Source organism: Balaenoptera musculus, chromosome 14 (genome assembly GCF_009873245.2).
Source record: "Balaenoptera musculus isolate JJ_BM4_2016_0621 chromosome 14, mBalMus1.pri.v3, whole genome shotgun sequence".
Lineage (NCBI taxonomy): Eukaryota > Metazoa > Chordata > Mammalia > Artiodactyla > Balaenopteridae > Balaenoptera > Balaenoptera musculus.
The window spans coordinates 26,966,898-27,094,121 of record NC_045798.1 but is presented as its reverse complement, the minus strand read 5'-3'; the positions used below and the strand labels follow the sequence as shown (position 1 = coordinate 27,094,121).

At 54.0% G+C, this 127,224-nt stretch overlaps 7 protein-coding genes, 1 non-coding gene and 1 pseudogene across 12 annotated transcripts; 4 read left to right on the top strand and 5 right to left on the bottom strand.

Moving 5' to 3' along the window:
* Positions 1–1,760: 1,760 nt before the first annotated feature.
* On the bottom strand, positions 1,761–1,833 carry TRNAG-CCC. The gene has a single exon. It is a non-coding gene; the product is annotated as a tRNA-Gly (tRNA).
* A 9,626-nt stretch (positions 1,834–11,459) lies between these two features.
* SLC7A4 (solute carrier family 7 member 4) lies at positions 11,460–15,084 on the top strand. Its single transcript, XM_036823266.1, has 4 exons — positions 11,460–12,559; positions 12,972–13,612; positions 13,865–13,973; positions 14,077–15,084. The coding sequence occupies exons 1-4, from the start codon at positions 11,578–11,580 to the stop codon at positions 14,247–14,249; spliced, it is 1,905 nt and encodes a 634-aa protein (XP_036679161.1). The 5' UTR covers positions 11,460–11,577; the 3' UTR covers positions 14,250–15,084.
* A 97-nt stretch (positions 15,085–15,181) lies between these two features.
* On the bottom strand, positions 15,182–36,501 carry P2RX6 (purinergic receptor P2X 6). Of its 2 annotated transcripts, XM_036823262.1 has the most exons (14): positions 35,989–36,501; positions 35,668–35,826; positions 30,509–30,647; positions 24,266–24,416; positions 22,503–22,574; positions 19,545–19,620; positions 19,261–19,354; positions 19,092–19,172; positions 18,873–19,014; positions 18,675–18,784; positions 17,217–17,310; positions 17,083–17,148; positions 16,837–16,914; positions 15,182–16,748 (listed from the first exon to the last, which is right to left on the bottom strand). In XM_036823262.1, the coding sequence occupies exons 3-14, from the start codon at positions 30,568–30,570 to the stop codon at positions 16,665–16,667; spliced, it is 1,110 nt and encodes a 369-aa protein (XP_036679157.1). In that variant the 5' UTR covers positions 30,571–30,647; positions 35,668–35,826; positions 35,989–36,501; the 3' UTR covers positions 15,182–16,664. The 2 variants fall into 2 exon arrangements, with proteins under 2 accessions (XP_036679157.1, XP_036679158.1); XM_036823263.1 differs by lacking the exons at positions 30,509–30,647; positions 35,668–35,826; positions 35,989–36,501 and adding an exon at positions 25,083–25,343.
* Positions 25,348–36,660, top strand: LRRC74B (leucine rich repeat containing 74B). Its single transcript, XM_036823264.1, is given in 9 exon segments — positions 25,348–26,238; positions 26,830–26,979; positions 27,390–27,517; positions 28,346–28,557; positions 31,807–31,916; positions 32,909–33,024; positions 34,064–34,135; positions 35,686–35,782; positions 36,500–36,660. Coding segments are annotated over 9 exon segments (1,230 nt in total). The 5' UTR covers positions 25,348–26,031; the 3' UTR covers positions 36,638–36,660.
* Positions 36,661–40,962: 4,302 nt separating this feature from the next.
* On the top strand, positions 40,963–46,335 carry LOC118879966 (annotated as a pseudogene).
* Positions 46,336–46,623: 288 nt separating this feature from the next.
* On the top strand, positions 46,624–48,949 carry THAP7 (THAP domain containing 7). The gene is made up of 5 exons (XM_036823265.1): positions 46,624–46,720; positions 46,893–46,972; positions 47,290–47,445; positions 47,924–48,064; positions 48,263–48,949. The coding sequence occupies exons 2-5, from the start codon at positions 46,893–46,895 to the stop codon at positions 48,825–48,827; spliced, it is 942 nt and encodes a 313-aa protein (XP_036679160.1). The 5' UTR covers positions 46,624–46,720; the 3' UTR covers positions 48,828–48,949.
* A 1,468-nt stretch (positions 48,950–50,417) lies between these two features.
* Positions 50,418–64,338, bottom strand: LZTR1 (leucine zipper like transcription regulator 1). Its single transcript, XM_036823256.1, has 21 exons — positions 63,905–64,338; positions 63,420–63,482; positions 60,374–60,430; positions 58,950–59,029; positions 58,474–58,582; positions 57,844–57,927; positions 56,987–57,044; positions 56,440–56,579; positions 55,780–55,981; positions 55,228–55,383; positions 54,737–54,847; positions 54,374–54,466; positions 54,191–54,286; positions 53,954–54,119; positions 53,606–53,775; positions 53,352–53,508; positions 52,578–52,704; positions 52,350–52,499; positions 51,678–51,783; positions 51,517–51,597; positions 50,418–51,261 (listed from the first exon to the last, which is right to left on the bottom strand). The coding sequence occupies exons 1-21, from the start codon at positions 64,102–64,104 to the stop codon at positions 51,145–51,147; spliced, it is 2,523 nt and encodes an 840-aa protein (XP_036679151.1). The 5' UTR covers positions 64,105–64,338; the 3' UTR covers positions 50,418–51,144.
* Positions 64,339–65,043: 705 nt separating this feature from the next.
* AIFM3 (apoptosis inducing factor mitochondria associated 3) lies at positions 65,044–76,520 on the bottom strand. Of its 4 annotated transcripts, none has more exons than XM_036823257.1 (21): positions 76,463–76,520; positions 75,820–76,030; positions 72,194–72,407; positions 71,917–72,026; positions 71,586–71,695; positions 71,451–71,495; positions 71,105–71,201; positions 70,918–71,030; positions 70,489–70,575; positions 70,033–70,160; positions 69,819–69,949; positions 69,618–69,733; positions 69,455–69,526; positions 69,314–69,377; positions 68,663–68,739; positions 68,441–68,558; positions 67,125–67,223; positions 66,794–66,869; positions 66,245–66,349; positions 65,617–65,637; positions 65,044–65,408 (listed from the first exon to the last, which is right to left on the bottom strand). In XM_036823257.1, the coding sequence occupies exons 2-21, from the start codon at positions 75,848–75,850 to the stop codon at positions 65,369–65,371; spliced, it is 1,854 nt and encodes a 617-aa protein (XP_036679152.1). In that variant the 5' UTR covers positions 75,851–76,030; positions 76,463–76,520; the 3' UTR covers positions 65,044–65,368. The 4 variants fall into 4 exon arrangements, with proteins under 4 accessions (XP_036679152.1, XP_036679154.1, XP_036679153.1 ...); XM_036823259.1 differs by having other exon boundaries at positions 70,033–70,124; XM_036823258.1 differs by lacking the exon at positions 65,617–65,637.
* A 7,072-nt stretch (positions 76,521–83,592) lies between these two features.
* Positions 83,593–115,057, bottom strand: CRKL (CRK like proto-oncogene, adaptor protein). The gene is made up of 3 exons (XM_036874924.1): positions 114,285–115,057; positions 103,421–103,886; positions 83,593–87,056 (listed from the first exon to the last, which is right to left on the bottom strand). Exons 1-3 carry the CDS (start codon positions 114,593–114,595, stop codon positions 86,922–86,924), a joined length of 912 nt encoding a protein of 303 aa, XP_036730819.1. The 5' UTR covers positions 114,596–115,057; the 3' UTR covers positions 83,593–86,921.
* Between the last annotated feature and the right edge of the window lie 12,167 nt (positions 115,058–127,224).

Genomic DNA, 127,224 nt, shown 5'->3' with positions numbered 1-127,224 from the left:
AGGTCCGAAAATTGCAGTGAAGAAGGTGGCTGACCGCAGCCAGACCGGGGGGCCTGGCTTTTGTGGAGTGGGGAGCCAGCTGGCAGCAGAGGCGGGTTGGCTTGGCCATTTTTAGGGGGAGGATGGGGCAGGAGACTCCACAGGTGGTTATTGCAGGAGGTCAGAGAACTACCCACCCACAGACCTTGGCGAAAGGACACAGAAGTTCCCAGGTTCCCGGAAGGGGGACTGATATCCTCAGTTCACCACCTTCCCAAGATCCCCCCACTCCTGCTTCTGGTCCATGGGAGAATCTGTGTTTACACCACATAGAAGAGCCCCTTCTTGGCTCTTCTAAGCACAACCTGAATGAGCTGGAATCTTCGTGGAGAAGGGAGGACCAAAAAGGGGTTAAATAAAGAGAATATAAATAAATACAAATTATTTATAATAATTTATAGACATACATTATATACTAATTTAAAGTAAACAAATTTAAAAACGTAGATGCAAAATGCAGGTTTCTTACCCTGCCTACCACTGCTAGGTCAACAGAGGCCTGGGGTAATGTTCATAGTAGCAGATCAAACGGTCTGGGTTTGAGCAACACACACCACCACCATGGATTCAGTGGGACTAACTTCAGCTCCACTCCTCCCTTGCTCTGGCAGATTTCAGAGAGTGCTATCTGGGGGTTAGAAGGGTTGGGCAGCTAGCTAGGGAAAAACCAGAAGCCCTCCTCTTCCCAGGGGGGTCCAACAGGATCGGTGCAAGGAACCAGGGCCAGCCTTGGGCAGAGGGGCTGACAGGAAATGGGGGAGAGAATGCACCCCTGGTAAGGACTGGAACAGGTGGGGACAGGCATGACTGCCATTGCCAGGGACAGGGGACATAAAGAAGGAAGAGAGACCACCACCTGGTGGTCCAGTGACTAGGACTCCATGCTTCCATTGCAGGGGACATGGGTTCTATCCCTGGTCTGGGAACTAAGATCCGCAAGCTGAGAGGCTCAGCCAAAAAGAAAAAAAAAAAGAAGAAGGAAGAGCTGGGAAACCAGTTCATGGTGAGGAGTAATGGGGGTCATTTTGGAAAGGTAATATGCGACAACATGCTGGTGCACTTTGAACGGTGGAATTTGGGCTAAATTTGGCCCTGGGGAGAATAGCAGACTGGGGGAGGGGGCTGCCAGCATGTAGACAAGAGAGGACAAAAGCTGCAGGAGACAGACAAAAGTGGAGGAAAAGATAGCGATGACATGGGAAAAATGTAAGATTTCTTTTGCCCCAACCCCTTCTCTGCCAAAAAGCTCCTGGAAGCTGGGGAGGGCCTGGATACCTGAGATAAAGGAGCTATTTGAGCCACATCACTCGGATGCTAACAGAAAGGGGAGCTCCAGGAGGCAAAAGGACGTAGGGACATCTGGGTCACATGTGGTACGTAGTCTCAGTGACTAAGAGTAGGTGGGAGAGTAATGCCTTTACCTAAATCAAGCAATGCAGAAGGGGCCAGTTTAGGGGAAAACAATGGTCTCCCAACTTCTTAGTCTGTTCCTCTGTGTACCAACCAGAGCAACCAGAGGCTTCATCTCTCTCTGGCCACTCAGCCCTTCCTGTCCCTGGAATTCTTTCTTGCAAACAGTTTGGTGCTTTATCTTTTATTTATTTAGTTTTAAAATATTTATTTTTTTAATTTATTTATTTGGCTGCACCAGGTCTTGGTTGTGGCACACGGGATCTTCACTGCGGCACGCAGGATCCTTAGTTGCGGCATGCGGGATCTAGCTCCCTGACCAGGGATCGAACCTGGGCCCCCTGCATTGGGAGTGCAGAGTCTTAACCACTGGACCACCAGGGAAGTCCCTTAATCTTTTATTTTTATGACAACTTGATTCACATACCATAATACTCACCAGCTTAAAATGTACAGTTCTGTGTTTTTTTTTGTATCCACGTAATTGTGCAACCATCACCACTGTCTAATTTCAGAACATTTAATCACCCCAGAAAGAAACCCTGTACCTGTTAGCAGTCACTTCCCATCCCCCAACCCCCAACCCTCTGGAAACCATTAATCTACTCTTTGTCTCTATAGATTTGCCTATTCATACAAATAAAATCAGACAACATGTGGTCTTTTGTAACTGGCTTTCACTTAGCATAATGTTTTCAAGATTTATCTGTATGGTATCACCACTTTATTCTTTTTTTTTTTTTTTTTTTGCACTGTGGGACACGTGGGATCCTACCCCGACCCGTGCCCCCTGCATTGGAAACGCGGAGCCTTAACCACTGGCCAGTGGTTTTCCAAAGCAGCTGCACCAACTTACCATTCCCACCAGCAGTGTACGAGGGTTCCAATTATTCCATATTGTCTTCAACACTTATTATTATCTGACTTTTTGACAACAGCCATCCTAGGGAGTGCATCGCACTGTGGTTTTGGTTTGCATTTCCCTAAAGACTACTGATGTTAAGAATCTTTCCATGTGCTTATTGGACATTTGTATGTCTTCTTTGAAGAAATGTCTATTCAGATCCTTCGTGCATTTTTAAATTGGGCTATTTATCATTTTGTTGTTGAGTTGTGAGAGTTCTTTATATATTCTAGATACAATCCCCTTATCAGATATATGATTTGCAAAGTTTTTCCTGTTCTGTGGATTTTAATCTTTTCCTTTTTTTTTTTTTTTTTTTGGCTGAGCCACGCAGCTTGCAGGATCTTAGTTCCCTGACCAGGGACTGAACCCTGGCCACAGCAGTAAAAGCGCCGAGTCCTAACCACTGGACCACCAGGGAATTCCCTCTTTTAACTTTCTTGGTGGTATCCATTGAACACAAAAGTTTTTAATTTTGTTTTTATTTATTTATTTTTTTGGCCACACCGTGCAGCATGCAGGATCTTAGTTCCCCAACCAGGGATCAAACCTGTGCCCCCTGCAGTGGAAGCGCTGAGTCTCAGCTGGACCGCCAGAGAAGTCCCCAGTTTTTAATTTTGATGAATTCCAATTCATCTATATTTTTCTTAGGTTGCTTGAACTTTTGGTGTCATGTTTGTGAAACCGTTACCCGAAAACTGCATTTCCCCCTTGGTGGGTATCTAACAAAAGACAACACCAAGTCAAAGAGCTGGAGAAGGAAGGATTTATTACTTGCAGCAAGTAAGGAGAACACCAGGGTTACTTCCCAAAGCAGAGTCTCTCTGACCAGCAAAATTGAGGATGACTTAAGCTGAGGGTGCATACATGTTCATGAAGGGGCTTGAGCAGAGGAGAATTCAGCCTAGAATTGTGGCAAAGGTTGACAGAGTCCAGGCTCTAGCTGATTGGATCATGAGGGTCAGAAAAAGTCAACACCGTCATTCCTTAGGTTCCAGTTAATCTGGTTATGTCAAGAAATTATGTCTGGTTCTCTTCTTCAGGGACCTCCTACCCTATCTGCCTACAAAACCATTGCCTAATCCACTGTCATAAAGAGTTACTCCTATGTTTTCTTGTAAGAGTTTGTTTAGAGTTTAGCTAAACTACTAGATAACATTGTCTCGGGACCCATTTTGTGTGGCCAGGCAGCCTGCGGGGGTCTTGAACTGATAATAACCCCTCCCAAGAGTGCATGCCCTAGATAACAGCCTACAGACTCACAGGTAAATAATGTAAGTTCCTGATATGAATTCCTCAACTGTCCTCCTGATAAGCATTCTCTCCCACCTCCCAGGAATGGCCCCTTGTGTGATCCTCAGATAAGCTTGCCAGAACCCCACTCTTTTTGCTTTGAACTGACCAATCCAAACTCAGCCGGAAACCCCAAAGCACTCTACCTGCAGACCCTAATAAAAGCCTGTCCCCCAGGTCCTGCCATGCTTTCTGCCTGCACTATGCCTTAGCCTCCTGGTGTGGCCCCTCACAGTGTGTGGTGTACTTCTTCCAGAACCTGTAACAAATTTCTCTCTCAGTTCCTTCCTGGTCTTTTGTGGATCAGAGATTCCTCACCCAACACCCTCAGGGCTCCACTTAACAAATGTTAATTTAACAAAGTCACAACAGCATTTTTATAGTTTCAGCTCTTATATTTAGGTCTTCGGTCAATTTTGAGTTAATTTTTGTATGTCATGTGAGGTAGGGGTCCAACTTCATTCATTTATTTGCATGAGGATACCCTGTTGTTCCAGACTATTCTTTGCCCCACTGAGTCGTTTTGGCACTCTTGTCAAAAATCGACTGGCCATCAGGAGAATAAGAAGACAAGCCACAGACTAGGAGAAAATATCTGCAAAAGACATATCTGATAAACGACTGTTACCCAAAATATACAAAGAACACTTAAAACTCAACAATAAGAAAACCAGGGCTTCCTTGGTGGCACAGTGGTTAAGAATCCTCCTGCCAATGCAGGGGACACGGGTTCAAGCCCTGGTCCGGGAAGATCCCACATGACACGGAGCAACTAAGCCTGTGCACCAAAACTACTGAGCCTGCACTCTAGAGCCCGTGTGCCACAACTACTGAAGCCCCCGTGCCTAGAGCCTGTGCTCCGCAACAAGAGAAGCCACCGCAATGAGAAGACTGTACACCACAACGAAGAGTAGCCCCCGTTCACCGCAACCAGAGAAAAGCCCGTGCGCAGCAACGAAGACCCAACATAGCCAAAAATAAAATAAATAAGTTAAAAAAAAAGAAAAGAAAACCAACAGCCCAATTAAAAATGGGCAAAAGAAAAAAAAAAAATGGGCAAAAGATCTGAACAGACACCTCACCAAAGAAGATATACAAATGGCAAATAAGAATATCAAAAGATGTTCAACATCATATGTCCTTAGAGAATTGCAAATTAAAACAACAGTGAGAGGGCTTCCCTGGTGGCGCAGTGGTTGAGAATCTGCCTGCCAATGCAGGGGACACGGGTTCGAGCCCTGGTCTGGGAAGATCCCACATGCCGCGGAGCAACTAGGCCCGTGAGCCACAACTACTGAGCCTGCGTGTCTGGAGCCTGTGCTCTGCAACAAAAGAGGCCGCGATAGTGCGAGGCCCGTGCACCGCGATGAAGAGTGACCCCCACTCGCCACAACTAGAGAAAGCCCTTGCACAGAAACGAAGACCCAACACAGCCAAAAGTAAATTAATTAATTAATTAATTTAAAAAAACCAAAAAAAACAAAACAACAGTGAGATACCACAACACACCTATTAGAATGGCCAAAATCCAATACATTGACAACAACAAATGCTGGTGAGGATGTGGAGCAACAGGAACTCTCAGTCAGTGCTGGTGGGAACACAGAACATTCTGGTGGGCTACCTTGGAAGACAGTTTGGTGATTTTTCACAAAACTAAACATATTCTTATCATATGATTCAGTAATCACACTCCTTGGTATTCACCCAAAAGAGTTGAAAACTTACTTCTGCACAAAAACCTGCACATGGATGTTTATAGCAGATTTATTCATACTTACCAAACTTGGAAGCAACCAAAATGTCCTTCAGGGGAATTCCCTGGTGGTCCAGTGGTTAGGACTCCACACTCTCACTGCCGAGGGCCTCAGTTCAACCCCTGGTTGGGGAACTAAAATCCCACAAGCCGCTCAGCACGGCCAAAAAAAAAAAAATGTCCTTCAGTAGGTGAATGGGTAAATAAACTGTTGTACATCCAGACAAGAAATATTAACACTAAAAAGAAATGAGCTATCAAGCCATGAAAAGACATATGACCAAAAAAAAAAAAAAAAAAAGGACATAAGACAACCTTAAACTCATACACTCGTATCTGAAAAGGTTACATACTGTATGATTCCAACTGCATGACATTCTGGAAAAGGCAAAACTGTGGAGCCAATAAAAAGATCAGTGGTTGCCAGAGGTTAGTGGGGAAGGAGGGATGAATAGGTGATGCACAGAGGATTTTTACAGTGCTGAAACAATTCTGCATGATACTGTAATGGTGTATATGTGTCATTATACATTCTTCAAAACCCATAGCATGTACGTGACCGAGAGTGAACCCTGATGTAAACTGTGGACTGGAGGTGATAATAATGTGTCAATGTAGGTTCATCGATTACACCCAGTGTACCAATCTGGCAGAGGATGTTGATAGTGGAGGAGGCTGTGCATGTGTAGGGGCGGGGGTATGTGGGAACTCCACCTTTTGTTTAATTTTCCTGCAAACGTAAAACTGCTCTAAAAAATAAAGTCTATTTTTTTAAATCAAAAGGCCATAAACTGGCCATAAATTTAAATTGGCTATAAATTTGTAAAAGTTAACTGGACGGGGCTTCCGTGGTGGCTCAGTGGTTAAGAATCCACCTGCCAATGCAGGGGACACGGGTTCGAGCCCTGGTCCGGGAAGATCCCACATGCCGCAGAGCAACTAAGCCTGTGTGCCACAACTACTGAGCCTGTGCTCTAGAGCCCACAAGCCACAACTACTGAGCCTGGGTGCCACAACTACTGAAGCCTGCGTGCCTAGAGCCTGTGCTCTGCAATGAGAAGCCCGCGCACCGCAATAAAGACCCAATGCAGCCAAAAGTAAATAAAATAAATAAATTTATTTAAAAAAAAGTTAACTGGACATATTTTTGGACTCTCAATCCTATTTCACTGATCTATATGTCTATCCTTATTTCAATAACACACTTTTTTTGTTTTAATATTTATTTATTTGGCTGCACCGGGTCTTAGTTGCAACACATGGGATCTCCATTGCTGCGTGCAGGATCTTCGTTGTGGCATGCGGGATCTTTTGGTCCCGGCGTGCAGAATCTTTAGTTGCGGCATGTGGGATCTAGTTCCGTGACCAGGGATCGAACCCAGGCCCCCTGCATTGGGAGTGTGGAGTCTTAGCCACTGGGCCACCAGGGAAGTCCCTGTAACACACTGTCTTGATTACTGTAGCTTTGTAGTCAGTTTAGAAATAAGGAAGTGTGAGTCCTCCAACTTTGTTCATTTTCAAAATTGTTTTGGCTATTCTGGGTCCCTTGCATCTCCATATGATCTTTAGGATCAGCTTGATAATTTCTGCAAAATAGGCAGTTGGGATCTTGATAGGGATTGCACTGAATATGCAGACCAATCTGGGGAATATACTGCCATCTTGACCATATGAAGTCTTCTAGTCCATGAACATGGGTTGTGTTTCCGCTTGTTTAGGTCTTCTTTAATTTTTTTCAATGATGTTTAGCACATTTTCATGTACAAGTCTTGCATTTCTTTTGTTAAATTTATTCTAAGTATGTTTAAAAATAAATTTATTATTTTTGATGCTATGTAAGCAGAATTGTTTTCTTAATTTCATTTCTGAATAGTTCATTGCTAGTGTATAGAAATGTAATTGATTTTTATTTATTTATTTATTTATTTATTTATTTATTTATTTATGGTTGTGTTGAGTCTTTGCTGCTGTACGCGGGCTTTCTCTGGTTGCGGTGAGCGGGGGCTACTCTTCGTTGCAGTGTGCGGCTTCTCATTGCGGTGGCTTCTCTCATTGAGGAGCATGGGCTCTAGGCACGCAGGCTTCAGTAGTTGTGGCACACAGGCTCAGTAGTTGTGGCTCGCGGGCTCTAGAGCACAGGCTCAGTAGTTGTGGCACACGGGCTTAGTTGCTCTGTGGCATGCGGGATCTTCCCAGACCAGGGATCGAACCCGTGTCTCCTGCATTGGCAGGCAGATTTTTTTTTTTTTTTTTAATGGCACATCCATCAACGGAGTCTTCCCAGGCTATTATTATTATTTATTTATTTATTTATGACTGTGTTGAGTCTTCGTTTCTGTGCGAGGGCTTTCTCCAGTTGCAGCAAGTGGGGACCACTCTTCATCGCGGTGCGCGGGCCTCTCACTATCGCGGCCTCTCTTGTTGCGGAGCAGAGGCTCCAGACGCACAGGCTCAGTAATTGTGGCTCACAGGCCCAGTTGCTCCGTGGCATGTGGGATCCTCCCAGACCAGGGCTCCAACCCGTGTCCCCTGCATTGGCAGGCAGATCCCCAACCACTGCGCCACCAGGGAAGCCTCTGGCAGGCAGATTCTTAACCACTGTGCCACCAGGGAAGTCCCTGTAATTGATTTTTTATATCAATCTTCAATCCTGTACCTTTGCTAAACTTGCTTATTAGTTGTAGTATTTGTGTGTGTGTGAATACTTTAGGATTTTCTATACACAGGGTCATGTCATCTGTGACTAGAGACAGTTTTCCTTCTTCCTATCTGGATTCCTTTTATTTCATTTTCTCACCAAATTGCCATGGCTAGAACCTCCAGTAAAATGTTGAATACAAGTGGTATTCAACATTCAATACAAGTGAGAGCGTACATCCTTATATTCCTGATGGGAAGGGGACGCTTTCAGTCTTTCACCATTAAGTATAGCAGCCGAAGGTTTTTCATAGATGGTCTTTATCAGGTTGAGGACAGTCCTTCGATTCCTAGTTTGTTGAATATTTTTTCTGTCTGTTGCGATGATCATGTGGTTTTCGTCCTTTATTAGTATGGTGTATTACATTGATTGATTTTATTTTATTTATTTATTTATTTGGTTGCACCAGATCTTAGTTGAGGCTCCCGGGCTCCCTAGTTGTGGCATGCGAACTCTTAGTTGCGGCATGCATGTGGGATCTAGTTCCCTGACCAGGGATTGAACCCAGGCTCCCTGCCTTGGGAGCACGGAGTCTTGTCCACTGTGCCACCAGGGAAGTCCCTACATTGATTGATTTTCATATGTTAAATCAATTTTGCATTCCTGGGATAAATCTCACTTGCTCCTTTTTTATACTTTCCTGAATTCGATTTGCTAGTATTTTGTTGATAAATTCTGTGTCTATATTCTCTCTCTCTCTCTCTCTCTGTTTTTTGACCGAGCCCGCAGCATGCGAAACCTTAGTTCCCCTACCAGGGATCGAACCCATGCCCCCTGCAGGAAGCACAGAGTCCTAACCACTGGATGGCCAGGGAATTCCCATCTATATTCTTTTTAATAAGTTTATTTATTTATTTTTATTTTTGGCTGTGTTGGGTCTTCGTTGCTGCTCACGGGCTTTCTCTAGTTGAGGCAAGCGGGGGCTACTCTTCGTGCAGTGTGCGGGCTTCTCATTGTCATAGCTTCTCTTGTTGCAGAGCATCGGCTCTAGAGCACACGCTCAGTAGTTATGGCACACGGGCTTATCTGCTCCGCGGCATGTGGGATCTTCCTGGGCCAGGGATCAAACCCATGTCCCCTGCATTGGCAGGCGGATTCTTAACCATCGTGCCACCAGGGAAGCCCCCCATCTATATTCTTAAGGGATATTGAGCTGTACTTTTCTTGTGATGTCTTTGTTGGGTTTGGTGTCAGGATAGTCCTGGCCTTGTAGAACGAGTTGGGAAGTGTTCCTTCCTTCTTCTTCCTTTATTTTTTGGTGCTTTATTTTCACTGTATTCTCCTGGTGCTCCTCTGTGTAACTGCCTTGCTCACAGGGGTCCCAGCCATACCCTTGGAAGTTTACAGTTCACTGCGTCAATTGCGCTTGGCGTCAAATATCCATTGGGTGTTAGTGCCTATGGTAAGAGTGTTTCTCTGGGTAGATACAAAGTCAGTTCCATGAAGCACTGCACACCACCTCTCAAGGGGTCATCGGTAAGGCCTCTCGGGACCTCCTGTTACAAAACTGCCCAACCCTCTTGGTTTGAAATGCATTTTTCTGGATTTTTGTGGAGGCATTTCAGAACAAGGAACACCTGCTCAGTTCTGTTGAGGCCACATGGGAGAAAAGCGAGGGGGACATCTTCCCTGCAGGAAGTGGGACCCCATCTGAAAAGCTCAAGACATTATCAGCCAAATAACAGAAGGAAGCAAGGGGGCTGGCTAAGGCAGAGTGCTCCAAGTGGCACCATCTTACCAGGGAGTCCACCATCCTGTCACGAGCCCACTGAACCAGATAGGTGGCAGGTGCCCTTAAAATCCTATTCCACAAACCACATATAAACCTGAAAACACGTACAAAGTTCTGGGAGAAAAGGCTATCCATTTTGGTTTTGGTTTGCTTGGATGGATTGTCATCATTCTGCTGTGAACAAGTAAACACCCTGTCACACCCACCTTTTCATTTTCAAAGAAGTGGCAAGAGCAGGACAAAGACCCCTCAGTCCCAGGAATAAACATGCCTTGTCATGTGATGGGACGCGGGGACTGTCCATGATGTAGGGCCAGGCATGGTGTAGGTGCTCAGTACACCGTGCCTCTCACTGACATCCATGAGTGGGGGGCTGCTGTGGGGTCCCCCAGGGTCCTCCTGGCCTGATGCAGGTGCTCCTTGGCTAGGAGGGGCCCGAGGGGCATCCTGGGCTAGAGGGCTGTGCGTTGTCTCCAGGAGACTGCTTCCTCTTTTGGAGACATTGTCTGGAACAAGAAGCTCAGAACAGCCAGCGTGCATTCTGCCAATTCACAGGACATTCCTAAGCCAAGCACTCTTTCGTCAATGTGTGAGGTGGCTCCCTGCCATCCCACTGTGCGGGGGAGGTCTGGACTGTCCAGGGCCACTCAGCCAGACCTCTACCCTCAGCTTACCAGGGCCTGCCTGACTCCTGCGCCCCCACACCCCCAGAGTTGGGGGTGGCTGGATGGTGCCCAGTGGGGTGGAGTGCACATGTGGGGAGGAGGGATCAAGGAGGGTGTCTGCCCCAGTGGAACGCGGGTGGGCTCCAGACCCCCACCCCCAGACCTGGACCTTAACCTGCACCTGGCTTCGAGGCCACTCTGGTGGCCTGGGCTTCCTTATCTGTGAAGCAGACACAGTGATAGGGCATCCCTAGGACCTGGTGAGTTAAGAGGGGGTGGGCTACAGGGTGTTTGTGACAGCGAGGTGGGGCCTGGTGCTGGGTCTGGCGCCCTGGGGGTTGGGGCGGGCTCTGTGCGCAGACCTCACCCGCAGGCGGGGCAGGCTCAGCACGCAGAGCGGCAGCGACAGCGACGGCAGTGGCAGTGGCGACAGTAGGTGGGTTGCAGAGTCCTGCGGAAACAGATTCAGGCCCAGGAGGAGGCGAAGGTTCAGGTACCTGGGGACAGGGTGAGGCGAAACTGGCTCCAGGGGCGGCGGCGGCATGTTGGGGCCGGCAGTGCAGCGCCAAGCCCGGGGATCCGGCGCCACACCCAGGGCGCCCCGGCTCGCATCAGGTGCGCTGTTCCTCCAGTCCGGCGGGGCGGGGAAGGGGGGAACCGCAATGTCTGGGGCCAGGTGGCCGCCTGGGCTACGCCCAGGGCTGCAGCTCCGCTCCTGTTCCGCGTCCTGGAGGCCTGGCCCAGCTCCCGGAAAGCCTCGGGTTTCCACCTCGCTCTGGGATCCCAGATCACAGAGGCTTGGCTCCCAGCCATGCTCCCTGGGGCTGCCCCCTCCTCACCCTCAGGGTCCACCCCCACCCCCACCAACAGGCCCAGATTCGGCTCCACCATGGAGCCCCTGAGGCAGAGAGGGCCTCCCACCCACCCGTCCCAGCCCTGCCCTCCAGCAAGCCAGTGTTAAGCACGCTCACTACCCCTGGGTGGGATCAGAGGGAGGACGGAAGGCTGGGCAGCCTGTCACTCCCCTCTGGCCCTGGTAGGTGCCAGCAGCCGGCTTGGTGCTCCTCTCAGCTGCCTGCAATGGCTTCAGGACTGCCCAGCACTGCCGGCCTGGCGCGCTTCTGCCAGAAGCTGAAACGGCTGAAGCCGCTGGAGGAGGCCACCATGGAGACATCGCTGCAGCGCTGCCTGTCTGCACTGGACCTAACCCTGCTGGGAGTGGGGGCCATGGTGGGCTCAGGCCTCTATGTGCTCACCGGCACCGTGGCCAAGGAAATAACCGGCCCGGCCGTGATTGTGTCCTTCACTGTGGCCGCCGTGGCCTCCCTGCTGGCGGCCCTGTGTTACGCGGAGTTTGGGGCACGCGTGCCCCGCACAGGCTCTGCCTACCTGTTCACCTACGTGTCCATGGGCGAGCTGTGGGCCTTCCTCATCGGCTGGAACCTGGTGCTCGAGTACGTCATAGCTGGTGCTGCTGTGGCCCGCGCCTGGAGCGGCTACCTGGACGCCATGTTCGACCACCACATCCGCAACTTCACCGAGGCCCATGTGGGCATCTGGCAGGTGCCCCTCCTGGCCAGATATCCTGACTTCCTGGCTGCCGGCATCCTACTTTTGGCCTCCACCTTCGTCTCCTGCGGAGCCCGTGTCTCCTCCTGGCTCAACCACACCTTATCTGCCATCAGCATGGTCGTCATCCTCTTCATCATCATCCTGGGGTTCGTCCTCGCCCGCTCACACAACTGGGGCAAGGAGGAGGGTGGCTTTGCGCCCTTCGGCTTCTCCGGTATCATGTCTGGCACCGCGACCTGCTTCTACGCCTTCGTGGGCTTTGACGTCATTGCCGCCTCTAGTGAGGAGGCCCGGAACCCGAAGCGAGCTGTGCCCCTGGCCATTGCCATCTCGCTTGGCCTCGCGGCCAGCGCCTACATCCTGGTCTCCACTGTGCTCACCCTCATGGTGCCCTGGCACAGCCTGGACCCTAATTCAGCACTCGCTGATGCCTTCTACCAGCGGGGCTACAGCTGGGCTGGCTACCTCGTGGCGACTGGCTCCATCTGCGGTAAGTGGGGTCCTGCCCTGGCCTCCTGGGGAACACATCTCCAGCTGGGCCTCAGTTTTACCAGTTGTATAATGGACGTGGGAAAGGGCTAATTATTAGACTCCACCCAGGCTTGTTAGCAGAGACCTACTCACCCTGCTCCCCATTTTACATGGTATGTCGGTCTGGGCGTTTGCTTCTGTGTCCTTTCTTGGACAGAGGTACTCAGCCTTCACCAGATTCCCCAATGGCCTGTGACCTAAACTGAGGTGTCCCACTCCTGGGTTGGGGGAGTGACAATCCTGCACCCCACAGGCACTCAGGCTCACTCTGAGAACCCAGACAGACTCATGCGCATGCTCCCGAGGTGCCCCAGCCATGGCCCCTGGGGTGCCTATGTGCCGTGCTGACCAGCCCCCGCCCTCTGCTGCAGCCATGACCACTGTCCTGCTCAACGGTCTCTTCTGCCTTCCCCGCATCATCTACGCCATGGCCGCCGATGGGCTCTTCTTCCAGGCATTTGCCTACGTGCACCCCCGGACACAGGTGCCTCTGGTAGGCATCCTGGTGTTCGGGGTTCTCACGGCTTTGGTGGCGCTGCTGCTGGACCTCGAGGCATTGGTCCAGTTCCTGTCCATCGGCACACTGCTGGCCTACAGCTTCGTGGCCATCAGCATTATCGTGCTGCGATTCCAGAAGGTCCCTCTGTCCAGTTCCCCAAGCCCAGCCAGCCCCCGCCCTGCGGCCAAGGAGTACAACTCCTTCTCAGACCACATAGAGCTGGTGGGCACCGAGCAGGTTCCAGCCCCCGAGCCTGGGCAGCTGCGGCCAGCCCTGAGGCCCTACTTGGGCTTCCTGGATAGGTGCAGCCCTGGAGTGGCCGTGGCTTCAGCGATCTGCGTCCTGGTGGCCTCAGCCATCACCCTGGGCTGCGTGCTGATCTTCGGGGACTCAGCCCTGCACCTCCCTCGCTGGGGCTACATCCTGCTGCTTCTGCTCTGCGGCATCATGTTTCTGCTCAGTCTCCTTGTCCTGGGGGCCCACCAGCAGCAACGCCAGCAAGACACCTTCCAGGTACCTCCCTCCACTCCCAACACCCACTTGCTGTCAGCCCACCAGCTCCCTTCTCCCCCGCATCCTCCGCTGCAGCGAGATGACCACGGCTCACAGGCTGGGGAGGTAGCATGCACATCCACCTGTGTCCGCGAGCGTGCCCTGGTCTCCAGAATCTCCAGAGGCAGAGAAAGGCTCTGAGGCCTCTAGAGCAGTTGGGCCCTGGGCCAGCAGCCTCCCCTGCAGCCCAGCCCACTACCCTTGCCCCTTCAGATCCCCATGGTGCCCCTGATTCCAGCCCTGAGCATTCTCCTCAACATCTGCCTCATGCTGAAGCTGAGCTACCTGACCTGGGTGCGCTTCTCCATCTGGCTGCTGATCGGTGAGTGGGGAGCCAGGCTGGTGTCCTGGGCCGGCTGCAGAAGGAGGGTGAGGAGGGCGAGCAGGGCTGGGACCTGCCGTTCATGCTCGCACCACCCCTGCAGGACTCTTGGTATATTTCGGCTACGGCATCTGGCACAGCAAGGAGAACCAGCGGGAGCTGCCGGGGGTGACCATCACACGCTATGTGGTTTTCCCTAGCGGCAGCCTGGAGGAGACAGTGCAGGTCGTGCAGCCCCCCAGCCAGACGCCAGCCCAGGAGCCCAGCAGTCCATGAGAGCTGCCTGCCCTCCATCCAAGGCAGCTCCGGTTTGCGGGCCTGCCCATGCTAGGGGGTCCTTTGGACTGTAGTTCAGGGGCCGAGCTTCGAGTCTTTGGAGCCGGTGTGGCCAGCGCTGGTGTGGTGGACTCTTTGCGCAGTGCCTTCCAGTTTATGACCAACTCCAGGAACCTGGGCAGGTGGGGTAGGACGGGTGGGGAAGAAGCCCCAGCCTCAGGGATCCATGATAATAACTGCTTAGCCAGCCATGTGGCCTGTGTTGTGTCCATTGTTCTTTGTGGCACTGAGTCCTCACCTGTCCCCAGGAACCACGTGATTGTCCCCAGTGCAAAGCAAAGGTGCAGAAGTTCTGCAAGGGGGAGATGCCAGCCCTGGGACAGCCCTGAGTCGAGGACACTCAGGCCAGTGCCCTCTGCCCTGCTCAGAAGACGCTATACATACACCCATATGCACCAGGTACAGAGGGGCAGTGTCAGGTTCCCCTCCTCTGGAGGATGGGTACAGACAGAAGTGCCCGGGCCCCAAGGAGGCCACCTAGAAAGGGCAGCAGAGTTCGGGGTCCCCGTGGTTTCTCCAGAGCATGGCATGTGCCTGAGGCCTGCCTGGGGAGGCAGAGGCACACCCACACAGGCACACACACAGCTTCAAGCACATATCCACATGCCTGCGTGGCTACGCTGGGGTGCGCACTGTGTGCAGACTGAGGCAGCAGCTGTTTCCAAGCTCAGACCCTGGTGCTGCTCTCCAGCTGCCCCAGGGGATGGGTGCGCAAGAGCCTGAACCTGCCCCAAGTGCCTTCCAGCCCCCCTGGTCCTTGGGGTGGGGTCCCCAGGCCCACCCTGCACTGCCCACTGGTCTCCCAGGTGGTGCTGCGCCCACCACAGGCACCACTAGCTCCTGTCTCTGCCTGTAAGAAGCACGCAGGAAGCTGCTGTTGACAGGCTTTACTCCCGGACCCTGAAGCCATACATCAGCTTTCTTTGGGCCCCGTACATGGGACCCCGCCCCGGTAAAGACCTCAGGGCCATGTTCTCTCACCCTGACCTTTGTGGCCTGCCTCCCCAGGGACACTGCTCTGGGGATTGAGAGGCAGCAGGGACCCCAAGGCTTTGCTGAGGCTCCAGATGCCAGATGGTTCCAGATGCTAGCCCAGCCTGAACCCCAACCCTGCCCTCCCCAGCTGGCCCATGTCACTGCCCTGGCAAGCGGCCAGCATGCCTGGTCACCGGGCCCCGTGAGAAAGCAGCCCCTCGCCTCCCAGGTGGGCCCTCCCAAACCCCTGCCGCTGCCCTGGAGCCAAGACAGGGTCAGACCCCTGCAGCCAGTACCTCCCTCCCAGCTGTAGGCTCCCTGCCGCATGGGGAGTTCTCCAGCGGGCAGGACTCAGACCCTGTGAGGATGTCACAGCCAGATCCAGGCCAGCCTGCCGGGGCCTCTGGAATTTGTTTGGGGCATTCCTTCTGGCCACTGGGCTCCACTCGAAGGGAAGGACAGGGCCTCATTCGAGCAGTTGCCTCGGGCTGGTTCTTAGGTGTGTGACCTTGGGTAGCAGTGAATTCCAGATATACATTCTCCCCACCCCCACAAGTTCCAGGAGGTTGGGCTGGGTGTCACCAAGGAGCACACAGATGGTCCCAAAGGACCCAGTGACCACTGGCTCAGCTTCTCCATCCTCTTCTCCCAATCCCAGCCCTCCACAGTCTGAGGGCCACCACCGGGAAGGGCTGGTGCATGCGCCATTGCCGGGTCCTAGTGGGTTGGGTCATCTGCCTGCCCCAATATGAATTCCATGGATGACTCCCCAGACTGGGTGGGGACGAGCCCCAGGCACCCAGCACCAGAGCAGCAGAGACAGCCCTCTTGTCAGACCTCTTTCTACCCTGCTCTAGACTATGGCAGCACAGACCCTGGAACAGCGCTGAGAGGGTGGGGGCTCTACCTACAATGGGGGTGCTGCCGGGGGAGAGGGCTGGAGTCTGCACGGCCAGTGGAGGGTCTGTGCTGACCACTGGTGAGTGGCCGCTGCTGGAAGCCCTGGTGACAGAGCTGGGAGAGAGTTCTCCAGACACAGCTGGAGCCCTTGTGACCAGCGCCCTGGGACATGTTCCGCTGCAGGTCTCTGTGCAATAGCGGCTTTTGCTGCTCCCTGGGCAGCACCCTGCCGAGGCCAGAGTCAGGGTAGGGACAGTGTGCCTGGGAGTTTAAGGATGGAATTCTCCCACTCCCTGCCCTGGTCCTGCTGGGGCTCCATCCATGAGGTTCCCAAGGCGAGGCCCCTCCCTTCCCAGCCCCGACCCCCGACAGCAGGGAACAGGCCTCAGGAATGGGCCAGCAAGCGGGGGCCAGGGCCAAGGCTTTGGTGTCCAGCTCCTGGTAGCAGCCCTGGCCGTTGGTACAGGCGCTGGGCCCCCTCTAAGGAGCCTGGGCAGCCAGGTACAGGGGTGCAGATGCCGGTTTTGTCTGCTCAGGGCTGGCAGTCACCTTTGGAGCTTTTGCCTGCAGATGAGGACAGCAGGTCAGGGCTCAGGCCGACGTTCCCCAGAAGTGTAGCAGAGCCCAGGGGCCAGGCAGGCCGGCAGCTTACCTCCTCATACTTGGTCCTCCAGTAGAAATGAGCTTCTCCATCCACGTACAACAGCAGCAGGTCACAGAGGAAGGTGATCTGGGAGAGACAGGACTGACCTGTGTCCCGGCCCCCAACCCGCCCTCCCGCCACCTCCCCAGACCTCCCCGCAACTAGACCTAACATCATGGGGCTCGGCTGTGCCATTGGATGGGCCTGGGCCCATGTTCACTGAAGCCAGAGGGAGCCCACTTTAGCCAGACTCACCACGCCCAGCCAAGCTGCTCCTGTGCCCAGAGTGATGAATGTGGGGATGAGCCCGAACTTCCCTGCCTGAGAGACCTGGGTGAGCCTCTAAGCCGTGCCTGTCACCCCCCACCCACCCTCCCCTGCCCACCTACCCGCCCAGTGACGAGGATGTCAAAACGGATCCCGTAGAGCTTTAGCAGACTCCGGGCCTCCACACCCGAGGCCTCCCACCAGTGAGTGGCCGTCCTGGGGGCAGGAGAGAGTCTGGTGGCCTGTTCTGCCTGCTTCCCGGCCAGGCTGGCCCTCCCAGGCCTCCATCTTACTCACCCACTGACTCCACAAACCCCCAGCCCTAACCTGAGTCCTGGGTTGTTTGCTGAGGATACAGGGAAAGAGCAAGCAGGACCCGCCTCTCAGGAGCTCCCTGCCTGCTGAGGGGATGGGGCAGAGAGGTCTCTAAATAGACACCTGCAGTTGGGGCGGGGGGAGCTGGGGGGCAGGCCCAGGGCTGTGAGGGTCCAGAGGGGGGAGCTCACTCTCCCCTGAGAACCAGGGAAGGCTTTCTGCAGTGGGGGACACGCAGGTTGGTTTTCCAGGGATCAAGAAGGAGTTCTAGACAAAGCAGCACCAGCGAGAGCACAGAGCTAAGGGGAGCACAGCATGGGTGGGGGCCAGCTCCACATAGCTGCAAAGGGCAGGGGAGGTCAGTGAAACCAGTCCAGGCAAGGTCCGCTCGTGTGTGTCTGTGCGCAAGCGCACACGCGCGTGTGCTCGCGTGTGTGTGCATGCAAGTGACGAGGGGACATGAGGTGGCAGAAAGATAGGATCCCACTGGGCAGCAGCAGGGGAAGGTCTGCTTGGGAGACTCAAAGGCATGAGAATAAATGCAATGCAAGTTCCTTGAGTACACCCTGGATTGGAAAATAAAAAGATTTCGGACTATTATTGGCACAATTGGGGAAATTTAAATATTAGATTCATTCTGCCAATGTTAAATTTCTTGAATGTGACAACAGGACAGCGGTCACTTGGGAAAGGTCCTTATTCTCAGGACACCCTGGGGAGTGGTGAGTGTCTGCCAGACATCTGCTTGTTACTTTCAAATGGTTTGGTTAGAAATCTATCTAAATATATCCAGCTCAGTCTAGAGAGGAGAGAGAAAGCAAACGTGTCAAAATGGTAAAAACAAAACAAAACAAAAAACCCTGGTGAACCCAGATGACAGCTATATGGGTGTTCACGGTACTAATCTTTGAACTTTTCTATAGATTTTTGTAAATTTTTTGATAAAACCTTAAGGGAAAAGTAAAAAAGAAAGCCCCCTGTGCAGTGGAGGGAGGTGCTGGAGGCAGGATGGGGGAGGAGGGGCTGGGGGAGGGGTCCCAGCAGCAGCAGGGGGCGTGGGGTGGAGGGGGTAGGGCTCAGGAGGGAGGCTGGATGGAACCTGTGTTGGGGGTCGTGGAGCTGAGACCACCTCCTCCTTCCCTTGGGCCCCCCTCCCACACACAGCGGGCATCCAGAGTTCTGGGAGGGGTGGTCTGCCCTGGCCGCCACAGGAGGACAGGCAGACGAGAACCTGGCTCGGAGCAGGTGGGCAGTGGGGGCCACACCTGAAGTTGTAGGTCCACTCCTGCAGCTGGAAAGAGTAGTGGGGCCAGCAGTCAGAGCCCCTGGAGTCCAGGTCGCAGTTCCAGTGGACGTGGACGCCCATGGCACCGCCCTGCACACAGCACAGCACTGCTCCACCGGCTTGGGGCCCAGGGCCCTCTCCCAGCCCTCCCAGAACCCTGCCCCCTCCACAGACCCACCAGCAGTGCCAGGTCCTCAAAGACCCCTCCAGCTGCGGCCACGAGGTCCCCGATACGGAACACAGGGCAGGAGGGGCTGGAGCGCGGGTCGTAGCGGCAGCGCTTGAAATATGTTGGGTCCTGGGTGTCCAAGGCATTGGACCTGAGAGGAGCGGGCAGGGGTCAGGCCAGGCAGGGGACACGGAGGGTCTTCGGCCAGCCAGGACCCCCCCACCTTACTTGGAGAAGTTAAACTTGCTGAAGGTGACGGTGTTTTTGATGAACAGCGTGAAGTTCTCGGCCTGGACCAGCAGGGGCTTCCTGCGGGGCGGGTGGGGGGGTGGGGGGGGAGGGGAGTGGCAGGCTCTGTGGTCCTGGGGCAGGGGTGGAGGATGGAGGGGAGACTTACACGGGCACAGCACCACTCTCCACTGGGCACCAGCCCCGGATCTCACAGGTCCTGTGGGTCCCGTTGAACACTACGCACTGGCCCGTTTTTATGCCTTGAAAATGCAAGACAAACTCCAGGCCCTCAAATCTCCATGGGGCCTGGGGAGGGGTGGGGAGGGGGCCGTTGACAGAGAGATGCAGAGGCACCACGTGCACTGGTGAGCCACCCAGGGTCCCACCAGGCCCCCAGAGCCTCCACTCCAGTGGAAGCACTGCAAGGTGGGGGTTGGGGGGGCCGGTTACCGTGGCTGTGGGTCCCTGTCTCCCCTTCAGGACAGTCCTGGTCGGCCCAGCAGCTAGCCAGCGGGATGGAGGGGTGCTAGGGGTGAGAGAGCAGACTTGCCAAGGGATGCCTCCTCCGTGACCTGCCCTGCAGTCCACAGGGACACGCCCCTCCCTGCCTTAGCCCCTCAGGGATCCCTGAGTTTGGGGGCACAAGAGAAAGCTGGAGGGTGCAAATGAAAGGGGGGGGCGAACAGCCCCGGCTGAGTAGGGGTGCGATTGCTGTATTCCAAGGCCGAGCAAGACTCCTGCCCTGCTACTTCTGCAGGGGGCAGAAGTGGTTCATCCAGGGGGACTTCCCTGGTGGCGCAGTGGATAAGACTCTGCGCTCCCAATGCAGGGGGCCCAGGTTCAATCCCTGGTCAGGGAACTAGATCCCACATGCCGCAACTAAGAGTTGGAATGTCTCAACTAAGGAGCTGGCGAGCCGCAACTAAGGAGACCGCCTGCCGCAACTAAGACCCCACACAACCAAATAAATAAATAAATATTAAAAAAAAAAAGAAGTGGTTCATCCAGGCCCAGCTCCTCTGGTCCAATTCAGAGGACAGAACAGGGAAGATGGCAGGACGGTGGGGAAGGTGAGTTCATGCCCAGGCGGAGGCGCTGGGGGCCGACCAAGGGGGCGGCCCTGGTGGGAGGGGCCTGGGAAGTACACAGGCTCCTCTCTTTCCTGCTGGTTCTTCTGTAAAACAGGGACATAGGTGCCTGCACACAGCGACAGAGTTCTGGGGATCAGCGAAGAGGGGAAGGTGGTGAGCTTTCCGGGGGTCCCAGGCCCCGAAAGGAAGGCACAGCCTCACGGACGCAGTTCTGTAGTTCTGTCCCGGCTGAGGCTTGACGCTGCTGCCCAGGGCACCCAGTTCAGGGGCAGCAGGGGGGACACAGCATCCGGTGGTAAGAAGGGCTCAGGGGCTCTGAGCAAATGTGATTAGAGGGCAGAGGACAGTGTGGAGCCACCTGCTCTGCCTTGCTGTCCCTACCTGCGTCCTGAATCTGCCCCTCTTCTCCACCCTGGCTGGGCCACCATCTCCTTTGTCCAGACCCCATGGTGACCAACATGGGTCCCCATCTCAGCCTCATCCTCCTCCATCCAGCAGCCCGAATCGTCCCTCCCAAGGCACAGAAGATGAAGCGCCCCTCCCCTGAGCCCCTCTGCACCCCCCATGCTCCTGTGATCAAGCTCAGCTCCACAGCAGGGCTCTTGGGGCCCTGATATCTTGGGCTCCACCCTTCCCACTCCAGTCCAAATAGAGGCTCCAACCCCACTGAGCAGCAGGTGACCCCAGAGGTGCCTCACCCCATACAGCAGGGGCCTTTGCCCACGCAGCCCCCTCTGCCTGGACAGCCTCAAGATCCTGACTGAGCCTCTGAGTCCAGTGGGAAACCCTTCCTGAGGCCCTGGGCTGGCAGAGGAGGTGCCTCCCTGGGGCTCCCAGCTGCAGCCTCTGCCCCTGTCACAGGACCTGGCATTGTGGCTGGGCCGTCTGTGCAGAAGCTCCTTGGCGTATGCGGGCTGGACTTCTGCAGCCCCGGGGGAGGCTCAGCAGGTTTCTGAAGCTCTAACACTACAGGAAGCACAGTGGGTGTGCTGGGAGGGACCAGACGACCAGGACCCTCAGAGGAGCTGCTCTCAGGAAGCCGGGTGGTCAGACCTGGTGGTCAGTTTCATGGGACAAGCCAGAAGCCAGGACACAGGGCAAAGAGGAATCCCATGGATTCCAGAAAATGCAGAACCATGGCCCCAGAAAAATTTCAGGACAGTCCACATACTGAACAATAAATAGGCGTCGTCTGAGCATTTGGAAAGGGAAGGACATCGTGCGTTTGCCCAGTGCACACACATCACCTCCTCTGAGGATGGGGCCGACCAGGGACATGTGACATCCCCAGCAACTGTGGTGGGACCAACAACCAGGACTTAGGGGCAGGGACCACACAGTTACTCTCCAGCCCAGCAAGCGATTAACTTTTAGCCTCGATTAAAGAAAGATGTCACCATGGAGGTAGGCTTCCAAGGCTATGTCCTGGTTCCTGACTGTTCAAACAAAATCCACAGCTAGGAAACTGTACATTTAAAAATGGTTAAGATGGTAAATTCTATGTTACATGTATGTTATCACAATTTTAAAAATTGGAAAAAAATCCACAGCTGGAGAGAAGAGTCAGTGGGCTCTGTGACAGAGGCTGGATCCCTGGGACATCCCTAGGCAAGGGGAAAAGGTGAGATTTCAGGGGGAGGATCTGCATTTCTGGATAAGAAATGGATCTGAAGATGGCAGGAGACGGGCTTGACCACAGTTGTAGTGAAAAGTACCCAGAGACCATAAGGGACACTGAGCACAGCATAAGCAGGAGTGTGTTGTTTGTGCACAAAAATGGAAGCTGCCCCAGCACACGTTAATAGAGGCTGTGCGTAGAAAAGGGCTTGCCTGGTTTGTTTTTTTTTGGGGGGCTGCACTGGGTCTTCGTTGCTGCGTGCTGGCTTTCTCTAGTTGTGTCGCGCGGGGGCTACTCTTCATTGTGGGGCGCGGGCTTCTCATTGTGGTGGCTTCTCTTGTTGCAGAGCATGGACTCTAGGCAAGTGGGCTTCAGCAGTTGTGGCGCATGGGCTCAGTAGTTGTGGCACAGGGACTTAGTTGCTCCACAGCATGTGGGACCAAGGATCGAACCCGTGTCCCCTGCATTGGCAGGTGGATACTTAACCACTGCACCACCAGGGAAGTCCCCCAGCTTGCCTCTTGCTATTATAAGAGCCCACCTGAGCACTGTGCCCCGTTCTGGGTGTTACCCTGACAACCTCCAGAGTGCCCAGAGTGCCAGAGATCAGGATGGGGAGGGGCCTGGACACCTCACGGGGGACAGCAGCAAGAGATTCTGGAACTAGGGACCCGCTGGGAAGCCCTCAGGCAGCCTTACCTCTGGGCATCTGCCCTGAACTTGTTCTGGCGTCACAAGGAAATTGGTCACCAAGAAGAACACGTTTTCTCCCTAGAAGACAAGTGTCAGGGTTGGTCTCTGCTCCCTGCTCCCATCGGGAGATGCCAGAAGCCGGCAGCTTGGCTTGTGCCGGAAGGGGCCCTGGCCCCATCGGGTCATCAGCCCTGAGCCCCAGGAAAACGCTCTCCAGTGAGGCAAGGGAGGCAGAGATGGGAGGTTGGCTGGGCTGCTGGCCATTTCTGAGCCCATGTCTGCCTCTCACGTTCACTTAGTTGCTCAACCAGAATTTTCCAAGAGCCTCCTGCTTCCAGGCACTGAAGATCCAGGCTAGTGGGGAGGTGTGCCCCTCACTGCAGGCATGGCCAGGGGCCAGGGGAGCCGGACGTAAGCTCTGTCTGGACAAAAGATGACTGGCACCTGTGTGCTGCACACGAGAGCTCAGCGGGTGTGGGGGATGCATGCCCAGGAAGGGGAGACGAGGGCTGGGCAGAGGCAGTGGGCGTGGTGGTGGTCAGGATCTAGAGGGGCTTGGTGGCCACCATCATGAAAGGAAGCTTCCTAAGGGTCAAAGGTAAGGGCTGGCAGGCTCAGCCTGGCTGCCGCATGGGGACCCACCAGAAGACCTCAGCCATCCAGGGATGGCGTGAGCAGTCGTGAAAGCTGTTAAGAAATGGAATGAACAGGAGGGAGGGACGGTAAGGCATCCAGCAGGTCCAGCCTCGGCACTGGTGGATGTCATTGGATGACAAAAGGCCACACTGGGAGAGGGAGATGATTTCTCTTTGGATGTGGCGGGTGTGCACCCAGGAGGCAGCTGTGCTCAGGGCAGGTGGTCACCGGAGTTAGAATTTGGGCATCAGCAGGACAGAGGAGGAAACTGAGGTTGTGGACAATCAGGTGGAAGGATAAGTTGCCGGAAATGCAGCATGGGAGGGGCAGAGGAGGAGCACTCGACAGCAGTGTTCCAGGTCAGAGAGGAGGCGTCCAGGAAGCTCCAGGTCCTGGCACCCTGCACCCCTCCCACCCCACCCTCAAGCTCAAACCTTGAGCTCCTAGACACTCCTCTCCTTTCCAGATGCAGACTTTTAATTTATTTTTTTCTGTTCCATTATGGTTTATTACAGGATACTGAATATAGTTCCCTGTGCTATACAGTAGGACCTTGTTGTTTATCCATCCTGTATATAATAGTTTGCATCTGCTAATTCCAAACTCCCAATCCATCCCTCCCCCACTACCTTCCCCCTTGGCAACCACAAGTCTGTTCTCTATGTCTGTGAGTCTGTTTCTGTTTCATAGATAAGTTCATCTGTGTCATACTTTAGATTCCATACATAAGTGGTATCATATGGTATTTGTCTGTCTCTGCCTGACTTACTTCACTTAGTATGATCCTCTTTAGGTCCATCCATGTACCTGCAAATGGCATTATTTCATTCTTTTTTATGGCTGAGAAATATCCCATTGTATACATGTACCACATCTTTATCTATTCCAGATGCAGACTTTGTAAATGCATCCCTCTGGCCTGGCTTCCCGACACATCGCCTCCTCCACACGGAAACCTCTTACACATCCCTGAAAGCCTTGTCCAGACACCACTCCTCTGTAAGGCCCTTCCCGAGCGTGGCCCTCTGACAGCATCAGCACCCCCTCTGGCATCACATGCCTCTCTCGCACACACTTGGTGCAGGGGTGGTATCAGAGGTGCCAGTACCTGGCAGCAGCACCAAGTCACCCACCTGTGGCGGCTTCACGAAGTCAGCCACATCCCACAGCCGGTTCCCCAGCTCCTTGATCTGGGTTACAGAAACACCTTTGAGTTTGGTGATGACAGAAATCTGGGGGTCCAGGTCCTGCTCCTGGTAGCCTTTTTTGGCGAGGAGGGCCCACCTGAGGAGGCAACAGGCGGTATGGTATGTCCCCGGCACACGGCAGATCTGGGACCACCTGCTCAGTCTCTCCCCCCATACCCTCCAGGCTCCCAGGCCAGCATTCGGGGGCCCCACCTCCTCCCCACCTCATTTCCCACACCAAACACCCTGCACAGGCCAGAGGCTCCGGCCATGCATAGGAGAGCCAGTACCCTCACCAGGCACCCATGGGCTTGGAGATGCCCACCACCACCTCCTTCATCAGCCAATCCCCTCCCCCTGCCCCGCCTAGATCCAGCTTCCTCTTTAAAGACTACCCCGACCCAGCTTAAACTGGTGGTCTCTACTGGGGGCCTTAGTGCTTCAGCTCTCACAAGTGTCAGGGACTACCTCCTGCCGGCCAGGGGCCTCCTGCGCAGGGATGGGGGCCCATCCTGCTCTGTGCCCAAGCCCAACATGGGGCTGGGAACAAGGCACAGGAAAGGATGCAGGTGGGCACCCAAGCACACATCCTGCTCTTACACCCCACTGGCCTCTAGACAGATGGAGAGCCTTCCTTCTGCCCACCTCCTGCCCTGCTCCACGACCACCAGCCCAGCCCCTGAAGAGTCAGACCCTCACCCCTCAGCCCAGCAGGACCAGCCGTGATCCCTCCGGCTAGCACGCCCAGGAGCCGTTCTCTTACCCCACCACGTAGACCATGACCCCCAGCTGCAGCAACCTCTGCAAGGCGCCCACCCGCCAGTTCCGGGTCTTCACGTACTTTTCCGTTTTGTAATCCAGAAGCCCCCAGCCCACCACGGCCCCTGGGGAGCCCATGCTCCCAGATCCTGTCGGCGGCTGGGGCGCGTGAGTCAGCACAGCAACTGCAGCCACAGCTGGACGGGAGGTAAAGCAGGCGCCAAGCCGGGCCAGGCCAGCAGCTATTAAAGGGACACTCTGGACAGGATTCAGCCTCCACCTCCCAGGCCCAACCCCCAGTTGCCCTGGGCCTCCCGTCCGCTTCAGACTCCCTCTGCTGGGCCCCGGGCACGCAGAGAGGAGCAGTCTTTGTCCACTGTCCTCTGGCCTCACCTCCTTGGGGTGATGACAGGTGGGGTAGGTATTGTGAGAGGGCGGCATGGGCCAGCAGGAGCCCAGAGGAGGACAAGGAAAGCTTCAGGAAGAAGCAACCTCTGAACTGACACTTGCTGATCTTAAGTTCAACAAGCAGCATTGGGGAGGAATGTTCTCGGTGGAGGGAGCAACATATGCGACACTAGAGCGTGTGAGAGCTGTGACCCACAGAATGGGAGCGTGACCATGGCTCCAGAGAGGAGGTGGCCAGGCCCTGCAAGGTCCCCCAGACTCCTCTGCGACGCCCCCGAGGAGCTGCCCCACCCCCAGGCTCTGGAGTGGAAAGGGGGCGATGCTGGAGCCGCCTAGGGCGACGGGAAGACAAGCCCGCCACGCGCCAATCGGTCCTGGCTGCGAGCGGGTCAAAGTCAGCCCGGGCCCGCAGCGTTGTCCGCAGCAACCAACAACTCGGGGTCGCCTGGGCAACTGCCGCCCGGGAGGCTCTCTATTGGCTGTAGCGGACGCCTGTTCGCCAGGCGTCGCACCCGATAGGTCGATGCACCGGAGGGTCTGCCCACATGCCCTGGCCTCGCTCCCGACGCAGCCCTCGCAGTTTCGGCCTCGGCGTCCGCGAGTGCAGAGTGGAAGTAACCATGAGGGGTCCCTGCGAGGCGCCTGGAGAGAAGGAAGAGCTGGAGGAAGGGGCGGCGGCGGCCGCTGGGCGTCCTGCAGGGGTCCCGGAGGCCCAGAAGGGTTCGGACGCGGATTCGAACTCCGACCAGGAGAAAAGAAGGTGCCTACCGGCCGGGGGGCAGGCTGGAGCCAAGTAGGCAGGGGACCCCGTCCGGCAGGAGCGCGTCCCTCCGTGGACACCTTCGGGGCAGCCGGCGGCCGCTCCAGCCCTGTGCCATCTCCGTAATGCTCCTGGAGGCATCAGGAGTTCCACGACTAGAACAGGCTTCCAGAATGATGTTAAATGCAAAAATCCTGCCAAACACTGTAAGAAGGGCTGTCCCACCCTGACATGGGATCAGGGCTGGGTTTTCCCAGCCCTCAGGAGAAACTAAAGTAATGGATGTATAGAACTTAGAATTGCTTCAGCTTCCTTCCCCATAAAATGTTCATAAAGCGTATGTGGTCTGCAATCCAGCGGAAGAGACAGCATGCACTTTGGTGTCAGACAGGCAGGGTAGGGCCAGGCTCAGCTGCTACAAGCTGCATGACTTTGGGGAAAGGATTTGCATTCTCTGAGCCTCAATGTCCTCGTCTGTATGTGGGGGCAACAGTCCCTACTAGCAGGAGGAAATGCCTCTGGAAGGAAAACAAGGCTGCATAGTGATGGAGGCAGGGGAGGGGTCCACATCCATCCCTGTCTCCTATCAGGCACCCATAAGCTTGGAGAACTGGGCAAGGACACCCTCTACCTGAGGTCTTGCTGGGCCCACAGCGTCGTGCCTGCTTCCTGCTTTCTGCGCCAAGGGAGCACCCCAGAGCTCAACCTGCAGCACCATGGTCTGGGGCCCCAGGTACCCCTGGAGGGATCCTGGGGCCAGGCTTGGAGGACAAGGACCTGGGAGCAGCAGCCATGGCAGAGGTCCCTTCCTGAGCCCATCCACATACTCCCCGGCCTTGCTCTGTACCAGGCATATCCCATCCCCCACAGTGGGTGACAGGTGGGATCGGGGCTATGACAAAGTTCAGTACAAGGGCTGGGGAGCCTGCAAGGGGCCCCTAACTTGCTGGAGAGTCAGCGAAGCTCCTGGGTGGAGCCTATAAGGAGAAGCAGGTGTCCCTGGGCCTGTGGGAAGGGGAGGTCCTTCCAGCTGGAGGGCACTGAGTGGGCTGAGCCCTGCAAACAGAGCCTGGGTACTGGCTAGCTATCTGGGGCCCTGAGCTCTGGGAAGGGCCAGGCCCCTCAGGCCCCTCTCTGCCCCACGGGGCCCGGGCTCTGGCTTCTGTGTTGACCTCCAATCCCTACATCAAGCGGCTGGAACTTCGGGACAGTGGGCTCTGTGGGGCCGGCGCAGAGGCCCTGGCAGGTGCTCTGAGCAAAAGCAGTATCTGTGGTAGGTGCTGTGCCTGGGACAGTGGGGCAGGCTACCCCCACACCGGGACTTGTCACCCCACCGACCTGCTGGTGTTGCTGGGGGCGGGGCCTCATCACAGGGTGGGGAGGGTGGGGTGGAGCTAGACCCTCTGTGGTGCACCCAGTGCTGGACCCCTCCTCTACCCTCTTCTGCTAGCCAGCACCCCTGCATATGTTGTCCTCCCAGTGTCTGAATGCAGGTGGGAGAGTGCGGCACCGAGGGTCAGGGGCCGGGCAGTGCGGGGGGCGGAGTGCTGGAGTTTGTCAGGGCTGGATCCAAATGCCACCTCTGCGGCAGGGTGACCCTGGGCAAGGAGCCAACCTTGCTGAGCCTCAGTTTCCAATCTGTGAAGTGGGCCCAACAATGCCACTTAGACCTTGGGTATGTGGGGAACATATGCTCAGCGGAGCGTCTGCTCACATATGAGCTCCATGCACAGCCACCTGGGCTGTCACTGCCAGTCCCCGGAAATGTGGCAGTGGGGGCTTCTGTGGGTGGGCTGTGTTACGCCAGGCACGAATCATCAGCGGGGTGTCTGCATCTACATCGCAGACGTCCTCCACAGCCCCACAAAGCAGGTGGTTTTAGCCCCTTGACAAAACTCGTGGAGACATGGAGTGGGGGTTGAGGTCTGGGAAGCTGCCTGGGGCTGGAGGGGACCCAGCTGATGGGTGGCAGACTCACCATCCACCCCTGGACAGTCTGACTGCAAGGCCCCTCCTGCTGTGTCAGGCCTGGAAGGTGTGCGGGAGGGAGGAGGGTGATGCCTGGCTTTGGATCCCACCACTAAGGAGTGGTGCCGGCCCCCAAATGTGGACCTGTCGGAGAACCAGCTGGGAGCAGTGGGAGCCCGGGCTGTCTGTGCCACCCTGGCGGTGAACCCGGCTGTGCAGAAGGCACAGCTGGCAGAGAATGGCCTGGAGGAGCAGGTGGCCCAGTACCTTGCTGAACTCCTGCTGGCCCACACAGGCCTGAAACCCCTGGACCTGAGCTATAACCAGCTGAATGACCAAGCAGGTAACATCCGGCCACTGGCCAGGGCGACCATGGTGGCACTCAGGTCCATCTTCCTGGGGCAGGGTGGGTGGAGGCAGGCAGGACCACTCTGAGCATCCATGCTGTGGATCCTGCTCCCCGCCCCATCCCCGTACAGAACTCTCGGCCCATTCCTCGAATGTCTTACTGCCCACCACTGCATATGCTGGGTGCTAACAGCCACTAGGGATCCAGCCATGAAGTATACTAAGTCCCTGCCCTCAAGGAACACACATTAACAAGATAACTCTCCATAATTATTGTGTTACAAAAGAAACAAACAGGGCTTGATTCTAGAGACGAATGTGGAGCCCCTCCCCGCTTTAGAGAGGTGACCACTGGGGAGGACTCTGTGAGGAGGAGATGTTTAAGCTGAAATGTGCAATGGGGGAGGAATCAGACATGGCAAGACCAGAGGGAGAGCATTTCAAGCAGAGGAACTATTTCCCAGGCACACAGACACCAGTGTGACTGGGCTACCGAGCCAGGAGAGAGGGTCCAGCTGTGGGATGGAGAGACAGCAGGGCTGCAGAACTACACATCATGGCAAAAGGCATGAGGATTTCATTCCGAGTGCTGTGGAAGACATCAGTGGGATTCCTTGATCTTACCACTTTCTCTCATGCCCCAGGGCCTTTGCATGGGCTGGCTGCTTTGCCAGGAACATACAGTTCTACCTGCCTGTCCTCAACCACCCCAATCGATTTTAAGAATCACCTGGGGGCTTCCCTGGTGGCGCAGTGGTTGAGAATCTGCCTGCCAATGCAGGGGACATGGGTTCGAGCCCTGGCCTGGGAAGATCCCACATGCCGCGGAGCAACTAGGCCTGTGAGCCACAACTACTGAGCCTGTGCGTCTGGAGCTTGTGCTCCGCAACAAGAGAGCCCACGATAGTGAGAGGCCCACGCACCGCGATGAAGAGTGGTCCCCGCTCGCCGCAACTGGAGAAAGCCCTTGCACAGAAACGAAGACCCAACACAGCCAAAAATAAATAAATAAATAAATAAAAAATAAAAATAAAGGAATTCCTTTAAAAAAAAAAAAAGAAAGAATCACCTGGGACCCTGGGTTAGGAATACAGATTCCGTGGCCCTGGGCCTCCTGAACCTCTGTATCCTCTTGGGGGAGATGCGGGTGCGTCTGCATTTTAACATGTGCCCCAGGAGATTTGTCTGATCCAGAAAGTTCGGGGATCACTGTTCTGACTGCTTAGTGTGAGTGGGGGTGGCGCCAGCCTTGGCTTGGGCGAATCAGCCCTAGAGTTTAACCGCCAGAGAGACAGTCTGCCTTCTAAGAAAACTGTTGTGAAATCAGTGAAATTAAAAGAGAAACTCTCCCTGGTGGTAAGAATCTGCCTGCCAATGCAGGGGACACGGGTTCGAGCCCTGGTCCAGGAAGATCCCACATGCCGTGGAGCAACAAAGCCCGTGCGCCACAACTACTGAGCCTGCGCTCTAGAGCCTGTGAGCCACAACTACTGAGCCCATGTGCCACAACTACTGAAGCCCACGTGCCTAGAGCCCGTGCTCTGCAACAAGAGAAGCCACCGCAATGAGAAGCCTGCGCACTGCAAGGAAGAGTAGTCCCCACTCGCCACAACTACAGAAAGCCTGTGCGCAGCAACGAAGACTCAACACAGCCACAAAAAAAAAAAAAAAAAAAAAAGAAACTATAAAAACATTAGTTCAAAAAAAAAAAAAAGAGAAGCTCATTTAAGACTTTCAACAAACTAAGGGTAGGCGTCCCTCTGGGCCTGCACGGTCAGAGCGTTAGCACAGGAGAGGCAGTGAGGATGGAGGGGCTGGAAGGCAAGGCCCCACGAAGGCTGCATGGCAGGGATGGGCTGTTTCCCCAAGTGGGGATCTGTGGGTGGGACAGACTCCCTTAGGGGTCTCAGTCTCCCCACCTGACCCAAGGCAAGGGTGGCACCTACCTCATGGCTTGGCTGCAGGGGTCATGAAGAACAAGCATTGGAACTACAGGAGGCTGATTCATGGGTATAGAACTTTCTCACCCTCCAGCTGTTCAGCAAAGTGGCGGACCACCGCCCTCCTCTCCCAGCCCTGGAGTGTCTGAGGAAGAGCAACGTACATGTCTGAGAACCAGTGGGTGTCAGACCCAGGGCTGGATGCGGGGTGTGAGCCCCCTTCTCTGGGAGGTTCCTTAGGAGGCAGCCCAGGGAGTCCTCACTGTCCTGCAGGGAGCTCTCCTAGGTGCTAACACTTCTGTGGAACTGGCAGCTGAGCCCTCTGCTCTGGGCATTTCTTCAAACCAGCCTGTGCTGGGTGCCAGCACCATGGACAGGGGTCATATTCAGATCCCCTGAGGGGCTCCCAAGTGTGTGGGAGAGATGGGCCAGGCAGAGAGGTCTAACAGCCAGAGCCTGGAAGGATGGAAGCACAGTGGACGTGGGGTCCACAGTGGCCTGGCCCAGCCTGGCGGAACAGGCAAGGCTTCCTGGGTGAGGATGAGGAGCTCTTATCCAGGTGAAGAAAGGGATCAGCAGGTCCACACGGGGGGCAGCTAGAGGCTGAGAACTGGGAGCAGGTCAGACCAGCTGAGTGTTGACAGAGTGGAAAGCGGGGCGGGTGGGTAGGGCTTCTGACCATTTTATGTGTGAAATATCTCTCAGCTTTCTTACCCACCCAGCCCTGCCCTTTCCTTTTCTACACCATTGCCTCCTCCCTGCCACAGCTGTGCTGGCCCTGTCACCTCTTGCGTAGACCATGGCACAAGCCATCCAACTGGTCCCCCAACCTCTTGTCTCTGACCCCTCCCACCCACCTTCTCTCTTCTTAACGTATCTCTCGAGTGCCCGTCACTCCCACCTCCTTCCACTGGCTTGCCTGGCCGGCCCAGCGCCAGGCCTGTGTGCATTTCCACAAGCACATCCGCTCCTCCCCGGGTCCACTCTCCACGGTGCCTGCCCACGTGCACGGTGTGTCCCTCAATCTTCAAGGTTCTCTCTGCTTTCTTGATCCCCTAGGCAGGGTTGGCCCCCACTCTGTCCCCACACCTCCCTGTTGTGGTCTGTAATAGCTAACATCCCATTAATTTATATTTATAGCTTCTCCAATAAATGTGAATTCCTTGAGGGCAGGGCAGACCCACGTGGGGTTCAACGCCCTGACGCTGGTGTGCAGCAGAGACCCCAGCCCACAGCGGGCATCGGTATCACTTTTTGAAGGAATGAACAGAGTGAATAAAAAGTCTGTCTTCCTGTTTCTGAAGGGGAGATGCTTGGACCAGCCCTGGCAGAAAACACAGGACTCACTGAGCTTAACATAAGCTGGAATCACCTGCGAGGCCCAGGAACTGTAGCCTTCGCCAGGGGACTGGAGGTATGAGGCCTCACCCAGTAAGCCCCTCCAGCCTGTCCTTTGGGGGCAGGTCTCCCAGGGGCCAGCCCCCCATCTTTCGCAGCTCTTCAGAAATGAGCCTTGGATCTTTTCAGCAGAGCTCAAAGAATGTTTTTTCAGGTGATTTTCATCTTCCTGGCTCTACTTAATGACGACAACATGTGGTCTCCCTGTGCCCACTCTCATGTCACTAAGTGAGGGGTCCACAGCTGAATGTCGCACACCTTCTGAGACATCACAGACACGCAGCCTGTGGGGACACTGTGCAGTCCAGTGACACATGCTCACCGCTGGGCAGATGCAGATGCTTCCCTGAGAAGACAGCCTTGCGCCCTGGGATCCCAGCACACACTCTCAAACACCCTGCCTGCTCCCTTGGGTCTTGGGGTTCGTAGGCCTTGGGAGTGGGTAGCACAGGCGCCTGTGATGCTCCCGGTGGCAGCTGCCTCTGTGGGATCCTCCTCAGGGAACGGCAGCCGCTGCCTTGCCCTCTGACAGGGCTGACCTGGGGTCCTGCCCCACAAGGTGACAGATCAGGCTCTGTGTCCCCAGGGCACCCACGAGCTCCCACCCTCCTCCCCATCACATTTCCCTGGGTATGTTTCATCCAATAGCCCTTCACTGGGGTGCCCTCTGGGCCCTGGGCTGCGCTGTGCCTCGGGGGCCCTGCCCTTGAGAGGTCCCCACTCGGGGGGGGGGAGCTTCATCATTGTGTCTCTGGGGCCTGCTGCCCGAGGAAGATGGCCCAGTCCTGAGGCTCATTCGCATCCACACCCACCCTCTGTGCTTGCTTCTGGTCTTTCCACTCTGCCAGTCACCATCGTTCAAGCCCCAGGGCTCTCTTCTGGAACCTCTGTGGTCTTCTGCTCTCCGTCCACGCTCTTTGCTCCTTGGGCCTCCTGGGCTCGGAGGCTGGGGACTGGCTTCCTCCACCTTCACATGTGGTCCCATGGGGTTGCTGCTTTGCGTCCCAGGCAAATATCTTCCTGAAGGTCTTGGACATCTCGTATAGTGGCTGTGGGGATCCTGGAGCCTCCGCACTGGGGGAAGGGCTCAAGACCAACAACATGTTGGAGGAGGTCTACATGAGGTGAGAGCATGGGGTGCCCCGCCCCTGCCTCCAGGCCCACGGCCACCCAGGGACTGGAGCTCATCTTGCTGCTGTTCACCACTTCGTGACCAAACCTGCCACACGCACTCATGGTGCGGCTGCAGCCACAGCCCAGCTCCGTCCTTCTCACTCAAGTTTCTCCTTTGTAAGTTGGGACTTGTAATGCCTACTGCGAGACCGGGGGCTGGGAAGTGCAAACGTGTAAGGCATCTTCAGCAGAGCCTGGTGCGGGGGTGCGTGGGGTGTGTGCTCCACACGAGTTTTCCTCTGTTTCAGGAGGAGTGGTCTGCTCTGCTCAGCACACGGCTGCTGAGGGGGCCTGCCATGGGTGGGCTGCTCCTCCAGGCCCTGACAGGGTCCCAGGCCTCCTGGGGAAACCAGAGCGGGAGCCACAGCCCAGAGGGAAGGGAAGAGGCAGAGGCCAGACAGGTCATGGGCTACTGCGGCTGAGCCTCACACCGGGGCTGCCGGAATGAGCTGGGCCTGCCTGCCACTGGCAGGGACATGTGCTCCATCCTGCCCACTTTTCCTCCTTATGGAAGGAGCCATGGCCAGAGGAGAGATGCTGAAATTCAAGGCCAAGCTGGGGTCTAAGTTAGAGGGACATGGGGCTGACTGTGGAGACAGAGTGGCCGAGAAAAGTGCTGAGGCCTGGAGTTTGTGCCCATCAGCAGCAGGAAGAGGTGGGGCGGGAGCTGGGTGGCTGTCATGGGGATAGGTACGGGGTGCCAGCTGGGGCAGGATGCCTGGGAGCACCTGCTGAGTGCTGAGGGCCAGGGAGCAGCAGCTGGTGCAGGAGGTGGAGGGAATAACACTCTAGGTGTGTTTGCTGGGCAATCTCCCTGAACACTGGAGCCTCCGATGAAGCTTTTACACACTGACCTGCCCAGGGCCCCCAGCGTGTGCGTGAAGCTGGACCTGGGGGCTGCACCAGCAGCTCCAGCCAAGACCCTGGGGGCAACCTGGCTCTGCACAGTTGTTTGCAAGGCAGTACCATGCATATGCCTTTCTGTTGCAGCAACAACCGCATCTCTGCAGTGGGAGCCCTGAGCCTGGGCCTGCAGGTCAACCAGACACTGAGGATTCCTGTTGTGAGTGCTAGCCTGATGGGGGAGGCCCCGGCACAGACCTGCCTGTGCCTGTCCACACAGACCCCTCCCCCACTACATCTCCTCACCCCAGTGGCAGTGGGTACATGGGTCCCAGAGCCCAGGTGGGGTAGGGGGCCCCCTGACTTCCTCCTGCGACCACTTCTTCCGCTTGTCATTCACTCACCCATCTCTGGCCTGACCCAAGAACTCCTTCAGACTCCTCCCCCTCCATCCTTCCCTCCCAGCTGCCCCTCCCCCTCCCCCTCCCAACTGGAGTTGTGCTCTGCTGAAGATGGCCAGGGCCACCTGGCTTCCCCTCACCTTCCCCTGCTCTTCCCCTGGCCTTGCTGGAACCCAGGGGCCGCCCAGGTGTTCTGTCTTCAGTGGGGAGGGTGTGGCTGATCACTGAGAGCAGAGAACAGAGAAGGCAGGGAGGAGCAGGCCCACAAAGACCACTGTACCAGCAGCTCTGGGGGCATCCAGCCCTGCGTGGCCCTCAGCTGGCACAGGAGCCCCCAGCAGCACCCCCTTCCCCAGCCTGAGGCTCACTCCTCTCCTAGCCCCGGCTGAAACCCAGACCTCTCTCTAAGCTCTGGGTCCCCATTTCCAGCCACCTGCTGGACCAACCCCCAGATGGGAATAGGCACATTAGATTCTGGGAGTCGAACCTGAACGTGTCATCCCCCTGAAGGGCTGCCTCTAGGTGGGGGCTCCTTCCCACTGAGTCAGAAGCTGGGGCCCCAGCACAGACCTGCCCGGGGCCCAGTGCTGAACCCTCCCTTTCCACATCTTCCCTCCATCTCACCTCCTGCAGAACAGTGTGGGGAGGAGGGGGGAACGGGGCTGCCTGCTCCTCCTTCTCACCTCCTCCTGTTCACCGTCTTGGCCCTTCCTTCCCACCTGCTTCCAGGTGATCTTTCTACACCAGAAACATGCCCCTGCTTTAAACCTGTTGGGCACTCCCCTCTGGACAAATCCAAGCTTAGCATGTCATTCACAGCATGTGGGCTCTGGGCTCTGCCAGCAGACCCCCCACCCCCCGCCTTGAGGCACATCATTCTCACCCCAACCTGCTTGCAATTCTCCTACCACACAGTGCAATTTCTCAGCCCTGCTTTGATCCTGCGGCTCTTCTTACTGAAATGCCCAGCTCCACCCACCTCACCTGTAATGCTCAGCTCAGGGGTTTTATCCCCTGCCCACCCTTTACCTCCCAGGGAGGGTTGGTGCAGCCGGTTTCATGGCACTCTTCACATTATACTTTTATGTTTCCTTTCCTCTCCTCCCTGCACCGGTGAGTTCTTTAAGGGCGGGGTGTGTCTTGTGTGTCTATGTCTTTGGCTCCCAGCACAGAGTGGGCGAAGAGTGGGGGCTCAGTGTCCACTCCCTTCCTTTCTTCCCCGACTCCAGCCTCACCAAGGGCATCATGTCTGAGGGAGGTGCCTTCTGAGCTGAGGGAGTGGGGCCGCCCAGAGCCACATCAACAAAGATGAGGGATCCCTCCCTCCTCCCTGGGCTCATCGTCTCTCACCTGTGTGTGTGTTTCTCACGTGTCCAGGAATCCCATGTGAAGTGAAGGCTGCTTTGGTGTTCTCAGGTCTGTCCGGGCTAATCCACTGTCTGCCCTAGAGCTGCTGGATTTTTCTGTAAGAACTTCTCATAAACCTCATCTCTGATCCTCCCAACAGCCCTAGGAGGTATAATTTTCCCCATTTTAGAGGAAAAAAAGTGGGGATTAGAGAAAGAGTGCCCAGCGCAGATACACAGCATGGCCACATCCAAGTTCAACCTGGGTCATGACGCCACTCAGACTCGCCTCCCAGCCCTGTGTGGGGTATCACGGTGGTCTCACCTCAGACCCCTGCCTGGGTTCTTCATTGGCCGAGAGAGAATAGGTGGCTTAGGGGGCACAATGCTCACTGCTCACCAATGTTTGGATTTGCAGGTTCAGCTCTTGCAAGGCGGCCCCTCTCCCTGTCCAGTACTGGCTGCAGGTGGATCCTAGTGCTGGAAGATTCACTTGGGGAACTGTACAGGAGATGAGAACGCCTTTTCACTCAATTTTGCCTTTTTAATATAGAAAAAATGTCACTCTTTTCTAAGGTGGTTAAACATTAAGGAGAGAATCCCCAAATAAAAATTATGAAAAGAGTCTAGTCACAAATCACTGCTTATCCTACTTCTTTTCTTTTCAACCCAGGCCTGAGTCAAAGCCTTTCCAGAGATGTGTTTACAGTTTCAATCCTTCAGGCTTGGGACAACTAATGCCCTAATAAGCTTCTTTGATACCTTCGGTACATAAGTAAAACAGTCAAGTTCTTAGAAAGTGATAACGTACAGACTTGTAATGGGTTTCTCCTCAGGATATCCATGTGAACAGAGAGTTTGATGACCTCACCAGCTCAGTGAAGGTCATTCTTCCAGGGCTTTGCATAAAGACGGCTGCCCGCAGAGTGGAGTACAAAAAAGAATTCCTGCCCGTCTTCAGACTGTCTGAATGACTGTGTTGTGTAGTTTCCTCATCTCTCCCATCGGCCACTTCAACTTTGAGATGCCTTTCAACACATGAGTCTGCACCGAGTCCCCATGTCAACTGGGTGGTAAGTCCTACGGAGCCGGCCTTCATAGTGACTCAGACACTGGTACTAATCGGGGCCTTCCTTTGCTCTCACTCATTCGTGTAACACTAACTTGTATTATATTTTGCACACTGAGCTGGGCATGGGGTCAAAGATGCCCAAACAAGACCCTGCCCTGGAGACCTTTGGACACAATTAAAATATAAGGTGGTCTGCAACTGGCATTCTCAAAGTCAACTTGGGAGAAGGCAAATGGACACAGCTTTTTTGGAAAGCAATTCATCATCATGCACCAAGAGCCTTAAAACTGCCTGTCCTGCGATCCAAAGTTCTGACTAATCTGCTCCACAGAAATCACCAGAGATGCATGGAAAACCGGATGCCCAAAGATGCACATGAAAATGCTGTTTATAATATGAAAATTGGAAATGATCTAAATGCCCAATAACAGGGGATTGGTTAACTACAATTTGGAATTCTGTAAACATTAAAAGTCAAGGGTTCATTTAAATACTCTGCATTGATCACGGAGGCCAAATCCTGTAGTCTCCGCAGTGGAATGTAACAAGATGGAGAATCTTGTCCATAAGCATTTTGGGATTTTTCACTGGCAGTCCGTAACTGCATAGTACACCCATTAAGTGGCTCAGAAAAATTGGATTCACCATTACCGAAAGGGCTGTCCTTGTCTTCAGGGGCATCTAAATTCACTGGATTGGAAAAGGGCAGCAGACAATTTCTCCTAGGTAATTCACAGGTCTGATCCATCCTGAGCCAGCATCAACCGTGCCCCGCGCCCCATCCCGGGCCGGCTGGGGGGAGGGTGTGGCCCCCATTACGCTGGGGCGCGAGCGGAGCGATGGGGAGAGCGCAGAGCCACTTTCCACACCCGCCTCCCCCCACGTCTCTCTTCAGGGGAGAAGGCAGCGAGTGCGACCTGCCCCGGCCTATTCCGCTGCTGCCCCCAATTTTCTATTTCTTCTTGCCTCAATAATTTTGCCTGAGGGGTCCCCCAACTGCCATTTCATCTATGTTGTCAAGTTTATTAGCATATAGATCTTCATGACACTCTGATTATGTTTAAGATCCTTGATGTGTCTTTAGGTATTTTTTCCTCATTATTCTGTTTTATTTATCATCTCACTTTTTTTTCTCGTCACTCTTGCCAGAAGTTTGTCTACCTTATAAATCTTTTCAAATAAAAGATTTTTTTCTTCATAAAAAAAATAAATAAATAAATAAAAAATAAAAGTCAAGGGTTCGAAGAACATTTAACAATTTGTGAAAATGCACATGATTGATGTTAAGTGAGAAAATCAGGATAAAAAAATCACATGGTTTGTCTGGCAGTTCCTCAAAAGGTTAAATATGGAGTTGACCATATGACCCAGCAATTCCACTCCTAGAGAAATGAAAACATATGTACACACAAAACATCTGAACCATCTGAACCATCTGAACACAGATGTTCATAGCAGCATTGTTCATAATATCCACAAAATGCAAATACCCACCAACTGATGAGTGGATAAACAAAATGTGGTATACCTATACAATGGAATATTATTTGGCAATAAAAAGGGATGAAAGCTAGGGTTATGGAAATGTTCTAAAATTGATTAAGGTAAGGGTTGCACAACTCCACTGACATACTAAAAGTATTTGAATTGTATACTTTAAACAGGTGAATGGTATGGTATATGAACTATGTCTCATAAAGTTGTTTAAGAGAAAAAGGAATGAGGGACTTCCCTGGCGGTCCAGTAGTTAAGACTCCGAGCTCCCAATGTAGGGGGGCCTGGGTTCGATCCCTGGTTGGGGAACTAAGATTCCACATGCCGCATGGCACCACCTAAAAAAAAAAAAAAAAAGAGAAAAAGTAATGAAGTACTGACACATGTGACAACATGGATGAACCTTAGAAACATTATGCTAAGTGAAAGAAGTTAATCATAAAAGACCACATACTGTACGACTCCATTCATATGAAACGTCCAGAATAGGCAAATATACAGAGACAGAAAGAAGATGAGAGGTTGCCTAGGGCTGGGAGAGGGGAGGAATTGGGGATTGACAGCTAAAGGGTATAGGTTTCTTTGGGGGATAAAAATGTTCTAAAACTGATAGTGGTGGTGGTTGCACAACTGTGAATATACAAAAAAAAACATTGAATTGTGCACCACTTTAAATGGGTGATGTTTGATATGTGGATTATATCTCAGGAAAGCTATTAATAAATTAATAAATAAATAAAATCATGTTGTTTGGCCCAAATTGTATGGATAACAAATGTATACATGTATATACTAGCAGGAAAAACAAACAAAACAACCCTGGCATATTAACAATGTTTGTCTCTAGGTTGTGGCTTTATAGATTTTATTTCCTTTCTGTTTTTCTGCATGTTCCACACTTTCTACTCTAAATATGTGTTACTTTTACAATCAGAAAAATAAATCGTACTTAAGAAATGGCCGGTGGCAGAAGCTACAAGTCAGCTGCGCGCGCTACGCCCTGAAGGAGGGCACCCCCATCCCCAGGACGAGGCCCTAACGCCCTGAGACCTTCGGAGCCGAGAGGTGACTGAGGGTAAAGGCCCCCGACCCCGCGAGATAAGCGCCCCTGAAGCCTGCTCTCCCCGCCCCACGCGGGGCCGCTCCGGACGGCGACCCTCCGGCCTCCAGAGCGGTGAGACGACCTCGCGGTTTGAGCGCGGGACCGGACCAGGGGCGGCGGGACCCGACCAGGGGCGGCGGGACCCTCTCCTGCTTCCCCGGAAGAACCTGCCTTACTCCAGCCTGTCGTTACGCGACTGCCCGCGCCCTGAAGATAGGACACCGAGCGCAGCCCAGCCCTGCGGGCTCCCTGCGGCGGCCCCCCCCCCAGCGGCGGCCCCCCCCCGCAGCGGACAACAGCCAGGTTCGGCTGCGCAGACAAGGTCACGCCTCCTGGAAGCCGCCTAGCTGGCGTAGACAGAACAGGAAACCGGAGCGCCACTCCCACCTTAAGGCCAAGGTCTCGCGGGAACACCCACCTGCGCTCTTCCTTCGGCGACCCCGCAGCCTTCCCGCCAAATCCACGTCCAATCAGAACGCGCCACACTCTGGGTGTCGCATGCTAGCCAATCGGGAGCTGGATTCCAGACCTTGGCCCGCCCCATGGTGCTCCAGACCAATGGGTGTTGGCGGCGGCGCGTCCTAGGAGCGGCCGGCGCGGCAGCGGCAGTTGGGCGGCTGCAGCCGTTGAGGTCGGAGTGCGGTGGTGGCGCTCACCATGGTACAGCCGGGCGGGCGGGAGGCCTGGAGGCCGTGTCCCGGGCAGAGGGGTGGGGGCCGGGTCTGAAAAGATGCCCCAGGAGCCTCGTGTGGGCGTCCGCCCCCCCGATCGCGCGGCCAGAGCAGAGGCTGAAAAGGAGAACCTGCGAAGGCGGCATTCTCGGCCGTGGAGCCACAGTTCCCACGAGTAACAACGTCCGAGTCCGAGAGCCGCGGCAGTTACCTCGCCTCGGCACGTCGTCCCTGGGCTCAGGGGAGGCGGGCAGTCCTGGCTGTGGTGGTCGGGCTGCCCGGCGCGTGGACAGCGGGCACAGCGGGCAGGGCCGGCCTCCAGGGGTGGCGGGGGCCGTGCTGGGGAAGGAGGTCATCTGCTGAGAAGGGGACACAGGACTTGGTCTTGAGGAACTTTCAGAGAGGAAATGGAGCCGAGTACAGAAATGTAGACAAACTTCAGCAATCCAGGCGAGGTCGGCAGTGCGCTCGCTTTCTGTTGACAGCGAGGAATGACTTCCCCGAGCACTGCAATTCCTTTCATTGTTAGACAGTCAGATGGACGTGGCCTTACAAACCACGGAGCTCCCCAGCCGCATTTTGTAAATGAAGACATTGGGGTATTTCTTCGGATCACAGAGCTGGCTCTGATCACACTGGGGCTGAGCGAGTAGAATGACACATCAGGCATCCTGTGAAATACAGTGGATCTGGATTCAAAGCGAATAGTGTGCATTTGAAAATGGTGCGGTTGGGTGGATTTCAAAGGACTTCCCAGGGTGCCGATGGAGTCCTCCTCTGGGGGAGTGATTTCGTTGTCATTGGAGATCTTTCCCGAACCGAATGCTTCCCTCTGGGATGATGTTCGGGGATTGCTGCATCAAGCTGGTCTCTCCTGCTCTGAGACTGGGTGCTTGTATAACAGAAAACAGGACTTCAAGTTCTGAGGACTGTAAGTCAGAATTTAGTGTGGGTGGCACACCTCAAATTTCATGTGATCTCCTCTGTGTATATGTAAGGATGATGTGTCTAAAATCAGACATGTGATTAGGGACTGTAGACTTACATTCCCAGCAGGAAAGAAATGGTACATTCAGAATAGGTACTCACAGGACAATCTTTAAGAAGATACAATTTATAAAGATACGGGCAGGGTTTAAGGAAACCACCAAAGGACAGTGCAGTATCCCAGCACTTGTGCCATCTGGGAGCCATTAACTCCTAGGCTGGAAGAGGCGAGGGGATGGAGTGCTTATGAGAAGCTCAGAGGGTAGGTTTATGACAAGAGCTGACTGCTGACACTCTGTGCCCTTGTAAAGGAACTCAAGTGACCCAAGGCAGCCCGGCAGGGAGGGAGCCAGGGTCAAGCACCCTGACCACACCTTCCTCTAACCTCCAGCTCTTGCTGGTGCCTGACATTGGCTAAAGCAACCAGAAGCCAGGGGGCACAGTCCACATGGGTCAGCCTCCTTGAGCACAGAGCTGGACAGAGAACAGAGGCTAGACCTAGAGGGGCAGATGAAACACACACAGTGATCACCCATGCTTGGGCCACGGTGGCCTCTGTCCCAGTCCACTTTTCCTTTCCCAACTCTACTACCACTTACCTTATCATTTGGTCAGGACACAATAAAAACTGCTATATTCTTCAGAGAATTACTGTGACTAGCCGTAACATGGAGTTTATTATTGACATTATACGGCTTGCAAAATTTTAAATAACCGAATTTTTGTATAGTAGCAAACACTTAGGTTCTGGGGCTAATTCTGGCATTCACTATCGGCTAGGGTGGTTAAGAGCAAGCCAGTTTTCACAGGGATAAAAGGGTCACATAAGCCTCCTGGAAAAGAAAATAAGGTATGAGAAAGCCCCAGACACTCTGAAGCACATACAAACATTAAATTATATTTTGCCTGCCACATAGTGACAACTGCCTTGAAGCTGGGGGGCCTCACATTTATGTTCTGGTTCCCAGCGCGAGTGCATCTCTATCCACGTGGGGCAGGCGGGGGTCCAGATCGGCAATGCCTGCTGGGAGCTGTACTGCCTTGAACATGGAATTCAGCCCGACGGCCAGATGCCAAGCGACAAAACCATCGGCGGTGGGGATGACTCATTCAACACGTTCTTCAGTGAGACCGGGGCTGGCAAGCATGTGCCCAGAGCCGTGTTTGTGGACCTGGAGCCCACCGTGGTCGGTAGGTACCCTGAGACTTAGAAGGGGAAGCACAGAACCTTTGCTGGGTTCCTCCCGATCAGAAGCCCGAGGTAGTTTCCAAGGGGAGCTGCCAGGAGAGAGCACCTTTCAGTGGCGGCCACCCAGGAGACAACCCAGGAGAATGTCACCCTAGAGCCCGTGAGACCCAGGCCACAGAGGGCGCCCAGCAAAAGTCACGCTGATGTCTAGTATGTCAGGGCCATTTCAGCAACACCCCGGGTGTAGCTGTGGGTGTGAACGAAACATGCATGCGCAGAACCGCCTGTGCGGTGTCAGCACTCCCCCGCCTTTGGGAACTGGCCACACTGGCATTTGTTCCCCGGGTTGACTGGACCTTCCCGGAGCCATAAACGGCAGATAAGGCACGTGTATCACACGGAGACCTTTTCTGTGAGACGCTGATGCTGCTGGCCTGCGAGGCGCAGCACGTGCCTGTAGAATTGAAGGTTTCCCCGGACCTGGCCATCCCGGTGAGTCAGCGACCGTCCTTAGAGTCTCGGGCACACTGTCCTCTCTGCAGATGAAGTGCGCACGGGGACCTACAGGCAGCTCTTCCACCCGGAGCAGCTGATCACCGGGAAGGAGGACGCGGCCAATAACTACGCCAGAGGCCATTACACCATCGGCAAGGAGATCGTCGATCTGGTCCTGGACCGGATCCGCAAACTGGTGAGAAGGGCCCTGGGAAGGCCTCCTGGACAGAAGGGGAGGCCCGGGATCTCCCCGGGACATCACTTTGGCAAAACCCAGCAGAACCATGAGTGCAGGGTCTTCCTTTCCGGTGTGGCCGCAGTGCGTCCACGTCTGTAACTGCTAAGTGTGATGCCTGTTCCCTGTGGATGGGTTGAACCCGTATAGTGAACCTGCAGAGGAAGAGTGTGCCGTGACCGGGGCCCTTTGGGGCCCATGGGGGTGGTGGCACGGCTCGTGCGGGCGTGGCCTCACGGCCTCTGCTCTCCCGCAGGCGGACCTGTGCACGGGCCTGCAGGGCTTCCTCATCTTCCACAGCTTCGGGGGCGGCACCGGCTCGGGCTTTGCGTCTCTGCTCATGGAGCGGCTCTCTGTGGACTACGGCAAGAAGTCCAAGCTGGAGTTCGCCATCTACCCGGCCCCCCAGGTGTCCACGGCCGTGGTGGAGCCCTACAACTCCATCCTGACCACGCACACGACCCTGGAGCACTCGGACTGTGCCTTCATGGTGGACAACGAGGCCATCTATGACATCTGTCGGCGCAACCTGGACATCGAGCGGCCCACGTACACCAACCTTAACCGTCTGATCGGGCAGATCGTGTCCTCCATCACGGCCTCCCTGCGCTTTGACGGCGCCCTCAACGTGGACCTGACGGAATTCCAGACCAACCTGGTGCCCTACCCCCGCATCCACTTCCCCTGGCCACATACGCCCCGGTCATCTCGGCCGAGAAGGCCTACCATGAGCAGCTGTCCGTGGCCGAGATCACCAACGCCTGCTTCGAGCCGGCCAACCAGATGGTCAAGTGTGACCCTCGCCACGGCAAGTACATGGCCTGCTGCATGCTGTACAGGGGGGACGTGGTCCCCAAAGACGTCAATGCGGCCATCGCCACCATCAAGACCAAGCGCACCATCCAGTTTGTGGACTGGTGCCCGACTGGGTTCAAGGTAGGCTGGGCGGTAACGCGTGTTCACCTTTCCGCCCGCGGCAGATCCTGGGACGGGGTGCTGCCCCTTTGTGGAGGGTACCCTGTTCCAGGGCAGCTGCACTGCAGGGAGAACAAGTTTAGTAATTAATTTGCTAGGTGCCTTGATCTTTAGCAAGGACTTTATGTACCCTTATTTCTTACAACCAACCTGTAACACTCATGGGCTAATACTACTAATATCTTACAGTTTAGAGACTGAGGCTGAGACAGCTTTTAGTATCTAACAGCCTCAGGGGCAGCGAGTGATGGAGGGAGCTTTCAGGGACGTCTGACTGCAGCATGTCTGTCCTCCACATTTTCCCACTCTTGCTCAAGAAGCTTGTCAGGGTCTATGGTATCATTTTGTGTTAGAAATCATGGTTTTTAGATTTCACATTACTTCAGTCACCAGTTGTCACTGCATTTTAGGCAACATTTATGTTTCTGTAGACAGAATTTTAAATTCATTATACAGTGTTTTCTGTGGGGCCAAGGGTGGTTCACTGCTGTTACTCCAAACCAGACTTGGAACACTGCCTCGCACACAAAATCACACTGATAATTAGGTGGCTCCTTCAACCGTGTTTAGTGTCACGATGCAACGTCTACCCAGAGAAAAGCAACATGTATCTGGAAGCCAAGTAACATGTTAGACCTACTGTGATCGCCAGGCTAAGTGCCTCGCCATGCCTGGGATCGTTAACTCTGCCCCCTCTTCTTCATTAAAAGTCCTTGTTCACAATTGATCTTCCACGTTAGAAAAAGTGCTAGATCCTGCACTCGTGAGCCCTGATGAGTTCCTGAGGTGTTTGGGGAGTTGCACGTTCCAGGGTCATTGCAGATTGAAAATGAAGAGAAGTAGCAGCAATATGTGTGTCATCCTATTCCCATTTGCAAAGGCCAGAGCTTGCCTCTGACTACAGACAATTTGTTGCACCCACCTGGCCTCTGTCAGCCCCACTTTAAGACACCCTGACACAGACCATCTCTGAGGGTGTAAGACCGACAGATGCAAAGTGACTCACAGAAAAAACTAAAGTCTATAACAGGTTTCACTGATCTGGAAATATTCATTACACCTTCCGTAAGAGGTTTGCAGACCTCAGAGGTTATAGGTGGGGGTTGAAACCTTCCATTCTTGACCTCTTTCAGTCATCTCACCATGACCTTCGGAAGGCAAGGACATCCAAGGCAGCCGCAGCTGGGTGGCACTTTGGGGTGTGCTGTGCCCTGTGCCCGGGCTTTCCCTCCTGGCTGAGTCTCTGTGAGCCAGTAGGGAGGCCGGTCTTGGGAGGAGGTACAGGAAGTCACAGCTTCTGTCCCCACAGAAGACAGTTCTCCCTCAGATGGAGCACGTTGAATTCTCATTGCCCGTTGTTTGTCCTCCTCCAGCATGATGTTCCCTGAGCTGTCAAAGACTCTAGCTGGTGTTTATTACTCTACAGGTACTTTAAAGCATAAATGGAATTCAAGTTGCTTTTCTTTTTACCAAGTATACAGTATATCTTGGACATATTTACATGCCAGGACAGATTTCTCATTCTTTTTTATGATCATACACTGTTCTACTGTAGGGAGCGTATGATAATTTAACTAGTTTCCACAAAGGACATTTGTTTCCAGTTTTGCCATTTCAGATGGTGCTTCACAAAGTGAAAATATTAAGTCAAAGGATATTAAATGTTAGCATATACTGGTACAAAACAAAGTATCAATTCCTACAGGGCATAATTTACGGCCTGTTTTTAAACACGGCCCCCATTTTTAAAAACAACCTACAATTTCTGAGGCCACAGTAAAAACTTCACCATGAAAAATAAATAAATAAATAAACTTCACCATGTTCCCCTTCTCTGGCAGGTGGGCATCAACTACCAGCCCCCCACGGTGGTCCCGGGGGGAGACCTAGCCAAGGTGCAGCGGGCCGTGTGCATGCTGAGCAACACCACGGCCATCGCCGAGGCCTGGGCCCGCCTAGACCACAAGTTCGACCTCATGTACGCCAAGCGCGCCTTCGTGCACTGGTACGTGGGGGAGGGCATGGAGGAGGGCGAGTTCTCGGAGGCCCGGGAGGACCTGGCAGCGCTGGAGAAAGATTACGAAGAGGTGGGCGTGGACTCGGTGGAAGCAGAGGCCGAGGAAGGGGAAGAGTACTGAATGCGAGGGCGCGGCTATAGGCCCCCTGTCCCCCGACTGTCACGTTACAGATGTGTTTACCTATTAAAGTTTCTCTATTGAGCATAGTCTGCCCTGTGCTGCACTTCGACCAAATTCCCACGCCAGATACCTTCCTTTTCCAAGTGAATTTCTAGGGAAACTATGTTCCTCCCGGACAGAAAAGATGCAGTAGGTCCGTACGTCTGTCTTGCTACACAGAGCAGTCAGCTGCCGCGTTACCTCCCCGAAAAAGGCTTGAGAGTGAGGGGCGGGAAACCGGGAAGCGCTCTCCGCCTAAACACCTGGAGTCCTTCGCGCTGGCCAAGGCGCTCCTCGGGGGCCGGAAGTGGGCCGGTTCTGGTCGTCGGAGTCGCGGGCCCGCCGCGTTTGCCCCGCCCCGCACGAACCCACTCCCGCGCCCCTACCCCGGAGGAGCTGCCCCAGAACCTCCCGCCCGGCCCAGAAGAGGCACCTCTCCCGTAGGAAGCGTGCGCGCCAGCTCCGCCGGGCTCGTTCCCGTCGTAGGCGTTTCCCGACCCGGGCGGCGTGAGAGACCCCCGCGGCCCCTCCCCGGGCTCGCTCTGCAGTTTCCGGGACCCGCCCCTCGGGGAACGCCGCGCGCTTCCGCGTTTCTATGGTACTGACTTCCGCCGCGAGCCAAACCGCGCGATACTTCGGCGGCGCAGCAATGGCGAGACCGTGAGTGCCGCAAGCGGGAGTCGGGAGAACAGGCTGGGACGGGGTTCGGGCGAGATCGGGCCGGGGAAGACACGCCACGCCGGGGCCGCTTGCAGTGGGGTGGCAGCCTGGGGCGCGAAGCCCCTCCGGGCCCTGACGGCCGCCCACGACCGAGCTCCCGCCTCTTCCCCAGATGCCGCGTCACTGCTCCGCCGCCGGCTGCTGCACACGAGACACGCGCGAGACGCGCAACCGCGGCATCTCTTTCCACAGGTCAGCGCGCGTGCGCGCCGGCGCGCGGAGGGTCCCCTACGCATGCGCCCGTCCTGCCGCCTCGCGGAGCTACTGCGCACGCGCCTCCGTGGTCGGGGCGGGGCTTGAGTGGGAGACTGGGTTGGGGGAGAGGGGTGGTCAGCCTGCTCGGGCCAGCTGCTTCGAGTCTCACCTACGTGATGATGTTCAGCGAGTCTCTTTTCCTCTGGAGGCCTCAGCTTCCTTGTCTGTGCGCAGGCAGTGTCAGCGCGAGGTCTGGGGGCGGCATGAGCGGGGCCGGCCTTTCCCGTCGGGCTCACGGGCTTGTGGCCCCGCAGGCTCCCCAAAAAGGACAATCCAAGGCGGGGCTTGTGGTTGGCCAACTGCCAGCGGCTGGACCCCAGCGGCCAGGGCCTGTGGGACCCGGCGTCCGAGTACATCTACTTCTGCTCCAAGCACTTCGAGGAGAACTGCTTTGAACTGGTGGGAATCAGGTGAGCCTCCTGGCAGCTGGAAGTGGGCAGGGCGTGGGCAGTGGGGTGGCGGCCAGCCAGTGGGGAGGTCCCCGGAGCAGCAGCTCTGGTTTCTCCAGCTGGGAACCTCAGCTTCCTCTCCCGACAGACCTGGGCAGTGAGACCCACGCCCTAGGGATCACTGTGCCAGAGCGCGCTCCCTGCAACCCCAGCCCTCCCTACAAGTGCACAAACGGAATCAGTTCTTTTGGCTGGGCCACCCCGTTCTGGTGGAGCCTTTCCACACTCTTTAACTCTGAGGAGTCTTGCAGGGAAGAGATTGGTGGGGACCTTAACTTGGCATTCCCCAGACTCATTGTTGGCAGGGTGCCTCCCACCTCCCACAGAGCTAACCCGACAGCCTGCTGGCGTGCTGGAGGGCCTGCTGGCTACACGCCCTGCGGGTGGGCTGGGGCGGCAGGGCTTTGTTCCACCTCATCCAGACCGCTTTCCCCCGCAGTGGGTATCACAGGCTGAAGGAGGGAGCAGTTCCGACGATATTTGAGTCTTTTTCCAAGTTGCGTCGAACAACCAAGACCAAGGGGCACAGTTACCCCCCTGGCCCCCCTGACGTCAGCCGGCTCCGGCGATGCAGGAAGCGGTACGTGCTGCAACGGAGGGGGAGGTGCCCCACTGCACCCCAGGTCTGAGGGACTGGGCTTTAGGGTGCCTGACAGCAGCCTTGCTGGACAGGGTTCTGAGCCCGTGGAGTGGGTTCAGGGATGGGGGTTAGATGAGCTGGTGAAGTGGGGTCAGCGAGCCCTGAGCCTGGCCTGTCAGTCTCTCTCTCTTCCCCCAGCTGCTCTGAGGGCCGAGGGCCCACAACTCCATTTTGCCCACCTCCACCTGCTGACATCACCTGCTTTCCTGTGGAAGAGGCCTCAGCACCTGCCGCCTTACCTGCCTCCCCCACCGGGAGGCTGGAGCCTGGCCTCAGCAGCCCCTTCTCAGACCTCCTGGGGCCCCTGGGTGCCCAGGCAGATGAAGCAGGCTGCAGCACCCAGCCTTCACCTGAGCGGGAGCCAGAGCGACAGCCGTCCCCGCTGGAGCCGAGGCCCGTCTCACCCTCGGCCTACATGCTGCGCCTCCCGCCGCCCGCCGGAGCCTACATCCAGAATGAGCACAGCTACCAGGTGGGCAGTGCCCTGCTCTGGAAGCGGCGGGCTGAGGCTGCACTCGATGCCCTGGACAAGGCCCAGCGCCAGCTGCAGGCCTGCAAGCGGCGGGAGCAGCGGCTGCGGCTGCGGCTGACCAAGCTGCAGCAGGAGCGGGCACGGGAAAAGCGGGCACAGGCCGATGCCCGCCAGACTCTGAAGGAGCACGTGCAGGACTTTGCCATGCAGCTGAGTAGCAGCATGGCCTGAGTGAGGTCCGCCCGGCAGGGCTTCAGCCTCTTTCTCCCTCAGTATCCACCTGGAGAGGATCTGATCTGAGCTGCGTCCACCAGCCCTGCCAGATGCCATAATAAAGTGGATTCTACAAAGAAGCCCTGCTCTCTGGCTCAGCTGGGGGCTGGGGCCCTTCCCCTGGGTACCAGGCCCGTTTCCCCAAATTGGCTGTAGCACCCAGAGGGCTCAGGCCCTGGAGTTCAAGCCCTTGGCTGTGGAGAGCAGAAAGCCCTCACTGTACAGCTCTGTGTCCCACAGGGCTCTCTGAGGGGTCGTGTGAGTAGAGGTTCGGTGGCAATACTGGGCACCCTTTCCTTGGCACCTGAAACAGCCTTGACTTAGCCAGCTAGTCTCTGAAGACACCCATGAAACCCAGGCCAGGCTCAGTTCTTTTTCAGGGAAACAACAGGCTTCCGTCCCCAGAGCCAATCTGCCCAGCAGTCAGACCTGGCATGAGCTCCAGCTGCTGGTCAGCCCCCCCACTCACCACCAGGCCTGTCCCATCTGAAAAACGGACAAGAAAGGCGATTACTGACCTGAGGTTGCTATGCTTGGCAAGTAGTGAGGGCCCCACAGTGACCATTCTGATCCCCAGAGGTCTGGGATGAGGCGTGTGGGGAGCAGAGGGCCAGGCATGTGGGCAGCAGTCCTGGCGTCGCCTGCATCCTCATTTTCCTTCAGTTCACCTGAACGTGGCAGGCCTCCCTGCACCTGTGATCAGCAGCTCCGTGTGTGAGGCACTTAACCACACACTTGACCTCCCTGCTGGGCCTCAGCCACAGCGGCCACAAGAGCACCGCTGAATTCTTTCTAGTCCTGGAAAAGGCCACACTGTTGTGGGCTTTGCTTTTTGTGGCTCTTGGAGTGAAACTTCATTTATTCACGTTACGCACAGGAGAGTCAAATGGCCATTACAGGAGGCGGACACGGAGCAGGATCACAGGTGGTTCCCAAGCCTGCGGGCCGGCCGAGGTGCACCTTGCACAGGCCATTTCCTAGCTTGCTGGGCCTACAGGTGAGCACCCCTTGCCTAAGAATGTCCACCTGGAGTTTCTCAGCAAGGCCTGAGGAGTGGCAGATGCTGCGTTTACGTGGGGCACAACCAGAGGCAGGAAACGAGCTCTAAGGCTCAGAAGAGAGGGACTGTGTTTCCCCCAAAGTGGCTTCCTGGCAGCCAGGGCAGAAGGGTTCTTGTTCCCAGAAGAGAGGCAGAATGGTGCCTTCCCCACTGGGGTGGACTCGGCACCTTCTGTCGGGACAGGGAAGGACTCAGTGACCTGTCCTCAGTTTCCCAGCCCAGGCAGGAGCCTACAGGGCATCCCAGGAGCCAGGAGAACCAGCTCCGGGCCCCCAGGGTTCCCCTCAGGTGGGGAGAGGCCAGAGGCTGGCCTGCATTCCTCCCACCAGCCCTCCCACTATGTGACTGGGGCACCCTGGGTGGGGGTGGAGAACTGCTGGCATGAACAGAACCAGGCAAGACTGGCTTATCCTGAGCCATCGGGCCACATGGCCCAGCTTCAGCTCCAGGAGGACGGAGGGCTGGAGCCACCAGTGGGGACTGCGCAGTGAGGTTTGGGTGCAGGTAGGACTGCTGTGGCTTTAATGGAGGCAAGCCTATGACAATAAATACTTAGGGACAGATGCAGGCCTGGGGCATCTCTGACTTCTCTGGCGCAGCCCAGGGCCCCCATGCACACACAGGTGGGTGGGATCCCACAGCCCCTCTGGATGCCTGGCCCAGTCCGCAGTGGCTGACCCTGCAGGCTGGGAGCTGACCTTAGGGCCCTTCACACCTCAAAATTCACCTGCAGTTGGATTCCATCTACCCAAGTTCTGGGTGGCAGGAGGAAACCCTTACACCAACCTTGATGAGGGTCTGAGGGTACTGTGCGGCCCCTACATTGAGGGGTCTTGGCAACATGACCCAGTGGCTGGATGCACAAGCCATGCTGGGTCCCTGCTGTGTAGGGGGCCCAAAGCCAGCTCCCTGGTGGGCTCATCTCCCTCACTGGGCCCTGGCCAGGACCCCTGCCTCCTCCTGCAGTGTCCTCACCACTGAGCCCTGGCTTCCCACCCACACCTCCACCCCGGGAGAGGGTGCCAGCCAGGATCCCGCTTCACCGTCCGCTTCCTGTGGGACCTGTGTCCTCAGCAGTGAGATGGGGCGTTTGGAGTCCCCCACTTAGCTCCCTTCGGAGGCCCTGGGCACCCGACCCCTTGGCCGCAGGCCCGAGCATGGCCAGCACAGTCTTTGCAGTGGGCGAGGCAGGGCAGGGTGGCACCACATGGGCCCTCATATGTCGGCACCCAGCTCTGCGCACTGCTTGTCTGAGATGTGGGAGGCAAGGGAGTCGATGATGTCCAGCAGTAGCTGCTGGCTCAGCAAGCGCAGCGTGGGCAGCTTGGAGACCTGCGGAGGCAACCAAAGGCCAGAAGGATGGAGCTGTGTTCTTGCCAGGGCCAGGTGGCCAAGGAGTCTTCTGGGGGCTTGACCAACGAGTATGGGATGAGGACCAGCCAGTGGGTGGACAGCTCTGCCCGGTTATCCCCAGAACCCACTGCTGCATAAGGCGGCCAGGGTCCCTCCCACCTGGCCCAGGCCACCGCCAAGGGGAGTATGTCCTGCAGACGGGGCAGGCAGCGCGCTGGGTGGGAGGGCCCTGACCTTGGTGAACTGGTGCACGATGATGTGGAGGCAGTGCCGCTTCATGTCCAGCGCCTGCGTCTTGTCTGCTGCCTCCAGAATCTGGAACGGCAGGTTCCCTGAGGCGCTGCCCCTGCCCCGCACACCGCGCAGGCACAGAGGCCCAGGGCCAGGGCAGCTACCTGCAGCACGTTCTGCACCGTCACATTCATCTCCAGGTTCTGCTTGCAGTACGCCTGCAGCCGGTTGTTGTAAAAGCCGTAGTAGTAGGGCGCCGCGAACAGGTAGCTGAGGGCTGGTTAAGGAGCTGTGGGCCAAGAGAGCCTTCCTCCCACCCAGCTGCCCTCTTCCCCCCTGGGGGCCCACCAGGGACGGAGAAGCCCTGAACCAGGGCTGCTGCCTCCTGCTCAGGTCAAGGGGTGCCCACCCACCACAACAGCCGGGCTCCCATCCAGGCAGAGCCTCTACATGGGCTTTGAACCACTCAGGGGTCCAAGGCTCCATTCAGGATCCAAAGAAAACCACAGGTTTCTCTCCCCAGGAAAGTACCCACATGCCCATCTGCTGAAACATCCACGGCCTCAGAGCCCTGAAGGGCATCCTGGCCCCCCATGTTCAGACCCCCACAGACATGACCTGGCCAGGAATCACCCCACATGGAGCCATGACCCCTTCCTCTGAACCCACCCGTCTCTCCTGGCTGCAAACCTCTCTGAGCCAGCCAACCAACTGTTCCAGAGAACCCGGAAGAGACTGGGCACCAAGAAGTCCTCAGGAAATCGCCTGGCCAGGCCAAGCCAGCAGGGCCCAAAGCTGTCCTGGGAATGACCCGGGAGCCCCAGAGGTGAGGATGCAGTGAGTCCTCGGGTGGCATGTTGACCTCGCCGTAGTAGATGTAGCGCAGCATGGACTCGAAGGCCTGCCTGCTGGGCACCATCTCCCCGATGGAGATGTTCACCTGGCCGTCCTCAGGCATGAAGGACCGGAACATGGCCTCAAAGTAGCTGCAGACGGTGGGCCGGCCCTCAGCAAGTCGGCCAGTGCCCAGCTACCCACCCACCCGCGAGCCACACCCCACCCACCTGGAGCGGGCGGCCAGAATGGCCTTGTGGGCTGGCCGCGGGTGCCCATCCAGCAGCAGCGTGATGTCACAGAACTCCGCACCCGCCCCCTCCAGGTATGCCTTCATGTCCTGGATCAGAGACGTGCCTGGGGGTGTAGAGGGGCCCTGAGCCAGAGGGCGGCTTCTGACTCAGGATGCGGGACCCCAGGGCACCGCCTCCTGTGCATCTGCCCGTGTTGCCCCCCCTGAACGAAACCCCCAGGTCAGAGGCCTCACTCTGGCCCTTGAGGCTCTGTCCCCCCAGAGTCTGACCTTCTCCCGGACTCGGCCCACTGAGCCCTCTCCTGCCCCAGTGCTGAAGCCCCCTCGGCTGTGTCACCTGGAGCCCATGGCCGAGGCAGCACAGGCCCCAGGGCCAGGGGGTGAAGGAGTCTGTAAGGTCCCTTCCTGGCTGGGTGGGGATGGGACAGGGAGGTGCCGAGCGTCTAAGGGCTATGCCCACCCCTTACCAGGCCCAGATGTGGGCCCACCTAGAAGAGAAGCTGGGCAACTAATCATGGGACCCTCAGCTCGTTGCTCGCTGCAGACCCTCATGCCTGTCGTCCCAGTCAGGGCAGCACTCGCTGGACAGGGCCTGTGTTCCCCCAGGAATGGGCCTGGGAGATGCCGCCCTGGCACCCAGCCCGCTGAGCAGGTCTCTGCCTTGCCCGAGCCTGAGCCGCCTGCGGTAGGACCCTGTGCCCAAGGTGGCTGCACCCTGTCCACCGCTCTCGGGGACCAGGTGGGTCCCTACCGATGTCCACAGGCTGGTCCGAGGGGGCGCGGGGAGGCGGCTGCTGCTTCCGCCGCACAATCTCCACGATCAGAGGAGAAGAGAGGCGCTCGAACTCCTTCATCATGATCACCTGGTTGAAGTGGGACTCCTTCACCACGAAGTTCAGGCAGTGCTCCTGGACAGACAGGCCGCAGGCCACCGGGTCAGGCCTCACCGGGCCTGCCACAGCGGGCGGGGAGGGGGCACAGGCTGCCACGGACCCCGCCCCGCACCTTGAGCTGGCCCAGCTGCAGCCGGGCAGCGCTCTCGCACACGACCAGCACGTTCTGCAGGTCCACGGAGGCCTCGATGTACTGACGACACAACTGCTCTAGGCGGCACAGCTGGAAGCCCAGTGCCAGCTTGTACACATCCATGATGAGCAGCACGTCCTCCACGTGGCCTGCGCCCAAGAACCCCCTGAGCCTCCGGCGGGGCATTGTGGGGGGGGCCCGGGCTCCCTCCGCCACGAGGTGGCTCAGCCACAGGCGGGGCGAAGCCTCGGAGACCCCGGCTGCCCCCTGCCAGGCAGGGCTGCCCACACCCCATCCCGTTCCCTCCCGCCCGCGGCGCAGGCCGACCTTTCCGCGGGTACTTGATCTTGTCTGTGTAGAGGAACTGCATGAGCACCTCGAAGGACCGTGCCTCGGCCTCGCGGATAGCCACGCGCAGCAGGGGCGGCCGGGCCCCACCCGCGGCCCCAGAGGGGCCCTCCCTGAGTGCCGGGGCCGCCTCCTCCTCCAGCTTCTGTGGGCAGAGGAAGGGGCGCTCAAGAACACCCCACAGAAGCCTCTGCCCAGGCGGCGGGCGGCCCTCACCTGGGTCAGCCGCTCCCGCGCCTGCACGATCTTCCTGCGGAGCCAGCGGCTGCGTGCCGTGACGATGGCCACGTGGCCCTGCACGCAGTCCTCCTTCTGCCAGAAGAGAGACACCTTGGTGAAGGGCGGGGGACCCTCACCCTGGGGGCAGGGGCCGCCAGCGGGCACAGGAGGGGAACCCACCTCGCCCAGCACAAACTCCACGTCGCAGAACTGGCGGCTCTCCCACAGCCGCCCGTAGTCCTCGTGCAGCGTGCACTTGGGGTAACAGGAGAACTGCAGGCAGAGACCACGCTGCTGGACGAGTCCGCCCAGCCAGCCCCCCACGGGCTCTGCGGGGGGCCCCCCGGCCCCCCACCCGGCCCCGCCCGCACTCAGGTTCCAGAGTACCCCGGCCCAACCGCCCGACCCCTCAGAGGGGCTGCCGGCCCACCAGGTGCAGCCGCGGCTCTGGCGCTGGACAAGCCCTGCCCCCACAAAGCCCCGCCCCCCAGGGGCTCGGTTTCCACAGTTTCCGCCTCAGGCCGGCAGCTCGGGCTGCCCCACCTGGAACCTGTACATCTCCCCGCTGCGGATGTTGTTGTCCACGGTGCCCCCGAAGATGTACATGGCGTCGGAGATCACAGCAGCCGCGTGGAAGAGCCTTCCGCTGGGCAACTGGAGGGGAAGGGACAGGGCGGGGTGTCCAGCAGCGGGGCTGGCTGAGGCCTGGCCGCGGCCAGGCTCTAAGCAAGGAGGGCAAGGGCACTGGTGGCCTGGAAGGAGGGGCTACAGGGCAGGACCCCCCCCCCCCGCACAATCATGCAGGGGGTGGGGGGGAGGCGGGGCCTGTGTGGGCCCGCAGACAGGACAGGCCCTGTGGCCCTACCAGGTGGCAGAGGGTGCTGGGTGTCATGTGCTGCACCCATGTGGCCCGTCCAGCAGGGCATGGGCTCCTGGCCTCGCCTCACGTGCTGTGTAAGCCCTGAGCCTCGGCCTCTTCATCACAGGACCAGCTTCAGGGCGTGAGGGGTGGGCACGAGGGTGCCGGCCCTCACCTCTGAGGCTGGCAGGGTAGGCTGCCTGGTGGTGGTGCTGCCAAAGTCCAGGCCGAACACATCCCGGGACTTCTTGCAGCCGCCCCGCTCCTCGGAGCCCAAGGCAGGTGCCTCCTCGGAAGCGGACGCTCGCTCGGGCATCTCGGCCCCGCTGACCTGGGGGAGACACACGGGTGCACGGCCCCTCAGCAAGGGCCGGGCAGGTGGCCAGAGACCGCTGCTGTCCCCGCCTGGGGTGGGGATGGGTGCTGTGGGGACAGTGTGGGGGGAAAGTGACACAGGATGAGGGTGCTCCCAGCACGGCCGAGATGGGAGCCTGGCTGCAGTCAAGGCATGCATCCCGGGAGAACATCCCCAGCACAGCACAAATGTTGGGCCATGAAGTGTTAGCCCATAGGTGGTAAGATGGAGAACAGACCAGAGGGGCCCAGGCCGGGGTCGGGCCAGGGCAATGTCCAGGGCTGAGGGCCCCGGGTGTCCCAGCCTTGCTCCTGCTGGCTGTCTGGAGCCCCTGGCCCTGGCCCCACCCACCTGTGGACCAGCAGCACTCACCTCGCTGTCCGAGCTGGGCTGAATGACCTCCCAGGTCTGGAAGTCCACGTCGTAGCAGTGCAGCTCGTTGGGGAGTGTGTTGTCAGCTGCGCCCCCAAACACGTAAAGGTGGCGGTCAAAGGCTACCATGGTGTGCCCGTAGCGCCGCTGCGGGGGCGGCGGAGAACCCCGGAGCAGGTGCTCGGTAGGGATGCGTGTCCACCTGTGATGTGTGTTCACGCTGCGTGTGAACCAGCGATGGGGTGGGGGTTCGTGCTCCCCTGCAGCCTCCACCTGGGCTCTGAGCCCCCAACCCCATTTCATCCTGGCACCAGCCCTGCCTGGCTCCTCGCAGCCCATCATGGGGTCCTGTCTCGCCCTCATCCCCCAGCATGGAGCAGGTATCAGAGGCAGGGCAGGAGGGTGGCACCTGCCCGGCGAGGCAGCTGCTGGAAGGGGTGGCTGGCTGTCTTCACCCTGGGACAAGGAAGGAGGCCGCCTAGGCCCCGGGATGCTGGGCTGCAGCCACCCCCCGAGGGGCCTGCGGGGGTCTCAGGCCCAGGCTGCGTAAGGGCCCTCACGGCCCCGCTCCCAAGGTGCTGGCTGTGTGTGGAGCCCACACAGGCAGCCCCGGGCACTGGTGTGGTGTGCTAACAGGGGACCCACCAGCAGGGCACTCACGTCTTGTTCTTGAACTCGAACTGGAAGAGATTGTTGGTTATCTTGGCCCCGCTCTGGCCTGAGAAGACAAACATCCTGTCCCGGCACACGGCCGCCGGGAAGTTGCAGCAGGAGGGCGGGATCTCGCCGCTCTGGGCCACCTGTGTGGTTGGGGAAGCCATGAGCCCTTCTCCTGGTCCGGGGCCAACCTGCTGAGCTAGGGCTACGTTCACTCCTGAACCTTCCGTGAGTGAGGGGTCATGGGTCCATTTCTGTGGAACAGCTTAAAGCCCCCATCTGAATGGGCCCAGTTTTGAACAGTTGGGGCTGAAGTCCTCACTACAGGTGAGACAGGGCAGTGGTTAGACACACTGCCCAGGACCCCGACAGTAGCCACCCCCACTGTGTTCAAAGAAGGGTGGATCATCCCCAAACTGCACCAGTCACAGGCTCGGAGCCCGTAGTCACTGGGTAACCACCGCGGGGACTGTGAGAGGGCTGGGCCGGATGTCAGGAGGGCCTGGCGAGGCCAGGAACAAAGCGGCCTCCCCGGCCCCGTGCCCCTCACCTCCTCCCAGCACGTTAGCTCCCGGTCCTGGAGGCCGATGGTCCACATGTCGTTTAACCTGCATTAGGACAGAGGGGTTGGGACCCCACAGCTGGGCTGGCGGTCAGGGTGGGCCTGGGCCCAGCCAGGAGGGAAGGCTCCCGGAGGACAACGCACCAAGGGGGATTCTGACCAGGGGACTATGGAGCGGCCTCAGGGTGCGGGCTTCGGCTGGGGGCTGCACTGAATCCCTGCTGGGCCGGGCCCCCTGGAGCCAGGAGAGGCCCTCACAGAAGCCACCACTAACCCTGCAGCACTTGGAGCTTCTGTAACGCTGAATTCCTGGGGAATGAGCGTGTGCTGTTTTTGTAATCAGAAAAATACAGCAAAGCCAATGTTCTACAACAAGGAGGAAAGGGCCCATGACACAGGCAGGCGCCCCTGTTGCCCTCCATGGGGAGGCAGGCCGGGTCTGAGCCCTGCCGCTGCCACCCTCCTGCTCACTCAGGTCACTGCTCACCGTGGGCCCGAGTATCCTCACCCCAGCCATTCGAGGGGCCACCACCCGACCCCTGGCTCTGATGACACCCAGCTGTGGCCCCGGGGCTGTGGAGCCAGCACATCCTCAGCCAGCTGCACAGATGTGGGTGGGCTCGCCACCCCCTCAGTCGCCCCAGGGGGCTTCAAGGGTGCCAGAACTTCTGTCCCCTGTGAGGGTCGGGTGGGGGCTCCACTCAGTGGCCCTCGTCCTGCCCATCTTCCTATTCTCCCAGCCCTGTCTACACACCCACCCTCCTGAGAAAACCCCAGCTCGAGTCCTCCCTCCCCAGCGCAGGAAGGCTGCTCTGTGCCTTGGTGCACTTCCGGCCGCCACCTACCTGGCGTTGCCGTCATAGCCGGCAAAGATCCACAGCTTGTCACTGTACACTGTGGCGCCATGGGCTGACCTAGCGACTGGCAACCTGGGGCAGGAGGAGGGGGTGAGCAGGGAGGCCGCCCCGTGCAGATCTGAGCCTCATGGCCCCACGAGGCCAGGGCCACAGCCTGCGAGTGCCGCCGGGCCCTGGGGCTGCCGTGCCCACACCTGCTGACCCGAACTCTGGGGACTCCAGCTGGGCCGCTGGGAATAAGGGACAGTAGCAGAGGCTGAACTCACGAGGCCGGGGCAGCTGGACAAGGATTCACATGTCCAAGGGCACAGAGCCCCCTCCCAGCTCCCACCCAATATCAAGGGGGTGCTTGCAAAACAGGGCCAGAGAAGTGCCATCCGCAGTACAGTTGTCCCTTCTACCCTCTGGAAGGAGGGTATCTAAGAGCTGGGGGAGGAGCAGACAGGAGCGACTGGCAGTTAACGCCCACTCCCAGCTCTGGCCGCCATGGGCGCAGCCCTCTCTTCCAGGTCTCGGGCTCTTCATCTGTAATTCTACAGAGCTGATCCAGGCCCGCTGCCCCCTGAGACCCAGCGCGGCAGCCTGCACAACCCCAAAGGTCTCAGCAAAGTCTCTCACCGTCCTTCAATTTTCCACTCCGTCCACTGGCCAGTTGCAAACTTGTACTCAAAGAGGTCATTTTTATTCTTCAAGTTGGAATTGGAATAAATGTCCCCAGTGTAGCCCCCTGTAAAGAGAGTGAGAAGCTGTCACATCCAAAGGCAGCAACTCAGTCATCAAACCCAGGGGGGCAGGATCTGGCCTCAGTTAAAATGTACTCTGGGACCCCTCTGACCCTGGGGGGCACCTCCTGCCTGCCTGCCCCTGCTCGAGGCTCTGGTGACAGATGAGCAGAACCCCATGTCCTGCCCCTGGTTGGGAGACACCAGCCTGGCTACAGAGGCTGACGGTTCCACCCTCAGGAGATCAGGACAGTCAGGGAAAGGGGCCCATGAGAGGGCCTCAACCCAGCCCAGGAACTCAGAGGACAGTACACAGAGAGGCTGGCCAAGCACAGCACATGGTCGAGGCTTGATGGGAGGAGGGCCGCTCACCAAAGACGAACATGCTGCTGCCATAAACGACGGCCGAGTGGTGGTAGCGGGGAGCAGGAGGGGTCCCAGTGGTGAAGGCTCTGGTGGGGGGAGAAGGGGCAGTGGGTGTCAGCAGGGGGAAGCCCCCCTCACCCCCAAACTTCTTTTTGCTTTTGTATTTTGAGGGTAATACCTGTCTCGTTATAGAAACCTTAAAAAATTGCCAATAAAGAAAAACCAAAAAAACAGCGCTGAAACATATGTATAATTCCTTTGCCAGAAACCACCATCCACACCTTGAGCGCGCCTCCCCACCACCTTTCCCAGGTATATTTATGTGTCTGAGTAATTGTTTTAAATGGAATCATGTGGTAGATGTCCTTGCTACTCTGGAACCATCCACACCTGCATCCCCACAGCTGCACCATATTCTGCAGCATGGGTGGTCCACACATCTTATTTATTGAATTAAAAACCGGTTTATACTGCTTTCCTGGGGCTGCTCCTTTTCAGAGTTTTATACCTAAGCAATGTTTAACAAAGAATTATAAAGTCTTGAGAGTGACTTTTAAATTAATCTGTAACTCTTGGACACATTTTACAATCAAGTGTGAGAGAAACAACACATAAACTTCCAAAGCAATCCAGCACCACCCGGGTGTTTGGGCAAGGGGTGATGCCACCTGTTGGGCCACATTCAGCAACTGTGAGTCCTGGGCCTGGACATCCTCCTCTGTCGAAGGGGGGCAGTGAGACCCCACCCCAGAGAGCAGCGCCCAGAGCTGCTGCAGAGCCTGGTGCCGAGGGGCTCCTGCACAAGGAGCTGGCACAGCTCAGAAGGAAGCCCAGCACCTCCTAATCCTGGTATCTTTTTCTCTCCTCAGCTGTGAGCTGCTCCCAGCAGGGGCTGGACTGGAGCAGATGGGCACAAATGTGCAGTGCTCAGAGATGGCAGGTGTCATGTCCAAGGCCACACAGCTGGAAAGGGAAGCCAGGACCTACAGGCTGCCCACTGCCTGTGTGGGGTCTCCTGGCAGAGGATAGGCCCCACAGGGCAGGGAGAGCAGGGGAGCCGCTGCTGCCAGCCCATGGGCGGCACCCTGCAGCAGCAGAGACCATCCTGGAACGCCCCATCAGCCCATGGTCCCCCTGTCGGCTCCAGGAGACAGGCCTGGTGACTGAAGAGCTCTCCTGAGGCAGAATCGAAGGACCCACAGCTGGATCAAATAGATCCCCTTAAATAACAGGATCCAGAAAAACCAATCTCAGCCACAGACCAGAAAAGAAAGCCAGGAAATAGAGGGGATCACTAAGAGCAGTCCTGGGCGCTGTCATCTCCTCCTCGAAGCTTCTCTAGCTCTCCACGAGCGGGACCTGGCTGGCAGTCAGGCCCCAGTGGTGCTCCGTGTCTGGAGAAAAGCGGGGCTGGAACCGGGGACACCCACCTGCACCAGGAGCAGTCCTTCACATCGAAACGAAGGAGGTCGTTGAGCATCGTCTTCCTGAAAGACAGCCAGGGACCCGGGAGATGGACACTGTGCCCGGGGGGGGGGGGGCAGCTGTCTGGGGGACTCAGCCAGGGCCAGGCAACCAGCTGATGCCAGAGGGACCAGAGAGGTGACCCAAAGGAAGCTCCCCAGCTGGTGCGGGACCAGCCTGCCTGGGGTCAGGACTCAAGCATGATCTCAGGCTCCTCACGCCTCACCCCCCACTCCAGAATCCCCACCCACACACCCACTCATGGGCTGCAGCGCCCCTTCTCCGAGGCTGCGCCATACGATGCAGACGCTGGCTCACATGTCAGAGGAGGCCCCTTGCCTTCTCTCTCTTCCTGCCACCTCTTTATTGCAAAGCTAATGTAATAACTACCTTAAAGATACAATAAAGCAGGGCTTCCCTGGTGGCACAGTGGGTAAGAATCCGCCTGCCAATGCAGGGGGCACGGGTTTGAGCCCTGGGCCAGGAAGATCCCACATGCCGCGGAGCAACTAAGCCCGTGCACCACAACTACTGAGCCCGCGCACCTAGAGTCCGTGCTCCACAACAAGAGAAGCCACCACAATGAGAAGCCCGCGCACCACAACGAAGAGTAGCCCCCGCTAGCCACAATTAGAGAAAATCCACACGGAGCAACGAAGACCCAACGCAGTCAAAAATAAATAAATTAATAAATAAATAAATTAAAAAAAAAAAAAAGACCTGCACGTTACCACCCAGCCCTTATCAGTAAGAGGGAGAAGGGCGTCCACCCAACAGGAGCCCAGCACCCCAGCCGCCTCATTTAGCCTCCGCCTCCAGGAAACAGCCTGGGAGACCAAAGGGCCTGCCTGAGGCCAGGGAGCCAGGGGGCTGGGGCTGGGAAGCAGAGGCATGACTGTAGTCCCTCCCTTTTACTCATTTGTACTGCCCACCCCCCAGCTACATGAGCATCTTTGTAGCCAGTCAGTCTGTACAAAGTTGCAACTAGAATGAGACAAATTCCTATCCTGTTTCTTAGTGTCACATTGTAGAGAAAATGTTTCTGCTTCTAGCTACACAGTTGTCACTCAAACTCCACCTGCTACAGAACACTCCAGGGGGATGTCCCCACCCACTGCCCTGCGCTGGACACCAGGCCTTTTCTGGTTCAGGGGATTCTCATTAAGGCTGCAGTAAACATTTGTGGGCGGATGCCTCTTCCTCATTTTATTCCTGTTTGTCCTGTGACAAACATTTATTGAATTGTCTGGGTGCTGGAATACAGGTCCAGCCCTGGCCGAGAAGACAGACAAGAAACATCTGTGTGCCCTGGGGGCCAATGGAGCCAGTAAGAGGTGCAGAAGGGGAGGTGGGGGCTGCTGGCTGGTCCGGTTAGTCCAAGGGGTGGGGGAATGCCTCACTCACAGGAGATTTAGAGGAGGGGCAGGAAGGGTGGGAAGCAGGGAACACCCAGCGAGAGGGGCTGAGCAGGAGGATGCTTGGTGCAATCAGAACACCGCAAGGCAGAGGTGTCACCCAGTGCAGCACAGACAAAGGCAGGGGAGCTGTGGGCGCAGACGCGGGCAGGGCCTCACAAACTGCCAGGAGGACTTGCATTTTTACTCAGAGGGAACCATCCCAGGGTTATGACTCAAGAAGGAACACACTCTAGCTGGCTGCACATGGGGAGAGAGACTGAGGAAGACAGGCTGGAAGCCAGGGGCCACGCCCAAGAGACCCTTATACCCAGTCTGAAGGTCCCTGCGGGGGCTTGCCCGCTCTGTCAGCCCCAGGTCAGCTCCTCCAGGGAATCCTGCAGGACCACGGCTGCAGCACCAATCAGAGGCCAGCCCTGCCTGGGCTACAGGCCAGAGCCTATGGTTGAGAGGCAGGGACAGGACTCAAGGGCAGGATGAGTTGTGTGCCAACACCACACCCTCAGCACAGGGACACCTCTGTCCTCAGCCTCTCACAGCCCTATGCTCACTGACCCTCAGGAGCACCCTGCAAAAGCAGGGCAGAGGCCCACCCCCTTCTACAGAGGAGATCAGGGTGCAGTTGGTGGCTTTAAGCCACCTGCCCCAAACCACAAAGCTGTAACCTGAACTGAGCCCTGTCTGTCCAGGAGCCCAACTTCAGCCCCACATCCAGCAGGCTCCCAACCCTCCAGAGCCCTGGTGGGCATCCCTAGCCTCTCCTGAGCACATCAAGGGGCGGACGAGGGACGGAAGCCCAGTGGATGCCGGGCAGCACAGTTCTGCACTCTCCCACCACTGGGTGGTTGCCCACACTGACCCCTCTGCTCGGGACACTCTTCCTCTTTTGCCTGGCTCACTCCTACTCATCTTTCAGGTCATCAGCCCCTCCAGGAAGGCTTCCCTGACCAGACCGGACCAGACCGGACCCCCCCTCCTGGTGCAGAACAAGCCTGCCTGCTGTGCCCGCACCCTGCAGTTGATGTGGTCCCGCCCTCGCTAAGACAGCTCTTTCCCTCTGGGGTGGTCCAGCTCCTGGGAAAAACATGCCAGGAGAAGGATGCGGCTGCACAAACCAAGGGTTCACTTCGGCCATTATTTCATCAAAGGAAACCAGCCACAACCTAACTGGGAACTGTTCGTGGGATGGAGATATGCTGTCAGGAAAAGCTGTTTGCTGGGAACGTACAGCAAAATGTGGGAAAACCCTTACAAAAGTGAAAAATGGGGGAAGGAAATAAATTGGTATCCTCCAAACCTTCTCAACTGCCACGTGAGCATGTGGATGAGGCCCAGAGGGAGGCACAGGGAAGGAGAAGTGTCTGGCAGGGGTGGCAGCCATGGCAGATGTGTTTCTTTCAAGGCTGTGTCCACTCACTCAGAACAAGAGGGACATTTCCGTGTCCTGAGTGTGCCACCCACTGGATGCAGTGCTGAGGGAGCCTCACTGATTTGGAAGCTGAGGCCGAGTGCTTAGCTAATATCTGGAGAAATGGCAGTGGAGCTGCAGAGACCCAGTCCCCACCACTGTGCTTCTCCCTCCTCAATCCAGACTCACCCGTTGTCTCCACCAAATACATAGATGGCATCTTTATAGGCCACCACTGTGTGCTTGCTGCGCCTGGAAAGAGAGGGGTGGGTGGCGGTCAGGCCAGGACCCTCCTGGGGGCACCCAAGGAATGAGACTTGGCACTGAGGCTGCCACAGAAGTCGGATAACTCCTCTCAACTGCCAAGATCGATGGAGACTCCTGAATTCCACCAGTACCCCCAAAGGACTCTGCATGTGGGGACCCCTGACACTCCCACCCCCCTGCCGAGCACCTGGGGCCCTAGCTCGAGACCCACAAACACAACTTAACTCTAGTACCCTGCCCGGGGCCACCCCGCTCCGGGACTCCCTCGGAAGCCCCTCCCCTGCCGTGGACAACTCCCCGCCATTACCGGGTTCCGCTCTGGGACACGGCGGCCCGGCCTCGCCCCAGCGCCCCGCCTGGGACCTCCTCAGACACCCCCTCCCCAGGACCCCCACGCCCCGCCGTACCGGGCCCCCACGAACTCGTCGCAAGGCGGGAGGCGCCGCCAACGATGCACTGTCTCAAAGGGCCCGAAGTTGAGCGTCAGGTACTCGACACTGTCCGAGCAGCTGTGGTCAAAGTCCACGCTCGGGGCCACCTTGGACCGCGCGCCACCGGCCAGGGCCCCGGACCCGATCGGGCCGCCCGAGCCACCCGGCCCCGCCATGCCGGGTCCACGCCCGATGGGCCACCGGGTCCGCGGGACGTGCGGCCACCGCCCCGGGCCGTCCCCGAGGGACTACATTTCCCGGCGAGCCCTGCACCGACGGCACCGCACTTCCGGACGGTGGCGCACCCCGGACCGCCCTCACTTCTGGGCGAGCCTTGGGGTCCTAGTGACTCTGAGGGCCCGACTGTGCAGGGAGCTCCTAGTCTTTCGAGAAGCATTTCACGCGAAGTGCGGGCGCGCTGTACCCCCTCCAGCGCGCGCAGGCCCCCGGCCGCAGCCCCTTCCGGCCCGCACTTCCCCGGCGCGGCTCCCGGCATGCCCTGTGCGCGTGGCTCGGCCTTGATCGTCCGCCACGCACGGGATCCCGGACGGAGGGTTCCGGCCTCGCAGCGGCCTCCGCGGGCCGCCCCACCATCCCCTTCCTGCTGTGTCCCCCGGCCCGCTCCCCGCGTCTCCCCTCGGCGTTCCTTTTGGCTGGGAGGCAGCGTGGCGCAGAGGCTCTGGATTCTCAGTCCTACTCTAGCAGAGCCTCAGCTACTTCACCTGTGAAATGGGCATTCAGGAACCTCAGGCTGCCATGAGAAGCGTGGGTCTGTCTTGGGACCCGCTCCTCAGTACTGATTGGGCCAACGCCGCCAAACTGCCAAGCCCGAGCTGCCTCTGACCTCTGAAGAAGCACTTCCTGCCTCAAAGCCTTTGCATGTGCTGTCCCCTCTAACTGGAGGGCCCTTCCTTCAAAATCCAGATCCAAGACATTGGTCTGAAGGGCCTTCCCTAACCCCGGGGGCAGCAAAGGGGTTGCTCCCTCCTCTGGGCACTCACAGACCAAACTTCCTTGGTGTGACACTGAGCGTTCTGTGGTTTGCGGTCGTGCCTGTCTCATCATCTTTCTCCCTCATGAGAGTTTGCCCAATTACAGTGGAAGTCACGCAGATCTGCAAATATGTGAGTTTTAATTTTAAGATCATGTCTAATATGTTGCAGGGTCCTACAGGGGACCAGTCCCAGAGAAAGAAGAGGCAGGGTCTGTCCCGCCTCCACTGCCAGCCATCAGTGGCACTGGACGTCTTGGGGGCTGAGCATCTCCTGGAGGCCGCTGAGGCCTCTCGGGAGGTGAGCCAGGCAGCCGAAGGCAAGCACTGAGAGGGCTCAGGTTCTGCCCTGGGGGCTCCTGGGGAACTGGAGGTTGGCACCTGCCCCCCAGGCTTGGCCTCTGTCCCTGACGCCCCAACATGCCTGCCCGAGTCCGCTGCGTGCAAGCTCAGGATCCTTTCCCTGTGAGCCAGGACATGTCGCCAGTCCTGCAGGAATGAGGGAGGAGGAGTGAGGGCAGAAGGGAGCAGGTTCCCCTCTGGGCACCAAGAGCAGCTAGCCCTTGAAGACAGCAGGGAGCTGTGCAAGGCCCTGGTGCCCAGCAGGGATGTGCACTTGGGCAGAGGGGGGAGACCACCAGGCACCGGCTCTGGGCTGAGGTGGGAAAGGCTCGGAAGAAGGAGAGAACACACGTACTTGCTGTGCAGCACAAACAGGCTTTGCGAAGGCAAGAGGGAGAGACAGAGAAGGCCGGGGAGAGAGTGTGTCATTCCTGTCCCCCCTTGGTTCTCCGTTTCCAGTCTGAGGCCCCCCCCCGTCCTGTGGCCTCCAGGCTTTCCTCAGCCCTTGGTGGTGGTGGTGGGGGGTTCTGTAGGCCACTGAGTCCACAGGGTGACTCCCAGTGGCACCATGCCAGGATGAGGGTAATGGCTGGTTGTCCGGTGTCGAACAACACCCCACGACTCTGTCAGGGTGTCCCCAGGGGCATCACTAGCTGCATTTCCCCATGGTTGTGTTCAGCCATGTGCAGTGGGGTGTCCCGGGCTCAGTGACTGCCCAAGCAGTGGGTCTTAACCCTTCCCCGCAGCACTGGTCCTGCCCTGGACACGGCCTCTTTCCCTTCTACCCACCAAGAGCACAAATAACCAGCCCTCTCCCAAACCACAACCCTTGCCCCACACCACACCATAGCCCTGGGAGCCTCAGGCTGATTGATGGGGGGGGGGCAGGGGGGGGAGAACACTGGAGGGCTGTGGGGGCAGCTAGAGCCAGCACCTCGGGGGACTTCTCCCCCCTCCCCAAGGCACCCAGTGCCCACACTCACTCCACCTCCCGCTTCCGGATGGTGCGGCCGGAGGCCAGCACCTCCGCCACCTTAGACACGATGGGATCGTAGTTCATGCTGGCCACGGAGATCACCTCGTCGCCTCTGCAGGGAGAGGTGGCCGAGCCTGAGGACTGCCCAGCAGCAGCCCCTGTCCTTGGAGACCCGAGTCCAGCTGGGGCCCAGGGAGGCTCTCGCTCAGGAATGTCCTGAGCGCCCAGCACGGCTTCTGCTCCTGCAGGACCCCATAGAGGCTCCAGCCTTCCTGCCCAGTGCGGGGGGGGCTCAGGGCTGGAACCTGTCCTGAGATCCCCACTCTCTACCTGTGTCACTTTCCTCGGTGTAGAAGTAGGGTGTCAACACCCACCTCCAAGAGCTGTCCCCACCTCCTCCCCTTTCCTGGCCGGCCCCTGCCTAGCTGCCCCCCGTGCCACTCGGCCCACCATCCAGGGAAGCCCCCTCCTCCGGAGCAGAGCTTATCCGGGACGAGCCCCCTTCCTGACTGAGTACCCACTGCTTCGCGCCCCCGCCCCACCCCGTTGCTCTCACTTGGTGTAAAAAGCCACGAACTTCAGCTCGTCCAGATCCCCCTGGATAATGACGTCGTCGAAGCCTTCTCCGTACCCTGCGAGCCGGGAGGAGGGGACTGGGCTTCACGGGGTCCACGCCCAGTGCCCTTCCAACTCTGCCCTGGACACCAGGCCCCGCCCCTGCGGTCCTTTTAGGGGGTCCTGGCCCCGTCCGCAGGGAGTTCTCTGCTTCCACCTGCAGCCGTCATGGCCCCGCCCCCTGGATGCTTCTAGCCCCGCCCTGACATCCAAGACCCGCCTCCGCACTCTGCCACACCTGGGCCCTGCCCGCGTCCGGGGCCCCTTGTTACCCGCGTAGCGCAGGCTCTTGCTGAACATGGCGGTCCACAGGTAGGGTACCGTGCTGATCTCCGCCTCCTGCGCCAGCATGTTCTGGGCTGCCACGCGCCCTGCGGGTCCCGGGGTCGTGAGAGCCCCGCCCCGAGCCCTCACCACCCCTCCACTGCCTGCCCCGGCTCTCTGGGGATGGCTGACAGGTGGGGCTATTCCCCCCCACCCCAGAGGTAAATCACTGCCCAACCCACTGTCCACCGCTGCTTGCAGATAATGGGTGCAGAGAAGGACACCAGGCCCAAAGCTGGCCACTAAGATGAAGTGCCTGGACTGGGTCTGGAAGCGCTTGGCTTCCCGGGACCGTTTCAGATGTAACACAGACAACTAACCGGACAGGTCAGGTCAGAGGAGGGAGGTGGGCGAATGGGGCACCAGTGTCCAGGGAAGCAGGGATGACAGCCTCACTCAGAGCCCAAGACAGAATAGGGTGGATGGCTCCCCAGTTTGGACAAGGCCCCACTGAACCCTTGTATTTGGATGTCTGTGACAGTCCTTGGACCCTCCCAGTTAAACCTTAATTATACTCAGCTGATGAGTAGCTTTTGGTTCCTTCAAACCTAGCACCAACTTTAGACCTTGAACCCGAACAGAAATTGGTACCAGGAGTGGGGTTTCAGGCACAGATGCTCAGATGACGTGAAGGCCGAGGGAAGGGAGGAGGGTGCAGGGGGTCTGGCCGTCCTCCCTCCAAGGCAGCTAACTGGCTGTACCTGCAGCTGAGGGGCCCAGACCAGGTGTGCACAGTGACCGCCCAAGGGGAGGGGGAAGGTTGTTCCTCAGAGAGCACAGCAGGTCCCCACTGAGCCCAGGTTTCCAGGCCCAGACGGCCACCTCCCAGGGGCCTGCACGAGGCAGCTGGGTTCACAGAGCCAGTCAAGTGGCCCAAAGGGGAGAGTGGGGAGCTAGCCCGGGTTCTGCTAAGCCCCTCTCTCCCTCCCTGGGTGACTGCACAGGTTGGTGAGGAATTCTGCAGAACATGTGTCTCTGAGGACAAAAGGAAAGGAGAGGCTGGCTGGTGGAGGGACCAGCGAGGTGGGGCGCTGTGGCTGGTGAAATGGGATGTCAAGACGGCACTGGACAGAGGTCTGAGATGGGAGGTCTCTGTGAGCCGCCTTGACCACCTGCATGGGGCTGGCTGGACAGGCCGCCACAGAGCCTTGAATGGCTGACCCAGTGAACAGGACCCAAGGCCAGCAACTGAGGGGGTGGGCCTGGGGAAGGCTGAGACCCTGGGACAGCCTCCCACCCCCAGCTGCCATGGGGCTGGCGGTACCCTGGGCGTGAGCCATCTGCCAGTGTGGGATGTTCACTTTCCGATTGTTCCTCCAGGCCAGGGGGAAGGTCACAGCGTCGCCAGCTGCAAACACTCCCGGGACATTGGTCTGCATCATCTGTGGGGAGGGGACCGGGGCTCGTAGGTAGGACTGGCGCCCTGAGCGGGACCTCCCACCACCCCCGGCCCGGCACACTGCCTGCCCTCCCCACCCAGCCCCACCTTGTTGACAGGGATGAAGCCTCGGGAATCCAGACCTATGCCGCTCTGCCTCAGGAAGCCCGTGGCGGGCACTGCACCTGGCAGGACAGGGGCCACTGTGTCCACTCCCCAGCCCCTCCCTCCTCCTGCCTCACTGCTCTGCACCACCACGCCCTTCACTCCCACAGTCCAGCCCAGACTGATCACCCAGCAGGTGGCACACCCTGTGCCTTCATGTGCCTTCTCCTCTGCCTGGAGCCCCACAGACCTTGGGGCTTCCCATCAGGCCTCAGGTATCGTCTCCTCCGAGAAGCTCTCCACGAAGCCCCTGGTGGGGGTCGGCATGCCGAGCCTCCCCAGCCCATGCTGCCACCTCCCAGCTTTGTCCCTCCCTGGACTGGCACCTCAGCTGGAGCAGGGACCAATTAGAGGCTTTTCTGTGTCCTGCGGCTGCGCAGGGTTACTGGACAGGGGTCATTGGGAGCGTCCTCCATGCCGGGCCAGGCTAAGCTGGTACCATCACCCCCCAACAACCCTGCCAAGGGGGTACGGTTGGGGTCCCCATTTTATAGAAGTGCAAACAGGCTGGGGGAGGAGAAGGGACTGGCCCAAGTTCACCGTCGAGCGTGTGCGGGTGACTATGCTCACTGCCACCGCCTGCCCCCCACTCACCAATGCCCACCACGCAGACGTCAGCCCGCAAGACCTTGCTGCTCTTCAGCACGACCTCCTTCAGCTGCGGAGAGTGGGAGTGAGCAGCTCCCGGGCACAGGGAAGGGGACAGAAAGCGGCGGGGGGTGGAGAAGGGCCCACCTTTCCCTCCTGGGCCCGCAGCTCCGACACCTCCGTCTGCATGTAGAACTTGACCCGGTTGCTCTCAAACATCTGCCAGGTGGATCGGTGGGTGGGCAGGGGTGAGAGCCAGGTGGGGGCAGGGCGGGTGCCCAGGGCGGTGGGTTCTGAGTGGGGGGCTCACCTTCATGAGGGCGCGACCGACGCGCTCCCCCAGGAACCTCCTGAAGGGCGTCTCCTCCAGCTCCACCACGGACACTGAGTGGGCCTTCTCAGTCAGGTAGGCGGCCACCTCCATCCCTGGGGCCAGGCAGGGAGGGCTGGCACCCTGCACTTCCCAGGGCCATCGCTGCCCTGGGCCCAGCCCACACCCCCAGCTGCTCACCCAGGAAGCCGGCTCCCACGACCACAGCGTTGTGGCCCCGGGCCAGCCTCACCACGCGGTTGGCGTCCTCGGGCGTCCGGATGGTGAACACATTCTCCACGTCTTTGCCTTTGCAGCTCAGGGTCTTAGGGCTGAGACACGGCAAGAGTCGGGGAGGGGATCCTGGTACCCCGAGCCCTCCGCATACCGGCAGGGGCGTGGGGACCCCTCTCACCTGCTCCCGGGTGCCAGCAGCAGCTTGCTGTACTCCAGCTTGAAGCCATCCTTGAACACGGCCTTCTTGTTCCTCATGTCCACCGTGACCACCTGTGACCCCGCCGGGCAGAGCGAGGCCTCCGGGTCCTGCCCCACGCCCAGCGCCCACGAGGCCCTCTGCGAGGCTCTGCCACCTGGATGAACCTTCCTCCCTTTCCTGGCAACCCCTCCTGACCCTTTAAGTTTCAGGCACCACCTCCCCCTCAAAGTCCTCCTAATGCTCCCAAGTCCCAGCCCTGAGCAGACGGTCCATGGCCCCTCACACTGGGGCCCATGACCCCCCAGGCCTGGAACACCCCTGGTGCCTGGGCAGCGGGGCCGGGAGGGCAGAGCACACCCATACTTCCAGGGGCCTCACGCCCTTCACAGGGCCCATGAAGCCTTCCCCAGGCCTGTTCCCCAGCATTGTCTGTACCTGGGCCTCAGTGAGCACCTCGATGCCATGGGCTCGGAAGAACTCCTTGGGCCTCAGGGCCAGCTGCTCCGGCTGTGCATCCAGAGACTGCAGGAGACCCTGGCTTGAGACAGGACCCTGCACCCCCAGGCTCCCACCCCTCTGCAGGCCCGGCCCCACCTGGACAGTGACCAGGTGGCCACTGACCCATTTTATAACCGAGGACCAGGGCCTCGGGGTCTTGGGGGCTGGCAGCCTCGGTCACACAGGAGCTACAGGACAGAGCTCAACAAACCAGATCTTTCAGGGGCACTGCAGATGGGCCTGGCACGAACAGAGAGAGCAGCTGGCCAGACCCCCAAGGGGCGGCAAGCAAGGGTCCCAGTGGACCTAACTGTGCCCAGTGGGACATGGGTCTGGCCCTGCCTGGCCCCGCTCACGCTAACCCACCTTGCTAAGCTTGGGCCGGTCGTAGGGAAGGTGCCGGTCCAGAGTGCACAGGACGATCCTGTCTGAGAAGCCCTCCTGCCGCAGCGTCTCTGCGCACACCAGGCCAGCTGCGCCTGAGTGGAGGGGACAGTGGGTCAGGAGCCCCCTCTACCCCACCCCACCCTGCCCCTCACAACCCACCACCAACCTGCGCCCACGATGAGCACGTTGGTGCTGCTGCTGTGGCCCGCGCTTGGAGAGATGCACGTGGCCATCACCTTGGTCCTTCGCTGTAGGTGCAGAGCCTGGGGGTGGCCAGTGAGTGGGGGGCAGCTGGAAGCTGGGGTCATTGCCAGGCTCCCTGTGCCCATCCCAGCAGGCCAGGTCCTGCTGCTCCAGTGCCACCTCATCCCCACCACACAGCCCTTCACTCTGCTTCCCTGCCACACCCGCTAGGCTCCCTCCCACCACAGGGCCTTTGCACATGCTGTGTTCTGGGCCCAGAGGCCCTTCTCACCTCTCTCTTTTGCCTGAGCCCCAAGCCCCCCCCTCACCTGCTTGCTGGCCCGGACATACACCTTCTCCTTCTCAATCTTCACCTGCAAGGGCTGTGTTGCTCAGGGCTGGGCTTTGGGGTGCTCCAGCCCCTGCACCCCCAGGCTCCCACCCCATTGCATGCCTGGCCCCACCTGGAACTTATGCAGACTGTCCAGGCCAGGGAAGTCCTCCAGGTCTCCGGTGCTGATGTTGAAGCAGGCACCATGCCAGGGGCAGCGCACCCGTCCACGGGACAGCACTCCTGGGAGGGGGCAGTGCTGGGCTGGGCCACCAGCAAGAGCTCCTCTCCAAGGACCCATGTATCCAGCACCACTGGCCCTTCCCCATGGCCCAGGACACCCCACTAATAGACGGGGGCCTGGGGCCCAGTGGAGTGGGGGCTGAGCGTCCCTTGTGATGGGGTTGCCACCAAGCCCCTGTTGGGGAGGTCCCACCCCGCCCCCGTGGGCACTGACAGCTCACCTTTCACCAGGGGCGCACCGTAGTGTGGACACTTGTGACCCAGGGCATGGAACTCCCCGTTGTCTTTCACCAGCAACACCTTCCCCCAGCCCAGCTCCACTTCCCGCATCCTGGGAGGGGAGGGGCTGCCCTCAGATGTCAGAGGTCGCAGAGCAGCCCCAGACCAGCAGGAGCCACAGAGGCGGTGGCCCCAGTGGAGCCGGTCATGGGTCCCCTCCAGGCCTCCCAGCTGTCCTCCCACCTCGGCCTCCCACCCCCTCCCAGGCCCAGCACCCACTGGCCATTCTCCAGGTCCTTGATGTGGCAGACAGCAGCCTCCACGCAGTCCTGGGCGCCGGGGTAGGGGTGGGGGGCGGGCAGGCGTTCCTCTGCATGGAAGTGGCAGGCCGTGCCGTTGCCCTGGTAGGCCCGGGGGCTGCCCTTCCCGCCGGCGGACAGCTCCTCCTTGCCCCGGTCCTTCTCGGGCAGCACCACCTCGATCTTGAGCTCCACTGCGGGCGGGCGGGGGGGGGCGGTGAGCCCCCAGCCCGGCCCACCCAATGAGCTCTGAGTGCGGGTTCTCCCCGGGCCTCCAGAAAGCCATCTGCACCACCACCAGCAAAAGGCAGAGCCAGGGCGCGGGGGGTGGGGGGTGAGGGGGGCCCTGGGCGAGCCTAAATTGATTTCTGCGTGTTTTCTTTTCCCCTAACAGAATTAGTGAGGGGGCACAACAAAGCTCATTCAACCCTGAAGCTGCCCTTTCTCCAGGAATCCACGTGGAGGTGAGAACTCAGTGCTGGAGCCTTGCTGACCTTGAGGGTGTGGTCCCCATGTAGGACTGCGTCATCCCTGAGGACTCAGGGGCACGTTTGGGGCCTGAGAAACAGCGCGTCCAAAGCAGGACGCAGCCCAGTTCATGGCCTGTGAATCTGGGTAACGGGGGAATTGAGGGTTCCAGAGATTTGAAATTTTTTCAAAATTAAAAAAAAAAAAAGTGTATGCACCATAATTTCAACTTTAGATAGCTGCTCTCTCGTTTGAGAATCCTTCATTATTTGCCAGGCGCTGGGTGCAGGGGCCTTGGGGGTGAACCCCAACTGGGTGGTGCATGCAGAGGGCACAGCGCCGCCCCCACCAGTGGGGCCTCCTCTGGGGGGAGTTAGTGAGATTATCATTTTCTTCTTTATACTTCACTGCATTTTCCAAATTCCCTACCATGTGCCTGGGGTATTTTTCTAATTAGAAGGGAACAATAAACAGAATTTTTAGCAGTGATAATCCGGCCTCCTGGGCTGCTGCTGCAGGGAGCGAGCTGAGCGTGGAAGCTGAGCCCAGGGCACAGCATGGGCCAGGGCCGAGGCCTGGGCAGGAGGCCCCCTCCTAACTCCCGAGGCCCCTGAGCCTCCAGGCCCCTCCCCCTCAGACCTGACCTTCCAGAAACAAAGAACCTGGCTCACACCTCCGGGCCTTAGCCCCTGCAGTTCCCTTGGCCTGGGCTGCTGTCCTGCCCTTCCCAGCTGGGGCTGGGCTCACGCCTGCCCATCCTCTCCCCCAGCCTGGTCTGGCCCCTCATCCTTCCTGTCCCAGCCCCCCACCCCCACCCCGCCGCCTACCCTAAGGCTCAGGCACGCAAGGGACAGGGCTGAAGGTGGCTCCCTGATTCCAGCTGGGCAGGAAGGGCCCACGAACACATCACGCTGATGCTGTTGTGTCAGGTGGGGGGTTACGGGTGGGGTGGGTTTTTTCCTTCATTTTCCACACTTTATGTAATGGTGTTAGAATGTTTTCAGAAGAATTAGAGAGACAGCTCACAGGAGCAGCCTGGCAGGGTCCCAGAGGACAGCCAAGCCAGGCTGTTTTTATCCTCTACCTCCTTCCAGAAGGCCCTGAGGTGCTCGCTGGTGTAGTCTAACGGGGGAAGACCGTCAGGTCAGGAGCCTCAGGAGCTGTGGTGGATCCCTTAGCCCCTTTTGGCAGACGCCTTCATTATAAAATGGAGAGAACAGTGCCTACCTCTTCTGGGACAGTGGATACTGAAGGAAATAATAAATGTAACTCAGAGTAGATGCTCAACAGGTGAAGTTGGGTAGCTGTGTTTTATTGGTTAACTTCGAGCCTCCTGGCTGCCATGACAAAGAGGGAAAGCCTTTAGGTAGCACTAGTGGCCTAATAAAAGGCAGGTGACCAGATGCCAAGAGACCTGCACTACCTCCTAGTTCTGAGCTTACAAAGGACTGGCCTGGAACACTTCCTGAGGAACATGGGGCCCCTGGAGCACAGGGCACACAGAGGGGGCTCAGGAAGACTGTTCTAACATGCTCTGAGCCACAGGAGCCAGTGAGGTGGAAAGTGAGGAGTTTGCAGAAGCCTCTTCTGCTCGTTCTGGTCTCCCTGTGGCCCCTCCTGACCCTCACTGAACTCTCATGGCCAGAACGCTCTCACTCCCACACCCTGAAATTCCCCAAGCCTCACGCCAGACCTGCCACCATGGGCACTGGGGGCCCAAGCTCCTGCCCTCCTGCCACAGCCCACAGGGAGCCCAGCCCCCCAGAGAGGGGATAACACCCTGTAAGTGCCTCCTACGTGCCGGGCCCGTGCCAAGCACACTAGCCCACACAGGGGCACAACTATTAGTCCCATTTCACACATGAGAACACAGAGGCTCAGAGAGGTGGTCACCTGCCCAAGGCCAAATAGCCAGGAACAGGCAGGGCTGGATTTGGGCTCAAGAGCTCAAATTCTTAGCACTGCCCCTGGTGTGGTAAGAGTGACCAGCCCTATACCAGGGGTCCTGGGGCCGGGGGTCCTGGGGCTAGGGGTCTGAGGCAGACCAGCCCTTTGGGGTCCTTTAAAGGAACCTACAGGTGGCATCTTCTGCCGGGGCCTCCTGTCAGCTCTGCAGTCCTACAGGAGCCTGATACGGGGCAGCCAGCATCCTCCTGCCTGCTTCTGACGGGAGAGAGCTGGGGTCAAGACAAGGGACATCATTTGCCTGAGGGCTGGGTGTCCGCAGCATGGGAGTCGTGGGGCAGGCGCAGGTGGGTCCCTCTGCCTGGCAGGGCATTGCGGGTCTCCTCTTGCCCACAAGTTCTCCCTCAGACCCAGGAAAAGGAGAAAAGGCTCATGGGCTCCAAGGTAATGGAGCTGATGGGTATCAGGTAAGGGGAGCTGGGGTGAGCTGGCCGGCGATACCTGGGTGCACTACAGAGGCCTCTCTCAGCCTTGGTTTCTTCGTCTGGGTCAGGCCTGCACACCCTTGCCTTCCGGGTGTTGTGAGGAGGGAAGAGGGGAAGTGGGGGCTGGAGGGAGAGCCGGCACACAAGGGTCTCCGTGGAGAGCAGACCTAGGCATCCCCCAGCACCCTGCCCGCCCCCCAGCCCTGGGCTGGGACTGCTTGGGCCAGGCAGGCTGGGGATTTCCTCTACAAATGGGGAAGTGTGTCCAGAGAGGCCCAGGAGGCAGCCCAAGGTCACACAGGGTCAGAAGAGGTGAAAAGGGCTAGGACATGTCCACTCCACCTCATAGCAATTTTGAGAGGTCAGGCTTATTTTTTAGGGGGAGGAGGTGAGGCTCAGAGGGGTAACTTGCATGTCCTGGGTCATGCAGTGGCTGAGGGTGTCCCCAGAGCCCCCTTCCCCAGCGCTGAGAGAGATACTCCTCTCCCCCACCCAGCAGCAGGAGGAACCCTCCCTTCCCCATTCCGAGAAAGATTCCACTGTTATTCCCACCACCAGCACCCTAAGCCCCAAATAAAGAGGGCTCCAGCCCCCCCACTCCTGCCCACAGCATTAACATTAGGCTGCAGCCCAGCCTGACCTACTTCGGAGACAGTGGGAGGGGCAGGAGGAAGGTGGCAGGAAGAGGGAGGGAGGGAGCGAGAGACGGAGGGAGGGGGAAGGGAGAGGGTGAGAAGAGAGGAGGTACCTGGCTTGGGCTTGGAGAAGCAGCCACCCATGGTGAGTGGCCTGCAGATGGGTGGGGGGCAGGCACACAGGCGGCTGGCTGTGGGAGGCCTAGGGTGCCCCCTGGGGGGCTGGACCCCCCGAGGCCCTTAGAGATGCTGGAGCTGCCATCCCAGCTGGAGCTGCCTGCGGGGAGACAGGAGCATCTATGGGGATCAGGGCTTTGATGAGGGCTGTGGGTAGAGACACAGAGAGACAGAGAGGGGGGCTTCTCAAAGAGGCTGCGTTGGAGCTGGGAACCCTCATGCGTAGGGGAGCCAGGTCCCAGAGGAATGGCACCTGGCACCGTGGACGGCACCTCCCTTCCAGGCCCCCAGGCTCAGCACCCTCACTCTCCTCCCCCTTTGCCTGGGACCCTCTTCCCTAACCTCAGCCACCTTTTAGGCCCAGGAAATCCTCCCCAATTTCTACTGCCCCCTCAAAATCCTGCAGCCTGGAGCCCTGGGACCCTCCATTCTCCAGGGAGGCCACCATGCCTGGGGTCAAACCCAGGTCATCTTGGCAGACCAGAGCCTTCTTGGTCCTCGGGGTTTCTCCCTCCTCAACGGGGCAACATTTAGTTTTCCCCCCTGCTCCCACCCTGGTGGGCAGCCCTGGATACCCACCTCTCCAAGGGCAGCCACTGCTTCTTGCTCCCAGCCCAACAGTGGACCGAGGCTGCCCAGCCCTGGAAGGCAGGGCAAGGGGGCAGGGGTCCAGGAGGCGGCCCAGCCTCCACCCCTCCCCCCAGTGTGAGCTGTGGCCAGGAGGGGATGGGGGCGGGGCTGGGCCAGTCCACTGGTCCCCAGGGAAACCCAGCTCCATGTGAACAGAAGTGGGCGGCCAGCCCGGGCCTGGTGGGGTTGGAGGAAAGGGAGGCCAGGCACACAGCTCCGGCTCCCAACCCCTCTCCTGCTCTTCCCAAAAGCCCCTGATGTTGAGGTCATGCCCAACAGTAGATGCAGAAACTGAGGGGCCAAGGGCTTGCCAAGATCAAGCAGCAGGTAGGGGCAACCAGGTGGTGTCCCACCTCCTTCCCACCTTAGTTACTTCCAAGACGGACAGGGATCCAGGAAGCCCCCGTATCACCCTGCAAGCCATGGGGCTGGGGGAGGGGTCACCCCATCAACAAAGAGGTCCCTGCAGCCAAGGAGCCCTCAAGGCCACAGAGTGAGCCTTCCTTAACATGCAGCTTACAGACTGGACTTTGGAAGGCCCAGGACAAAGGTGTAGCTGCCTTGTTTACACTGACCTCCCCACAGTCCACCCCACTGTTATCCCTGTGGCTTCCCCCAGAAGTTCTTCCTGGAGTTTAAGTGGATGAGGCCCACTCGGCTTTGCCCAGATCCCAGCAAGGGCCCTGGGTGGGTGCTTAAGAGCAAGGGGGCTGAGAACCAGATGAAAAGGTTGGGGAGGGACTGTCTACTGCCCAGCACCTGGTCTCACCTGCCCTAGAGGGCCGTCACAGGTGAGGAGGCAGTGGCACCTGAAGGCCACCTGGGTATACCCATGCTCTTTCCCCCACTCATTGCCAAGGCAGGTCCGTAAAACTTGGCCACCACCTGCCCACCTGCCCCCTACCTGGGCACAAGACCCCTCCCCAGATCCTGGCTTTCCCTCTGGCTCAGCCCTGCCCACCTCCTTCCTGCCTGGCCTCAGGCCTCACCTACTGGGCCACAGATTCCAGAAAAGGTGGGACCTCAACTTGCCACCAGGTGCCTGTCGAGGCTGTTCCCTCCCTTCCCAGGTGCCCAGGTGTTCAGACCTTCCAGGGCCTTGGGCATGGAAAGAGATTTGCTGGGGACGGAAACTTCTCCAGGTCTACTGTGTGCCAGGCTGGCGTGGAGCCCTCCTACCTCCTGCAGGCCCAGACGCCCCCACTCAAGGCAAAGGTCCTCGCCAGGGGCATGGTAAGAGGGCACCCCAAGTTTTGGCAGAGTGCTGTCCCTTGTCCACAAACTGCCCAATGCAAAAAGTTGTAACAGTCCCCGAGTGCTGACCACCTACAGGAGCCTGCGTCCTGTCCCCCGGACCAGCCCTAGAGCCCCTTCTTGTGCAGGCTCCCCACTCCTCCGGGTCCCACGCTTCACCAGGGATCCCGTGGGCCCTTCCCACACCCACCCGAGGGGCTCCTGCTCAGCTTCGCCCCCAGTGGCTTCCAGTTTCCTGGGAGGGCATCTGAGCTCCACAGCCGGCCCTCAAGTTCGGGGGGCTGTGTCCCGCACCTCCTCCCCCACGGGGCTAGAGGCAAACCTCCTGCTTTGCATGTGCAGCCCGTCTCCCCGGGAAGTCCTTCCAGCTGCCTTCCCGCTCCCTCGGGCCGGGTCCCCCCACCGGACCGGCAGCCCAGGAAGGGGGTCCGCACACAGCGGGGCCCCGAGGCGGCGAGCGGGCGGCGCGTCGGGAGAGCGAGGGCTCTCTGCCTGGCCTGCCCCCTCCCCGGTGAGGCCCCCAGTCCCCGGCGAGTCGGCCCGGACCCGCGGGCTCACCTGCGCTCGGCGCGGACCTCCGCTCTGGAGCCGCCGGGGCTGCGGCGGGGCGGGCGGGGCAGGCGGGGCGGGGCCGGCGCTGCGGCGACAATGCGGCCGGAGCCCGAGGCCCCAGCACCGCCGGGCGGCCGCGCAGGTGGGAGCGGCCCGGGTCGGGATGCGAGGCTGTGGGAGGCAGCGGGGCCCTCTGGCCCTGGACGCCGGGCGGAGTCTGGGTCCCCAGCATCCTTGCGACCCCCGCGGGGCGCCAGGCTGGGCCGCGCGCCGGGTCTCAGTGTTTTTCCTTTTCTTTCTTTCCTAAGTCTTGGAACCAGGGGCAGGCGGGCAGCGAGCTGGGGGCAGGTGAATCACCCGCAGAAACCTCCCAAACTGCGCCTGACTGCCTGACACCTTGATTGCTTTGGGGGTTCAGCTCCGTCCTTCCGTCCACTCTCCCCACACCAAAACGTTCTACTTTATATTTTATGACATTTTCTCTTTCCCACATGTCATTATACCGGGAGAACTTCCTGGGTCCCCATAAATCATGGACCACCCCGGTGGGTGTTGTGTCCCCTCCTCCACGAAGCCCTCCCTAAGCCGCCTCCCCAGACTGGATTTGGCCCTGCTGTTCCAGCTCCCGGCCCCTCCCAGGGTTTCGCTGTGTTGACTGTCCAGACTCTGCCTTGTGGTCAGGCAGGGCTTGTCCCTCCAGCAAACTGGGACTCATGACTGTGTGGGAAATGAATGAAGGGCACATTCCAGGGAAGTGGTGTCTCATCTGTCACTAAGCACATGGGGCCATTGGGCCCGACATCAGCCACTAACTGTTGTCTCCTTCAGTGGCTGGTGTCGTGCCTTCTTTTTTGCCATCTCCTCCCTTTCTGGGCCTCGCTCCCTTCTGGTTACGATGCCAGGCTGACCGGCCTCTGAGGCAGTCCCTCTTTATGCCCCAGGCTGCCCAGGGGGGCAAGCACATCTCCCCTCATTTTACAGATGGGGAAGCTCGGGGAGGCTGGGTGGCGACCAGGGGCAGGAGCAGGGCCTGAATGGGTCACACTTGTCCACCCCTCAGTCCACCGCTCGGGGTGGCCAACTGCCACAGGAGAGGCCCCGTCACTGGGCAGAAGGTGTTGCTTGGCCTTGTGCCCTTGGCCTCCAGTCAGCCTGCCCCTACTCCACACTGCGCTGACCTTGCAGCCCTGCCCCTCACCCCCCAGTCCCCAGCCAGGAAGACACTGTGCCCTGTAAAGAAACGTGTCTGTGGCTTTATGTGCATTTATTCCTTTGCTCTTCACAACAGCCTGAGGTGGAAGGTCCTCTGTGTCATCTCCATTTTACAGATGTGGAAGCTGAGGTTCAGAGAGGTTAGGGACTCCCCAAGGCCACGCTGCTGGTGAATGGCGGAGACGTGGGTCCTGGCTGGCTGGCTGTGCTGGGCTTACAAAGCGGAGCTTGGGAGAGGGAGGGGAGAGGCCTGTCAGGCTCGGCCAAGGCTGCCACGTCTCCAGTGCAGATTTCGAGTCCTGATCTGTGACCTTTTTGAGTCAGTGAGCCCCTTCTGCCCCGGATTCCCCAAGAATCTGGGGGTAACTGAAGTGCTTCCAGCTAGGGATCCTCCAGGACACCAGGACAGGTGCAGAGGCAGCACGGGACACAGCAGGCACGCAGGATGTGGGGTGGGGGCTGCTGAGCATGGGATGCCAGAGATGACATTGAGGGGACAGGTCAGTGTGGGGGCTGAGGAGGCCAACAACTTGGGGAGATGCCCTGCATGGGGCGAGTCCACTGTGGCCGCCTCTACCCTGCGGATGGACTTGAGGCTCTGGCTGCCGCATGGTGGGGCAGAAATGACCAGATCCTCATGGAGCAAAAGCTGAAACAGAAGGTAGGTGGGTGGGCGGCCTCACCAAAGCCCCGGGCTCGGAGGTGGTGCGTGTGGACACTGGGACCCAGGGAGACTTAGGATGCCTCCAAGCCTTGGGCAGCCTGAGGTCCTGATCTTGCCCCGAGGATGATTCTGGCAACGTGGTAGCGTCCATCCCAGTGGCCTTGACAATACACAGACCCAGCAGACACTCCAAAGGCCAAGGTGTGAGAAGCAGGTGAAGGGGTGATCCCTGGGCCCCCCAGCACGCAAGCCTGTCCCTGTCCTCCTCACACCCATCCCTGTTCCCCACTCCTCTCAGCCTAGGGTCTCCAAGCTCTGCCGTGCAGGGCTGTCCTTTTTTAGGCCACAGAGTGAGAGAACGGCAACGTCTAACACTGGGATTGACTCTGGCGCCCCCTGGAGGCCGACCTGAGAGTCCACAGGGCCCACCCTGAGCCTTGGGGTTCAGAGGGCAGAGAGTGGACTCTTCCCTGGGGACTTCGGTGGATTTCCAGATGGGGAGACCTCGATTTGACTGACTGGTCCCCAGGAAATGCTGGGGGAGCTGATATAGCACAGCCAGCATCCTAGCTGAGGTTGGCTGTGTTGAGGGGCAAGATGGGCAGGAATGGTGCCCTCAGCTACCCCGTGACTTATTCTTATGGAGGCAGACGCTGGGGGATCCCCAGGCTGGGGAGCCTGCGCTAAGCCCGTCCCCACCCCTCCACTCCTGGCCTCACCCCTGACTCCCTGGCTTGCTCTGGTTGCTGCAGCCCAGCCTCCCTGCCCACATTCCAGGTCGGTCTACACAGCCTGACTGCCACGTCTCAGCACCCCCAGGGTCCTCGGGGGCTCTCCGACCCCGTGGGGCCGGCTCCCACCAGCCTGTTTCAGCCCAGCCTCGACCCTCCCCAAGTTGCTGGTTTGTCGTGAGTCCTGTCCTGTCTCCAGGCTCAGGGGTGACCAGTTCTAGTTCCAGTCCCCATGGAGGGAGGGAAGGTCAGGGGGCTTTCCTAGGAGGTGGCAGGAGCCGAGGACAGATGAGCCCTTTAGAGTTCAGCAGAGAGAAGGGCATCCAGGCAGGAGAAGTGTGTGGCAAAGACAAGGAGGTAAGATGGCCAGTTCTGGGGACTCAGAATGTGTCAGTCCAGTCTGGCTCGAGTGCTGGGCTCTGGGCAGCAGCCTGGCATGGAGGCATCTCATAGGCCAGGGAGGAGCGGGCTAGGGGTTTTCATCACATGTGTCTTTGGGGAAAAAATACCAGCAACTAGGACTGGCACTGGACAGGGGGCAGGAGGGCCGGGAGGCACCTGGGGCAAGGACTGTACCAGAGTCAGCCCAGGAGCTGGAAGGTGGGCCCTACCCCTGCAGCCCTTACTTAGACCTGAGGATTTCCTATCATCAAAACATTGGGGGAACTCCCTGGCAGTCCAGTGATTATTAGGACTTGGCACTTTCACTGCCAGGGCCCAGTTCAATCCCTGGTCAGGGAACTAAGATCCCACAAGCCACTCGGTACAGCCAAACAAACAAACAACAAAAAAAACCCACTGGCAAAAACTTCCACACGCCAGGACAGATGGGCTAGTATAAGCTGCCTCAGCCACATAGTAGAATATTGTTTAGCCATAAACAAGGTATCTACAGAGTGTTTGTAAAAATGCTATATTTTCATATATTATACATCGCTGGCGAAAGTGTAATTGAGGCAATCCCTATAAGAGGGCAATTTAGCGACAGCTCTGAAAACTGCCAGTGCCCAGAGCCTTTGACCTAGCAATCCCAGTCAGAGGAACTCACTTTAATGCATCTGCCCACCTGAGATTGGAAAGGACCTACATACCCACCAATAACAGGTGGTTACCCAAGTGACAGCACATCCACCTCAAGGAACACAACACAGTGATGGAAGAGAACAGAGGCTCAGCTTCTGATTCACAACAACCTCTAAACAGACTGGGGGAATAAAGCAGGGCGCAGAACAGGAAGTGATCTATGCTGCCTTTCTGTAGAGAAAACATTAAAAAAGAGTACTTACAGATGTATTTACTTGTATGTTGTAGAATAACTCTGGAAAATACAATAATAAACAGGCAACAGGGACACTGGGATGTGGAGTCAACAGGGTGGGTGGCCTTTCTCCAGACACAGGACTTCTGAATGTTGTGCCCTACGGGTGTTTTCCCTCTAACCTCAATGCCAAAGCCGAACTCTCCCAACTCCTCGGAGGGCCAGCAGGAGCTTGGTCCCGCTGCTCCTGGCCCTGCCCTCCACACAGCTACTGGGCAGACCACTCACTCCACTGGCCAGCCTTGGCCACTGGGCAGCTCTGGGTGCCCACCCCAAGGGCTCCCCTTCCCGACCCCTCCCTCAGACCTCTGAGCTTGAAGTCGGCGCCCTGGGGCTGTCTCCGGCATGTGGGCCTGGAGGGTGTAGCTGAGTCCCCTCCCCCTGCCCCCGTTTCAGTGCCAAGCTGCAAGGCACAGGCTACCTTGGGCTACAAGCCCGGGAGCCTGGGGACTGAGTGCGATGGTGTCCCCAGGGCAGCAGGCGTGGGCAGGGGATGCCCCCCAATCTCTGCAGCCCCCCGTTGGACACAGGCCTCAACCTCCTGTCGGGGAGCCATGAGCAGGGCCAGGGCTTGAAGGGTGGGTCACTCCAGGCCAGGATGCAAAGACACTGTGGGGTGTCAAGACCTGGGCCCTGACACTCACCCAGTGGGGAGGCAGCTTCACTTCCCAGGGCTTCCCACCACGGAGGAATCCAGCCCAGCGTTGCTGAGCAAAATTTAACTTTCCAAGCAGAAAGTACTCTTCAAAGGTGTCTCTGAGGCCTTCCTTCTTCCAGGACTAGTGGACCGTTTGGAATCTCCCAAGCTTTCCAGCAACACAGCTCGCGATGATGCAGGTTGCACCTTCCTGGAGGTTTTACCACGACGACACTTGGACCTCTCTCAGCACACAAATAGGTGCGGGAACAGCTCTGGCTGGGGGGCGGCAGGGAAATCAGCGGGCCCCCCAACATCTCTAGCTGAAGGTCCCGGAGCCTGTCAGGAGGGCCACAGACAGGAGCAGAGGACTTAAGAAAGGCAGGTGGGTCTCATGCCCTGACCAGGGACGAGGCTGCTCCGAAACTCATGCTTCAGACAAGGCGCCCATTAGAGGGAGGACACCCAAGTTCCCTGGAGGATGCCGGGCCTGGAACTGCCACCCCGCCCCCGGGAGGCCAGGGTGTGAGTGATGCCGGTGCCAAGCCCCTCCCCTCCACTCAGTCCACAGCAGCAGGGCTGCGCAGGGCGACTCCCAGAAGCACCAGCTAGCCACTGCTTCACAGGTGTCCCAGCAGGTGCTTAACTGCTGGGGGGTTGGGGGGGGCGAGGGCCTCCAAGGCAGCACTGAGGAGACACCGAAACACGAAAGCCGCTGCCACCGCCGGCTGATGCAAGTTTTATTGAGACAATGTACAAACAGGCCATGGAAACAAGGGTCTGATGCCGGGACCAGTAACGTAAAATGGAATACAAAAATAAAAAGGCACTGATCTGTTAAGAAAAGACACTCCATGTATTCTAAGAATATAAGTCATTTAATACTGTTAATTTTATAGCACAAAATAAAACAAGCTATGATCCCCAAAAATAATTTTAAAAGCTTACACATAAAATATTATTGCCTGAAGTTTATGATCTTTAAGTTACAGGTCAAAAGAGTTTTGTGTTGTGTTGTTGTCATTTTAAAACACACAGTGAAGACCGTCAAGAAGCAAGGCCACTGTTCCTCCTGAAGAGACCACGACCCTGTCTCAGAGGACTGTCCTTCCACTCCGTGAGAGCATACGCCCAGCTCGGGGCCACTGGCTACAGCCACAGGGACACAGGCCTCCGGTCCCAGAGGGTGGAGGCTGAGGGCGAGCTCGGTGGTGTCTCGGGTTCGGTGTGAAAACAATCAGGATTCACTCATTTTAAGAGGTTAATGAACATAATATTATTAAAGGATTAAATTATAAACACCTGGCACAAAAACACCATCCCTTTTCAAAAATAAAATGTTCATATTCCTCTGAGCAAACTTTACAAGAGCAGTGGCCGCCGGTCCCGGCCCGCCTTGTGTGTAAACAGCTGGAGAAGGGAGTCAGCACAGGCCAGATGCTCAGGAGGGAGCAGCTGGCCCTCTCTCCTCAGGTTCCTGACCGTGAGCACAGAAGGGGTCCTATCTGGGTGACAAAGTCGTCGAAGGGCAGTCCGTCCACATGTCCTCCTCTTCATTAGCTGTGTCCCCGGGCAGCAACAGCTGGCAGAGGTGACAGGGACAACTCACTTTCCAGGATAAGTAAATTTTTAATCAAACTGTCAATTCCTTTAGCACATAATTTGTTCTCTTCCCCAGTGAGCTACTTTAACATCCACACATTTTCTTAAGTGACACACAGTAGAGCAGAGCAAGTAGCAATAATGGACAGTCCTAAGAGGAAGCCTGCCCAGGAGGGAAGCCCAGGCCTCTGGAAGATTTGAGTTGCTTTCTGAAGCAGAGTCTTCCCAGACCCCTGGGGAGCCCAGGCCCAAAGCCAAGGCAGTGGGCTGTTTCTTGTATATTTAGTGTGAAAAAAAAGAATCACCCTGGCTGATTAAAAAACTAATAAGGTTCTAATTCAAAAAGGTACTACTTTCGGCACACATCTCCAGTTCAGAGCTCAAGGTTCACCTTATTTGGGGCTCCGAATCTCTGGGGCGGCCCTGGAGACATGCACCTGGGCTGACCGACTGAACAGATGCCTTCTGAAGTAAACCTAGGTGTGCAGGGTGTTCTGATTCTGAAGTGATCCCCATGAGGTGGGTCGCGCTGTTTACCGGTCAGCAAACATGGCTGGAAGGAAACCTTGCTTTCCAAAAGGCCATATACTTCTTATACTTGAGCCAACTACTGCCATCCAAAGGTGCCCAGCCTCTTGGCTAAATGTGGTTTAACAAGGCCTTAGGGTGTGTGCTCTTTGGACAAGGCACACGTCCCCCCCTTCTGTGAGAGACCCCCTCGGGTACTGGGTTACAGGCCACAGGGCAGGCATCATCCCCAGGTAGAGGGCAGGGGCCCAGCCACACACGTGCCACTTGCCGTGGGGCTAGGCTGGGCCTGGACCCAGAACAAGAGGTGACTGCAACACAGGCACCTTGGGAGCAAGGTGGTCACAGCTCTCACTGATCAGGAAGAGCCCACAAAGAAGCCTTTTCCAAGAAAACCATAGAGAGACAGGGCTATGTGAGCACCCTCAAGAGTCTTTTAATATGATGGTTACCTACCTGATGGAACATTTGATTAAAGAGAAATTGAAACATGGTGGCCTTGCTGGTTCTGACCAGAATAACTGCTCGAAACCTCAAAACCCAAGACCCCTGCGAGCCAGGGCCAAGGCTACAGCAGATGCTCAGGGAGGACAGTTACTTATCAGGCTGAGACCACACCCCCAGGGCTGCTGGACGCATTCTCAGCTGAGGCCTGTCTTCAGCAGGGTCCAGAAGGGCAGGCACACCGAACTACACAAAGGTTCCAGAATTCTAGTCGGCCGTGTGCTATAGACGTGGGATCGGTCACACGCTGGTACCAGCTGACTTGTATGAACAGGCCTCTTTCAGCCAACAGGGAAACCTTAACATCAAATCAGTAATGGTTAACGATGCATTTCATTAGACATCAAATGCATCAACCAAGGTCCAGAGCCTACACTTTCTTGCTGGAGAGCAGTGTGGACACAAGAACCATGGAACCAGCATTAGCAGCACCATCTCTCTTGGGCAGCCTGGGGAGCTTGCTGGGGCAGGGAGAACTGGGCCTCAGGGAGTGGAATTTAAAGATTTCTTAGTGAATTCAACGACTTTTTAAGGAAACTTGGGTCCTATACTTTCAAGGGGTGCATTCACTGAAAGCCTGGACAGGAAGCCAGCAAACAAGGTGAATCACATCACCCTCCCGCCCCTGGCTCTGATGCCTGCGGGGACAACGTCGTCCAAGAGGCTGTGCATGCAGCTTGGAAGCCCACAACTGCTGGGTGATGGTGGTGGTGGTTGTTTGCTATCTGGCAACACAAGGTACCACTGGCAACCAAGACAGTACAGGCCTCTGCCTCAGGGCTCTTTTTCTTGTGCTCCTGCGGTGACAGCAGCTTCAGAGGCACGTGCCATCCCTCGTCTCATCACAAAAGCTAACCTGCTACTTAAAAACCTGTTCAGAACACACAAGTCTAATTAATTAAGTCTTCTAAAACCAAACCAAACGAGAGGGGAAAAAAAAAAAAAAGCAAAGCCTGACGTGGGAAGTTTAGGGCAGAATTCCCTCTTCTGAAGGGTCCACTTCCTCTGCTCTTCACGGAAAACCACACCAGCGACGGCACCACCCATGGCTCCCAGCGGCAAGGCCTCGCTGTGGGCCCGAGCTCCCCCGGGACCCTGGGTCAGCCCAGGGACAGGCGGGGTGCTGGCCGGAAGGGAGCCCTGTCCTCGGCACCTCCTCTCACCTGTGTGCCTCCACCAGTGTTTCCAGTTTATGATCCAAAGAACTCTAAAATCAGCTACTCTTTGACAACACGACTATGATACAAATGCCGGGGCAGCCACTGTGAGCATTCCAATGTGTGGGAGGCTGCCCGCTGCAGAAGCTGGACGTTGGCAGCGCGTGTGACCTGCCCGAGAGGACGCTTCCCCGCTTGAAGGAGGCGTGTAGGGCAGGACGATGAAGCAGCAGGCACAGGGCAGCAGCATCACTCATTTTCATCCGGGTTCTGAGGGTCGATGATTTTGACGTGCGTGAAGGGGAACAGCCCTTTGCGCCCGTTCACCTCGCCTTCCCACTGGCCGTTTATGTTCATCCTTGTGACTTTCACGATGTCACCCACCTGTAAGGGGGAGAAAGAAGACGAAGTCAGTGTTTTCTCTGAAAACTAAATCACACATGCTATTCCACTGAAAGAACCGACACATTTTGTTCTTAGGACTCTCATTTTTCTCAGTGCTTAGACCTAAAATCAGGCTGTGGGCTTCCCTGGTGGTGCAGTGGTTAAGAATCTGCCTGCCAATGCAGGGGACACGGGTTCGAGCCCTGGTCCAGGAAGATCCCACAGGCTGCGGAGCAACTAAGCCCGTGCGCCACAACCACTGAGCCTGTGCTCTAGAGCCCACGAGCCACAACTACTGAAGCCCACGCGCCTAGAGCCCGTGTTCAGCAACAAGAGAAGCCACCGCGATAAGAAGCCCGCACACCACAAGGAAGACTCAATGCAGCCAAAAATAAATAAAATAAATTTATTAAAAAAAAAAGAATCTGCCTGCCAATGCAGGGGACATGGGTTCCAGCCCTGGTCCGGGAAGATCCCACATGCCATGGAGCAACTAAGCCCATGTGCCACAACTACTGAGCCTGAGCTCTGTAGCCTGTGCACCACAACTACTGAGCCTGCACACTGCAGCTACTGAAGCCCGTGTGCCTAGAGCCCGTGCTCTGCAACAAGAGAAGCCATCACAACCAGAAGACTGCGCACCACAATGAAAAGTAGCCCCTGCTCGCCGCAACTAGAGAAAGCCTGCGCGCAGCAACGAAGACCCAATGCAGACAAAAATAAAATAAATAAAATCAGGCCGTGCCAAAGACACGAGGTGCTACCAATGAGCCCAGGGTGCTTCTGCTCAGCCGTGAGAACGTGCTCTGAGGCAGCCTTTTCCCCCCAGATTGGCTACTAACTCCAACAGCACAGAATGAACACCTGACTCTGAGAACAGTTCAACTCACACAAAAAGTGCATTAAAAGAAACAAAGCCATCTCCACCCTATTTCACGGGAAGGAGCTGCCGCCGCCAAGAACACCCTGTCCGCTGCCTCCCCCGCAGCAGCGTCTCCCAGCGGGCCAGTCTCGGGGGAAGGAAGCCCAGCTCCGAGAACCTTTTCAGACCAACCTTCAGCTTCAGGGTGGTAGGAATTCTACCTATGGCCAGAGGACAGGCACCAGCCAGGGGCTGCTTTGCTCATCAAGGGGAGGCAGCAATTTTGACTTGGGTGTGGTTTTCAAATTGTCTGCAGACCCTGAGCTCTGAGGAGGTGCTTTAAACTCCAACAGATGTCAGATTGGGACTTCAATCTTGTAAACGTGTATTTTATAAAAGTTATAATCAGAAGCAGTCAAGCACGTTCCTGCCCCATTACTCTGTGCTGCCCTGGCTGCTGCTCACGTGCTTTCCTTGGAACGAAGCTTCTGTCCCACGTGTATGATGGAAGGCCCCCGAGAATTGCAAGGTAAAGGGCAAAACACACCGCTCACCACGCGCAACAAAGTACACTCAGAAGTGAGCTGGTGAGGGGGGTTAACACAAGATAGTATCTACCATTCACGTTATTTCCAATGTTTTCTGCCCATTGTAAAAGTCAACCCCCCCACCAACTGCCTTCTTAATTCTTGTAAATCTCAATTTACAAAACACCTTTATATTAAAAAACTTTTAATCTGACATCTATGGGGTTCCATGCAGTATTTCATTTGGGAAAAGGCATCTTCTGCTAAAGCTGCTGGGCTAGAGAGCTGACTGCTGGCCCGGAGTGACCAAGGGGCCCGGAGGTGCCCGGGGCCCCAGGCAGAGCCACACTTGCCCTTCCTGGTTCCCAGGCGTTCAGGTTACAGGGCCGGCTACTGCACTCTTAAAACCAAACTCCAGGCTCTAAGATGGCTCCTGGTCCACACGAGATGAGCCATTTGTATGGAAGCACCAGGACATCACTCGGCTCACGGGGGTGGGAGACGCGGTGCTTATTAGGTGACGCCGGTGCGAAACAGAGGACTGAACACTGTGCCCGTGCCCACCCAGTCTGTCCAGGTGGTGATTTCATCCTGACTTGTGCACGAAATTGAAGGCTCAGGCTGGGGAAGAGCTGGGGACGGAGAAGGAAACGCACTGTCAGCAGCTGCTGCGGGGGCGAGTTCGATTCAGCAGACTCTGCGAGTCAGCAACTTGGCTGTGTGGCCGCCTTTTCAGAGGGTTCTTGCTGCAGGGCTCACCCTTGATCCTCCACACACTCCACCCTCCTGTAAGGCAGGCTGGAGCAGGGGGGCCAGGGTAGCACAGCCCAGCTGTACGAGGAACCCCTTGGCTCCCCAGCCACTCTCTGCCCTAACGTCGCATCCCTGCCCTGAGGTCTCCCCCACACCCTGCGCTGCTGACTTCATCACCCCACTTGCTCACCGGGATGCTCGAACCAGCACACCAACTGCTTAATTCCCCAAACCTACTGCAGTCACAACACTTACATGGACAACAGCGCTTTTACCAAATGGAACCTCTAGCCTTGTGGAGACCGGCTTACTCGGGAGTACTTGCCAAAATGACAACGGAAAAGAGTGTTATCCCCTGAGGCTCCCTGGTTAGAACACAGTATAAATTCAGTTTAAATTTAAAAAAATGGGGGGGAGGGTCCCTAAGTTCCCAGTCTAAATTCTGACTCAAACTCCTCTTATTTAGGAAAACTACAAATTCAACTTTACTGTAAGACGGCTTGTAGAGTTAGTACAGTAATTAAGAATTAGATTTTATATAATGAAAAGTTGCAAGACAAAAATAAATGCACTATAGTATTCAGATTTTTGTAGCCAAGTACTAGATATGTATATGAGAAAAACAAGGTGTAAAAAGCTAACTACACGTATTTATAAATTAAATTATTATATTTATTTTCAAACTTATGTCATCACTCAACTTTAACACCTAAGTTGGTGGAACAATTAAAATTTGAAGGTTAACAACTGGTAATTCTATTTTAAGACTTGTTACTTCAGTGGAAAAAAAAATTACAACTGAAAAGACATGTTTTCTCTTGTTTTGCCTTAAAAGGAAATAAAAATTTGGGGGAAAGAATAAACTAATCTAATATAAGAGTTAAGTTTTAGGGGCTTCCCTGGTGGCGCAGTGGTTGAGAGTCTGCCTGCCAATGCAGGGGACACGGGTTCGAGCCCTGGTCTGGGAAGATCCCACATGCCGCGGAGCAACTAGGCCTGTGAGCCACAACTACTGAGCCTGCGCGTTTGGAGCCTGTGCTCCGCAACAAGAGAGGCCGCGATAGTGAGAGGCCCGCGCACCGCGATGAAGAGTGGCCCCTGCTCGCCGCAACTAGAGAAAGCTCTCGCACAGAAATGAAGACCCAATGCAGCCAAAAATAAATAAATAAATAAATAAATTAAAAAAAAAAAAAAAAAAAAGAGTTAAGTTTTAAAATGTCTTTAGTAGACTTCTAAAATACAGACTATTTGGGCTTCCCTGGTGGCACAGTGGTTAAGAATCCGCCTGCCAATGCACGGGACACGGGTTCGAGCCCTGGTCCGGGAAGATCCCACATGCTGTGGAACAACGAAGCCCGTGCGCCACAACTACTGAGCCTGTGCTCTAGAGACCGTGCTCTGCAACAAGAGGAGCCACCACAGTGAGAAGCCTGTGCACCGCAGAGAAGAGTAGACCCTGCTCGCCGCAACTAGAGAAAGCCTATGTGCAGCAACGAAGACCCAACACAGCCAAAAATAAATAAATAAATAAATTTATTAAAAAAATAAATAAATAAAAATAAAATACAGACTGTTTTAAGATTAGTGCTTAGAGTTCAAGTATTGTTCCCTTTCTCCAAGTAACAATGTTTTTATTCATAGGTGGCAGAAAGAGAAATGTCTTTCTTATTCATAACTAGGATATCACACCAACGTTTCTGATAATTAAGAATAAATTCATATTCTTTGAAGTGTACCAAAGATTTAGCTTTATAATTTGTATATTCTTTTCCTACCGTACAGAAGTCATAAAAGAGGAAAACTCTGATTATGACCACATTGCTATCTCTAGTGAAGACAACTGCCAGATTGGATCCAAGGAAAGTTCTACTGCAGATGGAACCTGGAGCTGCAGTGGAGACTGTGCAGAAATCACAAAGCTGAAGATCAAAGGGAGCTGAAGTCAATGGGGATCTGCAGTCAGGACTTGAGTCCAATCTTATTCCATTAAAAAAAATATTTAAGCACAAACTTAAGACATGAGATGAAACTCATTTAACACAAAAATTAAGATGGGGCCTAGGTGAGCAGAGAGAATCCTCTGCAGGCAGTAGCTGCTGGGATACTACAAACCCAGGCCCTGCAGCCACCCCTACCCCTACCTCCCCCAGACCCTTGGCCTCCTCAAGTCTTCACTGCAGGAACCAGCTGTCTCGTGCCTGGAGCACAACAAGGCCACCAATGTGGGGAGCCTCACTGGCATGCTCTCTCTCCAACATATGAGAGCATGTTCTTTCCTTATTTCCTTTTCAGCTAAGAAAATGATTGCCTGTCTTTATTTTTAAAATAATGAAATAGGAAGGAAATGAAAATTCATGGACATAAAACTACTGACACCATTACAAAATGACTTATGGAAAATACAATATAATCAATGTACTGAAATAAGTATAAGAAAAGGCAAGGACATGAGACTTCCCTGGTGGCACAGTGGTTAAGAATCCGCCTGCCAATGCAGGCGACACAGGTTCCAGTCCTGGTCTGGGAAGATCCCACATGCTGCAGAGCAACTAAGCCCGCGTGCCACAACTACTGAGCCCGCGTGCCACAATTACTGAAGCCGTGCGCCTAGAGCCTGTGCTCCGCAACAAGAGAAGCCACTGCAATGAGAAGCCCACGCACCGCAATGAAGAGTAGCCCCCTCTCGCCACAACTAGAGAAAGCCCGCGTGCAGCAACGAAGACCCGATGCAGCCAAAAATAAATTAATTAAAAATTTTTCCAAAGAAAGCAAGAAAGAAAAGGCAAGGACAAATAAGAGGGTGTGTGGGTGCGTGCCTGTAAAGAAGATGCGGTGAGCAAAGGGGAGAGGGACCAGGTAAGCTAACGCCCAGGTGGACGCTGCAGTGCAAAGGGATGATGGCCTGAGGGTCCCTGGGCAGTCTGTAGGTAGGCCTGCACTCAGAGCCAGATAAGACTCTGACAATGACGTTTAAAAAAAAAAAAAGACTAAGGCCAGAATAGCTGAGACTAAAAAGAAACAAATATATGCAGTTTTGGCTGATGGGTGCTCTTGGCAGATGTCAGGATCAACGGCTTCTCCCCAAGACTGAAGTTTTTGTTTGCTCCACTCATTTGACATCCTACAAAAAATACTTTGGGAATTCTGTCTTTTATCTATGCTTTTCTATCTTCACCTGGACTCTGGATGCCCAGAGTGCATATATTTTGCCTGAAGTTTGTAATCTTAGCCTGCCTTAGCTGATATTTGATAAATGTGCCAGAAAAAAATCTCACCTTCCTGAAAACCTGGCCCCAGCAGCCCTCTCCCACATCCTGGTTGAGCTTATTCCTCCAGTCTGGGGGCTAGGAACACACTGAGACCTCTTGCTAATGCCCCCTCCTCCAGGTGCCCCACCCCCACCCCCAACTGCCTGGCTCTACCAGCCCAGCCACCTTCCATCCCCTGCCACCCTCGCCATTCAGCCCAGCTCCCAACCCCTCCTCTCCCCCAGCCTGGTCCCCACCTACCACCAAGGAACTCCTGGGGCCCAGGTCAATGGCCCCGGGCCAGTCCCCTCTCGCTGATGCCCTGAGGCACCTGAAGCAGGAGACTTCACCTCCCTCTTGCTCCGCTGCCCCTCTGCCCCATGGGGGCTCCATTCTGCTCCCCCTCGTCCCCAACCCCCACACAGCACTCTCAGAAGGAGGAGGCTGGTTTCGCTCATTTCGCACTCCATGTCGCAGGGCTCTTGTAAACTTTCCAGGGAAGTCTGCAGAATCAGGGAAAAGAGAAAGAATGACAGGCTGCTGTCCGCAAGTGCTACAGACAGATGGCCGAGTAAGCAACAAGGTTCTGAGGACAGAAGTAACAGGCACAAGGGCCTAAGGACAGTAGAAACAGACCTTTTGAAAACATAAAGATAATTAGGTCACTGCTCTGCCTTTGAACCCCCAACACCATTTATTTGCACAACAGCAACATCCAAACTCCTGTCTCCAAGGCTCTGCCTCCTCTGGTCCCTGACTCTTCCTATCTCTGACTCTCACCCCAATCACAGTGGCTTCCTTTCAGTTTCTCAAACCTGCCAAGGTCTTCCCCAGAGATGGGCTGTATGACAGATACAGGGACGTGATGTACTGGAAGTGTGACCACACGACTGCACAGCCTAAGATGTTAAAAACCATGTTCCAGGCTACTGCTCAGCACCGCCAAGCTGGTCCTAAGAAACCTTGGATCTCTGCTCTGCTTCCACAACTGAAGGAAGATAAGCAACCCTGACCAAAGTCAAACACACCTTAAGGACAATCCCAGCTCCCATAAACGGCCTTATAAAGCTGCACACGCCGCCACTGAGAGCAGGAAGGGCTCTGGGCGGCCGCCACTGGAGATGGGCTGGATTCTGTACTGTGTACTCAGGACACACCTGAAACTAAGATCTAAGATCTACAACAGCGGGAGGTAAGCAGTCTCTGCTTAAAGCAGGCTTAGGGTGGCACCATGCGGTGACTCACGCTATGACCTTTGGAGTGGGGCAGGGCTGGACCGATGTCCTGGTTCTGCCACTTTTAGGGCTACATTACTGTGACAAACTGTTCAAGTTGTCCAAGTCTCCGTTTCCTTTTGACTTTGGAAGGTTCTTGCAATAATTAAAGGAAGTACTAAATGGAAGTGTTAACCACAACACTCAGAGAAGTAAACAGTAGCTGCTATTGGCGTAGAGATTCCTGAGTAGACCCAGCCCTCACCCCACGATCATGCCCCCGACCAGCTGTCACTGTCCTCTGGCTGGTTCCGGGGAGAACTGGAACCAGCATGGAGAAGCACTGTACTAAAGTGGGTTTTCAACCCTGCCAGTAACAAGGGTCCTCTCAAAACCGACAGGGGATGGGAAGGATGCCTGTTAGAGAGAGGAGATGAGGGGAAGGCCTGGAGACTCGAAGTCTGATACGTCACTGTGAAGGGTCCCAAGCAGCGAGGAAGACCACGGGAGAATGCAGAGGAAGGTGCCAGAACATCCCACCCGCACCCCTGCCAACTCACTCCTGACTCTGACGGTCTTCACAGGATACCTTCTGCTAATTCTGCCTAATCAGTTCAGTGAGATGTGCTGCACATCGACTGCAGTTCCTACCCTCTTCACTGAGACAGACAATAAATAACCCACTGTCTAGACGTGGCAGACACTCAGCAAATGTCTGTTAGATGATAAAAACAGTGCAAAAAGCAAGTGGCAGAAAAGCAGTATTGAGTCCACGTTGCAGAGCACAGGGGCGAGGACGAGGGCTTCGCCTGAGGGACTCTGAGTAGCAGAGCCCGGCTGGGTGCAGCCCAGGAAGGTAGAAGGGCTGGGAGACTTCTGATGGCCACCTGACCATTAATGCCACACTCTGGCCTTGCAGGAGCCCTCACATGTCAAAACACAGCCCGTCACTCCTCGTGCTGTTTTCTACCTCAGTTGAAGGCCCCTTCCACGGGTCCGAGCCCCAGAACACCACACATGGGACGGACCTGGCTGTGGACTGGCTTCTTCCACGGCTTGACTACACAGCCCCTCGGGCCCAGGGCCCAGCACAGTTGGCAGCTCTCAGTGCTGGTCCGGTGCCCTTCCTCGGGCTTCATGGTAGAAGGGCTGAGCCCAAAGCAGCATTCACTTTGGAAGGCAGATAAATCTTGAAGTGGTTGGGTACCAACTCAGCTCAAGGACCACTGTGAGCCTGGAAGGTATGGCCAACCCAATCAACAGACGGAGAAGACGTTCCTTACGTCCTTATGTCCTTTACTGTCACCCTGTGACAGTCCTCCTCATGACAAGAACTGCCAGCGCACTGGGGAGGGTTTGCTTCAACTCTAAGATGGAGCACACACTAGCAGGCTCCGTTCTGTGTGAGGCTGACACGAGGGGTAGGAAGAGGGAGATGCCAAGAGGACACTTCCTGATGTGGCCATGGTCTCCTGGAGCCCTACCTGTCCCGAGTGTGAACAGGAGCTCTGGAAATTACTCTGCCGCCTGTCTTCTGGCACCTGATTCAAAGAGCAGTCCTAGCCCTGGAGGCCCCAGCATTGGCTGCCACAGCAGCTTTCTGCTTCCCCAGTCAGGCTCCATGAAAACAAGATCAGGAATGCAATGGGTTACACTGGAGTCAGAAGTCCTAACTTCGGTGACAGGAATGGGTCTCAGATATTAAAGATCCTCAAAGTATATGCAGAACTATATGTAAATACATTAATATATGTTGTTTTTCTGGAGAAAGAGTCCACAGCTTTCACCAGATTCTCAAAGGGGTCCGTCCATAACCCAAAAAAGATATAAAACAAAGCAAAAACCCACGTGCTACAATCACCAGGCAGCTTTCATCCTGCAATTTGTGGCTTTCATTCATTCACTCATTTAACGCATGCTGAACATCCATGTGCCAGGCCTGGAAGGACACAAGACAGAAAGAAGCAGACAGCCCGCCCGCTCTCACGGAGCTCCCTGGGCCCTTTGCCTGCTCTAACACCGCCCCGTGTGCTCTGGGCACCTGCACCTGAATCAAACCCTCCGTGTCCATGTGCCCTGAGCAGCCATCAAGTGGCCTCAAGTACCCTCACCTACAACTGGATGCTACTGACTGGTGCTTTTTTTTTTAATGAATTTATTTATTTAGTTATTTAATTTATTTATTTTTGGCTGCGTTGGGTATTGGTTGCTGTGCGTGGGTTTTCCCTAGTTGCGGTGAGCGGGGGCTACTCTTCGTTGTGGTGCACGGCCTTCTCATTGCAGTGGCTTCTCTTGTTGCGGAGCACGGGCTTCAGTAGTTGTGGCACGCAGGCTTCGTTGCTCCGTGGCATGTGGGATCTTCCCGGACCAGGGCTCAAACCCGTGTCCCCTGCATTAGCAGGTGGATTCTTAACCACTGTGTCACGAGGGAAGCCCTATTGACTGGTTTTTAATATTGAAGACCCAGTCTCTTTAAGATTGCCATTATCCTCCAGGGTAGTAACTTGGCTCAAGAGGGCTACTTACTGGTTAACACTTCCTATGAAAACACAGGGGTTTTATTTTAGGATGAGTCGGGGTTAAAGGTATGCATGCCGTGGTGCAAGAGAAGGTGGGCTATGGAAAGAAAGAAGTAAAACCATCTCCATTCACAGATGACCTGATCCTATATATAGAAAGATTCCAGAAGAAAGCTATTAGAGCTAATAAAACTCAGCCAATTTGCAGGGTACAAGATCAACACACAGTATCAGTTGTGTTTCTATACACCAGCAGTGAGCAAATAAGAATGTAATTCCAGGGAACTCCCTGGTGGTCCAGTGGTTAGGACTCAGCACTTTCACTGTCATGCCAGATTCAATCCCTGTTGGAAACTGAGATCCTGCAAGCTGCGTGGCGCAGCCAAAAAAAAACCAGAATGCAATTCCATTTACGATAGCATCTAAAAGAATAAAGTAACTAGGAATAAATTTAACCAAGGTGATAGACTTGTACACCAAAAATTACAAAACACTGCTAAAAGAAATTAAAGAAGACTTAAATAAATGGAAAGACATCCAGTGTTCGTGGATAGAAAGACAATATTTTCAAGATGTCAACACTACCCAAAGTGATCTACAAATTCAACACAATTCCTATCAAAATTCTAACAGCTCCCCCCACCCCAGAAATGGAAAGGCTGATCCTCAAATTCATACAGAACTGCAAGGCATGCTGAATAGCCAAAACAATCTTGAAAAAGTAGAACAAAGTTGGAGGACTCATACTTCCTGACTTCAAACCCACTACACAAAGCTATGGAAATCAAAACAGTGTGGTCTTGGCACACAGACATATGGATTGATGGAATAGAACTGAGAGTTCATAAATAAACTCATACATCTCTGGCCAACTGATTATTATGATTTTTTGCCATGTCTTGCGGCTTGTGGGATCTTACTTCTCCGACCAGAGATCGAATCCATGCCCCCTGCAATGGAAGCACAAAGTCCTAACCACTGGACCACCAGGGAATTCCCTGGCCAGCTGATTTTTGAAAAGGGTGCCTAGTCCATTCAATGGGGAAAGAACAATTTCTCCAACAAATGGTACTGCTACGACTGGATTTTCTACTTGCAAAGAAAGAATTTGGATGCCCACGTCAATCCATATACAAAAATTAACTCAAAATGGATACATGACCTGAATGTAAAAGCTAAAACCATAAAACTCTTAGAAGAAAACATGGGGGTAAATCTTCATGACCCTGAATTTGGCAATGGATTCTCAGATATGACATCAAAAGCACAAGCAGCAAAAGATAAAATAGATAAGATGGACTTCATCAAAATCAACAAAGTGCATTAAAGTACACTGACAAGAAAGTACAAAGACAACCTACAGAACGGGAAAAAAGTATTTAAAAATCATACCTCTGATAAGAGTTTAATATCCAAAATATATGAAAAACTCCTAAAACTCAACAACAAAAACCAAACAACCCAATTTAAAAATGGGCAAAGCTCTTGAACATTTTCCTAAAGAAGATATAAAAATGGCCAAGAGGCACAGGAAAAGACACTTAACATAATTAGTAATTACAGAAGTGCAAATCAAAACCACAAGATGCCACTTTATAGCCAGTAGGATGGCTATAAATTTTAAAAAGAAGGAAAATAACAGGTGTTGATGAGGATGTGGAGAACTGTGGATTGCTTGTGGGATTGTAAAATGGTGCAGCCACTGTGGAAACAGTTTAGTTGGCCTCAAAAGTTAAACAAAGAGCTACCCAGCAATTCCACTGTTAGGCATATACCCTAGAGAACTGAAAACAGGTATTCAAACAAAAACGTGTAGATAAATGTTCGTAACACTATCTTCAATAACCAAAAGGTGGAAATAACTCTAATGACCATTACCTAACGAATGGATAAACAAAATGTGGTCTATCCATACAATGGAATTTTATTTAGCTATAATAAGAATGAAGATACTCGCTATAACATGGATGAACCTTAAAACATTATGCTCTGTGAAATAAGCCCAATCCAAAGGACAAATACTTTATGATTCCATTTACTATATGAGGTATCTAGAATAGGCAAATTCATACAGATAGAAGGTAGACTAGAGATTACCAGGGCCTCAGGAGAGGAGGGTGGGGAGTTACTGCTTAATGGTTATAGTTTGGGGTGAGGAAAAAGTTTTGGAAACAGTGCTGATGACTGCACAACACTGTGAATGCAATTAATGCCACTGAATTGTACACTTAAAAAGGGCAAATTCTGTTATGCACATTTCATCACAATTTTTTAAAAATGAATAATTTAACATGACAAAGACCACTGAGTTGTATACTTTAAATGGGTAAATTGTATGATATGTGAATTTTATCTCAATAAAGCTGTTTAAAGAAAGACTGTGTGGGCTGAGTTCTAGCTCTACCACATACCAACTATGAGACTGTCAACAAATTAAACAAACCTCAAGTTCTAAGTGCATAAAATGGGGCAGCTATGAGGATCAACTAAAATATTCTCTGTGAAGCCCCTAGCTGATGGTTCTCCTTACACAATAGCTATTACCACGTATGGAAAACTGAGGTTAGCTTAATGACCAGGCTGGGACTGGCTTTGTCTGAACCACACTAGGGCCCCAATTTCACAGTACTCTCACTCAATTTACATAGGAAGAAAGAGGAACAAAACCCTTTTAAGAATATTCTCTAATTCACAATCCAATGAGAATATGATATGCTAGGAAAAAAAATGTTACCTTAGGCACAGAATTCCTAAAACTGGATGCTGTTAAGGACAAGTGACATGTCAACGACAGAAGGATGGAGAAGGAGCCCGGCAGCCCTGATGAAAGTCCTTAAGAAGGTGTGTGTGAGCTTGTGGGCATCTCTGACAAGCCTTGGTGAGGAGGGGAATCGCTGAGACAGAGCAGCCCCCTCACGCTGGGAGGCATGACCCTTACAGACCTCCACATGCAGACCAGACATCACTGTGGGCATAGAGTTCCAGCCACAGGAACTCACAGCTGATCCCGGAGAGCAGAAGAACACAATCAGCACTGAGAAAACCTAGATTTGCTTTGTAGATAACTTCCTCTCAGTAAGTAGAAGCAGCGATGAAGAAACTGCTAATGCAAACACTTAATTCTAACCAATGAAGCAAAACCAACTGGTGGAAGCAGAAATCTGGGAATTCTAGGCCAGTCAGTGAAGGAAGTAGTACCATAGGTCTTAGGAAGGTCAATTCAAAAGATTGAGACCAGATGCAACTCAATGTCTAGGGGTTTTCAAAATGGGGAGTAGACAACCCAAGAAATGTAAACAATACAATCGCAGATGACCCCAATGGGAGTGAAGAGCAGGTTTCTTGAGCATGCTGGTGAGCTCACAGAAAAAACATGCACCACAGATGAAAGGATGGCCTCATGCTGATAAGAACAGATATCCAAGTGCTGACCAAACACACCGGTAAACAGGACCAGTCCACTGCTGGTCATCTGCCACAGAGAATTACATCACAGAACACTCGCAGGCTTATGAAGGGTCAAGTCTCTTGGTTTTTGTTCTAACAGGGATGATGGCAAATTCTATGAAACACAAAAGGTGAGCCTGAGATCAAACCTGGACAAAATTCTGGATGCAATTAGCAGACAGATGGTTTATGAGCATTTAGAATGGGAAATGGGGTCTCCGGAAGGCAGCATGGGCTCAGTCAGGAACAAGTCACACCAGACCAACCTCACTGTCCTTTTTTAGATATCAGACATGGATCAGGAGAGGCTGCAGAGAAGGATCTGGATCGTGCATTTATGAAATTTGCAGATAACATGAAACCAAGGGGGTGATCAACATGCTACATGATGTAATCAGGATTTTAAAAGACCAGAAGCATACAGGTGGGTAAGGCCGAAAAAACCAAAACCAACGATCAAAAACCTCAAGAGGGACAACTGCAGGGGCCCACACTGAGCGAGGCAGGTACAGGACAGGGATGAGGCGGCTGGTTTCTCCCTGGTGGGAGCAGAGACCATGTCATGAGACTGTGTCCCAGGCTCCACAAAGACGGGCCCTCTGCGTTGCTCGCCGCTGCACTCCCCACTCCTGTAGCCACATCCAGGCACTCAGGAAACCTCTGCTGAAGAAGGGAATGTTTTTGGAGGTGTCCATGGTGAGGCTGAGGTAGGAGCTGAGGAATCAGAAAGACAGAGCTAAGGACCACCCCACTTGCCCTCCTTGACTCCATCGACCCATCCCCACTCCCTCCACACCTCACCTGCAGCCCCTACCCCAATTCACCACCGTTCCCTTAGCCCACACCACAGGGCACTGCTCCATGAGGCTCCATTCAGACTCCTGGCTGTGCGTGCCCAGAGCTAAGTACAACTCTGAAGGTGCTAACAAATTTCTGCCCTTTTCTAGTCAGGAAAGTATACTGGAATATGAGTATGGGAGACTTGTATTATAGGGAGACTCAAGCACATGCTCTAAGTTACTTAAAAATCAATCAATAAAAAGGTAAACTGCCCACCCGCAAACTTCAGAACCTCTAACAGTTGTGAGAAAACAGCGATTTCATGCCTCAGTGAAGACCACAAGAAAATTGTTCACCTCCTCAGCTTAGCTCTCTGCTGATATGGTCACAGCTCGCGTCCAAGCTTTTGTCTTTTGCCCAACACACCCAACACTCTCAATGACCTGCAGCTACACAGTGGTGTTCTCTTGTTCCAGCAAGCTCTTCCTTCTGCCGGGAATGCCTCCTCCCACTTCACCCAGCTAACTTCTAGTCATCCTTCAAAACTCGGTTCAAGGGTCACCTCCTGCAGGAAGCCTTCCCGGACCAACACCCACCCACATTCCCATCTCCTACCTCCATCTCTGCTCCCACCTACTCTGTGCTATCAGATCACTTACCACACTGCTGCTTTCTGCCTCTAATCTTTCATTAGGTGGCAAGCTCTTTGGTGGAGGACCCTACAAGGCACCCCTCACAGGTTGGATGCATGAATGGATGATTAACAAACATACATCAACTCTCAGAGCCAGGGTGCCTTTTAGACTTAGAGAATTTGAGAAACGTGCGCAAGATCACACCAGGAACAGCTGGGACTCGAATGCGGGCCGCTGTGTCAGAGGACACAACTTGGACTGCAGGTTATTTTGTAATGACCACAGCACCCTTGCTCCAAACATTCTCTTCTGCCAACGATCTACCTTTGGAAAGGCCTTCGCCACTCCCCACCACCTGAGAACACCCCTGCTTCCCAGGAGCCCTTCCAGCCCTGCTCCACCAAGGGCACGGGAGGCTCCCCTTTCAAACCAAATCCCAAGGATCAACTCGCTTCCTGAAAAGAGGTGAGCAAGAGAGCAAGTGTCTAAACAAAGACCTCTCTTAAAATATCTCTTCACGTGCAGGACTGTTCTTTCAAAACTCAAGTTTTATGAAAAAACCTTGTGAACTCAGGAAGTAAAGTTCACCTGAACCTTCCTCACTTTGTAACACCATCTCAAGGGGAATAACGAAGCTTCAATTACTGGCACATTTTGTCCTACTTGTCTCACCTTTCTTATTTTAATTTTAATACTTTTCCTGGTAACCTAATTGCAACAGTCCCAAGAGGGGACTGTTTTTAACAAGATCCGACAGGCATCAGTTTTAGAAGATAACATAATTCACAGAAATACTTATTTATGGCATAGCTGAAAGTCTCATTTAAACACACAGCACAGGAAATACCATGAAGTGGAATTTGGCAAAGGTCTATTTCTTGGGTCCACTAACACTCTAATCACCTAAGGCAGCCTTTCACAAGGCTGACACGGCTGGTCTGGTGTCACGAGGAGGCTCGGGTGTGAAGACCCGTCTCCGGGGCCTGAGACTAGAAAAGCAGTGTTAACAGCCGAGAAGATGGGTTATCTTCAAATATGCTTCACGAACCAGGCTCCTTCTCCTCACCCCGGCCTCCCTAAGGCACTCACCTATGTATCCACTCCCCAAGCTCTGAGTGATCCCCTCTACAACCCCCTGTGCACACTCCAAAGAACACACATGGGAGACAGGGGTTTCTAAACTGTACATCTTAGAGCCAGAAGTCAACACACAGGCGTCCTAAAGGGAGTGAGGCTTTAAATCCTGGCTCAGGTAAGAACTCACTTCCTGACTTCCTTAACGGGGCTTGGAATTCTGACTGGGAGCCTGGACCCCCAGGATCTCACCCTGGTGTGCCAACCGTCAGCTGCATAACACAACTCTAAATCCTAGCTCCCCACTCTCATGAGGAGACCAGAGATGTGGAAGTGCTCCCAGAGCCTGAAACCACTAAGTAAACTGGAAGGTATTTAGAACCCAGAACACCCCAAGTTATTTTAGGGTGCTGAGGTGTGTACCGTGCAGGGGCAGGTCTGTGTGGGGATGAGAAGGCCAGCAGGCCGACTCAGCCAGGCCTCCATCTGTGGAAGGAGCCTCTTCTCGTTCCCTTCCTGTTCTTCCACTGCGAAGTATAAAAGCACCAGGTCCTCCCCAGCCCCGGCCCCCGCCTCAGATGCTCTTTCCTTAGAGCCAACGTGAGAGGGAGAAGTAACCTCAGACTCTGAACCAAACCTCCAGGTGTAGTTCACTTGGGTATTACTCTTGGTCCAAAAAAACCTGAGGATAACCAGTGAAAAAAAACACACAAAAATCACAGCTCCCTTTGAACCTGAGGGCAGGCTGCTCTGAAGCAACAGGCCCCATGACTTCATCCTCCTGCCATGCACCTGGGCTGCCTCCCAACACTGCCCTACTGTGACCGCGGGGTGAACACACACGGAACAAGCAATAACTTAATCTCAGTTTCTCTAACACACATGTGATGTAATGATACTAAGGAAGAGTATAAAACCGTACTCATATTATAATGATACTTACATTGCAGTGTGTGATTCACAAACCATTTTCATAAGTTATCAATAAATGAAAGAGCTGGGAACTGTGGTACCAAATCCCATATTCTAATATAATAATACTTAGGGCCCACCTCACTTACGTAATTTATATAAATTTATACATCAGTAAAAAAATAACACACAAAAATATATGCGACCATTCTTCTAAAAATCTGCATTTTTAGGGAATTCCCTGGCAGTTCAGTGGTTAGGACTCCGTGCTTCCACTGCCTAGGGCACGGGTTCAATTCCTGGTCGCGGAACTGAGATCCCCGCAAGCCACAGCCAAAGAAAACGAAAACTGAGTGTCAAAGGACCCAAAGAACCAGCCTTAATAGATTTTACCTCTAATGCCAGGGCGGTCTTGTCATAAGCACAGGGCACTCTTTTCTGAATTGCTTTTGCAAAGACAGGTCCATTCTGTGTGGATGGCAAAGGGCTGACCGCTGCCCCAGGAGTGCTGGAAACTGCAGGCAGAGGAGCCGTGGTCTGAGGCTGAGCATACGCGTGAGCAGGTTCTGGGATCCCGTAACTGTTGGAATTCCTATTCCCATGCTTTCCATGTGGCGAGGACCTCACAAGCTTTTCCACATAAGGGACGGGAATCATCCCCACCCGGCCATCCTTGTTCCGGGCACTCCACCACTGTTCTTCTGGCTTCTCTATTATCACCAGGATCTCACCCTTTTTAAAGGGCAGGTCTTCGGCATCATTCCCAGGAAAATCATAGAGAGTTCGTACATATTCCAGATTTTCTTCTGCTGTAGGCAGGCTGGGTGCTGATACAGATCCCATTGGTGGGCTCGGATACCTTCAGAGAGAGAGAAAATTAAGAGAAAAATCTTACTCTATACCAGTGTTTGTCAAACTTTTAAAATAAACCAATTAACTCTATAACAAATTATTTCCCTCTCCATATTCTCAGACATTAAGAACGTCCTGTCACACTGTTTTATCCTCTGTAGTTTGTAATGCAATCGAAGTTAATATCCTGAATATTAACGTTAGGTGCATAGCACCCCTCCCACATATCTCTGTTTCACAGAAAGCTTTTGTTTACACATACAGATACCTGGTCTGAATTTTTTAAATTATTTTTAAATCCCCTGTGAGTTCAGCTGCTTCCTTCCTTAGGCCCATCACAACCACCACACACTCTTCCTTCTGGTCCTAATCTAGGGCGTGCACCCTGCACACTTCCCCGGGCACCCAGAGAGATGACAAAGGCCTCTGTGCCCCTCAAAATATAAAAACCAGGAAAGGGAGTATATACTTGCATTATAATTTTTTTAAAAAACAACCCATACTGCATCTTGTACAGGAATCATCATCTGAGCCTCAAAATGAAAACGTGAAAATTTTCACGGAAAAGCTCAGACGCAAGAGCTCTCACCTAAGCATCACACCCCCGGCCACCCGCTCTTGGAGCTCCCCTGTGAGTCTGGCTCGCACACCTGGAACCACCTAGAGTCGGTTAGAAAGGCACCGTCCCGGGCTTCCCTGGTGGCACAGTGGTTAAGAATCCGCCTGCCAATGCAGGAGACACAGGTTCGAGCCCTGGTCCAGGAAGATCCCACGTGCTGTGGAGCAACTAAGTCCATGCGCCACAACTACTGAGCCTGCGCGCCTAGAGCCCGTGCTCCGCGAAGCCACCGCAATGAGAAGCCTGTGCACCGCAACGAAGAGTAGCCCCCGCTCGCTGCAACTAGGGAAAGCCCATGTGCACAGCAACAAAGACACAACACAGCCAAAAATAAATAAATTAATTAATTAAAAAAAAAAAAAAAAAGAAGGAAAAAGAAAAGCACTGTCCCTTCTCTTCAGCAACACCCCACCTGGAATGCCCCTTCTGCAAGAGAAGTATAGAGGTCTCTCTTCACCTAAGAAGTGTTCTGGAAAGTTGCGAATACATGAAGTTTTGGGAAAACCTATTTTGCTGTTAGCATTTCCTCCCCTTAACTTTTTTGAAGCACAGAATCTACACCAGAGTAACTTCACCCAGAGTCTCCACCTCTTTAGAGGGTGACGCCTGCAGAGTCATCACCAAGGCTGGTTCTGGAGCAGCCCGAGGGAGAACGCTGGGATAGGGCCTATGCCTGCCTAACCCCGGACTACAATTGTTTTATCTTCCAGTAGATCATGGCCATTCCCTCTTTTTCCCCCAATTAATGACCTAAAAAGTTGTTTCACATAACAACATGATCTCCTAAGTTGAAGCACTTTAATTAAAAAAAAAAGTTTCTTTTTAAAAAAGTGTTACCATGTTACAACATTCAGCAGAAAAAAGGAAAACAAAAGAGAAAAAAATCCCACAGTTCCTGCCCCAAGGTAGCTACAGTTCTCCTTCCCTCCTCCCTCCCTCCCATCTGCCTGCCCACTTTATGGCTTTCTTTCTTAAGAGTCCCACATACAGGACTTCCCTGGTGGCGCAGTGGTTAAGAATCTGCCTGCCAATGCAGGGGAAAAGAGTTCGAGCCCTGGTCCAGGAAGATCCCACATGTCACGAAGCAACTAAGCCCGTGAGCCACAACTACTGAGCCCGTGTGCCACAACTACTGAAGTCTGCGCCTAGAGCCTGTGCTCCGCAACAAGAGAAGCCACCGCAATGAGAATCTCGCTTGCCGCAACTAGAGAAAGCCTGCGCGCAGCAACGAAGACCCAATGCAGCCAAAAATAAATAAATAAATAAATTTATTTATTAAAAAAAAAAAAAAGAGTCCCACGTACACATGCCAGGGGCAGCTTTTCTGCGTTTCCCCACTATACTGCTCTTGCTTCATTCTGTGAGCCTGCTGCAAACAAGCATCCCTGTGTTTCTGAATGGTTCTTCTTTCTCTCTATTACCATCTTCACACACTCTTTTGAATTTAATTTCCCTGCACTGTATTTCTTGTAAAGCCTAGATTCCTGGATTAAAGAATAGGAATGTTTTCACGGCCCTCGGTACATTTTGCCACACTACTCTCCAAAAGTCTTTGTAATTTGTCAAAACTTACATCTTTTTAATGTAAATGACTAGCTTCACAGTAGTCAGGATACCTTGGTGGTTAGAAGAGTGACTTAAAACCTCAAAGGCCTTGTTACTTATTAACAACCTGACAACAAAGGGGCAAACTGCTTACTATCAGTATATCTAAAAAAGAGTGAGCAGGAACAGCAAAACAAAGAAAAGGCTGACACTTATACCTCCATCGGGGACTACCTGCAGTCTTGGCAGACAGTAAATCTGACACAGCAATCCTGGGAGGTACAATGCTTTCCACTTGGATTTGCACAAGGCAGTGTCCTCACTCACAGCCTCTCAGCTCATCAGCCGCAGGGACAACCCGTGGGTCTCTCAGGTGTCTGAGAATTAACGCTGTGTGTGAAACACCCACAACAGTTCCTGACCGGCACTAAGCACCCCATCAGCTCCTCACCCCCCATCCCTGAAAGTACACTCCTGATCCTAACTCAAGGGCCACGGAGATTCTGTGAGAGTTTGGGTCACACTATACAAATCTCAGATACTTCACCAAGAGCACACTTGGTTCCACTGCAGACTCCTCCAAGGGTTATTTTACTGTTTATACAGTTAAAAGTTAAAAGCAGTTCCACAGACCGTAAGAACACTAGTACAGCTTCAGTAGGGATTAACACTAATGACATCCATTTACCCAGGTACCCACTGGCCTTATTATGTGCTACGAACTTGGGGGACAAACAATGAATTAAAACCAAGTTTCTGGGGGCTTCCCTGGTGGCGCAGTGGTTGAGAGTCTGCCTGCCAATGCAGGGGACACGGGTTCGAGCCCTGGTCTGGGAAGATCCCACATGCCGCGGAGCAACTAGGCCCGTGAGCCACAAAAACTGAGCCTGCGCGTCTGGAGCTTGTGCTCCGCAACAAGAGAGGCCGCGATAGTGAGAGGCCTGCGCACCGTGATGAAGAGTGGCCCCCACTTGCCGCAACTAGAGAAAGCCCTCGCTCAGAAACGAAGACCCAACACAGCCAAAAATAAATAAATAAATTAATTAAAAAAAAAAAAAAACCGAGTTTCTGCTCTCAAAAGACTGCAAACTTAGTAGTGACAGAGACTGGAAGGCAAATGAGAGCACCAAGTGTCATTCATGTGTCCCACAGAAGCTGACGGGGTCAAGTTCTGCTAAGGGTCAGAACAGGCAAGGGGAGGGTGCAGAAAAAGCCAAAGACTAGCCCCCTTTAAAGCTGAAAGATTTCGCGTTAGACAGGCTTACACATTCTGATTCTACATCAGAAGACTTAGAGGCCCAAGGGTTCAAACGCTCCCTTCCCAGCTTCCCCACAGCTCGCGGGGCTGGCTGGTTCCCACAAGCAAGGCCAGGAGCGGGCTGGCCAGCACACATTTGAGGCTTGCTGGCTACATATGGCCTTTGTCAGATAGTCTTCTTTTCATATAACTCTTAAAAAAGTAATGACCGTTCTCAGCTCCAGTACACTATACAAAAACTATCTGTAAGTCTGGCCAAGGGGTCCACAAACTATGGCCTGCAGGCCACCGGCCCACCAGCTGGTTTTACAAATAAGGTCTGAATAGAACCCAGCCAGGCCCGTGCGCTCACGGGCTGTCTGTGGCTGCTTCCACAGTACGAGGGCGGAGCTGAGTGGCTGCGAAGGGGACAACAGGGCCCACAAAGCTTAAAGTGCTGACCAGCTAGCCCTTCACCGTGAGCTCACTGAGGCCTGGTCTAGACAGCCGAGGCGGAGCTGGGGAGGGTGCTCGTGCAGACCTGACAAGAGGGAGGACAGCTTACACTTTCTCCACCACTTCACTGCTACAGTGACCTGGGGCTCCTTTCCTGATTCGGCACACACACAGACATCCCTAAATATGACAGGAAATCAACCTCCCAGCCACACCCCTGACAAATTCAAAGCCCTCCACTCCCCATTTTCTCAAACTCGTGTATTCATCAAAATCCCCTGCAAATTACACATTAGTCCCACTGCGGAGATGAAAGCATGATGATGACAGGTCAGAAATACTTAACATATTAGACCCCACTGCCCAAAGAAATAGGAAACATAAAACTGGAACAACTCATTGTTTCTCAATTGTTTCGCAATTTGTTCCTTCATCAGGACTGTAAATAGCATCCAGCACACACACAGTTTCCCAAGCCCATCAAGCACACCAGACCCATGCTTCTTCTTCTCCCTCTCCCTCTCTCGCCAGCTCTGGAAGAGAAGACACTCCTCATCGAATGACAATGAATCTCCCTCCTACTTTGGTTAAAAGCATTCTCAGCTGCGTCTATAAAGCACAGATAAAACATTTTCTTTAAACTTCAGCTTTAATGCCTTCTATGCTTACAATCACCTTATTCCTGTTAAGGAAGCAATACAATCAACTTCTGGCAGGAGAGAGTTTCAAAGGTCCTGTTCTAGTTTTTAAAGGGGGTAACATGGATATGGAAGATTTTCCTTATTATATACATGTATACACATACTCTTGTGTATGTATGAAAGATTTCACAATAAAAAGTTGGAAAACAAAACAGATGGTAAAAGAATCAATTCCAAGAAGACTGGCTAAGTACCCGTCTGCTCAAAGTGCTTCCGGCGCTTCTTACCCCTAGGTGGCCCTGAGCACGGAGGACTCTCCCTCCATCCCTGGCTTCGCAGCACCTTCACCAATGGCTCTCCATCGGCGGCGCCTGCCTCTGCACCTCCATCCACAGCTTCTCTGCCTCTGCTCATTCTGCGGATTCCACCAAAGCTTAGACCCAAATCTGTATATTTGGCCCCCAACCCTCTTCTCGTTAACAAACCCATCAGATTGCTGAACCCCGCCTGGCTTCCCTGTTGAAAACCATCGACCCCCTCCCCCCATCCCTCCTCTCCATTCTCTCAGAGGCACCATTCAATCATCCCTGAAGCCACAGCTCTCCACTCACCTACAGGCAACTGCCCAGCGACGGCTGTCGTCGGCTTCCACCTTATATTCCCAACACACGAGATCTCAGTTCAGCTTCTCACAATCCCTTCCCCTGTAACAGCCCTTAATTAACCCCACACTCCAGACTTTCACCACCCCACCCACACCAGTTTCTAAAAAATAAAACTGACCATGACAGTTCTCTTCTTAAAAACTTTAGAGGGCTCCCACTGCTAAACTCATGTACAAAGCACAGAGGCCCTTCACAGTTCAGCATTCTTAACTTCCTAGCTCGTGGCCCCTCACTCACGCGAACCACACCTGTGCCTTTCCCAGCATCTCTTCTACCTCATACACTTGTTCTCATCCTTCAAGAACCAGTTCATGTGAAGTCAGAAAGAGAAAAACAAATACCGTATGCTAACACATATATATGGAATCTAAAAAAAAAAAAAAAAAGGTTCTAATGAACCTAGGGGCAGAAAAGGAATAAAGATGCAGATGTACAGAATGGACTTGAGGACATGGGGAGGGTGAAGGGTAAGCTGGGACGAAGGGAGAGAGTAGCGTTGACGTATATACACTACCAAATGTAAAACAGATAGCTAGTGGGAAGCAGCCACATAGCACAGGGAGATCAGCTTGGTGCTTTGTGACCACCTAGAGTGGTGGGATAGGGAGGGAAGGAGGGAGACACAAGAGGGAGGGGATATGGAGATATATGTATACATATAGCTGATTAACTCTGTTATATAGCAGAAACTAACACAACATTGTAAAGCAATTATACTTCAATAAAGATGTTTAAAAAAAAAAAAAAAAAAGAACCAGTTCATAGAGCACCTTCCCTTTCAGGCCCTGCCTGACCCTTTAGTTGACCATCCTTGCTTTTAAGCTTCCATGGTATTCTATTTTCATTTGTTCAGTATACTGAGCTTCTCAAAAGCTAGGGCCGTGGTTTACTTCCATTATATGACTTGAGTCTAGCATTGGGCTTTGGGATACAGTAAGCCTCAATATATTGAAATTCCTGCTAAAATTAAAATGCCCAAGACACAGGGAAGCATTTCCCCTAAACCTGGGTTAAATCTGTTCCACAGACAAGGAGATCCCGTGTGCCACCTGGTTTGCTGTCCAAGCCTCTTCGCCTCACCACTGCAGAACTCACACTTGGCTGTCGTTCCCGACCAGCTGCACATGCCTGGTGGTCCCACCTTACTCCTTGTGATCTTAACTCCGACTCCAGGATAATCACCACTGCCCCCTTTCACTTATCAGAAAGAACTAAAATATTTTAGCCTGAAGGAACCTTAGCACCTTAGAACCTAGTCCAACTGTTCAGATCAAGAGCAGAATTCTTAGATAAAAAGTTCTCTGAATTTGAGTCTTAAACAAGAGAAAGGTCACAAAGCAAATGGCTATCAGCACTTTACGTGCCATGGGAACACAATTCTCACCTGGGCGAGACTCCATTCCCAGCATAATGACGTTTATGGATCCCATCTAAATTGAACTTAGGTGATTTAAACTATTGGTAAGAAGAAACTCAAAGGTTTATCCACAGTGTCCAATTCTATGCTAATCAAAATCACTGTTAATCCTTCTCCCCTACTCCTAATTACGGAAGTCCAAAAGTTCCCTTAAATATTCAGACAGGGGCCGTGGGGGGAGGCATGGCCATGCTACCTGGGGTACCCTCCAGTCCCCCATGGTGTGGCCTCTGTGGCACACGTGGGAGGGTCCCCTCGGGATGCTCAGGTTAGGCTGCGCATCCTTTCTCCGCCCTCCCACAGCTACTGTCTGTATCAGATGACATGAACTTGGCCTTTTAAATAAAGTCTCAGTAACCAGGAAGCTCCTCAAGAGCATGACAGGGACTGCTAAGTCAACGTTAGTTCCATATTACCAGCACATGCAATGAGCAATGTCTGCTGACTAAAAAACAGGGTTTTCTCTATGGGTCAACTTGCCTCAGTTTTTCAACTTTTACTTCTCATGATTTTTCTCCCAGCCACCATATAGCTACATAAGCTAGAACTGGAAAATTTTATAAGCAAAGCAAGCTACGCAAAACACACTTTCAATTTTCTAAACCGTAGGAAAATGTATTTCATAGCTAAACTAAATCCACTCAGAAACCTGAAACACTCTGTTGTTAAACTGGAAATAGCCTCTATTAAAACAGAAACAAAAAAACCAGTAGTGCCTACCTGAATACTAACTATAACCTAATAAACAGAACCTTAAAAGTGTTTATACTCAAATAAAATGGAGATGAAAACCACAAGGTTTCTGTTTATCAAATGATTTTTAATATAAAAGTTACACCCATCTGCAGAAAAAGAATCCTTTAGGGTCATTCAAAAATCAAAAGCCACTGACATACCTTTCGTGTTTAAATTTAAAATCTAAGACAGAAATGAATACCACAGACAAACTCAAAAGACGATAAGATAACCCAGAGAACAGACAACTACAAATATACCAAGTCATCTTTGTCTCTTCCTTTCTCTTCCCCATCATCCCCCCTCCCACCAGCAACTTATTTTCAAACCACAGCCATCACTCAGTCTACGTAATGTCTCTATGATGGATGGATGGACGACTCATCAGGCACCATCATTCTGACCTGGATTGCAGTAACAGCCTCAGGTCACTTCCCGGCTTCAAACCCCTTCCATGGCACCCAATTTCCTGCCTTTGACTACTACCTGTCCAAACTCTTCTAGATCTGCATCTCAGAGCCACACTCACATCACATTGCTGTCTTTCCCAACCCAGAACTTTGCATAAGCTCTCCCCCTCCTCGCCCAAGCCTTGCTCCTCCTCCCTTCTGCAGTTTCACATGCTTTCTCTGACCTCCCCACCTCAGGTAAGACCCTTCTACTAGATCCTCTCAGCCTAGATTGATTTCCTTCATAGCATTCACAAATCTTGTAGTATTTTATTTTTCTACTTTTCCGTCTGTCTCCTCCACTAAAATCTAAGTTCCATGACAGAGAAAGCATGTCTGTCACCCCTCTTTCCCAGTACCTATCACTGAAACATAATTCTCCTGAACATAATTCTCATATTTGAATAAATATATAAAATTAAAAGTTAAGGAACATTCCAATAAAAAAGATCAGACTAGTACAAAACAAGCACCAGTCCTTGAATTCTGAGGAAGTCATACAGTTGTGACCTTTCACTAAGCAAAACAGACCCCCAAAAAGAACTATTAGCCAAGGGGCATGAAACTCTGGCTTCAGGAGCTCAGTTCTGAGGCCTAAAAAAGCTAAACCACTTTATTTATCCTGTCTGGGGTGTGAAAATGCATCGCCCTGATTTCTGCATTTGGCCAAGGCTTGCCTGGCATAGTCTCCTACAGTAGGTAACACATCAACCAAATCCTCAGGAGAGGCAATCCAGATTCAGTGTGACAAAGTAATTCCAGCCAGGATCTGATTCAACCAGCACTGTGACAGCCCTTGGAGACAGCAGGGAAAAGGAAAAACTAAACTACAGCAAAATGCCTGGGGCAGAGGGCACAGAGGAGAAACAATCAAGGCTGAACTCGAGGGGGAGGGTCAGGTAAAGGTCCCGGCACCACAGGGAGGATTTCCGCAGGTGAGGAACCGGTGGAGGGAGGCGCTCCACGGAGGGCCGGCAGTCGAACAAAGGCCCGCAGGTGTGCGTGGGTGTGCAGGGCTGGCTCCCGGGAAGGAGGATGAGAGGGGTGAGGGCAGGCACCACACTCACAAAGCTACAAGGGCACCTGGGAAGACGCCTGAAGGGGAAGTTTGGGGTCGTTTCTGCGGGAAGCCGCTGCGGCACAATCCTTTTTCTCCACCCAAAAGGGGATCTAGTTATTCACTCACAGCTGCATTATAGTACCTGTCACCTCAAAGTAAGCACAACACCTGGCACACAGCATGCTATGCTAAATGCCTGAAATTAATGATATAATTCACCTCCACAAGCTAGGAAAATACTTTACTTAAACGTATTTAATATCTCATTACTGTGGGTTCTAAGAGTCTCTCCAACCCCTTATATTGGAATTACATGTGCTGAAAGTTGACTCCAGTCATCAGTATCTTCGGGGACCTGGAGGTTTCACCAGTCAGATTCTTTTTGGTGTCTAGGTCTTTGTTATACACTCTCTGATTTACAATCACTTTCTCACCAGTTTTTAAAGTCCATTTAGTTCTGCAGTTAACCTCAAAGTCATTCCACTGTCACGCTGTTCCTTCTCTATCTCTATTCCACAGAAGCAACGCTGAGCCGTCCAGTGGGTGCTCCTTAATTAATATAATAGCTTTTAGTGTTTAGAGCTCAGAGTACCATCCTGTCAGAGAATTTGTAAAGTCAGAAACATCTCATCCTGAAAAATCTGTCCTTTTTAAACAAATGTTTAAGAAATCAACTGGGCAGTGAAATACCTTTTACTTTTAAAATTCTAGGCAATCTCTTCAACTCAAATTTGGCGTAATTTAAATAAAAGAAACCTCTAGCAAAATATTGATTAAGGCAAATAATCAAATGAAAACAGGATGCCTAATGATCGGTGTCACTCTGGGTTAACTTTAAAATAGATACTAAGTCATTAAACTTAACACAAAAAGTACATCTGAAATTCAAGTAGGATAGAATTAAGATGAGTGTCATTCAAAAAATTCCCTTAGTAACATTCTAGCCTCATTCCTCCTTGGAATTTAACCAAATGGATTTCCAGTCTATGGACGGTCCAGCTTGGGGGGAAACTGTTAAAAAAAAAAAAAGTCTTCGTTGAAGCCAATGCACCTTCTTTTACAATTTTTGTAATTAATGTATTATAAAATAGATGCCCAGATTATTTCAAACTTGGCACCAGGGTATCAACATATAGTTCTGATATTTCACAGTTAAAGGTATTTGTTTCTAAACGCTAAAGCATTTTCATCTGCCCAGTGTTCCAAAAGCTGCAGTCCAGGAGGTCTTAACCTGGAGTTCAAAAACCTTGAAAGGTGTGCAAACTCGTGTGTGCTGGCGGGGGGGAGGGTAGGCTAGCTTCAGAGTCCCAATCCGTGGCCCAAAAAAGGTTTCAAAAACAACAACAAAACGTTGTTTTAGCAGGGTAATTAAACCGAGAACGTAACGAAAGGCAAAAAGCGTCCATTTTCAACTAGGCACCCGCAACTCAACACGTTTAAGACGCACGCACCCCTTCATTCACAATGACCCAGATCCTGACACTGCCTTCGGTTCGGAATGCCCTCCGAAAAGTAACCCGGTTCCGAAAGGGGGGCCACGGGTCCAGCCCCGACCCCTGCCCGCACACGCCCTCCGCGCACCTGGGCGCCGGCTCGATGAGCGTGGTGGTGTCCAGGTAGTGGATCTTGTAGAACTCCAGCAGGGCCGGCAGGTGGTCGAACTCCTGGTCCCCGATCTTGAAGCGGCGGTTGGGCAGCGAGTTGATGATGTAGTGAGACACCCGCGAGTTCTCGGACACGGACAGTACGTAGTCCCCGGGGCAGGTGGACGAATCGCGGACCAGGAACACGCCGTGGCGCTGGCCCTGGAGCCGGGTCTGCGCCTCCTGGCGAGACACGGGCCCCATGTACCAGGCCGAGCGGTCCGAGGAGTCGAACCTGGCGGAGGACATGGCGGGCCGGGCGCTGGGCCGGGCGGGCCGGGGCTGCTCTGCCTGCGCTGGACGCTCCGCCCGAATTGTCTGCGGGCCGGGCCGGGCCTCTGGCTCACCGCGCGCCTACTGGGCCGAGCCGGCACTTTCCTCGCGGCCGCGGGCCCGCAGCATCCTCTGCACCGCCCGCCTGCTCCGGGGCCGCCTCACGGACCGAGCCGGCTCGGGGGTGCGGGCCCAGCCGGGTCGCGGCGGCGAAGCCAAGAGCGGCAGAGGCCACCCGGGACCCTACGGTCACTCCTGGCCAGGCGCGCGCTGGCCCCGCGCCCCCGCCGCTCCGCACCGAGCCTCGCGGCCAAGCCAAGCACCGGACCCCCGGGAGCGCCGCGCCGCCGGGTGCGCTTCGCCCAACCCGCTCCCAAAAGCCACAGCAACAAAATGGCGGACGCGGGAGAAGCGGCCAGCCACCTCCCCCTCCGCTCAGTGCCCTCCGTCTGCGCACGCGCGGGCGCCGGCTCCCAGCGGCCGCCGGGGCCTCCCGGTGACGTCATGCGGCGCGGCCAATCGGGAGCGCGGGCATGCGGGACGGGCGTGCGCCGCTCGTGCGCGCCCCCGCGCGCCCTCCCGGGCAGCTGGGGGCGCTGCCTGGAAGCGGCTCGGGCGGGGTGCGCACGGCGCTTCCAGAACCCGCTCTGGGAACAAAGCGGGAAGTGCAGGCTGGGTCCGCCCGGGGGCGCGGCCCATAGGTGAGCTGACGGGGGCGATGGGCCCCGCGGGGCCGGGGTGACCGCAGCGGGACGGCCAAGTTAAGGGGTCGCGGAGCCGACCGTTGCTCGCGCTCAGGTGGTGCCGGGCAGGTGCGAACGCTGTCGGGCGTAGCCACCCTGGGACCCCGGCCCCCGGCCGCCCCTACCCGCACTGGACAGTCAGTTTAAGGGAGCAGGGTCTGGTCTGCCTCGCCTCGTTCAGCTCTGGGCCTGGCGCACCGTCCCACCCTGAGCTGATGCTCAAATCTTGGTGGAATGAATGACTGTTGAGGTAAACCTGCAGCCTGGAACCGGACAGAGGAGAAACAGTGTCCGGAAAGGGAGACGCTGGCAGCACGAGCCCATTCTTAGACCCCTGGTCATCGGACTCTCATTGTGGCCCTTCGCACCCCGGGGTTGAGCCTGTCCTGCGTTGTAGGGTGATGGGTGATGTCTGTTCCGGGGTAAACTCCGGGGGAAGTGTCACGGTCTAGTGCCTTTTGTGACTCAGCAAAGCAGGTTTTCAGCTTCCCCCCCAAAGTTTCGTGTTGTATTAGTTTCGAGCACAATTTGAATAGCTCAGAATTTGGAGGTGAAGGCTTGGGTTGCAATCCTAGCTCAACTGACTAGCTGACTGAATCGTTCCATGTCTTATATATATATTTTTCATTTTCTAATGTATTTCATTTATCTTCCAGTTTTATAGAGATATAATTGACATATAGCACTGTTTATGGTGTACAGCATAATGATTTGATTTATGTACATTATAAAATAATTATAACAAGTTTACATATAGATACAAAATTAAGAAATAGAAAAAATATTTAGTGAGCATCTCATAGATCCAAAATTAAACCTCAGAGAGGTTAAGTGGCTTGCTTACATAAGTTATTGTAAGTTACATAATTTGCAAGAGGCACAGCTGGCACTTTTTAAAATTTTTATTTATTTATTTATTTTTGGCTGTGTTGGGTCTTTGTTGCTGTGCGCGGGCTTTCTCTAGTTGCGGCGAGCCAGGGCTACTCTTTGTTGCGGTGCGTGGGCTTCTCATTGTGGTGGCTTCTCTTGTTGTGGAGCAGGGTCTCTAGGCGTACGGGCTTTAGTAGTTGTGGCACGTGGGCTCAGTAGTTGTGGCTCGCGGGCTCTAGAGCACAGGCTCAGTAGTTGTGGCGCACGGGCTTAGTTGCTCCGCAGCATGTGGGATCTTCCCTGACCAGGGCTCGAACCCATGTCCCCTGCATTGGTAGGCAGATTCTTAACCACTGTGCCACCAGGGAAGTCCCACAGCTGGCACTCTTAAGCCAGGTCTTTTGACTCAAAGTCAAGGGCTCATTTCACTGTTACACAGTTATTGCCTATAATTTAGTCCATTTTCCTTGTTTTGCTTATAGGGAAACTGAGGCCCTCTAAAGTAAATTCTAGCACCAGATAGGAATGTCAATCTTGGAGTAGGGTGGAGGGGTTGGATTTCAGATACCGCCACCATTCTGCTGCCAGAGTGCCACGCTCCCCTCTTTAAAAATTCCTCCTGGGACTTCCCTCGTGGCGCAGTGGTTAAGAATCTGCCTGCCAATGCAGGGGACACGGGTTCGAGCCCTGGTCTGGGAAGATCCCACATGCCGCAGAGCAACTAAGCCCGTGTGCCACAGCTACTGAGCCTGTGTTCTAGAGCCCGTGAGCCACAAATACTGAGCCCGCATGCCACAACTACTGAAGCCCACGCGCCTAAAGCCTGTGTTCCGCAACAAAGAGAAGCCACCACAATGAGAAGCCCGCACACCGCAACAAAGAGTAGACACCGCTCGCCGCAACTAGAGAAAGCCCATGCACAGCAACAAAGACCCAAAGTAGCCAAAAGTAAATAAATAAATTTATAAAAAAAAAAAAAAAAAAGAATCCGCCTACCAATGCAGGGGACACTGGTTCAAACCCTGGTCTGGGAAGATCCCACATGCCACGGAGCAATGAAGCCCGTGTGCCACAACTACTGAGCCTGCGCTCTAGAGCCCGCGAGCCACAACTACTGAGCCCGCATGCCACAACTACTGAAGCCTGCACGCCTAGAGCCCCTGCTCCACAACAAGAGAAGCCACCACAGTGAGAAGCCCGCGCACCACAATGAAGAGTAGGCCCTGCTCGCCGCAACTAGAGAAAGCCCGCGCACAGCAACAAAGACGCAATGCAGCCATAAATTTATTAAAAAAGAAAAAAAAAGAATCCACCTGCCAGTGCAGGGGACATGGGTTCAAGCCCTGGTCTGGGAAGATCCCACATGCTGCGGAGCAACTAAGCCCATGCGCCACAACTACTGAGCCTGCACTCTAGAGCCCGCGGGCCACAACTACTGAAGCCTGCGGGCCTAGAGGCTGTGCTCTACAAGAGAAGCCACCGCAATGAGAAGACCACATACCGCAATGTTGTAGTTGTAGCCCCTGCTCGCCACAACTAGAGAAAGCCTGTGCGCAGCAACGAAGACCCAATGCAGCCAAAAAAAAAAAAGAAGTCCAGTGGGGAATAGGGTGTGGATTGGATAAAGGTGAAACAAGAATGGCTTTTTTTTTTTTTTGGCTGCACCCGCTGGCATGTGGGATCTTAGTTCCCCGACCAGGGATCTAACCCATGCCCCCCACAATGGAAGTGCGGAGTCGTAACCCCTGGACCACCAGGGAAGTCCCAAGAATGGCCTTGTTGATAATTGTTGAAGTTGGAGACCTGATGTGCTTGTGTGTGGGGGGGAGGGTTTGTGTTAATTATATTATTCTACTTTCGTATATGTTTGGAATTTTTCACAGTAAAAAAATTAAGTATTTTTCCTTAGCACACCTGAGACAAGCTTAAAATTTTTTTTCCAAAAAACGTTCTAGATGCTAAGAGATAACAAAATGGAAATGAATGGACAAGCAACAAGGAAGCATTAAAAAAAAGGGCTAAAACATAAAGATTTGTGATTCTGCCTCAGCTTGCTCATTCCCAGGGTTTCCAGATGGCGTTATACTTACACTTGTGTTCTAAGATATTTACGGTTTAGATTCAAAGGACTGACAAGGCTTTTTGAGCAACTTGCCAGGATTCCTGACTTCCTATCCCCGAGGCTGCCTCTGAACTGAGGACACAACCTTGGGACCCGCCATTGACTTTTTATTCTCCCCTATCTGCGCAGGTCCAACCCTGCGGGTGATGGTTAAGGCCAGGCTGACTTCCTAGATTGCTGCCTTACTGAGGACCCAGAAGAACAAGCATCTGTCCCTTCCTCCTGCCCTGGGTTCTTTCCTAGCAATGATGCTGAGGGTAGAAGAGGTGTGACTGTGTAGGGGGAGAAGCAGGAAGTGTGTTTACCGCACTGACTTGATCAGGTCAGCAGTTCTCAGGTGCGCTCTCCACGAGGGCTGGTTGACCTGTTCAGTTTCCACTGCATTAATTGGACTTGTCCTTGGAGACCTTTCCCTCCGTGCAGTAAACTTTCCCTGTGGCTCTGTAGTTCTCAGTCACTACTTCGCCATGTTTCATGTATATTTCCAAGCTTATCTCCCTAAAACAAAAAAGGAGCTTATTGATTATTTTCTTTTTCTTCCCCTCCTATTAGTTTGCTTCTGCAATACTAATAATATAGTGTTCACATCCCCGTTATAATTTTCCATGCCACACTATTTATTTATTTTTATTTATTTATTTGGCTGTGCCGGGTCTTAGTTGCGGCACGCGGGATCTTCGTTGTGGCGTGCGGGATCTAGTTCCCTGACCAGGGATCAAACCCAGGCTCCCTGTATTGGGAGCGCGGAGTCTTAACCACTGGACCACCAGGGAAGTCCCATGCAACACTATTTAAAATATCAACTTACTAATCACTTCTTTCAGAGGGTGACATCTCTGAACGAGGCTTGGCTGCCATATCCGGAAGCTCTACGGACCCCTCTAGAAAACACTGGCCAACTTTACTCCAGTGTTTTAAAGTGTGGCCATGGTCCCCCTGGCATCTTCTAATGTAGTTTTAATTGCTCTACCACCTCTTTTATAAAATGTCCACTTTCTTGTCACTTGAGCTAAAAGGCAGATTTTCTTGTTTCCTCTGGATTTCAGAGCATTCTGGAGTGCCTTTAGTGAAATTCACTCAGGGGAACACTGATTCCCCTCTCACACTTATCTCGAAGAAGTCAGTTCTGTGCAACCCTTTAGCCCCGGGGGGGGGGTCACCATATTTTTCTGTAAAGGTCCAGATAGTAAATATTTTAGGCTTTACAGGACAAGAGGAAAATCAAGAAATATTATGTAATCCTGCTCTAGTCTCCTGCTTCTCCTCACTGGCTCCTATAGAAAATCCTCTAAAATAGGAGCATCTTAATACCTCAGAATATTTGCACCACCTGTTTTACCTATCTGGAATGTTCTCTTGTCTAATGACAAAAAATTTTTTCTACAATTTTTTTGAAAATGAAATTCAAAATATCATAGTAATTGAGTGTAACTTTTTTATAATCCAGGTATACTGATGAGAATAATGGAATTCTTTTGAGATAATATTTTGCTTAATTGGGTTTCAAAATCTGTGACCCTGTCATCAAATGTTGAGCTGTCAATGCTGAGCTGTAATGAGACTTTGTATATTTCATCTTTGAAAATGTCTCTCAGCCAGATGGTACTGCCAATGCTGCATGATTTTAATTGAGCATAGTCATTGTGGGATGGCATGTATAGAATTCTCTTAGATTCTTCTCTGGATATTTGCCTTTCAGCTTGTTTTTACATTGCAGATTAATCCTCTTCAGTTGAAGGTTGGGTGGAAACTCCTCAGTTGCCCAATTAAATAGATTTTGAAATACGGATATTTCCATTGCACTTGGCATCAAGTTCTGAAAGATTCTGCTGGAACTGTAATTGGAGCTCAGAAAATATATCTGCTGCAAATTTGTGTGGGAATGAGATCTTGCTTCTTGTTTTAACTTTTGACAGCACAGGAAGTTTATAAAGCAGCTTAACATTCCTTGTGATTCAAAACAACGTTAGTTATTGTCAAAATGACTGCTGCGGTATACATTTCACATATAAGCACTGTTTTTCCCTATCATCTTATTTTACTTTTTGTTTTTGTTTATTGGCCTCACTACATGGCTTATGGGATTTCCCGAACCAGGGATTGAGCCTTGGCCCTCAGCAGTGAGAGTGCAGAGTCCTGACCACTGGACTGCCAGGGAATTCCCATGCCCTGTCATTTTAGGTTGAATTCACTGAGAAACATTATCAAGTCTGTAGCAAAAGCTAATTTCCAAGGCCATTAATTATTCAGTGATGATGGTTTAGAATGGTGTTCTGCTGTGAAAAATTTCAGCCTTGGCTCTGAACTGAAAAAAACTGCAATAAAATTTGACCACTGCTAAGCCATCAAACTGCTGTGTGGTGGGGCAATTCAGGCTATTCAGCTTCTAACAAAAATTCACAGATCTGATGATGGATTAAAAATAACAGCAAAGGAAGTTTGCTGTGGGTAACTCTAGTTCAATAACACATGATAGATTCAAATATTTTCCGCAAATTAGCTCCTGATGAGTAATTTGAGTACAATGAATAACCATAGGCTCTAAATGCCTTACATTTTCTAGAGCTTTATAAATTTGTCCAAGTAAGCCTCTTTCTGCTTCACACATTTTTATCTCCAGCAAACGTAACACATCTTAGCAGATTCCCCTTCAGGTTGTGTCTAATTAGTGATTTCTCATCTTTTCTGAAAATATTCTTGCCACTAGTTGTTCCGTGCAGACTCTTCAAAGAGACTTTTTCTTTTTTAAAGATTTTTCCTGATGTGGACCATTTTTTAAAAATTTTTTATTGAATTTGTTACAATACTGCTTTTGTTTGTTTTTAAATTAGTCATCAATTTTATACAAATCAGTGTATACATGTCAATCCCAGTTGCCCAATTCAGCACACCACCATCCCCACCCCACTGGAGTTTTCCCCCCTTGGTGTCCATATGTCTGTTCTCTACATCTGTGTCTCAACTTCTGCCCTGCAAACCGGCTCATCTGTACCATTTTTCTAGGTTCCACATACATGCGTTAATATACAATATTTGTTTTTCTCTTTCTGACTTACTTCACTCTGTATGACAGTCTCTAGATCCATCCATGTCTCAACAAATGACTCAATTTCGTTCCTTTTTATGGCTGAGTAATATTCCATTGTATATATGTACCACAACTTCTTTATCCATTCGTCTGTCGATGGGCACTTAGGTTGCTTCCATGTCCTGGCTATTGTAAATAGTGCTGCAATGAACATGGGGGTGCATGTGTCTTTTTGAATTATGGTTTTCTCTGGGTATATGCCCAGTAGTGGGATTGCTGGATCATATAGTAAATCTATTTTTAGTTTTTTAAGGAACCTCCATACTGTTCTCAATAGTGGCTGTATCAATTTACATTCCCACCAACAGTGCAAGAGGATTCCCTTTTCTCCACACCCTCTCCAGCATTTGTTGTTTGTAGATTTTCTGATGATGCCCATTCTAACTGGTGTGAGGTGATACCTTATTGTAGTTTTGATTTGCATTTCTCTAATAATTAGTGATGTTGAGCATCTTTTCATGTGCTTCTTGGCCATCTGTATGTCTTCTTTGGAGAAATGTCTATTTAGGTCTTCTGCCCATTTTTGTATTGGGTTGTTTGTTTCTTTAATATTGAGCTGAATGAGCTGTTTATATATTTTGGAGATTAATCCTTTGTCCGCTGATTCGTTTGCAAATATTTTCTCCCATTCTGAGGGTTGTCTTTTCGTCTTGTTTATGGTTTCCTTTGCTGTGCAAAAGCTTTGAAGTTTCATTAGGTCCCATTTGTTTATTTTTGTTTTTATTTCCATCACTCTAGGAGGTGGATCAAAAAAGATCTTGCTGTGATTTATGTCAAAGAGTGTTCTTCCTATGTTTTCCTCTAAGAGTTTTATAGTGTCCGGTCTTACATTTAGGTCTGAAATCCATTTTGAGTTCATTTTTGTGTATGGTGTTAGGGAGTGTTCTAATTTCATTCTTTTACATGTAGCTGTCCAGTTTTCCCAGCACCACTTATTGAAGAGACTGTCTTTTCTCCATTGTATATCTTTGCCTCCTTTGTCATAGATTAGTTGACCATAGGTGTGTGGGTTTATCTCTGGGCTTTCTATCTTGTTCCATTGATCTATGTTTCTGTTTTTGTGCCAGTACCATATTGTCTTGATTACTGTAGCTTTGTAGTATAGTCTGAAGTCAGGGAGTCTGATTCCTCCAGCTCCGTTTTTTCCCCTCAAGACTGCTTTGGCTATTCAGGGTCTTTTGTGTCTCCATACAAATTTTAAGATGATTTGTTCTAGTTCCATAAAAAATGCCATTGGTAATTTCATAGGGATTGCATCGACTCTGTAGATTGCTTGGGGTAGTATAGTCATTTTCACAATATTGCTTCTGCCAATCCAAAACATGGTATATCTCTCCATCTGTTGGTATCATCTTTAATTTCTTTCATCAGTGTCTTATAGTTTTCTGCATACAGGCCTTTTGTCTCCCTAGGTAGGTTTATTCCTAGGTATTTTATTCTTTTTGTTGCAATGGTAAATGGGAGTGTTTCCATAATTTCTCTTTCAGATTTTTCATCATTAGTGTATAGGAATGCAAGAGATTTCTGTGCATTAATTTTGTATCCTGCAACTTTACCAAATTCATTGATTAGCTCTAGTAGTTTTCTGGTGGTATCTTTAGGATTCCCTATGTATAATATCATGTCATCTGCAAACAGTGACAGTTTTACTTCTTCTTTTCCAATTTGTATTCCTTTTATTTCTTTTTCTTCTCTAATTGCCGTGGCTAGGACTTCCAAAACTATGTTGAATAATAGTGGTGAGAGTGGACATCCTTGTCTCGTTCCTGATCTTAGAGGAAATGCTTCCAGTTTTTCACCATTGAGAATGATGTTTGCCGTGGGTTTGTCGTATATGGCCTTTATTATGTTGAGGTAGGTTCCCTCTATGCCCACTTTCTGGAGAGTTTTTATCATAAGTGGGTGTTGAATTTTGTCAAAAGCTTTTTCTGCATCTATTGAGATGATCATATGGTTTTTATTCTTCAGTTTGTTAATATGGTGTATCACATTGATTGATTTGCGTATGTTGAAGAATCCTTGCATCCCTGGGATAAATCCCACTTGATCGTGGTGTGTGATCCTTTTAATGTATTGTTGGATTCTGTTTGCTAGTATTTTGTTGAGGATTTTTGCATCTATAGTCATCAGTGATATTGGTCTGTAATTTTCTTTTTTTGTAGTATCTTTGTCTGGTTTTGGTATCAGGGTGATGGTGGCCTCCTAGAATGAGTTTGGGAGTGTTCCTTCCTCTGCAATTGTTTGGAAGAGTTTGAGAAGGATGGGTGTTAGCTCTTCTCTAAATGTTTGATAGAATTCACCTGTGAAGCCATCTGGTCCTGGACTTTTGTTTGTTGGAAGATTTTTAATCACAGTTTCAATTTCATTACTTGTGATTGGTCTGTTCATATTTTCTGTTCCTTCCTGGTTCAGTCTTGGAAGGTTATACCTTTATAAGAATTTGTCCATTTCTTCCAGGTTGTCCATTTTATTGGCATAGAGTTGCTTGTAGTAGTCTCTTAGGATGCTTTGTGTTTCTGCGGTGTCTGTTGTAACTTCTCCTTTTTCATTTCTAATTTTATTGATTTGAGTCCTCTCCCTCTTTTTCTTTTTCTTTTTTCTTTTTCCACTGCCTGCAGTGTTGGTTTATTTTTTTTTAATTTTTATTTATTTATTTAAATTTTATTTATTTATTTATTTATGGCTGTGTTGGGTCTTCATTTCTGTGCAAGGGCTTTCTCTAGTTGCGGCAAGTGGGGGCCACTCTTCATCGCGGTGTGCGGGCTTCTCACTATCGCGGCCTCTCTTGTTGCGGAGCACAGGCTCCAGACACGCAGGCTCAGCAATGGTGGCTAACGGGCCCAGTCGCTCCGTGGCATGTGGGATCTTCCCAGACCAGGGCTCGAACCCGTGTCCCCTGCATTGGCAGGCAGATTCTCAACCACTGCGCCACCAGGGAAGCCCTCCCTCTTTTTCTTGATGAGTCTGGCTAATGGCTTATCAATTTTGTTTATCTTCTCAAAGAACCAGCTTTTAGTTTTATTGATCTTTGCCATTGTTTTCTTTGTTTCTATTTCATTTATTTCTGCTCTGATCTTTATGATTTCTTTCCTTCTGCTAACTTTGGGTTTTGTTTGTTCTTCTTTCTCTAGTTTCTTTAGGTGTAAAGTTAGATTGTTTACTTGAGATTTTTCTTGTTTCTTTAGGTAGGCTTGTATAGCTATAAACTTCCCTCTTAAAACTGCTTTTGCTGCATCCCATAGGTTTTGGATCGTGGTGTTTTCATTGTCATTTGTTTCTAGGTATTTTTTGATTTCCTCTTTGATTTCTTCAGTGATCTCTTGGTTATTTAGTAACGTATTGTTTAGCCTCCATGTGTTTGTGTTTTTTACTTTTTTTCCCCTGTAATTCATTTCTAATCTCATAACATTGTGGTCAGAAAAGATGCTTGATATGATTTCAATTTTCTTAAATTTACTGAGACTTGATTTGTGACCCAAGATGTGATCTATCCTGGAGAATGTTCTGTGCGCACTTGAGAAGAAAGTGTAATCTGCTGTTTTTGGATGGAATGTCCTATAAATATCAATTAAATCTATCTGGTCTATTGTGTCATTTAAAGCTTCTGTTTCCTTATTTATTTTCATTTTGGATGATCTGTCCATTAGTGTAAGTGAGGTGTTAAAGTCCCCCACTATTATTGTGTTACTGTCAATTTCCTCTTTTATAGCTGTTAGCAGTTGCCTTATGTATTGAGGTGCTCCTGTGTTGGGTGCATATATATTTATAATTGTTATATCTTCTTCTTGGATTGACCCCTTGATCATTATTTAGTGTCCTTCCTTGTCTCTTGTAACATTCTTTATTTTAAGGTCTATTTTATCTGATATGAGTATAGCTACTGCAGCTTTCTTTTGATTTCCATTTGCATGGAATATCTTTTTCCATCCCCTCACTTTCAGTCTGTATGTGTCCCTAGGTCTGAAGTGGGTCTCTTGTAGACAGTATATATATGGGTCTTGTTTTTGTATCCATTCAGCAAGCCTGTGTCTTTTGGTTGGAGCATTTAATCCATTCACGTTTAAGGTAATTATCGATATGTATGTTCCTATGACCATTTTCTTAATTGTTTTGGGTTTGTTTTTGTAGGTCCTTTTCTTCTCTTGTGTTTCCCACTTAGAGAAGTTCCTTTAGCATTTGTTGTAGAGCTGGTTTGGTGGTGCTGAATTCTCTTAGCTTTTGCTTGTCTGTGAAGCTTTTGATTTCTCCATCAAATCTGAATGAGATCCTTGCCGGGTAGAGTAATCTTGGTTGTAGGTTCTTCCCTTTCATCACTTTAAGTATATCCTGCCACTCCCTTCTGGCTTGTAGAGTTTCTGCTGAGAAATCAGCTGTTAACCTTATGGAGTTCCCTTGTATGTTATTTGTCATTTTTCCCTTGCTGCTTTCAATAATTTTTCTTTGTCTTTAATTTTTGCCAATTTGATTACTATGTGTCTCAGCGTGTTTCTCCTTGGGTTTATCCTGTATGGGACTCGCTGCGCTTCCTAGACTTGGGTGGCTATTTCCTTTCCCATGTTAGGGAAGTTTTCGACTATAATCTCTTCAAATATTTTCTCTGGTCCTTTCTCTCTCTCTTCTCCTTCTGGGACCCCTATAATGTGAATGTTGTTGCGTTTAATGTTGTCCCAGAGGTCTCTTAGGCTGTCGTCATTTCTTTTCATTCTTTTTTCTTTAGTCTGTTCCGCAGCAGTGAATTCCAGCATTCTGTCTTCCAGGTCACTTATCTGTTCTTCTGCCTCAGTTATTCTGCTATTGATTCCTTCTAGTGTAGTTTTCATTTCAGTTATTATATTGTTCATCTCTGTTTGTTTGTTCTTTAATTCTTCTAGGTCTTTGTTAAACATTTCTTGCATCTTCTCGATCTTTGCCTCCATTCTTATTCCGAGGTCCTGGATCATCTTCACTATCATTATTCTGAATTCTTTTTCTGGAAGGTTGCCTATCTCCACTTCATTTAGTTGTTTTTCTGGGGTTTTATCTTGTTCCTTCATCTGGTATATAGCCCTCTGCCTTTTCATCTTGTCTGTCTTTCTGCGAATGTGGTTTTTGTTCCACAGGCTGCAGGATTATAGTTTTTCTTGCTTCTGCTGTCTGCCCTCTGGTGGTTGAGGCTATCTAAGAGGCTTGATGGGAGGCTCTGGTGGTGGGTAGAGCTGACTGTTGCTGTGGTGGTCAGAGCTCAGTAAAACTTTAATCCACTTGACTGTTGATGGGTGGGGCTGGGTTCCCTCCCTGTTGGTTGTTTTGCCTGAGGCAACCCAACACTTGAGCCTACCTGGGCTCCTTGGTGGGGCTAATAACAGACTCTGGGAGGGCTCACGCCAAGGAGTACTTCCCAGAACTTCTGCTGCCAGTGTCCTTGTCCCCACGGTGAAACAGAGCCACCCCCCCGCCTGTGCAGGAGACCTTCCAACACTAGGAGGTAGGTCTGGTTCCGTCTCCCCCGGGGTCACTGCTCCTTCCCCTGCGTCCTGATGCGCACACTATTTTGTGTGCGCCCTCCAAGAGTGGGGTCTCTGTTTCCCCCAGTCCTGTCGAAGTCCAGCAATCAATCCTCACTAGGCTTCAAAGTCTGATTCCCTATGAATTCCTCCTCCCGTTGCCGGACCCCCAGGTTGGGAAGCCTGACATGGGGCTCAGAAGCTTCACTCCAGTGGGTGGACTTCTGTGGTATAAGTGTTCGCCAGTCTGTGAGTCACCCACCCACCAGTTATGGGATTTGATTTTACTCTGATTGCGC

Coding starts and splice junctions, on each gene's coding strand:
- AIFM3 (XM_036823257.1), bottom strand. CDS start 75,850: ATGGGTGGCTGCTTCTCCAAGCCCAAGCCAG. Junction 71,202..71,450: donor ATGTCCGGGCCAGCAAGCAG/GTGAGGGGGGGG, acceptor GGCCACCCCCAG/GCTCTGCACCTACAGCGAAG. Junction 69,378..69,454: donor TGCGGGCCCAGGAGGGAAAG/GTGGGCCCTTCT, acceptor CACTCTCCGCAG/CTGAAGGAGGTCGTGCTGAA.
- SLC7A4 (XM_036823266.1), top strand. CDS start 11,578: ATGGCTTCAGGACTGCCCAGCACTGCCGGCCTGGCGCGCTTCTGCCAG. Junction 12,560..12,971: donor GGCGACTGGCTCCATCTGCG/GTAAGTGGGGTC, acceptor CCTCTGCTGCAG/CCATGACCACTGTCCTGCTC. Junction 13,974..14,076: donor CTCCATCTGGCTGCTGATCG/GTGAGTGGGGAG, acceptor CCACCCCTGCAG/GACTCTTGGTATATTTCGGC.
- LZTR1 (XM_036823256.1), bottom strand. CDS start 64,104: ATGGCGGGGCCGGGTGGCTCGGGCGGCCCGATCGGGTCCGGGGCCCTG. Junction 59,030..60,373: donor AAGGACTGCTCCTGGTGCAG/GTGGGTGTCCCC, acceptor TCCCCCCACCAG/AGCCTTCACCACTGGGACCC. Junction 56,580..56,986: donor AGCTAACGTGCTGGGAGGAG/GTGAGGGGCACG, acceptor CCAACCACACAG/GTGGCCCAGAGCGGCGAGAT.
- P2RX6 (XM_036823263.1), bottom strand. CDS start 25,216: ATGGGCTCCCCAGGGGCCGTGGTGGGCTGGGGGCTTCTGGATTACAAA. Junction 22,575..24,265: donor ACTTCGTGAAGCCGCCACAG/GTGGGTGACTTG, acceptor CTTGTCTTCTAG/GGAGAAAACGTGTTCTTCTT. Junction 16,749..16,836: donor GGAGGACCAAGTATGAGGAG/GTAAGCTGCCGG, acceptor CCTCATCTGCAG/GCAAAAGCTCCAAAGGTGAC.
- THAP7 (XM_036823265.1), top strand. CDS start 46,893: ATGCCGCGTCACTGCTCCGCCGCCGGCTGCTGCACACGAGACACGCGC. Junction 47,446..47,923: donor TTTGAACTGGTGGGAATCAG/GTGAGCCTCCTG, acceptor TTTCCCCCGCAG/TGGGTATCACAGGCTGAAGG. Junction 48,065..48,262: donor CTCCGGCGATGCAGGAAGCG/GTACGTGCTGCA, acceptor CTCTTCCCCCAG/CTGCTCTGAGGGCCGAGGGC.
- CRKL (XM_036874924.1), bottom strand. CDS start 114,595: ATGTCCTCCGCCAGGTTCGACTCCTCGGACCGCTCGGCCTGGTACATG. Junction 103,887..114,284: donor CTCATCGAGCCGGCGCCCAG/GTGCGCGGAGGG, acceptor CTCTCTCTGAAG/GTATCCGAGCCCACCAATGG. Junction 87,057..103,420: donor AGACCGCCCTGGCATTAGAG/GTAAAATCTATT, acceptor TCCCCCTTACAG/GTGGGTGACATCGTGAAAGT.